The following is a 119,067-nucleotide window of genomic DNA, read 5'->3' on the forward strand; positions in this document are numbered from 1 at the left end:
AATCTATTTTTTTCTCACTCTCAATCTTTGCATTGCATTGCAGGCACTCCTTGTTTTCATTCTTTATGTTCGATGCACTGCAATTAATCCAGCTGACCCTGGTATTATGTCTAAATTTGATCATCGGGTAGCAAACCCCAACAATAATCAAGGTTTATCATCGAAGAGTCTACCACAAAATTTAGATGAAATTGTAAATGTTAGAAATTCTTCCCCATCATCAGCTTCCAGAAGTTCCATATCAGGAGCTAATTTGAGTAAGAAAGGCTCTGTAGGAGAAATTTATAGAGTAGACAATCCATTGGAACACCCAACAGTTCGCAGTACTAACAGTTTTGGACTAGTTTGTTGTGCATTGTTTGTACATGAAGATTGTCGAAAAAATGATGGAGCAGCGGACCCTCTAAGTGCTGCTGAGGATGCTTTGTTCTGCACATTGTGCAATGCTGAGGTATTTGGTTCGGATGCACTATCATAGTTATGACAAAAAATAGTATAGTATCATAGTGAGTCATAACAATAAATGTTAATATTCTGCTTTACTTATTCATACATCTTTCCCCTTATGCATCCAGTATCAGTTTTATATAATAGTTAAACATCGTCAAGGTTATTAAGCTTGCTCAACTTATTATGAGAAGATAAATTAATCGTAAAGAAATTTTAAGATTACCTCATTAACATCCATGCATTATTGATTATTTTTTCTCCTTATCAAGATTGTTCCTAATCTGTATTGAACACAAAGAACAAGACTTTTCCTAGCAACTTGTCATTACATAATATTAGCTATAATGATGTACAGGCCATTTGTTTTAATATCTAAACTGCCACCCAAGTAACATTCTACTGGCTACTGCTCTGTCTTACCAATATAAGATGAACCTTTCCTCATTTCTATTGTTGCACACATCACATTTATGATAATTTCAAAATATCAGTCTAAGGCATCACAAAAGCTTGTGGTCTTCAGATTCTTGTTCTAATTCTTTAATGGATAGGTTACTTGATATAATACTGTTTTATCAAAACGTTATTAGGATACTCTTCAATTCATCTGTTAAAATCAATGTTGTTTAATGAGTTTAAAGGAGTAAAGGTATAGAGCTTATACAGAGAACCAATAATATCATTATACATCAGTTGCATAGGCTTATGATTGGGTGGCATGGCAGCTATTTTTGGTATGCTTTAGTGCTTTAGCATCAGAAAGTTCCATGGAGAATTTATCTCTTCAACTGACGCTATACATGTTCTTGTATATATATACTTTTCCATTTACTAGGTTAGGCAGTATCATTTAGCAACCGATTTTTGCAAAATGTTTCTTTTTTCTTTTGTGGAGTGACTTACCTTTTCTTTCCCCCATAGATTTACTTGGATGTTTTTATTTTTTATTATTTTATTATTTTTTATAATTAGTCGCATGCTTCTATGATCACAAAAGTAATTTTTTATGAACTATGAATATTTGAGCGTTGTAGGTGCGCAAGTTCAGCAAACACTGTAGAAGCTGTGATAAATGTGTTGATGGTTTTGATCACCATTGCCGGGTATATCTTTCACTTTTTTAAAAACCATTTAGTTTGTTTAGAATTTCATTATGTCAAGATCTTTATTGAGGATCAACTGTCTTTTCAACATGACTGCAGTGGCTCAACAACTGTGTGGGCCAGAAAAACTACATCACCTTTATTTCTCTTATGGCAGTAAGTCTTGTTTGGGTAAGTATTAAAAACTGGATACTATTCTATGAACCCATAGTATACCCTGTCATCTTGCTGCTAATTACTTGTTACCTTCGTGGTTCAGCTTGTTGTTGAAGCTGGAGTGGGTATTGCTGTTTTAGTGCGATGTTTTGTTAATAAAAAAGGCATGGAAACTGAAATTATTGATCGACTTGGAAATGGATTTTCTCGTGCCCCCTTTGCGACAGTTGTGGTAAAGACAAAATTTGGAATAAAAGCCAAATAGTTGTAGCTTGCATATGATATTGTCAAAAAATCAAGTTAAGTGCTAATTACTAATCTGCATTTGGTTTTATCCAGGCAGTGTGTACTGCAGTTTCCATGCTAGCCTGTATCCCTCTGGGTGAACTTTTCTTCTTCCACATGATATTAATCAAAAAGGTCAGTGGCGAGAGCTTAAATAGTTTTTTCATTCTCCATGATCTTTGCTTGGTCTTGGGAAAATACTGTGGTGGGGTTATAGTCCACATTATGCATTTGAAAGCAAAATAATATTTCTATATCTTCCAATATTCCATCAAGTTGGAAAACTAATGGATCATTAATTATGCAGTTCACTAGGTGTTTGGATTTTCTCATCAGTTATTTTCCTACGTGTGTTGAAATAGGGTATTACAACCTATGAATATGTTGTTGCGATGAGGGCTACAAGTGAGGCTCCTGCAGGAGCTTCTGTTGATGAGGAATTGCCAAATATAATGTACTCTCCATCTGGATCTGCTACTACTGGTTTGAGTGGTGGAAGTTCTCTTGGTTTACAATACAAGGGAGCATGGTGTACGCCTCCAAGAGTTTTTATTGATTATCAGGTATAGTTATCTTATTCTTTAAATAAGAAACCTTTCATTCTCTCCTACACTTTATGGATATTTGTTTTTTCTATTGGGTAAATATTTTCTGTATGTAACTTGACAACCGACAATTTTAGTTATTAAAACCAGTCATAGGTTGATGGCTTTTTTAACATGCTCCTGTTTGACTATGTCTAAATTCAGAAAAGGAGAAATTGAAATATTGCTTTCATAATGTCCCCATCTGGCGCGTTTCCATAGATTAAAAAAGCACAGCTTTTATAAATCAAAGCATAACCAACAAGTAAATGTAACTTTGCAAAGAGGTTTTCAAAAAATTGGAAGGATAAAGTTTATATATCTTTTTACTAAAATGTACTAGTGTGCGGCCCGGCCATTGAACAACAACAAACTCTAGTTCAAGCTCTTTCATTTTTTGTGTTGTACAGGTAGCTTCTTATTTTGATTTTGAATCCTTGCATGTGGAAATGAATGCAACGCCCTACGCTGGGGTTGACATTTCTCCATTGATATGATTGTAGTTCTATTTTATCCATGGGGAAAATTTGCGTGCTTTACTCTGCACACAAGCTTCTTACTATTAACAAAGCCCCACTTAAATGTATTAGGATGAAGTGGTGCCTCACCTGGAGCCTGGAATGGTCCCATCTACTGTTGATCCAGATGCAGCCGGAGCTTCAGAAAGAGGGCCAAAAGTACCCAAAAGAGCCGTTCGTCTTAGTGCTTGGAAACTTGCAAAGTTAGACTCTAATGAGGCCATGAAAGCAGCAGTCAAAGCAAGAGCATCATCGTCTGTTCTGAGGCCTCTTGATAACCGCCGTTTCCCAGATACTGAATTGAGCTCCAGCGGAAATGTCAGCGTTAGAAGCAGTGTGAGCACTGACACGGGGGTAAATAAAGAGATCAAGAATGATCTTAGGCTCTCTCCAATAAGAAACTCTTTGGCTCCGAGTCAAGCTAGCAGGGATGATTACGAAACCGGAACACAGAGCATGAGTAGCTTCAGTAGTCCAAGCCATGTACATGAAACAGTCACCCTCAGTCCTCTCCCACATGGTAATGGTCTGGGTCGTTTCAGTGCTGCTTCGTCGCTCCCCAGCCTAGTTCCTGAACATCAGTATTCTTCCAAGACATCCTACCCTATTGTTACCGACCTGAGATCGCACACATCTGGTTTTGATGATAAGCTCGCACAGAGGGGAAACATTACTGATCCATTACTGCTTTCAGCCCCGGCTACTTCTCTTCTCAGAGATGTCAGGAAGACATCTGTTGTCTGGGACCAAGAAGCTGGGAGGTATGTCTCAGTTCCCGTATCAGCTTCAGAAACTCGCCCTCCTAGATCGTCGGTGCAGATAGGCTTGCCGAATTTGAACGCTGAAACAAGCAACAATGCTAGAAAGCCAGTTATTCCATCGCAAGCTACAACATCTTCTGATACAAAAGCTCCATTGCAGCAAGCAGAGAAGTTAATGTACACGGGAGAATCCATTTTCTTTGGTGGTCCTCTAGTGAATATCCCTTCCCGAGATAGTTTGAGAAGCGAAAGGGTCTCGACATCGAGAGAGGGCCAAGATAGAATGGCAGTGAACCTATCCCGTGAGTCGAGATTCAAAAGGGACTCAGCTTCAAACCAACTTCCTGTTTTTGTCCCTGGTGGCTATGAGCAGAACCGCCCATCTGGTTCTCGCATAAGGTAGGTAGGTAGGTCGGTCAGTCGGTTGCCGAAGCATTACGATTCAGCTGTCTGAAAGAGGTGTAATTAGAAACTTTTCTCCCGTCAGCAAGTTGGAAAAAGATGCCAAAAGGACGGAATATATCTATTATTGGCCCTGAAATCTTGGAACCCGACATTATTTGGAAACTCAATTGGTAGTCGGTACATGTGAAGCAGTTTCCTCAAGGATCGCATTTTGATTAACACGGAATTTAGGTGTAATTTGTAGTTGAGGTGGAAATCTCTTTCTTTATCTACCTCAAATCTGTAGCCAAAAGGATCTTCCTAGTTTTTAATTCTTGGCCTCTGAACTTCATTGAGGCCATCCATGGAATTATTATCCAGTTCCCTTCTCCAATTTTTTTTTTTTTCCAATCATTTAATTGACACCATCATTTTCCAGTCTCTCTGGATCAAAATTACTGATAATCTTCTATTTTCTGGAGCTATTTTTCTTTTTAATCTCACAGGTTGATGTGGCTAAAATCAAGTATGGTAGAGACCGAGTCGATAACTTCGGGAAGTAGCCGAGGGTTCTTGGTAAGATCGTTCTACTCTTTTCATCTTTAGTGTTCTATTTTGATGCTCGTTGGATACTTGTTAAGTGCAATAAACTAAGACCAAACTAAGATCGGACATTAGTCTGACAAAATTTTCGTAATTCTTGTGAAGAAGTGTTCTAAAAAATTATAATGTTTTCTACCAAAATGTTGTTAAAAGAAGTGTTTTATTTACAAATACTACTCTAAGACTTAGTTTATTTAGTAGGAAAATTGAATTAAAAATGAAAAGAGAAGTTGTGGTGCAGGAATTAAAAATTTTCATATTGTGTCTGTTAAAATTGTTTAGGATCAAAGTTGGAACATTCAAGGTTGTAATATATCAAGTTCCATTTTTTACTCTTTATATTAATATTTATTTAGCAGTTAGAAAAGCAACACGTGTTGCATGAGCTTTTAGTGTTTTTAAAATAAAATTTAATGGTGAGGTTTAGAAATTATTTAATAAATACATTAAAATAAAAAAGTAAAAAAAAATTGAGTTGTATTAATAATTAGTTTTTAAATAAAATATATTTAATTTTCAAACTTGTCTTTATCAAGAACCAAAAACATTGTAGCATAGCATTATATAAAAAAGAAGGTTATATGTCTTTTCCAAAAAAAAAAAAAAAGGGAAAGGAGGAGCAAATGAAGCCATTGGAAATAAAAAGAATAAATTTATAACTGCGTTTATTAAACTAATAATTTTTAGTCTGAAAAAAATAATGTTCTGAATTAAACAAGAAATAAGGAATAAATTACAATAAGTATATAGCAAATCAAAATATAAAAACTTTCTTCTATGGTATCCCTTTTGAAAAGTTTGATATTTATTAAGCTTGACAGGAATTAAAAAAAATTACAATAAATTAGTTAATTAAGAAAAAGACAAAATGAGAAAAGAAAGTTGATCATATATGTCAAAGTAAGTATAGTTCAGCGGTAATTGTCAGGTAATGATATACCTTCAACCAATAGGTTATGAGTTAAGTCTCTCATCTCCACCAACTAAAAAAAAGTTTATCATCTATAGTTCATTTTACGATTACGTATAGAGTATGGATATAACGAGACGTCCAAATGAAGAGTTCTACGAAGAGATCTCGTCAAATGTTAAGTTTAACGCTTTTCCTTGGATTTTGATTTTTAAGAAGTTTTATTCTTATCCTTAAAGTCTTATTATTTTCAATTAAACTTCTTAAATTTTGAGAAATTAGAGTGACTAATCTTTTTTGTGAGTAATTTAAGAATGGGTAGATACATTAATGATATAAATAAAGCGTAAAAAATTTGAAGTTTTCAAAAGAACAAAGCGTATAAAATTTAAAGTTTTCAAAAGTAGGCAAAATTAACTTTTGCAGGTAATCCATCCCAAAAATCCTTAAACAACTTTGAGATCCCTTTTGTCGAGCTGTCTTTTTATAGTTCTTTTTCATTTCATTGAAAGTTCGGTTTCTTATTAAAAATAAATAAATAAATAACAAGATTATTTTCATCAAATGATTTATCTGAATATTTTTTTTTTAAAAAAAACATTATAAATGATTTGATTCCAATGTCTACTCAGATCCCACTAAGAATACCAGGGGATGATGATGTTGGGACATGGGAGAAAGCATTGTCGAAATTGGGCTTTTCTTCTTTTAAAAAAATTGGTGTCCCACAATAATAATAATAATAATAATAATAATAATAATAATAATAATAGTAATAATAATCGTCCTTATCTTTTGGAAGAAAAAGTATGATCCAAAAGTAGACAAATGCAAGTATCACACTCAATCTATTTGTATCACATTCTTCTTTGAATTTCTCAATTTAGTGCTGCCTTTTGCTCTTGCCTTCTAGATTTTATATTCTTTTGTTTGGACCAGACCTACCGTATAACGTTATATCCATCCACATTTTTATATATGTTTATGGGTTCGACAAGAACATGAGGTGAATCGATATTTGTATGGTATTGTAGAAAAATCGACAAAAATATAATATAGGTTAACAAAATATCACTAATATGGAAAAATATTTGAAAATGACATTGCCCACACAAAATGAAAAAAGGTGAAGTGGGAATAAATTTTGTTTCTAAAAATCAAATTGATTTTGTTTTTATAATTTATTGTTTAGACTTCTTACAACTTACCTCGGAAATCTACCCCATTGTCACATTTTAAGTCAAGTTTTAATTTAAAGCTTTCAATTTCACATATTAAATCATAAATTAATGTATTAATTTTTGTGGCCAGGTATGAGAATTCTTGTGGGTTGACCATATTATTTTTACTGTACATATTGGATGTTTTTTTTAGCTAAATTTGAGTAGTTTGTGGCTGGATTTGGATGCTTTTACCAAATAATTTTATGGTTAAGTTCGAGTATTTTTATAGTTAAGTTTGAGCAATTTTCTAACTTATTTTTTAAAGCGTTTGTCAGTTTAATTAAAGTTAGTTCGTGATCTGAAAATAAAAATCTATAAAATTCAATGAAAACATAGTTGTGATATATGTTTGATAGCCAACTTAAAACTTTTTAAAATTTTTTTCTAAGTGGTTTGTAATAAATTTGTAAACCATTACCAGTAAAATATTTAATTTAATTAAAAATATTATTAATTAATTTATTAGCATAAATCTTACCAATTTTGTAAGAATGATTATTTTACCCTATTATTAGGGTACATGTATTGATTTTAATAAAAATAAAATGAGTTTATATTATCCAAATTTTTAACATTTTTTTAAACATAATTTATGAAAAAATAAATTTAAAAAACTCAAACGAAAATTAAAAAAAAAATCTTAATGCCATACTCTCTTATCTATTAAATTATATTTAGATAAAAAAAACAAGTGTTAAAATAGGTAAAAAAAGAAAAAAAAAAGAGGTGATGTAAATTTAGTTATTGTGATATGGAAGAAATTGTTTATTGGTTTTTGGAAAATTATTTAGCGAAGAAGATGAAGATTGCGATGCGTCGGCGGCTGAGAAGGAGACGGATCAAAGAATTCAATATCAAACCACTGATAAATCTGTTCCGATTTTGTCGTAACTTTCAACTCTATATTTATTTATTTATTTAAATATGAAGGCTCTCTCTCGTCTCTCATCTCTCATCTCTCATCTCCCGGTTTCTCTGCAGCCATTTGAGCTCCATTGTTCTCGCATTCTTCCGGAGACATAGCGACAATGGCCTTCAATCATCTCCTCCGTTCCACTCTCAGGTCTCAGGTACAAATCGAATCCCCCAGTTCTGTTTCTGATTCACTTATCGCTACTTTGATCTGCTCCTTCAGTTTCGTTTTTGTCTGGGTTTTGTTCTTATTTGTTTCTGACGTTCATCGTTTTCGTGTTTCTCCATTGAATTGAAATTTGCCGGGTTGAATTCTAATTCCATTGCCTGGCGTTTCGTTTCCTCGATTTTCGCGCGGGTTTTTGGTGCCGTTTTTTGCTTTTCCAACTCGGATTAAATTATTGTTATTCACTTTTATGTACGTCATTGGGGGAAGGCTCATGATGAAGTGAAGCTTGATTATTGAAACAGTTCTCCCGTCCTTTTCTGGTTTAAGACCAATCGGGTTCTACCGGTCCTTCTTTTTCCTTTTCTTTTTGGTTTTTTCCTTTCTTTACTTGAGTTTTCTTTGTTAGACCTCTGTTTTTGTGTTCATAATTTCAGATCACCTAGTTCATATCAGTAATCAATATCGTATTGCCACTTAAAAAGTTTAATGATTAATGATGTTAGAATTAGAAGCCAATATTTTCTTTGATTATTTTATTGTTCATGCAGTTTGGTTGTTTGAGGAATGTGGGTTTTACTTGCAACTGAACTTTCAACTCCCACCTCCAAATGAATGATGTATCTCGAGTTCAGGGAAAACCTTATTTTCATGGATCTATTCAATGACTAGCGTCGCACTCAACGCGGGGCATAATTTAACCATTTCTTAAAGCTTGATTGAAAAAGTACTCCTGCTTTTTCAGTTTTTTTCTTGTTTAAGACCAATGGGGTCTTACTGGCCTTCCCTTTTTTTTTGGGGACAGATTTTACTTAGTTTTCTCTGTTCGTCCTCTGTTTCAATAACTATTAGATTCATGATTTCAGACTATCCAGTTCATATCAGGAATCGAGAGCATACGCCACTTAAAATTTAGAACACTAATGTTAGAAGCAAAGATTTTTCTTCTATTATTTTGTTGTTCATGAAGTTGGTTTTTTGAGCAATATAGGTTTGACTCACAACAAAATTTTCAATCCCCACCTCCAAATGAAAAGATACTGTATCGTGAGTTCAAGGGAAATCTTATTTTCTTTAATCTGTTAAATGACTAGGGTCTAAACCAGTGACTTAATTTCACTATTTTTAATGCTTCTTACTATAACCTTCATAATCTTGTTTCCACTGTGCAAACCAACATGAGCGGAAATTGTGAAACTACTTTGCCTTTTCTCCTTCAAATGAAAATCTTGATTTTTGGTAATAGTTCAAAAATTTTCTTGATTATGATGGTGGTTCTTTCTCTTCTTTTGTGGCTTATTAGTAGGCATAATTATAAAGCAGCATATAACCCTTTCTTTTTTCTGCAGTTTGGTACCTTTACAAAAGCCGTTGCTACTTCTAGTAGAGCTTCACAGGAACATGTCATCTTGGCTCCCTTCCTGGCCCGCTTACACGGTACAGAGGCTTCCGTGCAAAAAGAAGATTCAAGGTTAAACTTTAACTATTTAGGCCTTCCAATACGGCTCATTCTCTATTCCTTTTTTGTGTTCTAATGTAAGATTTGTGATAATAATGCTTGCTTGGACTACACTATCATCTGCAGAAAAAATAAAATTTGATTAAGTCTCTCATTGACCATAAACATGCTCTAATTACAGGTTTAAGGGGCATGATATGCTTGCACCTTTTACTGCTGGATGGCAGACCACCGATGTTAATCCACTAATTATAGAAAGATCTGAGGTACCCTTCATTTGTTTTATCAGCCTAATGATATCTTACAATCAAATGGATAATAAAAGTGAAGACTTGTCTCTTTGATTTAATGAGAAGGTAATGTTTGTTCATTGTACTTTGAACTCTATGGTGATACAGGGCTCATATGTATATGACATTGATGGGAGGAAGTACCTTGATTCTCTTGCTGGTCTATGGTGCACAGCCTTAGGTATGGTATAACAGTTTTACAATCATTGTTTATCATCCTAGCTGTATTTTAGGAAAATCTATGATTTTGATTTTTTTCTTTGGTGAGATACTTGATAGTAAGCATGTTGTGGTGCCTAATAAGGAACTCTTGTTCTGGGATATATTAAATATGAATTTTATTTGATATTTTGGAGTTTAAAAGAAATACACTACACTGATATGGAGTATTTTAGACTTCTAGTTATAATTTGGGAGTATCTAAAATCTCTTAGAATTCAGTCTAGCTGGTTCAGGTAATCCTGAGAACCAGACATGTTAATCGGCCTCAGAAGAATCCAAGAAAGTTAAAAATCCTCTGTGCCCACCACCCACTTTCCTAGTGTGTAAAACGTGTCATGACCTCAAGTTTCTTTACTTTCAAATGTTCCAAATAATAGTCTGCAGTTTGAATCTGGCAAACACAAAAGGATTGGAGAATTTCTGGGTATAAAACGTACTGGTATTTTAGGACAATGCATCTTGGTATGATTGGAGGAGTTCTTTTCTTTTCTAAGTTCACAATTTTTAGTAAGCTAATTAGCAATGTTGGAAACTCGTAGGAGGAAATGAACCGCGACTTGTGGCAGCTGCAACGTCCCAACTGAATACCTTGCCGTTTTACCACTCCTTCTGGAATCGTACTACGAGACCTTCTCTGGTATCTTATGTAACCTTAACCTTTTTGTTACCCTTTTTAAGATCTAAAACTGAACTCTCCATTGATTTTGCTCTCCTGCTTTTCAATCCTTTTATCACTCTAATTGGAATCATACTGCTAGACCTTCTTTGGAATCTCATACAGCTTTAAACATTTTGCTTTTTCCTTCGGATAAAAAACTCATTTTTCATTTTCTGTTCTCATATGACAGGATCTGGCGAAGGAACTCCTTGAAATGTTTACAGCTAGAAAAATGGGGAAAGTCTTTTTTGCAAACAGTGGTTCAGAAGCCAATGATACTCAGGTTCTTCTTACTTTTAACAAGAATTTCAAATTATTGCTATTACAATATCTACGTTAGGACTTTCTTTAATATATAAAAACAATTATTTGAATATTCTTGCTTGGTTTTTAATCTCCGTGTTGTGTAGAACCGTTTGTACTGGAGACCAACAACTCACTATCTACAAAGAATGATTAACCCAATGCCTCTTTGGCTTTAGCTAGCTGGTTAAACAAAGTAATACATTAAGGAGGTGAAACTACAAAGAGGAAGTTTAATTATTTACCCTAAATTCACAGTTCCATTAAATGTGACCACCATCATCTTATTGGTCCCTACGTTTCCTTAAATATTCAATTTTAATTCCCCACGGAATACATTGAGCAAATAAAGGAAGAGAAGTCGATTAAACTAACATGAATACAACATCCAGGTTTATTAGCTGTTAAAGCCTTCCTTTAAAAGCTCTCCAGCAAATGCAACCAATTAATTCTTGTTGTGTTTTTTTTTTGCTTAAAAATATGTATAGGTCAAGCTGGTATGGTACTATAACAATGCACTTGGAAGACCAAATAAGAAAAAGTTCATTGCTCGCTCAAAAGCGTATGCTCAAATCACTTGGCTGATGTTGATTTTCAGCATTTTTTTTATTATGTTAATTAATTTTTTTTCTTGCCCCCGAAATCTAACAGGTACCATGGTTCAACATTAATATCAGCCAGTCTTACTGGGTAGGTGAAGTTAGAAGAAAATACATGCTGTATCTAATGTTAAATGTAATAGTTACTTGAATATATTTTTCCACAGCCTTCCAGCTTTACACCAAAAGTTTGACATTCCAGCTCCATTTGTTCTGCACACTGACTGTCCACATTACTGGCGTTACCATCTTCCAGGTTTAGATTTATGCTTGGATTGTACTGTTAGTTCAAACATTTCCAATTTTTACAGCTATTAACTCGTGACCATCATTATGGCAGGTGAGACAGAGGAAGAGTTCTCAACCAGATTAGCCAAAAACCTAGAAGACCTCATACTCAAGGAGGGACCAGAGACGGTACTCTTAAATACTCTACTTTGTATTGGAATATGGCATATTACCATATAATTGATCCTTTTTCCACTGTGACTGATTTTCCAATTCAGATTGCTGCGTTCATTGCTGAACCTGTCATGGGGGCTGGTGGTGTGATTCCTCCACCTGCTACTTATTTTGATAAGGTAAGCTCCTAGTATCTTGAAATGTTTAAAGTGTACAATGACTTACCTTGTTGAGTTGCCTATTGATTCTTTCTTTCTTCCATTTCTCATTATGTTTTTAGTTTTACACAATATTGAAGGAACATAAGTGAGATAGCAAAACTAGAATAGCTTATCCTACTTTGATTAAAAAAATACTTTTAACTGCAAAGATGTAAAAGAAAATTCAATTAATTAATGCTTACATTAACCTAAACTATGAGGACTAGCTCATAGACATGATTATTACATGGATAAAATCCATCAACCTCTCCAAATTGTGTATATCCATAACCAGAAGATGGTTTTCGAAAATATAGGCTGTTAGCCCATCACACTTGGTTATCTTCTCAAGCATACTGTTAATACAGAATCTACAATCTTCGATCATGAGCATGTTGATGAGATTAGGCAAATTAAAATCAAGGAAGCTGGGACAACAATAGATGGAGGCTCTGGATACGAGCCAAAAAGGGAAAAAATCTGATGGATTAGGAAACACAATTTCATTGTAGGATTCCACAACAGGTTTCCTTGTTTGTGGACCAAACTCATCTTTAGGGTACAACATGAAATGGTGAAACAGATTTAACTGTTTATCAAATACATCACTGTGGAAAAGAAGGTGACGGCAATCTCAGATTCTCACCAAACCACATACTGATAATTCAGAAGGTGGTAATTCAATCACTCACTTTAGTTTTACCACAACCTTGAGATCCTTGATAGTAGCTCCACGCACATAGAATGTTCATTTTTTTTACTGGTTCTACCAAGATGGGTTCGGACTATTGGCAATACCAATTTACATGTTTCTCTTTAAGCTTCCTGCTAGCAGTCTTGGTCTCATTCAGAGGATCTGAGATTATGAATCTTGTGCAAATAAAAACACGAACAGAACTAAAAGAATCAATTAAAGCAAATTAACTCTCACAAGTAAATTCATTGAGCAACACCATCTTATAGGAAAGAGATTTAACTCGGCATTATAAAATGGAACTAAAATCCTAGTAAACATGAACGAGAAACAAGAAGAAAATAAGATATCCTGAAAGTAATTGAACACTAGCATAAGAAAAGGCTAAAAATGGACATATAGATGGGCTTGCACTGTCTACATGTGAACTATGATTTAGTTTTTTGCTTCTGTTATCAATATTTTTATTTGTGTTGTAGATCCAAGCTGTGGTCAAGAAGTATGACATACTTTTTATTGCTGATGAGGTACATGCTAATTGCAATTTTTATCTTCATCATTTCACTTTGTTTACAAGCATGGTTCAAACATAAAGCAGAAGCTCTTCTCATTATCTTTTATAGGTCATCTGTGCCTTTGGAAGATTGGGGACAATGTTTGGATGCGATAAATACAACATTAAACCAGACCTTGTATCTCTTGCAAAGGTGAAGTTTGGACTGTTCAACATAGGCAGATATCTTGTTTAATCGTGGCTTTTTGTTGTTTTTATTGAGCCTGATAGTGGACTATGCAGGCACTTTCCTCGGGATACATGCCTATTGGAGCTGTTATGGTTAGCCCCGAAATCTCTGATGTGATTCACTCTCAAAGCAATAAGCTAGGTATATCGTTACAGAATAAACTGGTTATCACTTTTAATGAACTCCAAGTCTGGCAACTTACCTATTCTTTCTGTTCAATAATATTACTTCCAGGTTCCTTTTCTCATGGATTTACTTATTCTGGACACCCCGTCTCATGTGCTGTTGCAATTGAAACACTAAAGATCTACAAGTACGTTCCTTTTCCTGTCTCATTTTTCAAGATTTTCTCCAGAAAAGAATATCTTATTCTACCTTAAACTTTGAAGCTCTCTGGGTTATACTTTCATTGATTGAAAATGACAAAGGGAAAACCTTAAAAGTGAATAAACATTTCATGGATTTATCATTTTCTTGTACAAGAAAACTGTAAATTCTACAGGGTGGACCTACTTTATATTTGATTTAATCTGTATCCTTTGTTCGAGGTGAGGAATCCTGATTCAAGTATAATGGGATTATACATAATGGTTATGTACTCACTTAAGGATAAATGTGAACTCATTTTATTTTTTTACAGGGAAAGAAATATTGTGGAGCAAGTAAAGAGCATCTCCTCGAGGTTTCAAGATGGCCTTAAAGCTTTCTCTGACAGCCCAATCGTTGGGGAGGTATGAAGAGCTCCTCAAGCAATTAAGTTTGGTTTATGAGTTTAAGGCATAGTAATTTCCTTACACTTGTGGTTTTGCAGATACGGGGTACTGGCTTGATTCTTGGAACCGAGTTTGCAGACAACAAATCACCAAATGATCCATTCCCGCCTGAATGGGGTATGTTAAGTTTTATGGAATTCTCATTTTTAGCCATGCATCTTAAGGGGCTTTATAAAATACCCAGGAATTTAGGCCTTGTTTGATAACCCTTCGATTTTAGTTTTCTATTTTTAAAAATTATGCTTGTTTGTTTTCAATTTTCTTAGCATGTTTTCACTTTTCTTAAAAAATACATTTGCATTCTAAGCCCAATTTCAAAAATAAAAACAATAGAAATACATGGGTGAAAATAGTGTTAGCAAGCTTAATTTTTAAAGACAAAATAAAAGACAAAATGGTCATCAAACCGGACTTCAATGGTTGTTGCTCTTGATTTGGACAAGGTTATAGTTACAACCTGTCATTTGCCTGATAAAAACAGGAGTGGGTGCATATTTTGGAGCTGAATGTCAGAAAAATGGTATGCTAGTACGTGTCGCAGGGGATACTATAATGATGTCTCCACCATTTATCATCTCTCCTCAAGAAGTGGACGAGGTAATCTTGAAAGCTACACTATTATGCATGGTTGAGTTTCAAGTCCACATCTTTTGTTGGGAATTTAGTCCCCATTGTTTTGATTTGCAGTTGATCAGCATTTATGGAAACGCATTGAAGGCTACTGAAGAGAGAGTAAAGGAATTGAAGGCTCAGAGGTAGCTGCAAATACTTACAAGGAATGGAATGCCCTGAAGGAAGGAATCGGATTATATTCTACTCCTAAGGAACAGTGAAATCCTCCTCTGTTGTGGCCAAATGCTTGATTGATGGTGGCGAAAAGTTGGTTTCTTGTAGAGAAGGCACTGAGATACCATTCTCTGGGTCAAAATAAAGCTGGTATCAATATAGGTTTCAATGTAAACTTGCTCCTTTTCTGATACAGTTCTTGTAATAATGGTTTTTTGAGTTATTCAAAATCCATAAAAGATGTCAAATATCATGAAAAATGTTGGTTTTATATGATTGGCTAAATATATAAATAGTTCATCATTTTTAATGTTGATGAGGTCTATTTAAATGGGTTAATATAGAGCTAATGTATCATAAAATTATTGTTCTATTAACATATTCAAACATGTTGACCTGTACAATTAAAAATTGACAGGTTGCATTTTTTTGACATGTTTATTGGTCTAAATATGCGTTTAAAACGATAATGTAATGATTTATGAACTTTTTGCCAAAAGAAAAAAATTTGTGAACATTTTGTAGGAAACATTTTTCAAACATTAGGTATTCTCAAAGAACTAGAATAGGGGCATGTATATTTGGTTTTTTTTTTCCACTTTGTAAGAAGTCATTGGACTGTTGCCAAGTAAACTGAACAAGGTGGTAAGAATGGTGCATGCTTTTGAAGGAATAATAACACAATCAAATGTGAGTACATTCATATAATGTTTGAAATTCAGATGTTTGATGGTATTATTGTTAAGGTATTAATGATATTGTCCACTTTGAGCATAACTCTCGCGACTTTGTTTTTTGTTTCACCCAAAAACCTCATAATTTTTCTCTCTTATATACTATGGATCATTTTCTTCCATAGTTAGTATTCGATTTTGTTTGCATTCTCCTTACAAACCAAACAATTATGCTTCAACTAACTTGAAAACTTTTTTTTTATTTATTTTAGAAGGTAGAATATCCGAAGTTTGTTCACGTTTGATTGCTACTAGAGCTAAACGAATAAGGCATATATACTATGAAACAAGCAATAATTCAGTACATAATTATCAAATGAGTACTTCCATATTATGTTCCACATGTAACTTAGTATGCATTAGGTAAAATTCAAGCTAAAAAAAAAAAACCTATGAATTGAGAGAAATTATTTCTATCTTTTAGCTTCCTTTTCAGCTTTCCTCCTTGCTCGCCTTTCTCTAGAGCTTGAAGTCATCTTAAACCCTCCATTTTCATCTTCTGATTCATCTAAATCTTTGAATGATTTCTTCACAATCCCCAATTTTAAAGATCATTAGTTTTCTATTACAATAATAAAAAGAAGTGTAGTACAAACATATCCCCTAAACTGATCTCAAAATAAACAGTAATTAAGATATAGCATTAGTTCTTCACACATAGGACGGTTTTATAACTCTTCAAGAATAAAATTGTCACACACACATACCCAAAGCTCCGAAATCTAAGATTATGGACTCGAACTACAAATATTGTAGGATGAGAACACAGAAATAGAAAATAAAAAATGTAAAAGTTTTTGGGAGAAAAATGAATGTACCTCTCGAAGCTCTGCAAAGCTTACGGCATAGAAGGTGATGGCTGCAGCTGCAACAATGCCCAAAACTGGAATCCCCAATTGCTGCAATCCATCCATTTTTTAAGCCTAAAGTTCCTTTTTGAGTTTCCCTTTCAAATAGGATAACAATTGGAGATAAAGATAACATTTTTTTTTCTTTTTTTGAGATTTTATATGTTAATGACTTCCACGTCGACATAATCCCTAAAAATATTGATCAAATATATATATATATATATATATATATAAAACGAAGGTTAAGAGATACTTTTGGTTTATGTACACTTTTACTTAATTAAATTAACGAGTTAGTCTCTAAATTTAATTTGTCACAATTTAACTCTCATAATTTTAAATGGGTCACAATATAGTCATTGATTAATAGTTTAGTTTTTGAAGTTTAAATCTTGAAACAATTTAGTCTCTATTATGAAATGTCTTTTAAAATTTTTATGAAGATTGATAAATTGATGAACACAAAATGCGTTTATAAATCACAAAGATGGCAGTTTTATATTATAAAAATTGATCACATTTAATTTGATGAGATATTTTTTTACAGTAGGAGCTATATCGTTACAAATTTTAAACTAAGAACTAATTGTTATATACGAAAGTTGATAAATTTGTTACCAATTTGAAAGTGCAAGAATTAATCATTACAAATCAAAGTTCAAGGACTCCACCGTTACTTTAATGAGAGTAAAAAAATCAAGTGTGTGCCCAAAAAACATGTAAATAAAATGTAAACATAATATTAATTATATATATATATATTTATTTAATATTATTTAAAAGTATGAAATCTTTATTTATTAATATAATAATAGATATTCTAATCACGCCAACTTGAGCATAGCTTAATTGATTGAGAGATGGGTCTCCGACCAAAAGATCGTGAGTTTGAATTCCCACCTTACAAGTGATTGTACTAAAAGAATATCAAATAATAATAATCCATTAAGGCCCTCACTTTCCTCCCATATTTCCATGATTGAATTTTTCTTTTAATCTTAATTTTAAAGTAGTTTATTTAATTAAATAAAAAAAGCCAAAGCTTGTGACGGGGCTGACGGCTCGTTCGGCAGATCGAACTTGTTCCCTTAGTTAATGGGCTGGGCTGCAGGCCCATCATGCCCAGACCATCAAAAGTTCAAAGTCACTTTTATAACCTGAACTAAATCAACTAAATCACACATATTTTCCTAATTTTGATTATTTATTAGGTTTAAATTAAATCTCAGTCCTTGAATTTCCTAATAATTGTAGTGCCTTAAAAAAATTCCTACAAATTTTTGTTTTAAAGCATGGAGTTGAATATAAGATTTCAAAACAAGTGATCTAAAGGTTCAGAAAAACAAATATCAATTTTTATTTTGAACTTGGAAAAATTGCACCTTAAGTTTAGATAACATTGACAATATTTACCTTAAATTTTAAGAGCTATTGCAATTTTTACCATTTGATGAGTTTTTGTTCGAAGAATTGTTAAAAAAATGTATTCTTATGCACATTCAACCGATCACAAAACATATTTGTTTATGAAATTGATAGGATTTGAGAGAAAAATGACATTAGAGATGACTATTAAAATTTGAGAGTTCTGGAATGGTTATTCAATGGCTTATTTTGTGTATCTATCCAACTTAATTTGGTGAAAATTTTGATTTTGTTGAAATTAGAGAGTTTTTGGAGATTTTTATATTGTTTATAGTTATTGGTAAAATTAGTGGGTGAATTGGCGAAAATTATATAGAAAGTAAAAATTGCAAACCTCATTCAAATTTAGGTTTAGGGTCCAACATGATCAAATTGAAAGTTTATCATCAAAATATATAAAACTGTAGGGGTGTTCAAGGATCCCGACAACCCGACCAACCTGACAGACCCAACTCAATCCAGTTGGATTGGGTTGAATCTAACATTGGGTTGGGTTGGGTTGGAAAAATCCCAACCCAACCGGGTTGGGTCGGGTCTCGGGTTGACCTTTGAAAATCCCGGGTCAATCCGACCCGACCCGAGATTATATATATATATACTAATAATCTAATATTAATATATATAATAAATTAATAAATATTAATTAAAATCTTATTTTTTATATTCAATCTCAACCATTGATTTTAGGTGTCAATTCAATCCTCCCATTTTGCTTACCTGTTGGTTTCCATTTGGATTTGGACTTTAGATAAACTTTGGATAATATAAAATTTTAAAATTTGTATTAAATTACGACTTATTTCAATTATGATTTGAATTTGTGCTGAAATTAAGATTTTTGATTTTTCAATATTTTTTTGGTCCATGTTATAAACAAAACAAAAGTAAATTAATTAAGCAACCTGACCCGACCCAATTGAATTTATTGGGTTGGGTTGGGTTGGGTTGGCCATCGTTTTACAACTCGACAGTTCCCACAAATTCCCAACTTGAAAATTCGGGTTAGTCCCAAAAATACTCCCAACCCAACTCAACCCAACCCAACGCGTGAACAGCCCTAATAAAACTTACCAAATTTAAGAAAAGTCGATTCTCTTCCCCAAAGTCTAATAAAATTGTAAGCACAAGTATCATAACAGTTTTAATGGGAACTGAAGTACCACAATAAAACATCTAACTGAATAGAATTAGAAATTAGAATAAAATGACAATTTGAAAGTAACTAAATTCAATCTAACCTAAAAATATAGAGACCAAAATAGTATTTTAACCTTCTTTTCTCCTTGTGCTTTAATATTAATTTCAATAATTGATCGTTTTAGATAATTTTCCGTATAATTTGTCCGATTAAATTATATATATATATATATATATATATAACATAGACATGTATTGTAATATAAGTTGGTAGAGATATCTTTCTTAAAAGTTCGAAACAGTAAACTTTTTTAAAAGGTTGAATAATTAAACTAAACAGAAATATTATAATGAGTCGCTAATGAATTTAATAAGTCAACCTTTGAAAAAAAAAAAAAAAAAAAGCAAGGGTAGAAGTAGAATTCCCAAAGAAAATTGATGAAATTTCCAATAAAATCAACGTTCAAATTTCAAACAACTTGTTTTCAATTCATACGAAGTTGAGTATTCTGCCACTTGGCTATCTTGGAATCTTCCACGTCTCAACCTCCACTTGGCCGCCTGCCCTCTTGGACTTGGTCCACTTGGACCAACACGGTCGGTCCATTTCAACCCGCCGCCGTCAATGATGGCCTCCGATCCTACCTCACCGGTCTCCGTCGGTCCATAATTGATATTTTTGTTTATTTGTTATAAAAAAAGTTTTAATGTTTCATTCTTGAGTTAAGTTGAGAATTAAATTATCATTTCCATTTTATATGCTTTGCTATTTTCAATGTTTTGGTTCTGATATATATTTCCATATTTAATTTTTTTATATTGATTTTGTTGATGTCAAAATTTGTAGAAGTCCATGTGTTCTTTGAAACGAATGACCGTCAAACAAATGAACCTGCAACAACGATTTTCGACATTAGTGTAGTGTCCCATCTAATACTCTATGACAGTCAAGTCAGTAATTAGGGAAAGAGAGCAAAGAGCACCTTAATAATTTAGTGACAGATATTGCGTTTACCTTTGTGGTCGTGGTGGTTTGTCCCTTTTATAGACGTTCAGGGTTGACTAGGAATGGTGCTTAGCATGTAGCAGGGTGGGACCTAACAACGTATGAGATTCTGGCGGTCGTTAGAGGAAATTCCCAAAGCGTGGTATTTGCCCCGTCACCTATCTGCAGACTACTAACAGTAGGAGGTGCCAAGCCTCTCGTACACTGCTACAGGTACGAACATAGCTCCCTCCTCTAGTTGTACACCAGCTGTGAGTGTTGGTCCCCACTGCAAGTTGTCCCAACTTGAGCTTCACACGTATCCTGCTCGATTTTCATCCACAATAGATTTTATTTCCAAGGGTTAGGATCAAATAAAGTAATTCAAAGGTGACACTAGATTTTTGCTAACAATTATATGAACATGACTCTACGATTAATACACCAGTAATTTTTTATTATATAGACTAAGGGCTCGTTTGGTAACGTTTTTGTTTCTTTATTTTTAATGAAGAAAATGTATTGCATGGTTCTAACCTCTAAGAATTCAAGTATGATAAAACAATCTTTTTATTTATGTTTTGGAACAAATTAGAAATGGGAACAAGAAAGTAGAAATTAGTTTTGACTGTTTCCAAAATTTCTATACAATCATGAGAATGTTCTCAAAAAAGGAGAAACAAGAAACAAATTTAGTTGAAAAATACTAACATTTCTTAAGAAATTTGGAAACAAGAAACAAGAAACGGGAATGTTATCAAACGAACCCTAAATATTCAAATCTCAACTCTTACCACTGTAATGCTATATTCTTAGAAAAATTGATATGTGCTATCATGAATTGTTATTGGGTTGATATCAATGCAATAATTCTCGTTTAATTATATGTTTAGGTTTCAAAGGAAAAAAGATATGTTATAAGCATCTATATCATAAAATTGATTTTCGACCAAATGAAAAAGGTATATATATATATGGTAGAATTGTAATAATAAAATACAATACATACTCAAATAACAAATATATATATACTTCACGCAAATGATGAGAAAAGATATATTTTTAAACATTTTAGAAGAGCGAGATTTAATTGAAGATATTATAGTTTCTGATACAATAATATTATTATTTTTTTAAGTATTTAATTATTTAGTCAATTTAAGAATAGTTCAACTACTCAAGATATATATTTTCGACTAAAAGATTAGGATTTCGAATTCTCATCTCACACACATATTGTTGAACTAGAAAAGTATTTTTAATTATTTAGATATTTGATGTTCACGATTAAATCCAAGTTTAAAAATCTGGGTGAAACAAATAATTATTAACTGGACTAAAATTATAGTACAATTTTATTTAGTTATTTTAGTCAATTACCCAAGTAATTTGAAGAAAGTTGTTTACATTTTACTATGTTGAAATCTTATAATATATTTGTTCCCAATATTCAGTAATCTTTGGAGTTAATAAAAATTTCCCAATATATATGTCATTTTAAAGCAACTTCAAGTGACCATGTTTTGTAGGTCCACACGTATTAATATGATTAACGAATTTGATCATTTATCTTTGATATGAAGTATCCAAGAATAAACTTTTATTCATAAAAATCTTGTTCGAATTATTTGGATTAAGATTTGAGACATAATTCTATTAATAATAGCGACAAATATTAATATTGCTGTCTTACATGAGCTTACATAAAAACTTAACTACTAAGTTCTAAAAACAGTTCTCATAATTTAAATAATTTTTCAAAGATAAATTTCATTTATATTACTATACATGAGTGAATATTAAAATAAAAATTTTAATTTCATTACATTGAAGTTTAAATAAGTGGTAAAATTATTACTTCTTTCAATTTTCCATAAAGCAAAGAGTAATCACACAAAATTCAACTAAAAAACAATCCAAATCAAGTCAAAAAATGTTACCGAACAATATAAATACTCTAATTTAACTATAATTAAGTAGGGTAGGAAGAACCTTCCAACTGGTTCTGGTTAAGATATTAGTAGAACTTTTTTCAGATTAAATCTAACTATCTTCCTCACATATCAATTAAGATTTCAGCAATGAAGAAGAATAACACAAAGAAAGAAGAAAAAAATAGAGTATCGAAAAGACGCACAAATTTAAAGTGGTTCGACTAATTTAGCTTACACTCACTATCGAGAGAGAATCTTATTTAGTTAAATAAGAGAGTACAGTTATGCCTCCTGGCTCATTTTATATCATAAAAGGAAAATCATTACCTATCTTGTTCTCACCATCATATTAGATCTTTGATAAAAAAAAAATAATAAAAGACAGAAATGCAAAAACATGTATATTTTTTTAATTAAAAAAACTGTCAATTTTTCAACGGGGTGAACAAAGAGATAGGTCCTTACCAGTCACTAGTCAAAACTGAAGTACTTTCCAATGTGTTGATGCCAATTGGATTTTGAATGAGCCGAGATTCGAGGTGAGCTTTTCCTGGTCGAGATGTACAAAGGGTCAAAAACATAGTGGAAGTGGGGATTGAAATCACAACTTCTTGATTGGAGATATATGTCAATTACCGTTGAACTATACTCACTTTGATGATTATATTTTGTTCTATTTATTCTCTAGTCTTTTTTCACCTGATTTAAATTTCTAAAGACACAAAGATTTCTCACTAGCTGAAAAAGTAACATATTAATTTGACCTAATTTTATTAAACTACCCCTTCCAACTTCCCAAGACATTCGTCAAACTTCCCAAGCCATTCTTTGCCGTCCAATCAAATTCATAAGACCTTTTGTTTTCTCTCATATATATATATAGTCGCTAATTAAAAACATTTTTATTTTTATAATGTTTAACTGAAAAGTTAAATTTACTAAAAAATAAAAAAATTGGTATAAATCGTAATAGTACTAATCCCATGTGGAAATCCCTGTAGCCATTCCTTATTGATGGGGGGTTTGTTCATACAGCTAAGCCTCACTATTTTTCTCTTTTATTTTCGGTTTTTTCTTTGAATTTTTTGAAAGAAAATTAAAATAGCTAATTTTAGAAAGAGATGTTTAGGTGTGAGAAGACGTTACGTTACAAAAGTTTCCTTATGGCTTACTGGCTGTTTGGATAATGACATTTTCTTCATTTTCTTTACTATTATTATTATTATTATTATTATTATTATGCATTAAGGGAGGTTTTTCAAAATTGTATTTAATTCCGTTCTAAAGAAGTAATAATAATAATTTTGTTGAGATTATGGATATCCACTAACCTTTTTTTTTTTTAATTAATGGTAAAAGGACTGAACCTAAATAAAGAAAAAAATGTAATTTGTTCCTAGTACTAGCCCGACCTATGAATATCCTAATTTTGACATTAATTTTCAATTTCTCTTAATTTATAGGTCCATCCGAAGTCAATTATAGGAAAAACGAAAAGAAAAAACATGAAGGTAAAAACTTTTAAAGGCACTCAATTTTATCAAAAATTTTTATATTTCATTAAATTGGGTCTTGCGATTTTTACATTATATTAGACTTCCATTTTTGTTTACTGGATATTAGACTTCCATTAGACTTCCATTTGAACAATAACTAAAAATGTATTATTACACGCATTTGATACATTACAAACAAAGACTTAATTCAAAATGGATGAGGCTTTGCGTAAAAAACCAGGATTAAGGCTCCATTTACTTACTCTAATAAAATTTTTGGTTCATTTTGATGATGTTTACCAAATTGTACGGATATAATCAAATGGTGGGACTTGTATCGGACTTTGTAATCACATTACATTAATCTCATTACACTCCCACAACCTCATCAATCTCATTCTCATTCGTTATTCTATGGATCCCACGTATGTATTATGATTAATGTACCGCTTTTACCCTTCCTCTCTCATATGTGGATTAGACCCATATTGTCGCTACTGGTTTGCGACGTGGAGCGGCAGACTTTCTTCCTTTGAATAATAATAATAAGTCTCAAATACTCATGTTTTAAGGAAAACGTTGAATTTTAAAACCCTATTTAATACTCACAATATCATAACAAATAAGTTTCAAACCTGTAAACTAAAACTCATTAAACAAAAACTCCAATATTCACCATCACTTTAAGAATAAAACATAATTTTTTTAAGCCTAGTACTCTCACTTTTACCCGTCGAAGTAGTGATATTGTTGCGACCTAGAATATGTGGGAGCGCACTGTATTATTCTGGAATCCCAATTGCAAGGAACGTGAATGGCAATTTCGCAAGGTGTGAGGTGGTGAGTTTTTTTAAAAAATCAATCCTCCATTTTGTGTTAAAACCTAGCGCTGTTTATAGCAAACCAAAATCAATCAAGGTAAATATCAAACCTTTAAACAAAACAATTTTCTTTAATATAGAAATCTTGGGGACAAAAGGAAATAAGATAAATAATTAATTAAAGATTAAATTTTTACCAAATTTGCCAAATCAAATTAAAAGTTTTACAAACAAGAGAGCTTTTGTTTTATTTTCATTAAAAAGATTTTATTTGGAGAAAATATGGAAATTCACATAATTTTTTTTTCCTTTTAATACTTTGATTTTATTTAAAAAGATTTTGTCTTGAGAATTGGAGGGAATTCAAATATTTTTTATTATAAGAAAAAATACTTGCCAGAAAAATAAAAGTTCCAGAGAGAAAATTATTAAAAACTAAAATAGAATAAATAATACAAATACAAATACAAAATAAAAAATAATGATATTAAATGTCGGACAAATTTAAGGGTCTACATATATAATTTTTAATTAGTTTTTTTATACTTTTATAATTTCTTCTCCATTTATACTCCAATTTTTATTAGTTGATGTGATTTTATTATATAATATGATTAATTAATATCAATTAATATCAATAAATTTTTTGAATGAATATTATTACTTTTAAATATTGGAATAATAAAACTTAATAATATGTTATATTAAAGTTTGGTTGTTCTAATAAAAAATATTTTATTTGATGTAATTTTATTTTAATTATTCATTAGGCATTAATATTAGATAAATTATTATAATAAAAAATATTTATTATAATTAAATTAAAATTTATTATTATTATAATTTAGAAAAGATTAGGACAATAATATATTTGTAATTAGCTAAAAAGAAGAAAATGGTATATTAGTAATTATCATATATCTAATTTCGATTCCGAATCCAGAGTTTTAGTAAACAACATCAAAGAAATTATGATTACGGTTCCAGAAAATTTCTGGTAAACAACATCAATGAAATAACATTACGATTCCGATTAATTTCATTACAATTGATTTTCATTACGGTTGCGGATAAGTCAACATGGCCTAAGTTTTTAGATTTATTTTATTATTATTTTTTTCTTTGTTGCACATGTGAAATTAGAAGTTAATTTATTTTAAAAAAATTCATTACAGCATGTGGGGTGGGTGGAAATTTGAACTTATGATCTTTTAGTCGAAAATAAAAACCTTAACTAATTAAATTATAGTCAAGTTAGCGAAAAAAAAAAAAGTTAAACTATAAGTTTAGTGCTTGAACTTTTTAAGGTTGTGTGTAATAGGTTGCTAAAATTTGATAAGTGTCTAATAACTTTCTCACATTTTAATTTTGTGTCTAATAAGTCGTTGAAATTCAAATATGTCTACCCTATCTTTGATCTTTTAATTTTGTGTTTAATAGATCCTCATAATATTCAACATTTTATAAAATTCATGGACTGAGACACAAAATTGAAAGTTGAGGAATCTGTTAGACACTTTTTAAACTTCAAGAACCTATTAGACACAAAATTGAAAGCTCAAAACACTATCAAACATTTTTTTAAAAAAATTAATTAAAGACTTTATTAGATACAATTTTAAAGGTTGAAGAACTGAATTTTGTAATTTAATATAAAAGCAAAACCATATTAGGTTGACCTAATAGTCTAGAAAGATTAAGATAATAAATTCTAAATAATAAACCATGGTTAGAATTTCATGTTCAAATCCATAAAAGTCTTTTTGAGAACTCACAGGTGAAGTCCATCCTTGGGGCAAGTTCTTCGCTTCCTCCATTCTTCCAATGGTTGCTGAGTTCTCTAATTCAAATTCTCCCGATCTAATGGGTAAAAAGGAGAATATGTCTTATGTTTTTTGCTCTATCTAAAATTTATAATCAAGGTACGTTGGCTATACTTAACACGAACTCGATTTTAACTTAAGCATCAATGTACATAGGCTAATAATACATTAATTCCTCTATTTTACAGATTCAGTCAAATTTATTTAAAGTATGTTTTGGAGTGATTTAATTATTACTAATGTCAAAATCACTCTCATTTTACAGTGGCATGTTTCGCAATAATTCTCAAGTGATTTTGAAAGGTGATTCCTGATCAATCACTTGGAACGAGTGATTCCAAGTGATTTAAAGAAATTAGTTTTCAAAATGGTTATTGTTTTAAATTTCAAATTTGTCTTTTTTCATCTCATTTTCACCTTAAATTTTAAATTTATTTTTTATTTCTAAAATTTTTCTCACCCTTTAACTTTATTTATCTTTAATTTGGTTTATTTTCTCTAATTTATTTTCTCCAAAATTTTTGTAATATCTCTATAAATTTTTAGTTGTCATCTCTTTAGTTTAATTATTTTTCTAAATAAAATTTTTGTCTCTCACAAGATTTTTGTTCCTCAACAACTCTTATCTCTCTAAAATTTTTGTCAAATTCTTTAAATTTCAAACATTAAATTATTACTTATTCAAAACCACATTAATTATATAAAAATCACTTTGAAAAAGTGTATAATTAACCAAATGTTAAAACAACTCTATAAGAATGAGTTTAACAAAATCAATTATCATGAAATCTATTTTACTAAAATCACTCATTTTGAGATCATTCCTAGATGGATTTTTATAAGGTTATAATTTCGAGGTAAAATTTATATCTCAACAATAATCACAGAGGATCGTAGATGCAGCATTCATTCATCAAAGTTTAGTTTAAACTCAATTTGTTAAAATGATTCAAAGGTTATAGGAAAATAAACTAGCTCAGGTTTGAACTTTGAACACATTTCAAAAAGAGTTGGTTTTTTTTTCCCCTTTTTAAATCCTAGTTTATAAAAAATGGAAAAGTATTATGAAAGCAAATTACAACCGAACCGGTGTGGACTGTGGGGGGAAGAAATGGAAATAAATAAAGTAGAGGGGCCAAAAGGAAAATTGCAGACGTCAATATCGGGTCGGGGGAGAAAGAGGACAGAGTCGTCATGTTTGCATACATACAATGGGCGGTTTGGTCGGTCGCATTGTCGCCGCCACTTTGAGACCAAAACCCAAATTGACCATTCTGACCTCCTTCCTCTCTTTAATTTCAAACAACCAAAAACACTTACTTTATATTTTATTGTTGAGTTAAATTACAAGTTTGGCCTCTAAGTTTTTAACGTTTGTCTAATACGTAATAAGTATCTAAGGTTGTGTTTGGTTGGTGATCAAATATGAAAACTAGGGATTCAACGAAAATAGGTGAAAACTTTTCAGTATTTTGAGAGATGTATTTGATAGTAGATTTGAAAATTAAATCTCAATTTAAAAAATTGTTCAATGTATTTAGTGGTATATTTGTATACTAGTTGTAGTTGCCAACTAAATATTTACTAATATCAATTAATTTATTAACATATATATTTTAAATTTTGTAGAATTATTATTCTACAATATTATATATTTTTATAATATATTATATTTTAATTTTTTTAGTTTTAACGAAAATGAAATGAGTTTATAACATTATATATCATATAATATATTTATCAAAGTTTTTATCTTTTTTAATGTAATTATACAAATATAGAAGTATTCTTTTTAGAATTTTCACTGATGAATCACATAATCTATAAATAGTTTTTGAAAACAAATAAATTTGGTATCCGAAAATACAAAAGAATTACTAATACATTCCCTCTTAATTAACCGTAGCTCCTTTGAATCACTGAGTCATCCATAAAGATTAGATTTGTATTATAGATTAAAAGACAGTGGGCTAAGATACATCCTATATGTTCTACTAAAATGTTAACTAATAATCAATAATATTTAGAAATTAGATCAAATATACAATAATTTTTTAAATATCTACTCCACGTGATTATTAAGTTAATCCAAGAAAGAGACAAAGAATAAAAGAATACAAAATAAAAATGAAAGCACACATGGAATCATTTTTTAAAATTATTTCTCTTAAATTTTAGCTTTAAATTCTATTTTATTTCTAACATTTTTTTTTTATTCATTCTGTTCTCCATAGTTAATTTTTCATTTCGGTATATATATAAAAATTTTGTCTATTTTGAACTTTATGCTTTTAGCATGTTTATTTTGGTAGCAAAAAGACCATTTTGACCCTTCTATTTTCTATTTTCTTCTTATAATTTTTAAAGAATTTTTTGTTATATATAAAATTTGTGTTAGAATTTTGCAAATAAAATCAATATGGTTGTTTTGTCCAAGTATAAAGAACAAAACAAAAGTTCTTAAGGGATGGAATGTTAGTTAGACTTTCAATGACAGGTGTTTTATAATGTTTCGTTGAAAGTCACAGTTAGTAACATTTTAAAAAGGCGTCAGTAAAACTCCATATTTAGAGCCCTTTTTTTTCACCAATAAATATTTGTCGTTGAAAGTCCATTTTCTTGTAGGGAAAGTAGAAAGTACAATGGTTAAAGTAGACGTTCTGAAAAATGTAAAGATAATAAAGACTAAAGCTGAAAAGTACGCAAACTAAAATAGTATTTAAACAGATGTTCGATATGCAATTAGGATTCTATTTCTTGTTTTAAGTGGATTAAATGAATATATATGATTGCTAGATCTGCTTTTAAAAACCATTTGATCCAATGGTAGAGATTTTGAAAATAATATATATATATATATATATTTATTTATTTATTGTATTTTCAAATTTTAAATTTTAAATTTGAAAATTTTAAGTGTTAGATTATACTGAAAAAAGTATAAAACTTTGATAATATTCGTAATACACGTTCATGTTCAAATGATTTAAGGAGATTGATGAACCTTTGTAACAATTGTAACTTGCTTGACCGGAAACAACGTATCACCCACGTGATGACATCTTGGTCAGCACTAAGGAGAACAAAAGTTATTTCAGTATTCGTTACAATCAGGAAAAAAAAATTCAACACTGACACTGGTTCATTGTTACTAGAAGGTACTCTGACTCCTAGAAAAATCATGTATATTATAAACTCATTTATTTTCGTTAAAAGTAACCTAGGTCAATATATTATAAATTATATAATATTGAAAATAATTATCATACATAATTTATAACCTCGGTAAATAAATTAATTAATAGTATTTTTGATTTAACTACTACCATTATTCTTATTATTTATAATACTCTGAACAATTTTTAAATTGAAATCTAATTTCTCTGCCAAACATTTACTAAAAAATGAACTTAAAACAATAAAGTACAATTATATAATTTTACGAATACATTATTTTCAAATTTCTATCAAACATACCCTAAACGATTTTTTTCAATATAATTATTTCTTTCGACTTAAATAGTCCCTACCTTAGCTAAAAATTGTCTCCATGAGTTATAACTCCCAACTCTCTCTGTTTTTTTTTTCTCTCTCTCTCTCTTTATTTAAACTTTTATTTTTGGCAACATTAGTTTAGGTGGGGATCATAACTCCAGATAGATTATTTTTGGTTAGTTGAGTTGTCCCTATAAAGTCATAAAATTCTTTTCAAAGGTTTTTTTTTTTTTAATGTTATCATGATTCCCTACATATATAAAATTGTACATCTAATAAAAGAAAAAGGCACTTACATAAATAGTATATATATATATATATATATATATATATATATATATATATATATATTATATATATCTTTACATATCGCATAAAATTTGAAACTTTACAAAAATTACACAATTTATTTCAAATCAACTCAAATTTAAATGTAATAAAAACACACTGATGGAATAATTTTGGAAAACAAGTGATTAGAGTGGTTTTTATATAATCATTTTGGCATTTATTTTTTCAAGTAATTTACATATAATTAAAAATGATTTTTGAAGCCAAACGAACATAGTTCAGCTATAATAATTGGCATATATATTCAATTAAAAAATTGTGATTTCGATGTCTCACCCCACACATTATTGTACTAAAAAAAGATTTTGAATGATTAATATTTGATTTCAAAAATGATTTTAAAATTACCAAATTAATAACACGTATTTGAAAATTTATTTAACGTCATTTATTAAGTAATGATGATGAAAAAAAATATGATATATGTAACTAAATAATCAATCTCAATAATTTTGCAGAATCAAAGACAAATAAATAGAATCAAAGACAAATAAATAAACTTAAAAAGAAACATGGACTTTCTACAAATGAGAGACCTTGAAAATTTTAGAGAAAAAAAATTCAGAGATAACAAACCAAATTGATAAATAAAATTTGAGAGTGACAAAAATTCATAAAGGAAAAAATAAGATTTCAAAAAATTTAAGGTAAAAATGGGATGAAATAGAAAGACATATTTGAAATTTAAAACAACACCCTTTTTTAAAAACTAATTTCCTATTAATTTTTGTGACTAAATATTATTGGATCAAAATCACCTCCAAGTAATTAATCCAAAAATACTTAAAAGTAATTTTGGATTTTATTTTGGATTTTTCCAAAGTCACTCATGCTTCGTCCTCACTTACATGCAAATTGTTCTAAACCAAGCACGTTTAATTTTGAAGTTCTTATAGTTGAACGGTATAAAATAGAGATCCACATTCTTTTTTTTTCTTACTAAACTAAAATAAAAAGAAGATTACAAGTACAAGGGTTAAAAGTGTAATTAACCTAAAAATAAAATTAGTGCGATAGGTGCATGGTACGGTTGGTAATATAACTAAAATTTAAGGGCAGATGCGGATGAAATATCCAACGCGGCTGCTGTAATTGGACCTATGGCTATTCTCCGTCCTCATTGCTGTTGTGGACCCCACCAGATGGGTCCCACATCAATAATAAAAATATATTTATATTTATATTAACAATTCAAGTAGACATTCAAAAAAACTCATTTACAGAAGAATCTCCTCTCTCTCTCTCTCTAACCACCCTCCTTGATCGGCATCTCCGCCGTCCCCCCATTTTCCACGGCGTCAGAAACCGCAGAAAACGTATTGAAAACGCTACCGCCGAACAAAAATTTCAGGTGATTTCAATTCTCTCTCTCTCTCTCTTTCTCTCTCTATCTGTTATCTTGCTTGACTTCTGCTGGCTGTCCAACACTGTTTTCTGCAACTGCTAATTCAGTCTCGATCGTTTATTTATTTATTTAATTTTATCATTAGAGTCGTTTTGTTGAATCCGATTTTATTCTGCTATATTCTTTGCACTTGATCTCCGTATTAGTCGATTGATTGATGTTGAACCGGGCGCATCTCGTCGATGTTCTTCATATTCTCTGTCATTCTCCACTTATTTTCTGATTTTTACGGCGATTGGATCTCATTTTCAATCTCGCATTCAATAATACTGCGACTCGTGGTTTCTTCTGATCACTCTGTGTTCGTGCTTCATTTCTCTTTGAATTCCCTAATTTGCTGAATGGAAAATTATTGCAGTATCGTCGTCTCGGTGTGTTTAACTGTTAAGTCAACCTATTTATGCCGATGAATTCAGCGTCAGATTATTCATTCCTTTCTTAAGTAACAAGTTAGAATTTCAGATCATGAGATTTTCTTTTTGCCTTTACTCTTCACCAAATCATCGATTTGACCTTTGATCTAAGGACTAGGATTATATTTGCCGATTCTTTGTTACGAAAAATTCAGTGACGTAAAGAGAATCATTCCTCCTAAACAGCTGATTTGATTTTTTAATTATATTTTAGTAGTTTTATCGTGAAATATTCCATCTCCATTTTTAGATCTCTAAAGATGAAAAGTCCAGAAACTATGAGTTTATTCGCCCAATTCCGTCCCTCCACAGTCCACACCTTCTTTTTGGCTGCTTTCACTGTATGATCTACTACTGCATATAAAAAAGTTTAGGTAGAAGCTAAAACATTAGAAGAATTTAAATTAAATTGCTGGCATATGCACGTGGCATCTAATTAAAATACTTAGAAGATGACGTGGATTTACCACGTCAGATAAATGTAATTTCAAAATTTCCCCCAATATTCCTTGCTGAATATCGAATTGAATGGTGAAATATTATTTAATTAAATTAAACTAACTGGAAAGAGGGAAAAAAAAAGAAGGTTGGATAAAATTTTACAGCCAGTAAAGAAATGGTGGAATCAGTAAATAAAAGATGCCATTATGCTCGATCATTTGACAAAGCCCTCGCCTTTTTTCCCCTCTCGAATACCGAAATGCCATGCTTACCCTTCTGTAAAGTACGTAATTTTACAAAGTAGCCAAGGACCGAGTCGTAATTTTGGGGGAGAATTATAAAAAGAATGGGAAAAATAAGGAAAAAAATTAAAAAAAAAAGGTGAATGATTTGGACGGCGTTGATTGAGCTGTCCAAACTGGTAGTGTGCGGCTGGTGCCTATCGCCTATCGGCAACCGGCAAACCGGCTATAGGCTGTCGTCGTGGTGGGGACCACCCACTCTACAAAACAAATGTACATTTCCAACCCTGTGATCTGATCTACTATACATAGGTTTATTCCGATATTTGTGGTAAAATTCTGAAGATAACGCGCCTCGTCTGGGTTTGCCTGGCAAATCTAATGGGCCCATCCGCAACAAACGGTCCTGACTCAGCTTCAACTTTAATTGAAAGCTTGTTTTGCACAAAAAACAATGCGTCTGGGGCCCAACTGCTAGGTTGGAAATTATTTTTGTTTTATAATTTATATTGCTCCTAAAAACATAAATACTGTGAGTCTTAGTTTATTTATTTATTTATTAAATGGCTTAGTTGTTGAATGGTTCTAGAATCTTTTAATAACTTTAAAAAAATGAAAAAAGAAAATTTGATCCCCTTCTTTGTTGCTTTGCATGTATTGGCATCTAGTCTACACACGTTTTTCCTCTCATTGATGACCTTAGTGCGAAGCATGTCCTGTTTCTTTGCTTTTTGGTGATAAGACTATAAAGTTTTACAAAATATTTAATAAGTGACATAATAAAATAATATATTGTGGGGGAAAATATGATAGGTAACTAGGTAAGAGGATAAATATGAGTTTCCTTTTTAAAGTTTTGTTATTTTTGTAAACTAAAGAAATGTGTTTATAAATTTGATATCATCCTTTTGTCTCGTTATTTAGGTACTTGTTATGATTGCATGTATGTGGAAAGTTGAGATAGTATTATATTATGTTCTACATCATGTCATATTAATTTTATTTATTAACATGGATATAATAATATTAGATTAAATATCAATTCGAATATATAGTTTCTTGACAAAATAACAATTAGTTTCGTAAGTACAATTATTTTCTCGTAAAAAAAATAGATTAAATTGTTATATTTATATAGTATAGGAATTAAAACTGAGGCGAATGGAACTACACAAGTTAAAATAATAAAAGTGGCAAACTACATGAATTTGAATTTATTGTTATCATTATTTTGTTTTTTGAAAGTAGGTTTCTTTTGTAGGTAGTAGTTGTTTCTTAAAGAAATACTGAAAAGAGAAATGCGCAATTTTAGTCGATAGTTCTTTTTTTTTTAATTATAGAAAATACGTAGCCTACAAGGAGTAGGACTTCTTTTCTTAAAATGACAATTAGAAAATAACTTAGAATATTAGTTGGAGGAGATGATATAACCTGTAATAATGATCGCATCAGTTATAGTATTCATAATAATTATTGGATAGACACAGAAACATAAATTAGTGATGAGGTTTTAAATTTCAGCCGCCTAGTAAGTGACAACGGTCCAATTATAATCAATTAAGGCTGAAATTTCAGAACCCACTTTCTCTTTACTAGAATCATACTCAATCTCTTCTTTAAAATATGACCAACTTTTGCATCCATTCTAATTAAGAATCCAATGCAAACAGTGCAAAGAGACATGCTAAAAGAACAAGGTAAAGTAATATTTGAATTAGTGTAGTACTTTTTGTCGCTAATTTGCATGTTCAAGAAACCTGCCACGTAGCGCCGCGATCAAAAAATGAATTATTAGAAAATGTAGAGAAAGAACAGAGATCTAGCTGTGTTGGTTACATTTTATATCTTTAAATAAATTAGTTTATAAATTTCAAGATAAATTCGATGGATCTAAATTCTAATCCAATATTGTGGAATCAAGTTCCGAGGGAAGTGCCAGTTTTGTCACCTTCATCCTCTCCTTTTAAATTTTGTCCCAGCCGAATCGAACAAGAAGAGAAAGAGAGAGAGTTGACCAGTAAAACTAAGTGGGAGTTGGGCGTGCTGGTGAAGGTGTTGATGAATCCTATAGATTGAGGAAAAGTGTGAGTTTTTGGTTTGAACCATACTTAGTGTTTGACTGATTTTCATCACCATTAAAATTTTAAGAGAGAGAAATGCAGAAAGAGCATTTTTAGTGGTGGTATAGGTAGTACTTCTTTGGTTTTTGCCGGACGCACCATCTTCGTTTCATGTCTAACTTTGTACAATCCTTTCAATCTAGCTTTCGAGGTATCTTAGTTCTTGTATACTGGAAAATTCAGAGGGCTATGTTGGATCTTCACAAGGCTGGTACTGGGTAACAACCATTAGAACAAGGCTTTCAAATCCCTTGTTTCTGGAAGTACTGATTGATGGGTTTTCTTATTCCAATACGAGTTGAAATAAATCAGAGTACTTGATTATAGAGAGTTTTTTGGAGAACTGGGCATAGGGCCTGCTCAGAAGTGCAGGATATAACTGAAAGAAAGTGCGTATAAGCACAATTTTTCTCCTAGTTATCTGGTGACTAATTGACCTTTTTTTTTTTTTATGGTTGTTTAAATTTATGTTGCAGGTAAAGTTGAATAGTGCCATCTATGGAGGTCGCACCTCAGAGTTCGGAAGCCCCAGTTACGAAGGTGGTTGAGGATTCTGGAAATGATGTCGTTGGTGATAAGGTCAGGCATGCCTTCACTTGTGTTATTTTAATAGCTTCCATTTTGGTTTGAACTTGTTGACTGAAGCAGAATAAAGAATTTATCAAGATATATATAAGCTCATAGGATGCACTTCTTCATTTATAAGCATGTTCACTTTCATATTGTATTGAACAAATGCTAGAGACTGGAGTCTCCACGTTCAGATATCTATATCTCCATTTAGTTTTTCATGTATTTTTTATGAATATCTCGTATAACTGACACTTGAAGAATATCTTTGCGTTCCTATCGTGATCAAGTTATTTGACAAAGTGTATATCTATTATTTTGAAATGGTTCTCTATCTGGCGTGGTTTAAAACATCGCCTAATTGGAGAGAGGGCAAACGAATTCCTTTAGTTTTGTTTTTCTTTTCTATCCAAAGCATAGCATGCCATCTGGTGTTGGAGCTGCTTGGATGAATACAATTATTAGGTCCACTAACTATGATACAAAAATGACAGTTATTAATTCTTAAAGTTATCTTGTAACAGGTAACTAATGGGGATGTAACTCAAGTTGGCAAAGAAGGTAAGAATGAAGAGGAGGAAAATGCTCTGGATGGGGAGTTCATAAAAGTAGAAAAGGAGCCTCTGGAGGCGAAGGATACTCCTCATCCAGCCAAAACAGCAGCCGCAGAGGAGGATAAACCAACTATTGTTGAAAGAAGTTCAAGCAATTCAAGCAGAGAATTACTGGAGGCCCAAGAGAAGTCGAGAGATCTTGAGCTTGAAATTGAGAGATTAGCTGGGAGTTTGAAGAATTTAGAGTCTGAGAATTCAAAGCTGCAGAGTGAGGTATCACTCACAAATCAGAAGCTTGAGGAAAGTGAAAAGAAGTACGAAGAGGTTGAACTCAACCATAAGAAATCGAAAGAGCAGATCGTTGAATCTGAAGAGAAATACAGTTCGCAGGTCAGCAGTTTGCAACAGGCATTGCAAGCTCAAGAAGCTAAAAACAAGGAATTGATAGCGGTGAAAGAAGCATTTGATAGTTTGAGCCATGATTTTGAGAATTCGCGGAAGCAGATTCAGGAGTTGGAACAAAAACTGAAGATCTCTGGAGATGAAGCACTGAAATTTGAAGAACTTCATAAACAAAGTGGCTTGAATGCTGAATCTGAGTCAAAGAAAGCATTGGAGTTTGAGAGGCTTCTTGAATCAGAAAAACTGAGTGCAAAGGAAAGGGAAGATCAAATCTCTTCCCTGCAAGAAAAAATCAAGGACTTAAATGACAAGATCGCCGAAAGCCAAAAGGTGGAAGAAGCACTTAGAACTACGTCAACTGAGCTTTCGGCAGTCCAGGGTGATCTATCGCTTTCCAAATCTCAAGTGCTTGAATTGGAGAAGAAACTTTCTTCGAAGGAAGCTTTAGTTGAAGAACTGACTCAGGATCTGGATGTCCGAAAGGCTTCAGAGTCTAAGATCAAGGAAGATATTTCAGCCGTTGAAAACCAGTTTGCTTCAACAAAAGAGGATCTTCGTGTAAAGGATTCTGAATTGGAAGAAATCAGATTGAAGCTCCAGGAAGAGATCAACCAAAAAGAATCTGCGGAGTCTGCTTTCAAAGCTCAGGAGGCACAAGTCTCGACTATTCAAAAGGAACTTGCTGCAGCTATCAAAAATAAAGAAGAGCTTGAAGTGACTGTAGCAGATCTCTCTAGCAATGCAAAACAATTGAAAGATTTATGCAACGATCTTGAGGAAAAACTGAAGCTTTCAGATGAGAATTTTGGAAAAGCTGATTCTCTTTTGTCTCAAGCTCTGTCCAACAATAAGGAGCTGGAACAGAAGTTGAAGAGTTTGGAGGATCTCCATAATGAAACTGGAGTTGTGGCTGAAACTGCCACTCAGAAGAATCTTGAACTTGAGGAAATTGTCCAAGCTTCAACTGCTACAGCGGAAGATGCAAAATCACAATTAAGAGAACTTGAGACTCGGTTTATAGCAGCAGAACAAAAGAATGTGGAGCTTGAACAACAGCTCAATTTGTTACAATTGAAAAACAGTGATGCTGAGAGGGAAGTGAATGAATTATCTGAGAAAATTAAAGAACTGAGTACTACGTTGATAGATGTTGAGCAAGAAAAGAAGCAGCTGAATGAGCAAAAGCAGGAATATCAGGATAAGGTATTGCAACTGGAATCTGCAATACAGCAGTCAACGTTGCAGCATCAAGAGCTTGAGAAGGAATTGAAAACCACAATTGGGAAATGTTCTGAACATGAGGAACGAGCAAACATGAATCATCAACGTGGCCTTGAACTTGAAGAACTGATCCAGACATCTCATAACAAAATTGAAGTTTCAGATAAAAGGGCGAGTGAGTTGGAGTTGTTGCTTGAAGCAGAAAAGTACAGAATTCAAGAACTCGAAGAACAAATAAGTACTCTAGAAAAGAAATGCGGGGATGCTGAAGCAGAAACCAAGAAAAATTTTGACCAGGTAGCTGTCCTGGCATCTCAAATCAAGGCATATGAAGAAAAGGTAGAAAACCTTGAAACTGCGTTGCATGTTGCCAATGGAAAGGAAAAGGAATTAGTTGAATCGCTGGATATGGTAACAGAAGAGAAGAAAAAATTGGAAGATGCATTGAACTTATCCAACGGTCAGCTGGCTGAATCAGAAAATTTGGTGGAAGTTATAAGGAACGATCTGAACATCACTCAGAAGAAACTTGAAAGCATCGAGAGCGATCTCCAGGCTACTGGTATCAGAGAGACTGAGGTATTGGAAAAGCTGAAATCTGCAGAGGAGAAACTTGAACACCAAGTAAGAATAATTGAGCAAGCTACTGCAAGAAACTCAGAACTTCAGTCGTTACATGAGTCATTAGCTAAGGATTCAGAAACTAAAATACTAGAAGCAGTAGGAAAGTTCACTGACAAAGAATCTGAAGCGAACTCTCTGTTGGAGAAAATTAAAGTTCTTGAAGAACAAATAAAAGCTTATGAGGATCAGATATCTGAATCCAATGGGAGATCTGCAGCTTTAAAGGAAGAATTGGATCAGACTTTGACAAAATTAACTTCTTTGGAGGGTACAAATGGTGAACTCCAAAAATATATTTCGGAAGTTGAAAACAAAGTTTCTCAGATTTCTTCAGAGAATGAACTATTAGTAGATACAAACATTCAACTCAAAAGCAAGGTTAATGAACTTCAGGAGTTATTGAGCTCTACTCTTTCTGAAAAGGAAACTGCTCATCAGGAGCTGGCTTCTCATAAGAGTTCTATTGCTGAATTAACCGAAAAGCACTCAAGAGCCATCGAGTTCCAGTCTGTAACTGAAGCCCGTCAAGTGGAGATAGATCTGAAATTGCAGGAAGCCATTCAAAAGTTCGACCAGAAAGATTCAGAGGCTAAGGGCTTGAGTGAGAAACTAAAGGCAGCAGAGGACCAGATAAAATTGATGGAAGCGAAGGCTCTGGACGCTTCTACAGACGCTGAAGCTCGTAAGAGTCAACTCGAAGAGACTCTTTTGAAAGTAACGCATTTAGAAAGCTTGGTAGGAGAGTTGCAAACCAAGACAATTGATGCTGAAAAGGAGAATGCAGGGTTAAATGAAGTGAAGTTGAGGCTTACTCAGGAATTAGCCTCATATGAATCTAGTTTGAGCGATCTTCAGGCCAAGTTATCCGCCGCAAACGTTGAAAGGGATGCAACTGCTGAACGGCTTCAGACAGCAGAGGGTGAGATAAAATTGGTTGAAGCAAAGGCTCTGGAAGCTTCTACTGATGCTGAAGCTCATAAGACTCAGCTCGGAGAGAGTATTTTGAAAGTGAAGGATCTAGAAAGCATATTAGAGGATCTGCAAACCAAGGCAGTTAATGCTGAAAAGGAGAATGCAGGGTTAAATGAAGCAAATTTGAAACTTGCTCAGGAATTAGCCTCACATGAATCTAGTTTGAGTGATCTCCAAACCAAGTTATCTGCTGCAAATGCCGAAAGGGATGAAACTTCAGAACGGCTTCAGACCGCAGAGAAGACTGTACATAAGTTGAAATCGCAGGTGGTTTCTGAAGAACAGAGGCTACAGTCTCAGGTTTGCAGAAAAGTTTAGTTTTCAATTAAGTGGTGCTATCAATTAAAATTTTATTATCATATAATGGAACTAACTTTCTCACGTTTACAGATTGCTTCAATTATGGAAGACAACAACGTGCTCAATGAAACATACCAGAAGACCAAAAATGAATTTCAGTCAGAGATATTACAGCTGGAAGGAAAATTGAAAGAACAGAGCAAACTTGAAGATGCATTGAGATCTGAAATTGAAAGTCTCAAGGCAGAGATTGCTGAGAATAACGGTCTAAAAATTCGCCTAAAAGAACTTGAAGAAGAGCTGAGTAAATCCGAAGCTCAACGGAAAGATGAGGTATATCAAGTGTGATTATTGCTAGAAATAAGAGTGAAGAGTTCCCTCATTAGCTCTCCACTCTTAATTACCATGCCAAACTTTTAATGATTGTATGTGTTGAATGCGAATGATGTTTAGGTTGAAAGTGTTCGGGCGACAGCGGCTGGAAAAGAAACAGAATTGATTTCCAAATTGGAAGATTATGGACAAAAAATCCAAGATAGAGATCAACTAAATGAACAAGTGCAACAACTTCAGAAAGATTTGCAGGTGGCTAAGACGGAGATTGCTGAACAGGTAAGGAAGGCACCATCTTTTTTTTAACTCCGAAAAATAAAGTCCTCTGTATTTTCAAACACGTGCTGTTACAATCAAGTTGAACTGCTTGGTTTGTATCAACAATTTAGTTTAATTTCTTAGGACGCTGTCTTCAACAGAAAGAGAAAGATTCTCAAAAAGAGTTCGAACGAGAGGATTCACTTAAGCGGTCTCTTCAAGATCTGGAAGAGAAGGGCAAAGAAATTCTTGCTCTAGAAACACAACTCAAGGACCTCCAGCAGAAACTCAGCCTGGCTGAGGCCAAGTCAATAGAAAAGGTTTCTTTCTACTCATGTACAATCTTTAAGAATCCTCTGCAGTTTTCTAACCATCTTGCATTATTATTCATTATACACAACGTTGAATTTATGAAGCTACATGAACTATAAGGATTCCCATGCTCGAATTCTTTACAACATTTCGTTACAAAACTTGCAGCCGCTTATTTTTAGTTCAATTTGAACCATGTTGCAGGCTGATGGAGGTAGTTCTACCGAGGCGAAGGACGGAGTCGAAATCAAATCCAGAGATATTGGATTAAGCTTTTCAGCTCCAACAAAAAGGAAGCATAAGAAGAACAAAGATGAGGCAACAACAACACCTACATCTAGATCTCCACCATCTTCTTCCGAAACACATACTCAAACTGCTGAGGTTTCTTCAATCTCCTCTTTGAAGATTGTTTTGGGAGTAGCTCTTGTCTCTGTGATAATTGGTATATATCTGGGGAAAAGGTATTAGATATCTGTGGTTTTCGATTTTCTCTTTTTTTTTCCATCTTTTTTTCAATCTTTTCCCCTTGTTTTCCTTCCTATTTTTCTTCCCCCCAGTAGCTAGAAAAAGCATCCTATTTGGAAGCTTTGTTTCTTTCAAATTTCTTATGAGTTTTAGGGAATTCGTTTTATTTTCTATCCCAAAGCCAGCATGTGTAAAAGCCAATACAGTTGTTGATGATACGTCTAGTTTTCAAGTGTGTATTTTATCTTGTATGCTCAGAAGTTGCAGATCATGTACGTAATTTTCCTTTTTGTAATGCATTTTAGAAGTCATTATAATGGAATCGTTTAGAATTTTATCCATACTGTTCGCGGGGAGTATTGTTCCTTACAGTTTTAATAAGTTGGAATTTAGTGCAATCTGTTTGGAATTTGTAAAGAAATATGTTATAGAAAATATATCGAAACATGAGCTAACTTCTTTAACTTTAGGTTATACAAAAGTTGTGAACCAAACACCTCTTTAGTATATGTTGGATGAATGTTTTAGCATATGCTAAGCCCCTTTTGATTAAGTGTGACTTTGAAATAATTTTCAAAAAGTAAAAAGGTAAAAGAAAAAGAAAGAAAGTGCTTTTTAACTACTTAAGTTAAAAGTATTTTTTAAAACTTTCATGAGGATGTATTACCTAGCTTAAAAGTGTTTTAAAAGTTCTAAAAACATTGGCTCGACACTCTACGATTTATAATATTAGATTGTTAAAAAATCTTCAGATGATTCTTAACATTCTAAATAGATGACTACCATGAAATTTAAATTCATTCTCACAAAATTTCTTTTCGGTGTAAGTACTTCTTAATATTTAGTCAAAATATATAAGCCGTGAATATTATATCTACGTACACGAGTTAAAATATTTTTTGGAAAACAACAGTTAATTGATTTTTTTTCAAATTTTATTGTGCATGAGCAATCTCAATCCACTTTTTATCTATAATTATGTTGTTTTGGGGAATATACTTTTGAAGGGTTAATTTTTCTTTATTGAAATGTTGTATAATAATGCTCATATTCACCATATCAATAAGTGAATGTCTTTTTCAACTTTTTCAATCATTTTCTTACAGAAACAACAAAGACAAATATATATTCTTTTTAAATGATGATATGGTTAATTCAATGACATCAAAATTATGGCAATTTCCACTTATGAATTATTAAGTAAAAACTTGATCAAAAGTGAGGCAGCAAAATTTTTCGAGAGAGGATGGCAGATTAAAAGGTAAAATAATTTAAAGATTAGAAGATGAAGTTTAAGGAACACTTTCACTTTTACCTTTTGGTTTCACGTGTGATTTTACACACAATTGTCCTAAATGACAATCTTTGTTTTCTTTAGGGTTTGGTCAAAGAGGAATTTTACCATTTGTCAAACACAAATGATTTTTGGTATCCAAATTTCTCTTTTAATTTTCATTGTTCTTTTTACCCAAATAAAAGTGTAATACCATTTTGGCCCACAAAAATTTACCTCTAACCAAATCAACATATTTCTGTATATTTATATTATCTTTTTTTTTTTTTCATTTTAGCTCCAAGTCTTTTGCAGAAAATTTGAGAAGTATATAAAAATTGTAATTAGACATTTGGTTCCTAAAATTCAATTTAGTTTCAAAACTTCAAAAAATGGATCTTAATTAATGGTTCTATTACAAATTTTTAGCAAAAACTCAATTAATAATTAAACAAAAAATAATTTTTTCTTTCCTCTTTTTCTCTCTCTCCTCGCCTATGAGTGATAGAAAGAAGATCTCTCCAAAGGTATTTAGTGCCCATTTCAACCAATAATTTTTCATCATCTTTCTTTGGGCTAAGTGACATATATTTCTACGTTGCTCATTTTTTCAATTATGAAGCATGACTAGGCAATCCTACCCGACATTGACTCTCAAGTGCATGCCCGGATAGTTTTGTCAATAGTGGGCCAATGAATGTTAAATGATAATGTAGCTAGCTAGGGTGGAGGTTTTTTGAGAAATTCTCCGCAAGATGCGCGGGTATGAGTAATACGAGAAAAAGAAAAGAAAAGAAATGAAATGAGGAGACCAATGGGTGAGAGGAAAAAAAAGTAGAGGTGGAGAGAAGAGAGAAAGAAAAAAAATAATAATATCATGTCAGCATGACCTTGGCTTATTCAACTACTACATTTATCGTTATTTAAATGACATAATATGTATTTATAAAGAGTATCGTTATTTTTTAAAAATTTTCCAAAACAAAGTCACAAATGTGACTTCTAATTAGTCTCACATGATTGTATAAATTTTCAAATTTATGTTATTTTTATAAAATTTTAATTCAAATTTGTATTTTTATAAAATTTTAAACCTAACAATATAATATTAAAATATTTATACTTCTATACTTCCAATCATCTGTTCACCCCTCTAAAACTAACTAATCATTGTTAAAATTAGTTAAAGAGAGACAAATTTAATAGACAAATAGAAGAAAGAAGAGAGTTTTAAAAAGGCCGTCCCATCAATATGTCATCCTTTTAGGACAAAAAAAAAACAATTTTCTAATTTTAAAAACACACAAATAAAGAGAAAATTAAAATCATATAAAAACTTCAAAGCAAAAGAAAAAAGAAAAGTGCAAGTTGATATTGTTTTCCACTAGAAAAATAATTAGAGTGAAAACATATTATATGAGTGATGGTGACCCAAGAAAGAATTGTTGTTCATATGAATGATGCAAATAAAAAGTGACAAAGAGCAATTAAATTAAAGAGACTTGGTATGGTATGGTATGGTATTGTACTGTCTCTGTATGACAATCCCACCACCATGTGTCCAATCTAACTCAATGTTTTTCAACCAAACTCTTCATTCATTTTGGGTTGGATTGATGACTACAAGTTTTTGCATTGTGTCCCAAAAGATTCTTCCACTACTTTCATTCACAAACTACCTCCCATCTCTTGAGATTCTCCTTAATTTCAAACCTCTTTTTGTTGTTTGTTTTCTAAAAGACTAATTTTATGAGTTGTATGTTATGGAGTGACCCGTAAAGAATGAATAATGGGTTTTTCTAAACTATCGGTCACTATTGGGATGGTAATAAATGTCTTATATTATTGAGTTATGATAAAAATCGTAAATGATTGAAGTCGTTATTGTGCATTGAAATCACTATTTTTTTAGTATAACACGACCTTTTGGTTTGATATAGCTGCCTTGACCTTATCAGATTGGCCACAATTTTTTTTTTTTTGTGCAAGGAAACAAAATTTTAAATAGATATAGTGATTCAAAACACGTTTTATTTTGGTTCTTCTTCCATTCTATATACCTTAATTTTTGGGGTCGTTCAATTTAAATGGAGTGAATCTCTAACGGAATGGTAGACTAACGAAGTGGTACATTGGATTAAATACATCATCATCTAGACCTTGTTGGATAACTATTTTGTTTTTAGTTTTCTGTTTTGAAAGTTATGCTTTATTTTTTCTTACAATTAATTTGTTTGGTATGGTATGTTTTTCCTTTCTTAAAAATACATTTATATTTTTAGCCAAAATCTTAAAAAAAAAATGCTTTTGAAAACTAACTTTTTTAGTTTTTGAAACTTTGGCTCAGATTTACCGTTGGTAACAAAATAAAAATGTTTGTTCTTTAAGTGAGCAAATGTTTAAATAGGGAGATGTGTTTTTCTTTAAAACAAATTAAAAATCTCAAATCTTTCTCTTCTTAAAAAACTAGTAATTAATTTCATGTATGTAATAAATTTTTAAAAACAAACCCCAAAAATCTAGTCGGGTAAAAGATTATTATGCATAAAAACATACCCAGAGACAAAGCTACAGCTTGATTGTTTGAATTATGCAAATTCAAAACCCATCTTCAGTTAGTTGCAATTAACCATCGATTCTTTCAAAACGTCACAATTACCGCAAGCAAACATTTTAATACGATGAGACTCAAGCTAAGTATTTTGACCAAAAAAGTGAAAGCTCTAAACCTTGTTTTCCATTTGGTTTTATCTAGAAATATACATAACAATCAAATAAACTATATATTAAAACATTAACACACATTCAAGAAGAAGTCCAATCACCAACAATTTTTTTTAGAACAAAAACACATTGAAACAACACAAGAGCCATGTGTTTGGAGACACAATTGTTAAGCCATTTTGACAATAAATAAATGATTCCTCTCTTGACTTTGTACCCATTATGGAGAAAGAAAGAGAGAGACAGAGCATCAAAATGATGATAAAGTGTCCTGTATTGTAGAAACTGAGAGATGTTTCTTTGGTGGGTTTGAAACTCAAAAAGCTTCCCCCTTTTCTTTTCCATATTAGAGAAGAAGGACAGAAGATGGAAAATCATAGGATATAGTATAGGGGATGTGATGATAATATAAAAAAATGTTATATGTTATATTGTTAGTTAGTGTTGCAGAAAAGAGAGAAGAAACTGAGAGGGTGTTTTTGCCTTTTTCAGTGCCTGAGCTTTTGGGGAACACACACCTCTTCTTCTTCTTCTTCTTCTAATATTTCTGAAACTTCCTTTCTCAAAAACCAAAGTTTCTTCTCTCTCTCTCTGTGAGTTCATCATTGCACTATTCATTTTCTCTATATATTTTTTGAATCTCTTTGTCATTTTCTCTCTCCAACTAAACCAATATGATGCCTTGGAAACATCTCATGTGCGCTAATTTAGTAACTTTTTTGCATGCCCAAATGGAAGTTTCGAGCTTCAACAACCTATTGCTACACCATCTTTGGGTTGGTTATTAAGTTAAAAAATATATATGTGATGATGGTTTAAATCTCACGTCGGTCCCTATACTTTTAAAACAACAGTTTTTGTCGTTGGTTTGTTATTTTGTACGGTGTCTAATATTCTGTTTATCTAATACTTGTCTTCGTCAAACCATGTTATCAATTTGTTAAAAGAAAGCGGAGAATCCACCTTTAATCAATAGGAGCGAGCTCATATAATAGAAGAAGGAACGAGAAGAAAGTATAAGCATTAAACAAAAGTTGAGAGTAAATGAATAAAAATGTACATTTTGAGAGTGCATGAGGTACTAAAATGAATCAAAATTCAAAGTAAACCTAGAATTAATTATTCAGTAACCACCTCTCTAAGATATTAAAATCCCCCAACTTTTACTTACAATCAAATGTTTGCCTCTCTCCAAAAAAAAATGTTTGCCTCACAATTAGTTACAAGTAAGCCGTATCGACACTTGTGGATATATATATATTTTTTTTCTTTTCCGACACATAAAAACTTTCTTCGAAAAAATACTCTCTAAAGAAAGCAAAATATAGGTGCTTGTTTTAGAAAAGTGTGGTAGAGAAAGTTTTACTTTTAAAGAGGTTAGATCACGTTTTTTAGGTTTAAACTTACCATCCTTTATTGGAAATATATATCAATTATTGTCGAATTGACAATTTTTTTTTTAGAGAAAAAACTACTCAACCAATAAAAACAATATTTTTCAAAACTTAGGCCTTCAAAATTAAACAAAAAAGTTTCAAATAACTCATCACTTGAAAACTAAAAGTTTAAAACAAAACAAACAACTAGCTTTTTTTGTGGCCAAACACTATTTTGTTTATTCACATGTCCTCCAAACCTACAAAAACTAAAAGAAAGAAAAAAAAATATAGCTGGTAAGACTAAAGCATATTCTATTCATCCCCCTTCCCTATTTCCATTAGAAAACAAATATATTTTGCCTCTCCCATAGAACAAAATAACAATTCATATCTTATTCTAAAATAATACATCAACATTATTTTTCTTGAAAGAACAGAGACTAGAGATCAGAGATGAGAAGTCTTACAGGTTCTTCCATTGCCTGCCCTGCTTGCTTTGCTACTTAGCCAAAAATGTTGAAATTTCCCCACAACAAAAAGAAAAGGCCCAACGAACTACTCCAGAAAGTAAGACAAACTTTCTTGTCCAAATTCTTTAATTAATGGCGTGTGCTACAGTGATCTGATCATCAGCAAAAATCCCCACCATTCTTGGCCAGATCGCCATGAGCAACCCAAATTGGATAAGCGATGATCCAGAAATTGGATTGGGGTTTGAAATTTCAATCGGAGGGTTGCCAGGCGGAGGCTGTGAGCAGAGAGAGGTCCTTCCATCCCAATTTGAGGCTCCCATTTTCCTCAACTAGCGTATACCCTTTCCATGGGAACATTCCGAGGAGCAAACTCGCCTGGGCAGCTGGGTTTCCCCCGAGAGAGACGGGCCGGAACCCGACCCGTTTGAGTTCGTCGCCCCACTGCTCCACCTTCACTTCTCCGGTTCTCTTGGGGCCGCCGACGGCGACGATGTTCCTGATCTCGCACCCGAACAGCTGCTGCTCCACCACGTGCCTCTCCAGGCTATCCACGGCCAGGCTATCTCCGAGCGCATCGAACAACGCGCTGTAATAATGCAGAGCCTCCACGAATCTTCCTAGAAAACTGCCCCCATGGCTCAGATCCTGCTCGACGATTGTGATCAGTTTAGGTTTTAGGGAAGAAAGCAATCTCAGCGTCCCTAAATCGCTACCTGTTATGTCGTAGAGGCAATGGTGCATCCAGTGCACTACCAGAGCCTCGCCGGGCCTCAATTCGAGCTGGTTCGGGTCCATTAGGTTTCCGATTTTCCCCTCCACCGGATGGAACTCGAACGGGAGGCCGAGAGAGGTCGCGAAATCGGCGAGGCGGCGGCCGGTGGAGTGGAGCAGATCGGAGGAGGATCCGAAGCCGGAGATTCGCAGAGATTGGATCTTCTTCGGGCGGGAGGCGAGGATGTGGAACAATCCGGGCCACTGGAGGCCCTGCATTACGTCGAGATCGATAACGTGGACTCGATCTTCGCCGTCCAAGGCTTGGAAGATGGCTTGATTGGCAGTGAAGTGCGAGAACTTGATCAACGGACTGATGGAATTGTAGGATTGCAGAGCATTGAAGATTCTCTGCGACTGAGTTTGATTCAGCGTTCTGATCGTCAGAGGCGAGTAGGTTCCCAAGCAGGAGCTTATCACTCTGGCCTGAAGCGCGTGGGCGAAGTACGCGCCGACGCGCTCCGGCGACGTCCCGAACGGCGAAGAGAGCTCGGAGATCTCCGGCAAGAGATCGTTGGCCTCCTGCAAATTATCCATGGCGACGCACTCGGCGCATTGCAGGAGAAGCCCCAGGAGCCTCAAGCCAGTCGACTCGCTCCCGTCGAGGACCGGCGGCTCCTCCTCCTCCGCCTCGGCCTCGGCCTCGGCTTCCACTGTGGCGCCGGGATTGAGCCTCTTGGGGGAAGGATCGTCGGGGGAGGGGTCCCCGTCGGCGGGGCGCTTGGTCTTCATGGAATTATTGGGGGAATTGGAAGCGGAATTGATGGGAGATTGAGGGAGTAAGCTCCGAAGCATGATCGGAGGAGAATCAAAAGGAGAGAAACTTTTAGGGGAAAAGGGACAAAGAAGGTTTTCGTGGGAGTTGCAGAGAAAATGTGTCAGAATTTTGATGGAGGAAGAAAGGAGAAGAACAACGAAGAAACAAAACAAAGAAGAAAGAGAAAGAGAGAGGAGAGAGAAAGTTGTGAAGAGAGAGAAAACTAAATGTTTGGGAAAAACCCGTTAGCTACTCCGTCTGCTGCTGTCGTTAACTGCATTTTTTTATTTTTTATCTTTTTACGTATAATATTTTTTAAAAAACTATATAAGAAAATTTATTTTTATTTTATTTGCTTTTGACGCTATTATACTAATGTTATTTAAAATTTCATTTGTTTTCGTTTAGGTGTGACCATGCTGATAACGATGAGAATTTATTTTTTAAATAATTTAACACTGAATATGTCAAATTGTGGTCCTTAATTTTTTTTTAATTTTTGATTCCTCCTCAATATATTAGAAATTCTCAATTAAATCATTCCATAAGAAAAATTAAAATTAAATTATTATTTTATTATCATATTGGTTCACGTACGCATGGTGCACCTTAGACATATCATTTCGAGGGAATTTTTTTCATGGTCGGAACAAATTTTGTTAATGTGCACGTTAAATAACATTAATGAAATAATAATTTAATGATATATAACTTTTTGCCAACCAATTTTAACTATTTTTGTACCATAATTGAGAATTTTTAGTACATTGAAGATAAAATTAAAAAAAAAATTAATTAATGATCACATTGAAAATAATCTAAAAATTACAGAGCATATAGTATATTTAGCCATAATTTAATTTCAATTAATGTAGTTTTTTTGGCTAATTTCTTTATGAAATTTAAAATATATATATTTAAATGTTAATAAATATATTTAAGTTATTTATGTCAAGTTTAATATTGCTTACTAGTTTAAATAAGTAATTATACAAACTATTGAAATAAATAAATATATAATAATAATAATAATAATAATAATAATTCTTTAATTAAATAACAATAATAATTTCAAAAAAGAAAAATTTTGAGGTATGTGTCTGATTTTGGGACTAGATAGATATGGCGGGCTATCTTTTTTCCTATCCTCATCCTTCAGGTATGGTCCAAATAAATTACGGTAAATATACCATTTTATTCTCTCAATAATGTTCTCAATAATGAAATTTATTCTCTATCGATTCTATCGTTCTCAGGCTGATCTTGACTTTTGTTATTTTTAGAGGCAGATTTGGTATTCAAAATTGGTATTCATCTACCGGTTTGAATATACCTCCACTTAATTTCACCAACCTTCATTTTGGTCGGGTATAAATTACCTAAAAAGAATAATAATGATGTATGAATTTGAAAAATAAGATCACATGAAGCAATTAGTTACAAAAGCATTTTTAATGAATAAAGTCAACTATTATGGGTCAAGTTTGTAGGGTTGTTAGATTTTTTTAATTTATTATTATTTAACAACTGAGCATGTCCAATTCATTAAATTAGCAAATTTTCAAATTGCCACTCAATTAATAAAATACGCTTTGATATTACATCATTATTTCATCAATGAAGTTCAATATTTAGTGACAACCCAAACATGATTGAAATTTTTTTTTTTAATACGTATAATAATTGATATTGGAAAAATTTTAGAAGCTTTGCATACATGAAATTTTAAAAAGAAACACAAAAATTAAGAAGAAAAATATATAATTAGTCAAAAAAAACTAAATGTTTCAAAAGTTTTTTGTCATCCCCAATTTCAAATGTAGCCAAAATGTTCCAGCCAAATTTTTCTCCAAACAACATTTTAGCGTTTTTAGAATTTCATAAGCATTTAAAAAAGGGATTAAATAAATTAGAAATTATAAGTAAATAAATTTACATTTTGAAAGCAAAATCATTACCAATTGAGTCACTAGCCAAAAAATTCCAAAATTATTGAAGAATTAAGTCTTAAAGTGAAATGAAAAGGAGGGGAAGATCCAATTCATGGACTTTGGCCCAAAAAGAAGTCAATTCAATTCAATTCAATTCCATTAATATGTCATTTCAAAATAAGTTGAATGGTAAATATATCATAAGTTTTTATTTCCTTGAAATATAAAAAACTATTTATCAATTTCATTCTAAATGTTCTACAATTTTTTAGTTTCTTTTCTAAGTTTTCATACATTTTCAATGTTAAAATCAATTAACATAACATCATAAATCGTTTAAGCATATCTCATCCATTTATATATACTCTTATGAATTGAAATTTTGGAAATCCTCCAAAACATTCTAAAATTCACAAAAAAGTGATATCGGTCTTTCTTAAAATAATATACCAAAACAATATAAGTCTAACTCAAAAGAAAATATCTTCAAAATCAATCATCATTCCAAAATTCAACAAAATATATCCAAAACGAACCAATTGAAAACTTTTCCGCCTTAGAATTTATGCAACCAGACCAACCCAAAAATGATAACTGGACCAAATCAATTTATCGGGTTTTTCAATTTCAGCTTACACCTCTATAAAGATTAGAGATGTAAAAAAACCGAGGCAGGAAATCTTTGGTTTGACCTTGAGGTCAAACTAAGGATTCTAACCAGGATCCGACGACCAATAGGGATGGTACAAGGATGGAGGAGGCCTCCCCACTCTGTTCCCATCTCCAACCCATTTAATATTTAATTTAATTTTTTATAATATTTATATATAATCATATTAATATATATTAATTTTAATAAATATTTTTAATGGTATTTAACTGAATTTTACAATATTCCATAAAAAATTATATTTTTAAATAATTAAAATATTAATAAATATATCTAGAAAAAAAATAATATATATATATGTCAGGGACGGGAAAATCCCCACCCCCAAAATTTCGGGGACAAAGGCCCTCCAAGCCCGCTCCATTGCAATTCCTAATCAAGATCAACCTGGATGCCATGGGGATGAAATGGCAGCAAATGGAAAATAAAACAACTGAATTAGCAAAGCAGATTAGCATCAATCTCTACTGAACTGAAGAGAGTTAAAAATTTACCGGCAGACGAACCTGAGCACAAGCACCAAATAGATCAAAACAAAGAAAAGAAACAGCATACAGAACCAATTGAAGTAGGTACAGTGTAAAATGCACAATACATGGTTTCTGTAACATCATTTGAAATCATGGCATTAACACAAAGAGTCATTTAGTGATACTCTTTAAGGGGAGAACAATTAACTATACACGAGCCAATCAAAAACATAAGTAGGATAACAGGTGAGGGTGGAGATTCAAACTCATGACATTTTGGTCGGGATGTAGGAATGAAATTAAATGTCTTACCTAATTGATTTATGCTCAGTTATGCTCAAATTAGTATAATAACATCTCCAACACACTGTATATGTTTCTATTGTTTTTACATAACCAAATATCTGTACATCCAACATGTTAAAAATCATTATTGATAAACTCTAACATATTTTAAATTGATAATTGAAGGATGCAATGAAAGGAAATACAGTTTAGTTTTTTCACCACTCACATATGAGATCAATATACAACAATTTGTTAATAAAGATGATTCTATCATATCCAATTAGGTAAAATTAAGATTCAACTCCCATGTTCAATAATCCTGCATTTCCTCAACAAATCAAAATATTAAAAGTATAATTTCCAAGTTCCATCAAGTAGAGAAGAACATATTCATTCAATCATCCCAAAGTATCAGCTAGCTAAACTATAAATAAACAAATTGGCTGCAAAGTAAGCATTGTTAAAAGCCTATCTCACCTCAAAAACAAATTACAAAGTTGATACAACCAGTTTGACCAATAAATATCATTTGAGCCGCAGTGAGTGATGCAGTTCACCAACAGGTTGGTTTAAGGCTTTAAGCATTAGTTTTAACTTTAAAGTTTATCTTAAACAAGTCGTCTCACGGATTTTGGCTGAACCAACACACTTACACCCATAACAACAATCAAAATAAGACCACAAGCCACAAATTGTCCATACATGTCTCCTTATGTATCAAGGTCATTCGTAAACCATAGAGCTATATGAAACTGCCCACAACAATATATGTAGCGGCTTCAGCCATTAAATACTAATTCAACAGATTGAAATGTATTTCAAGCAAACCATAAAATATCCCCTCGACCAAGCTAAGAATAATATTAAGCATCTGAGTAATTCTTTTCTCAAATCATTAATCATCCACTGCTTATCCCATGAGATTTAGGTTAGACTTATCTAATAGTTACTGAAGTGTTTGTCTCAGCAAGAATCCAAACTTCTACTTCTAAAGAAACGTATAGCTCATAAAATTTCAGCGAAACAATAACTCAATATTCAATAACAATATTCCCACAAAACCCAGGAACAAAATACGAATATAGATAAGTGAAGTCTCAAATGTAGGTAGCATTATAACTTCAGAAATTCCTCATTCAAACGATTAAAGTACGTCCAGAAAAGACTTAAACACCAAAAATAAACAACCTTCTTAACATGGAACCTACGATTACTTGAAAAAAAGAGGGAAAAAAGTTTCTCAGTAACCTAATATGAAAATCCAGAACAAACCCATAACTGAACGAGCCTCTTCAGAACCTGAGCTTGGTGAAAAACCACCTGTTCTTGCCCGTCTTGAACCTCTCCTCGAACCTCTTCTTGGTCTCCTTAGCGGCCGTAACCTTCTTGTCCTTCGACTGCAAGGAATCGATGGTGACGACATCCTTAAGATCTACATCGAGAGTGTACCTGGTGGGCATTAGATGCCTGTAGTTGACGAGCTTGACGAAGGCCTTGACTCGCGATTTCTTGGCGGTCTTCTTAGAAGAGTCCTTGCGGATGACCTTGCTCGGATACTTCTTGATTCCCGCAACCAAGCAGTGGCCATAGGCCCGATCTCGGGTGCCGTCGTCGAAGGCGCGAATTATCACCGCCTTCCGGCCGGCATAGCGGCCTTGAAGAACGACGACGGCCTTGTTCGGCTTGAGAAACTTCACCATTGTCGGATTTCTCGCTCTCTGTGTTTCCCCTTCACGTCGGCTCCAGCCTCCAACTGATGAAGCATATATTTAGGGTTAGGGTTTTAGCCCTTTTATGGGCTGAGTTAAATACTGAACTGGGCCAAGTTAAATGGGCTTTCGTACTCAACTGGACTGTCATTTCGGCCATCTAATCGAGTAGTTACTAATGCTAGTTTTTTTTTCCCTTTTTTCGTTTTTTAGTATAACAAAAAAGGTGTCGATCCAAACTCGCGATTTTTAATGAGGTAATTGATATTGAGCTATACCCGTATGAAACTTTAATAGTAAAGTTGTGGATGGAGAGTTGGTTGTTTGGTTGTCTTCCATTCTAGCCTTTTAGTGTCCCAATTTTTTAAAGTCTCTTTTCTCTATCGGCTAAAAAAAATTAAATAAAAAAATTAAATCGTTAAATTATATCCGTATTAGTTCAATGGAAATTAACACTATCTCTAATTAAGAGGTCATAAGTTCGGATGTCCCACCTCCCCTTGTACTAAAAAAAATCATTAAACGTTATCCAGTTGACAATTTTAATTAATAAAGGTAAATTTATATTTGTCATAATATTTGCATCATTTTTTATTCGTATCTAGTATTTTAAAATATTTCAATTTGGTCTTTCATTTATTTATTTATTTATATATTAACAAAATCCAAATATATCAACCAATTTGTTATTCTCTCATTAAAAAAAAGTAACATTCATTGGCGAAATAACGATGTGCATGTGCAGTTAAACAAGTTTGGGGTAAAATACATTTAAAATTCTAAGACGGATTGGTTTCTATTTGATTCCTTAATTTTAAAAAAAAAAAATCATTACTTTTGGTCTTTAAAATTTAAAATCAATTTCTGTTTGATTCTTAAGTACCAAAACTGATATATATCCAGTCTTGAAATTTTGAATTTAGTTTTTAATTAATCTATAAATTGAGTCGACCACGGATTGACCTAACGGAATGATTACGTGACAGTAAATATACGTTGATTAGACTTTCTTACTTGTACAAAAGAGAATGAAGAATGTCGTTAGTTAATCAACGATCAACTTAGCTCATGGACCAATTAGAAATCAAATTCAAACTTTATAGACCAAAAGTGTATTTTAGCCAGTAAGTTCTCATTTGCCTGTATTAAAACTCTCTGCAAACAAAAATAATATGTGAATTCAACGACTCAACTCAATAAAAAATTAAATAATAAAAAAAAGATTAGTGTAAGGTACCCACATGAGCATAAATTGACTAAGACATCTATTCTTGAATGAAAGGTCAAAAGTTCGGTTGTTGTTGATCCTTAGTTTTCAAGTTACTCCCCATAATTTAAGTTTACTTTCAATTTGAACCCTACAATTTTGTTAAATTTAACAAATCATCCATGTTGTTGTCATATTGAATATGTGATAATTATTTTACGCGGGAATGAATTTGTAATTTATATTTAGCTAATTATGTTGGCCATCTGTATTGTGATTTAGGTGTGAGTGTACAAAAAAGAAATAGTAAAATAGTGAAAATGGATGGATTTTTTTTTTTTATGGATAAAAAACAATTGAGGAATGATTTGCAAAATCAAACCAAATATTTAGTATGAAATTGAAATTTTTAAACCTATAAAAACAAATTGAAACTAAATTTAGCGTATGGGACTAAAATAAATTTTTAGCGTATGGGACTAAAATAAATTTAGAGACGCATTTGAAATGGACCAAAATTTTAATTTAACCATAACTTTATTATAGTAAAAAATATAAAAGAAACTAACATATTTAACTAAAAAATTAAAAACTATTGATTTTATTTTTATTTCCAACAATACGTGGGTAGAGATTTGAATTTAAGACCCTTTTATTCAACGATATTATATTGACCAATTGTTGACCAATTGAATTATGCTCAATTTGCCTAAAAATAATTGAATTCAACGTGCTACAAAAAGGGGATATATATATATATATCAAAACAATACTTAGAAACTACTAGTTGGATAGTATATTATTATATTCAATGTGAGAAAACTAAAATCAACTATAAATTTAAACCACCATGGGATAGAATATATGTACGAATGCACCACTTATGAAAATAAAAAAAGGTGCAAAACAACATTTTATTTTTATATATAATAAGACTGTAGTCATACCTCAATCGATACATATCTTAAAAAAGAATAATGAATTTAACTCCCCGCCCCACATATTGTAATAAAAAAAATAATAGTGTAAAAATGAATTTACATATATTTTTTCAAATCATTTTATTGCATTACAAGTAATCCATGGAGAATATTTACTTCAATTTATCTAACAGCATTAGTTATTCTTTTTAGTTCAACAAATGTGCTCTCTCAGACTAAAAAAAATCAACAAATATGAAGTAGAATCAAATGTTCAATTTTAGAAAATATAATAGATATCTTGTTTACTGAACTATTTTGAATTGACTCGATAACATCAATAGATGGAATTCAGTTGTAGCTTTTAAAAATAGTTTCAAAAAACATGAACCCAAAATTGTTTTGATATTATAAGCAACCTTCGATAATTGTAGTTTGGTTAAAAACATTTTTTGTTACTGTACTTTTTAATTTAGTCTCTAAACTTTAGTTTGTAACGATTTAGTCTCTGTACTTTCAAATTGATTACAATTTAGTCATTGAATTAACAATTTAGTCATTGTATTTTAAAGTTGGAAACGATTTAGCCCTTATCTAATTTTTTTTTGTTTGTTAAGTTTCTTGTATGTATAGATTGATAAACTAAAGAAAGACTAAATATGTTTATGAATTAGAAAGATTAAATTGTTATATGATACAATTTGACACTTAATTTTAATAAAAAAATTTTACGATAGAGATAAGTTGTTACAAATTTTAAACTACATGACTAAATTGTTATAAGTTAAAAAGTTCATGGATTAAATTGTTATTTTAAGAAAAGTACAAAGACTAAATCGTTATAAACTGAAGTTCATGGACTCAATTATTACTTTAGTAAAAATAGAGGGACCAAATGTATTTTCCAAAACCTTGCGAGCTTTCAATGAGAAAACATATCAGATAACAAATGCAACAGATGCATGCAAAAAGAAAACCCACGAAATGATTTCGAAGGCTAACTATACCGCAAGGACTCAAATTCAGAATAATATAACGCAAAGAATAATAACAAAAACTCCTTCTTGCTCATGTTTCTTGTTTTTTAATAATAATAAAAAAATTGTACAACTCCAATACTCGTGGATTAAATATGGTAGAATAATATTTTTATTTATATTTTGAAACAAATCGAAAACATGAACAACAAATAAAAAACTTGTTTTTGTTATTTCGAAAATTCATACATATTTTTTAGAAATATTTTTAAGTAAATAAGAAATGAGAAACATGAATAGTTGTCAAATACATATATTTTTTTTAATAAAATTGAAAACGAGAAACAAAAAATAGTTACATTATCAAACTAAACATAAACATTGAGATTGCATCATCTTAAGTAACCTCTCTTGGTCCCTACAAATTTTGTTGTTCTTTTTCAGTCAAATACTTTAAATCATAATTTAAAAAAATTAGTGTATTATGATCGAACTTCTAATATCGAGAGGAGGAGAGGAATACATGTCAATTACCTTTTAACTATGCTCGTGTTGACAACTAATCTACTGTGAAATCGATTATTGTGATTCTAACGACCATGTACAACTTTAGAGTTTGATTTTAATGAACGAAATGGATAACTCTTGTCACGAATGTAAAATTATGGAATATACTTTGAGGGCCAAATTTGTAAATGGACTTTTTATTAAATTATAGATTTGAAAGGATATTGACAACTGCTGACATGGAAAATACATATCCGATAAATTCTTATTAAAGAATTACTAATTAGTCCTTGAGCCAAACGAATCAGAAAATTTTCGATTATTTAAAATTGGTCAGAACCCTACGCTTTCGGCCACTCTATATTCGAAGCCAAAAGCACGAAGAACGCACAAAAAACACAACGGGGGAAAAAAAAGTCTCAGCCGCTACGCTTCCGACCCTCCGCCGCCTCCTCCGCCTCCTCCGCCGTCATCTCGACCCCTCCACTTCACCGGTTCAAGGTTCCGTTCTGCCATCACTGAATCGTTATCTCGCTTTCTTTTAGCTTTTTTTTCCCACTATTTCTGTGTTGAAGTATTGGAATGTTGGCGATGAACGATTAATATTGTTTGTTTTCACCTAAAAAGAATTAAGCAGCGCGCTTCGAAGTGTGTGTGGTTAATATGACTATGTTGCTTGCTGTTTTTGGACTTTTCATGTTTATTGAAGTTATTGTTGTCCTGTAATTTGTAATCGAGGCTCTGTTATGGCGTTTAATGGTTACTGAAGTTCGTTTTCCTTTATGAAATGGGTAGGAGTTTTGTGAAGGTTTAAGTGGACAGAATGCAGGCTGCGAGTGGTGCTTCTATGATGGGTTCTCTGCAAGTTGTTGTTTGTGCGAAGGGATCGGCTTTTCCTTCGAAAGGGCCTAGCATCTGTGTGTTTCCACAACCGAAGAAACTGAATATCTTGAAACCTTGTAAATCCTCGAATGTTGAAGCAAGCGCAGTTGCAGGAAGGTCATCTGTCTCTGTCACTGTTCCTGAAATTGGAGGTGAAAACTATTATCTAATTGTCATCAAAGTTATCATTTGTTTGAAAGAAGTCTAGATTTCGCCCCTCTACTAGGAGGAAGAAATTGTGCAAGATTTCTTTTGTTTTTTTAATACCATACAAGCACAATTGATCACTGGGAATGAAAAGAATTTGATTTTGATTGAGTGGTAGAACTTAGCTTAGGTTAACTTCCTCGCCGTTATGCAGGTGGAAGCCACTTGGTAGACCATGAATTGAGTGAAACTGATCCCGAAGTTCGATCTATTATTAACAAAGAAAAGCAGCGACAATTTAAAAGCCTTGAACTTATTGCCTCAGAAAACTTTACATCTCGGGCAGTTATGGAGGCAGTAGGGTCATGTCTCACGAACAAGTATTCAGAAGGATTACCTGGCAAAAGGTGAACTTTCTTCATTTGATGATACTTGGATGTGAATTCAGGTTTTTTTTTTTTTTTTTTTGGGGAGGGGGGGTTATTGCAAATTAAGATTTTTATTATGCATTTCAGGTATTATGGTGGCAATGAGCATATTGATGAGCTTGAAACACTCTGCCAACAAAGGGCTCTAGCAGCCTTTCATTTGGATGAGAACAAGTGGGGTGTAAATGTTCAACCATTATCTGGATCACCTGCTAACTTTGAGGTTTATACTGCAGTTCTTAGTCCACACGATCGGATCATGGTGAGATGATTGTTTTTTGGTCCCCATATTAAATCAGACAACCATCAACTTTACTAATTTGTGTTAAGTGACTTTAGGGTTTAGACTTACCTCATGGAGGACATTTGTCTCACGGGTTTATGACACCAAAAAGGCGGGTATCAGGCACATCAATTTATTTCGAATCTATGCCTTATCGACTTGATGAGACTACAGGTACTTCCCATGTGGGATAAGGCTTTTGTTATGGTCTCTTTCTCGGTTTATGTATTATAATTAATTAGCAAACTCTTACAGGTATCGTAGATTATGACATGCTTGAAAAAACTGCTAACTTGTTTCGACCAAAGTTAATTATTGCTGGTGCAAGTGCTTATCCACGAGATTTTGACTATCCTCGCATGAGAAAAGTAAGGATTTTAAATCCTGTGTTAAGCATTTTACATTAAGAAGCATTGTTTAGACAATAGGTTCCATTAGTGAATAACTTATTTGATTCGTTCCGGTAGATTGCGGATGCTGTTGGTGCTTTTCTCATGATGGATATGGCTCACATAAGTGGGCTTGTTGCTGCTTCGGTAGTTGCTGATCCTTTTGAATACTGTGATATTGTGACAACGACAACACATAAGGTAAAGGATAATTTTTGTTTTTGTCTATGGGTGCATCATTTTAAGTACCACGTTTTCCTCTAAATTCATTTAATTTTTTAAAAACATAAGAAAGGGGGTATATTCAAGAACCAAACTTATTTACCAGAGTAGATAAAGCCCCCACCGGGATAAAACTACTATAAAAGAAATCTTGAGTCCAAGTTTATGTAATGATTTCTTTCTATCTTGGAAGATACTTCGGTTTATTTTTAGCCATAGAATCCTCAAAAGAAGCTCTAACTTCACAATTCACCAACCACTTTTGTCTTGTCTTTTAACTACCAGCCCGTGGGGTCTTCAAGCAGCCAACCCGAAAGAGAGCAGAGGAATACTAAATTCGTTTCATAGTCATTTACCTATTTTGGAAGCGTTTTTCAGTCTTATCTTGAAACAAGCGTAACTTTATATATCATTTAGGACACGTTTAGATCATCACTCTCAGAAATGCCCTTGTTCTTCGCATTAAAGAAACTGCTTTCTCAACCTGAAATAATTGTCAAAAAATTGTTTGCAGTCTCTGAGAGGTCCAAGAGGTGGCATGATATTTTTCAGGAAGGATCCAATTCTCGGAGTTGACTTAGAATCTGCAATTAATAATGCCGTGTTCCCAGGATTACAGGTTCGTTTGACTGGCCTTGTGTTGTGGTAGCACGTAAAGAAGTGTTCATTCGTTTTGCTAGATACTTCGTCTTCGATTTCTAAACATTGTCAATTTTATGGCTGTTGGGCAGGGTGGTCCTCATAATCATACAATTGGGGGACTTGCTGTCTGCTTGAAGCATGCACAATCCCCAGAATTTAGGGTCTATCAGAATAAGGTACTGCACTTCCTCAATGAGAACATGTGGTGTAAGACACTGTTTTCTTATTTTCTAACAGAGCATTTTCATACTCTTAGGTCGTCTCCAACTGTAGAGCTCTTGCGAGTCGACTTGTCGAGTTAGGTTATAAGCTAGTTTCTGGTGGAAGTGACAATCACCTGGTTCTTGTGGATCTCAGGCCATTGGTAAATTTTTGCGTCTGGATAACAATTTTACGTTTTCTCTCTCCAATAAATTGATGACACCCGGGGATATACTCTAACAACAGGGTATCGATGGGGCGCGGGTGGAGAAAATTCTCGACATGGCCTCGATCACTCTCAACAAGAACTCTGTACCCGGTAATGAAGTGTTCCAATTCCAACAGGCCAATAGTCATATCGAATTTTCTTGAACTAACTCTTAGTTGTTCTATACATAGGTGACAAGAGTGCTCTAGTTCCTGGAGGCATTCGTATCGGATCGCCTGCCATGACCACCCGAGGATTCACCGAGAAAGAATTCATAGCAGTTGCAGACTTCATCCATGAGGGTGTTCAAATAACTCTTAATGCCAAACAACTTGCCCCAGGATCAAAGCTCCAAGAGTTCCTCAAGTTTGTGAAAACCACTGATTTCCCTCTCGTGGATCGAGTTTCAGAGCTTCGCTCAAGAGTTGAAGCACTCACAACTCAATTTCCAATACCAGGTCTGTAAGTCTGAGTTTCACTCCATATAGGGAAATGGGTATAAGCTTACAATAAAAATTCTGACAAAAAAAGGGGACCTTTTGTTGATTGTAGTAATAAAAACCACATAGTTTGTAACTTTTTATTTATAAGCTGTTGCTGCAGCAATGAGGCTTTTGCTTAGATTCCTTTTTCTAGATTTTATTTTTATATTTTCTTCCTGTCTGTTACACTTACTATTTGGATGTGTTCTCTGAAAAATGGATTTTGAAAAATGTTTTTTGTAAATTGAAATCGCTAGAATTCATTTGTATGATAGATAGACTTTCTTTCTTTTTTTTTTTTCCAGCTAGAACTTATTACTGATTTTTTTTTTTTTGCTTTCAAATAAACATTATGTAATAATACCATTGCGAATGAATAATTTACATGTTAGTAATTTTTACACTAATAGATTTTCATTTGAAAATTTGTTGAAAATTTTTTTATATGTCAAAATGAACTATAAAGTATATATTTAGTGGGAGAATAATAAGATTTTGACAAAAATGACTTTAAAGGGTTTTTTTTCTAAGTTTAGTAGGTTTTGAGAAATTATTTAATTCTTGATGTTGTGCAAATTTTGATTTTCTTTAAGTTAGTCAATTTAGAGTTTTTAATTTCTTTTGGTTAAATTTAAGGACAATGCTAATTACTATGAGCTATAAAATATTTCAATTTTAATTTATCATTTTAAATGGATAAAAAATCTCAATTTTTATCAAATACAATGACGGTATTACAAAATTATATTTTAATATTGTGTTGAAGAATACAATTTGTTTATTTATTTGTGTTTGAATGAAAATCACATAGCTAGGAAGGAGGGCCCGGCCTAGCCATTATTTTTATATATGTAACATTTTCAATTCAAATAATTTAGAAATTGAAGTTAGAGATGAAATTTTTAAACCTAAGTATATGTATACATATTTTGTAAAGTTTTTAAAATTAAGGTTAAATTAGAAGAGCGAGCAAATCAACTTTTAACACGTCAAATATTTTATAAAAATAATAAATGTTATATGTGAGATTTTTTTAGAATAAATAACATACCAGTCCACTTGTCAATTGTCACTAGGGAGTGGGTTAAGTTAATCTAATAGCAACTTGTGAGTCCTAACCCATTAGGTGAGATATATTAGTTCATTCATAAATTTCGTGTGCATTAAAAATACAAGAACTTTCAGCATTAGATATCAAATACAAGAGTGAGATAATTGAAATATATGATTGCTATCATATTCATATTTGCTAACTATAAACCTATATGAATTAACCGACCATTGCACCACTCAATAAAAATAATTTAGTATAAGTAAATCTCAACCCTGATATTTGTTACCAGTCCCAAATTATAAACTCTCTGACAACTAGATTGATGTGTATGTGATGGGTCTAGCTCACCGTGTCTTCAAATTTTGATAACAACCTAAATATGCACTTTCAATCTAGAACCTACCTTATAAAAAAGGCAAATTTTAAATCTTCAATCTCATCCTTTGAGACTCATCATAATAAAATAGATGCCAAAATATGGTTTAGTCCTACTTTTAGTTTTAGTTCTAGTTCGTTGTATTTCCAACTTTGGTTCATTTTATTCCATTTAACTTCAAAATGTTAATTTACTTTTAAAAGTGACCATCTTGGTCAATTAATTTTTATTTTTTAATCTGATTTATTAATTACAATTTCAACGCAACGTTACAACCAATATATTTCTTAAAATGTAAACATTACTTTATACTAAAGAGTTCCCGTTTTGTGTAAAATTTGTGTTAAAAATTTTAAAAAGAGAGATTAAAATGATCTTTTCTTGAAAAAGTAAGTGACAAAATTAACATTTTTAAAGTCCGTACACTAAAACGAACAAGATTATCAAAATAAAAATGAACATTTTAAGAGTATATTTCCGAAACCAACATAATATTTTAGCCTAAAATAAAAAATAGAGACTAAAATATTTGATAGAATCATAAACGAAAAAGACACTCCAAACCCGATATTTTGTTTCGTCTCTAATATTTTTCTCAACTATCAAAATGGATCGCTCCTAATCCAAAAGAATATCCTCAGTAGCGTAGCACTCACTCAAACACATTACATCACACCACCGAAAGTCCTCCACGTGTCCCACTCTTGTCCGGATTTGTCTCACTAAGCACGTGCCTTCCGCGAGCGCAAAAAAGTTAAAATTAAAAAAATACAAAATAAAAAAAAAAAGAAAAAAAAAAGTCTTCGTCTTCTCTTCTCTCTCTCTCTTCCCCCATGGTTCATCGGCTGTAATTACCTAAGGGCGAACCCCCCCGCGCCCCGCTAATGTTCCCATTGAATCCCTCTCTCTCTCTCTCTCTTCGAGAGAGATGGGTCTCGCCATCGCCATCGCCCTCACCCTCACTCCCGCCATCGACAAACCCCACCTTTCAATTCCCTTTCTCTTCCTCTCAATCTTGATTTCCACTTCAACATAACCCTAGAATTCAATTCAACCCCACCGCTTCCCTTTCTTTCTTTCTTTCTTTCTCTCTTTCTTTTTGTTGTATGCTTCCTTCACCCTCTCCTTGGTTGCTGATTTCTTTCCCTTCCCATGGAACAACCTGATGCCAAGATTCTGAGGGACTCCCCCGAGAATTCCTCCGGTGAGCTCACTCTCTCTCGGGATTTGTCTCCCAATTTTGATTCTGGGTTTCTGAAATTGTGTGTCACTTTCGCGATCGAGTTATTCCTCAGCTTCTTGGGATTTCCTGAGAAGTGGGTGGATGAAGGGATTTTCTTTTTTTTCTTTCTTCTTTTTTGTTGGGTGTAACCTAAAGGGGGTTGTCGCGTTGTTTGTAGTTTGGGACCTTGAGTTGGGTCTGTCTTGGTATGTTCTTTATGTTGAATAGTTGTGGTTTGTTTGAGTTTTGCTTTCATTTCTGCCTTTGTTGGAAGTTTTTCTTCCTACTAGAGCTGTTTTTTTTTTCCTTATTTTAATTGTTCTGCTAGTGTGCTTGCATTTGAATGCTTAATGGAAATGGCGTTGAATGTCACGTATTGCTGCTAATAAATCGATCCTGTGCATGATGGTATTAAATTTATCTTTTATTTTACTTGCTAAGGGGAAGTTAAATCCCGCAATTTAATTTGGCGGAGATTTTTGCCGGCGGTAGAAGGCTTCTGAAGACTTACACCATTTGATGATTTTTTGTCCATTTGAAGTATTAGTAATTCGTGAATTGTTGGAAGACATGCTTCACAGACCACCTTTTTACGTTGGGGTAGGGGGAGGGGGAGTGGGGGGACATTTTTGGTTCGCCTGGGTTTCTGCTATGTTTTGGGATATTCGGGATGAATGTTACTGGTGATTTGTCAGCTCTTGGTATCTCTGAAATGTGGAGTTTAGCCCATTTTCATGCTTTAGCTTCTCATAGCCTTTTTATTTAGATTAGTAGTGTTTTCTTTGTTATTGGATGTGTTTACTAAGCTGCAAGGTTTTGGCTCCTTTTGTTTTTTTTTTTTTTTCTCATTCATGTTAAAAGTATATGTTCCTACAAAATTGAACTATTTTACTGCATTGTTCTGTGTTATGGAAAGAGGGGGAAAATTTGAATTGGGATAAATTAGATGGTCCTCAGCTGATAACTTTTTATTTCTTTCCTTCCTCTAATTTTATAAACTACTAATTGATAATCATATATATATTTTAAATTTTTTGTGCAGCTAATTCACTCTTCGATGCTTCACGATATGAGTTTTTTGGTCAAAATGTCGTGGGAGAGGTGGAGCTGGGAGGTTTAGAATTAGATGAAGATGTTCCTTTATTTGGATCTACAGATGAAGAGTATCGGTTATTTGTACGGGAGGAGGTAGGTTCCAGTTCTCTTTATGTTTCTTGGATGCTATTTCTGTTTCCTATCTAACAGAGAGAAAACTTGGTTGAGTTTCCATTTTTCGTTATCTTTGAATTGAGTTTTAAGATGGCATGTTAGTGTAGAGTTGGAGCTTAATTGAACTTTTATTGGTAGAATCTAATAAACTAGGTTGAGCTTAATGAAGGCTTTCATGAGGGCTTTCCTTTTATTATTTGCCTTGTGAAATTTTCTCTGAGTTGTGGCTGGAGAGGAATAGAAGGTTTCTTTTCATGTCAATTTAGATTGGGAAAGCATTTCCAGTGGAATGATACTTGGAAATTGTTTGAGGGATAGTGGTCACTAAGAAGTGAGAATTCTTTTAGGTGCTCTGTTTTCTTTGGATTTTTCAGCTTGGAAAAATTTCAGTAATATTGTTATGTCCTTTATCTCTTCCATCATGTTGCTCTTCGCAATTATATCTCATTTGTAAGAAGGCTTTCATGAATCTTAACAATCTTTTGCTTCACTTCATTTCCTGCCTTTTTCATGTTCTTTGGTGGAAGTTCAATGCCTTTGGGGTAAGCACTGTTCAATTGTTCTGTGGTCAGATAAAGGACTTTTGGCTTGTTGAAAATTTGAAATCATGTCTATCATTTAGGGAATTTGGGTCGGGAGAAATAGATGATTTTTGATCATATAACCATTTATGTTATGGAGCATATTATTAGGTCTCCTCCAACCAAAGGAAAAAAAAAAGAGCATTGGGTGGTTGAAAGAGGGACTAGGGCTATAATTACCATAAGCTTTTTGTTCAATTGTGGGGTGGGAGATCAAATCTTCAATTCAACCTCGAAGGTAATTGGTGCTTTATCTATTGAGTTATGCTCGAATTTGCAATTTTTGAAAGCTTTATGAAGAATATATCGGTTAAATGTAGAATATCTGATACATTCTCAACCTACAAAGTAGTCCAAATTATCCCACGAAAGGTCCGTCATTTCTCTCTATTCAAACTTCATGAAGAATGGCTTTTGACCTGATAAAATAGGGACTGGTTGTTGGTGGAAAGAGATTTCAAAGAGGCTCCATAAACTGTCAAGATAATAAGAAGAGCAGTGTACAAAAGCCTTTTTATTGTAAGGAAATCTAACAATAACATGTACTGAAAGTTAAATAACCTAACCTCACTTGTTTCCCACCCCGAAAAGATACTCAATATCCCTGCAGTTCCATAAAAAATATGTTTGGATGTTTGATAGAATTGATTGAGCGAAGGTGACCTTTTCCCCTCCAGACAAGGTGACATTCCCATTTATTTAGATGCAGAATCAACCCCTCCACCTCCAGATTTTATCTGGCGCCATTAAGATTTCCCCTCTCAAGGGCAAGGTAGTTCTGAGCCGGCTCCCGTGGCACAGCACACTAAATTCTCTGTTTGTACTTCACCTGTTTGTTTCCTTCGCTTTTTAACTCACATCGCCATCAACAAAAACAGATTTACACTTGTTTATCTTAATAGCATAGATCATATATACATTCACTGTATTTCCTCTTAGTTCATATGGGTGGAGATTTTCAGATAGTTTTTGGCTTCTTGTTGGCTTTTACAACACCTGGAGGGATTTTTTATACCAATTTGTGGAGCTAAAAGAATTTGCAAGAGTCCATTATTGTTGACTTGTAAACAGTTTTTTAAATATTTAGTTCTCATTCATCGGTGTTAACTTTTTCTCGACTCATTAGTGCCGAAAACTATAGATTTAGATTTTAGACTTGTATGTCTTAATACTAATAATTATTTATACTTGCATTTTGCTTCCTTATTCTGCTTATGCTTATGAACAAAGATTTTGGATGGTTTTTAGATTCTCGTAGGCTTGGGCAATATGTAAAAGGGTGTTTAACCAGCCAAATTTTTGTTGGCTTGAAATATGGTGGATATTCCTTTCATGCTTTTGTGCATTTATAGAAGTGTTTGTGTAGTTAGATGTGTACATGTGAATACACCTTGGAGCACGATGAGAATTTAAAATCTTCGTTGGACCTGTGATGCATGATTTCTTTAAAAAAATTATTTTCATTAGAAGTCTAATGCACACACTACTGACGTCACAATTATCTTTTCAGTGGTATTAATGTTTTTATGTTTATTTATCAATGTTCGGCCCACTTTGTACATCAATGCTACATTATTTAGGATTTTGAATGGGTCATGTGTGTTGTTGCCTTCTGAGCAACTGGGGAAACTGTTATATTCGTTCATATTTTTTTCTCGACTGTGCCTGATATGCTGATATGATATACATTTGTGTTTTGAAATTCATCGAGCAAAAACCTTCTGCAGTTTCTGGTGCACATTTTTTTGCTATAGGCTCTCTCTTTTATGCTAATTGCATATACAGGTTATCATTGTCGAATGTTGACCATTTATACTGTTTATTCTTCCTTATTCTTCTCCAATTTCATTTTTTGTTTTTTGTTTCCAAATATGTAAAATTATATAACAATTATATTTAAAAATGCTACATGGAAGGTGTAGGAATCAAATTTAATAGTACTCATCATTTTTTTCTTCTTTTTTCAGGGTGCAGGTTTGGGATCTTTATCGGATGTGGATGATTTGGCAAGTACTTTTGCAAAGGTATGCCTCCCTTGATGATTATCAAATAAAGATGAATGAGAAAGTTTATCTTGAAATTTGTTAGTGGTGTGATCCATCCAACTGATGCATTCTTCTCGTTGAATTAAATTACCATCTGCCTTTAAGAGAGAGAAAGTTCCATATGTTACACAGAACTGCTCTCTTCCTAAAGTAATGATGCAGCAGATGTGATGTCAATTGAATTTACTAAAATATTTTTACCAATTAACAACCATCATGATAGCAGTTGCTTTGGAAGATAGCTACAACTACTTTGATAAATAAAAATCTCAACTGATAGAATGCTAATAACGAGCTTACACTTACATCATTAAAAAAAATAAAATTTCACGTGTGCCTACTTGCGTAGTTTGCATGCTATTGCCTATCATCTCGTTAGGATATGTTCACCATGCTAAGCTTTATGCATGCACATTTTTAGTGATGCACTTTCACTGATAAATAGAGTCCTTATTTTTATCAGGAGCCAACTGTGTTGCCCCCATCTGCATCCTATTCTGATTTTGTGTGTGTATTTTTGGATTAGAAACAGTATTTTGTATATCAATAAGAAATTACAAGATTTTACATCGATCAAATTTTCCTTCCCATTTCAACTTCTGGTTCTGTTGTTTAGCTGTTCCATCCATCATTGTCTTCTTTTTGAGAATAGCAATAATGATTTTCATTGTATTACTCACTCAATTTTTTGCTTCACAGTTGAACAAAGTTGTTACTGGTCCAAGACATCCAGGAGTTATTGGAGATCGAGGATCTGGTTCTTTTTCACGGGAAAGTGAGTTTTCTGTTTATGTATTTTCTTTATTTATTTTGTTGTCCTTCTGAACTCATAGGTCTATGTCTGTTTGCTGCTGAAGCATTATTGTTCATTCTAAAAGCTAAGAGTGGTTGGCTTTGATGAATGATAGACCGTCTTTTTATTAGAAGAACGGCCTCAGTTTACATTTTACAGATTATTACACTATGTACATGCTGAAAAAGTTAATGGAACGGCCTCAGTTTATTAATTCTAAATGTGGGTCATATTATATGCACTGATTTCAGTTGAGGACAGATGCTTATGAGCATGTAGGCAATCTGTGCTAATCTCTGATAAACAAAGGTTAATCATTGTATGAAGTAAATGAAATACAATATATGTCGGAAAAATATCATGACAATCTCAGAGGTCACGATGGCTTACTCTAACTAAAGATCTGGAAGTGGCACTTTTTTAAGATTTCATTTATGAAAAAGGAGAGTATAAGAAGGCAAGGATACAAGTTATCTCCTCCCTAATTCTCAAGTTAGGGGGTTTAACAAAATGGTCCCAATCCAAAAGGAGAAAACTTACTGATATTTTATTGATGATATGAACTATGAAGTATGCAAAATATCCACATAACTTCTAAAACCTGTGAACTTATCATTGGACAACCTATGTTTCTTTCAATCTAAATAGATGAAAGAGTAGATCTAGTAATGCTTTTACATAAATTTCTTGCCTTTCCTTCTAGCCACCACCCCAAAAGAAGCATTGGATGGATGAAGATTCATCTCGTTGTGCATACCAAACCATAACAAAAGTATTACAAACTGTAACAGTGATACCAACTCTTCAATGAGAGCTTGTTTTCTCATAAAAGAAAACAGTGACACCAACTATAGATATCTGGAGCTGATATCTTCTTATTGCCCTCTAATTTCCACTTATTGATCGTCCAATTTTTGAATAATTTCCCTTTAATTACTGGTTACGATATGCTATTTTTTGAGATAAGAAAATCACATATATTGTTATCTTTCCAATGAAAAACCAAGCTTTCATCCATACAACTAAAATAATTCAAATGGGCAATACAAAGAAAGAGAAAAGTGCACTACAAATGGAGCTTATACAAAGGAAACAAACTAAAAAATTATAAAAATAACTGACGCCCTAATAGAGACATTAAAACTAGTTGTAGCCCACACATTTTTAAAGGAATTTTCCCTCCTAAAAATCCCCTCCCTTGTCCTGAAACAATGCGAGGACTAGGACCACCTCCATAATCAAGGGGCACAATTTATTGCAAGCCAATCATGCTTCAAATGATTCTCCAAAACTGTCCCAAAACAATCTCCAAAGAGTGGCTGTCATGACATTGGACCACGACACTTTCGCTTGTCCCTTAAAAGGAGGCGTGACATTGAACTGCAACACATTTGCTTGCCCCTTAAAAGGAGAGCCCTCCAAGAACTAGGAGAAAGTGGCATCACACCCTATTGGACAACACCAGCTTATTGGAAGAAGCTTGGACTTGCTAGCTGCAACTAGAGGGCATTAGAAGAAAAGACGACGACTCTCCAAACTATCTTTTATATGGCGGTCAAGCTAGGGGAAACCAATAAGTTAGGAAATTTCCTTTGGATCCGATTGCAAGTATTTAATTGTTCTTAAATGAAGATCCCAAGGAAGACTTTAACATTCTTAGGAAATTATCTTTTTAAATTGCATTTAGGTCAGGGGACTGATTAAAAATTTTCCTCCTTCCAGTGAGAATTTGGTGAGGAGGGAGGTCACAGTAAAACAACCACTGGAACAACCATTTTGAGTCTTCCTGGGCTTTAGGATGGTGAAGTTTGTTAGGGTTTTGATGATTAATCCACTCGTTTCAGGGAGGATGGGGTAAGAGAGCTCATTGCAACTCCTATAACTAGCAATGATGACGTGTGGAAACTCCTAAGATGTAGCCATATGATTTAGTCTTTTGAAGGAAAATTTGAGGGGCCGCTTCCCGTCCAATCATCCTCCCAAAACAAGTTTTTCTCACTATTCCCAGCTTGTCTTTGTACCATTTCTTCACCAGGGAACAAAGTTTAGCTATTGGACCCTATGGCCCCTTTTAGAGATGATGGCCTTAAAATAAAGGGAACCACTAATCATTATTGTTGACACTTGCTGGTGATCACCTTTCTCCATAGAGCATTGGGCTCATTCTGATCATGAATCTCCATTCCCATTTAGCCAAAATGTTCACATTCCTGACATCATGATTTTCCATTACCAAACCTCCACCAATTGTCAAAGCTAGTGGTTATCATACTCCAACTAACCAGATTGTTAACTCTCGAGTTGGACGTGATTTTCCACAAGAATTCCAGCATTATTTTCTCAAGTCTTTTAATGACAACCTTAGGTGATTTGAAGGTTTACAGGGGGATTTTTCGAGATGGATTGATAAGGGTTAGCGACTTGTCTTTGGAGCATGTAAGGTTCTTCCATTTCGCCAGCTCATTAACCAAGCCTTTCCTCAACCGGATCCTTGAAGCTCTTGTTTTTGGGACTTCCCCGGCCTCTACAGGGCACCCCAAAATCTAAATATTAAAAAGGCCACTTACCAACTCCACAACCCCAGGACTGGGCGATCCTATTAATCTCATTTTCCTCAATTGTTGGATAGTGGATACTAGTTTTTATTTATTTAATTTTTTATTTTTATATAAGAAACAAAGTATTCATTGATCTAAAAAAAGGACAACCTAAGGGTGGAGGGTCCAGATTACCCTCCCCCCAAAACTAGACAATGGCAGCCTTCCAGTTACGATACTAACTTACTCATCTTCCTCAATGTTAATACCCGTGGTTAAGTTTTTGCTGAGGTTAGCCTTAAGCCCTGACATTATTTCAAAGAAATCAATAGCAGCAGACAAACTGCAAGTGATTGATGAATTGAGCTTGCTGAAATTTGGTTCTCTTTGAATCAAAATACTTGTAGTTTTTTCCTCTCATGATTATCGTTTATGATGTGAATCCCCATTCTGTGTGTAATTGTGGGAGAGAATGGAAAAGGGAAATGTCACGGGAAGTTGAATTGAAGAAAAGGAAAATGCTGAAGCTTTTTGTTTTTTGTGCTTCAGAGCAATTTTAATTGAGAAAATAGTGAAATGTCGTGTGATTTGTCTGCTCCTCTAGTGCATAAGCACACATAATACTTATAGTAGAAAGGAGTGGCCCACTGGGTCCACTGTTACAACCATAACCAATTATTTAAAATGATAATATAGCTTATAAAATGGAAATATAAATAAGCTAACAGCTACTGTGTGAAGTGGCAAGCTGATGGCATGCAATGGAGTTGTATTAGCCACGTAGGAAATGAGTGGCACTTACGGATGTAAATGTTTCATATTACTTTTGTTTGATCATTCAAAGTCTAATTTGAGTCTTCTCATATATGTACTTTTTTCTTTTTGATAGGAAATTTAAGATATGTTTTAATCACAAAAAAGAAATTCATAGAATGTGCTTTTAAGGAAGTCCCTTCCTTAAGTTCAGGTTTTTCCTGATTGATTGAGGCTGGATGGTGTTAGGGAGATTGTTAAATATCTAGGTTATTTCCCAACTACTTCTGCTGTAATTATGACCCTTTATTTACGAATCAATGCAGATTGTTAAATCTCTTTGGTGTTGTTTGTGGCTGAGGCCTTGTCAACCTACCTTTTATACCTTATTTCCTATTGATGAACCTAATCAAGAAAAGTAAGAATCCTTTTGGGGCTTTGATCTTTAAGAAGTTCCATCTATGATACGCAGTATACCTATAGTTAAAGGTTGTTTCTTATTAAAACCGAAAAGAAAAAAACATACTATACCACCCTTGGTTTGTTGCAAAGAAGAGACTGTTTGGTTTTCTTTCACCATCTTGGTGTTTAATGTGCCATAACAAACATGAGGGCTGATCAGTTCTATTTATGATTATTTTAATAAGTTATGGTGTATAATATGTTTTCTGCAGTTTGATGTGTGTTGGCCGTTGGGGTCCTCCTTAAAGATATAATTTCGTATTTAGTTCTAATGTTCTAATAATAATTCTCTATTTGTGCTGATTATCATATCCTCTTCTTTAGGTTCATCTGCAACTGATTGGGCACAAGATGGAGACTTTTGTAATTGGTTAGAGCAGCATGTATTTGATACAGAATGTGCTCAGGAGGAGAAGAGATGGTCATCTCAACCTCAATCTTCTGTTCGTCTTCCAGATCCAAAACCTTTGTATAGAACATCCTCTTACCCTCAGCAGCAACCTACACAACATCACTTCTCTAGTGAACCAATTCTAGTGCCAAAATCTTCTTTCACATCCTTCCCACCTCCGGGAAGCAGGTCTCAACATGGTTCACCTCGTCACCGTAGTATTTCATCCCTTGCTGATGGAAGTCAGTTACCCTTCTCTGCACCAAACATCACTTCTTTATCCAAGTCTAATCTGCAGTTAGCTGGATTGCATCATGGCTTGCATTATGGAGGTAATATACACCAGTTCACCACTCCCGGCCTTTCTTTTAGTAGCAGGCCACAAAATCAGTGGATTAACAATGCTGGTTTATTACACGGGGACCACTCAAATCTCTACAACAGTATATTGCAGCAGCAACTATCTCATCCAAATGGCCTTCTGTCCCCTCAGTTATTGTCAGCTCATCAGCAGCTGCAACAGCACAGGCTACATCACCCAGTTCAACCATCTTTGGCGCATTTTGCAGCACTTCAGTCTCAGCTCTATAATGCCCATTCACCATCCTCACATAGAGCAATGGTTGGATTGACTGATGTGAGAGATCAAAAACCTAAGTCGCAGAGAGGGAAACATAATATGCGTTCTTCTCAGCAAGGTTCTGATACTGGTAGTCAAAAGAGTGATAGTGGATTCATCCAGTTAAGATCTAAGCATATGACAGCTGAGGAGATTGAAAGTATCCTGAAGATGCAGCATGCTGCCACCCACAGCAATGATCCTTATATTGATGACTATTATCACCAAGCTTGTGTTGCCAAAAAAACTGCTGGTTCACGATCAAAGAATGCATTTTGTCCATCTCGACTAAGGGAGCTTCCATCTCGATCTCGTAGTGGTTCAGATCAGCATTCTCATTCCACGCCTGATTCATTGGGGAAAATACCCCTCGCTTCTATTCGAAGACCTCGTCCCCTCCTTGAAGTTGATCCTCCATCCTCAGGCTCGGGTGATGGTAGCTCTGATCAGGCAATATCTGAGAGGCCATTGGAGCAGGAACCCATGCTTGCTGCTAGAATCACTATTGAAGATGGTCTCTGTCTTCTTCTTGATATAGATGATATTGATCGGCTTTTACAACATAATAAACCACAAGATGGAGGAGTCCAGCTTAGACGAAGGCGGCAGATGCTGCTAGAAGGTTTGGCAGCGTCACTTCAGCTTGTTGACCCACTTGGAAAAAGTAGTCATGGTGTTGGCCCATCTCCAAAAGATGACATTGTGTTCTTGCGACTGGTCTCTCTTCCCAAAGGTCGAAAACTTATTTCTAGATTCCTCAAGCTGCTTTTCCCTGGTAGCGAGCTTGCTAGAATTGTCTGTATGGCTATTTTTCGCCATTTAAGGTTCTTGTTTGGTGGACTTCCATCTGATCCTGGAGCAGCTGAGTCAACATCTAATCTGTCAAAGACAGTTTCTGCCTGTGTTAATGGCATGGACCTTCGTGCACTAAGTGCTTGTCTTGTTGCAGTTGTCTGTTCCTCAGAGCAGCCGCCGCTACGCCCCCTTGGAAGTTCTGCTGGAGATGGGGCATCCGTTGTTCTAAAGTCCATTCTTGAAAGGGCTACTGAATTATTAACCGATCCTCATGCTGTCAGTAACTGTAGCATGCCTAATCGAGCGCTCTGGCAGGCATCGTTTGATGAATTCTTCAGTCTCCTTACGAAGTACTGCGTGAGTAAATATGAGACTATTGTGCAGTCATTATTTTCACAGACGCCATCAAGCACTGATATTATAGGGTCAGAGGCAGCCAGAGCAATTGGCCGTGAAATGCCCGTGGAGCTTCTTCGTGCCAGTCTTCCCCACACCAATGAACCCCAAAGGAAGCTTCTAATGGATTTTGCTCAGCGTTCCATGCCAGTTTCAGGATTCAGTGCTCATGGAGGAAGCAGTGGGCAAATGAATTCAGAATCAGTTAGGGGTTAGGAACGGAAACCACGATGAAGTTGCCGGGTAACGATGTTACTACTGAGATGGTTATTTTCTGCATCGCTCGCTTCCTTCAGGAGGTGAACGTTCTCGGGGTCGGACGAGGCAGGATGCGATGATTGGTAAGCGGCGTGGCCTTATCTCAGGAGTCCGTTGAAGGGCTTCTACTTTATCCATTTCAGCGTTTTCTTTTATTATTTCTTAAAAAAAAAAAAGAAGTTCCATCTAAAAATGCTTATTCTGTTTAATAATAGTCATATGCATAAATGTGTATTATTAAAATTCTTAATGGGGTTGTGACGGGAGCTTTATTTTGGTGCTCTGTCTTTAACTTGAGGCTGAAAAGTCAAGAAAATAGGTTGTAGAGGGCAGCAGTCATTCTAAAACTTTCAGGAGTCTTCTCTTTTCCAGACTGATTTCTTTTTTTCCTTCTTGGAAGATGTATGTTTGTTCAAAGTTTCTTTAGGCCATTGTCTCATTGGTCTCTCACAGCTGGATTAGAAGTATATGATGTCTCTTTACTCGGTGATTCAATTCTACCTCACCTTCTCTTTACATGAAATGGGCTGACTGATTGTTGGGCTTTCGATTTTACTCTGGAATGTAGAGGCACCATTTGGCCCATTCCCCTCTCCCAATGTGCCTATTTTAGCTGTTAAATAACATGCAAGAGAGGCAGATTCTCATTCCAGGGATTAATTTATTTGCCAAACATCCCTGCCCCGCCCCCCTCCAGCGAAACACCACATGCTCATGTCTTGATGGATGTTCGTTTTCATATTGCGGGGCGATTGTGGTCTCATTCAAAAAGCTTGAAAAGAGTGTTATAAGTTTCCTGTATTTTTTTTTAAGCTGATCTCCATTAACAATAAGAAAGTGAGAATGAGAGTGAAAATATTGGAATGCTTTGATTGATGTTGATTGTTTGATGGAAGTTGAATTGGGTTTTGAGGGGGGGTTGGTTATTACAATTTGTGATATGGAGACATTGATTGAATTCTTCTTGTCTTTCTCCTTTGTAGGAATCTCTGCAGAGATTTCTTAATGGAGAAACCTGCATTCCCATTCCCATTCTTTGGCATTTGCAAACTCAACCATTCTGGGTTGGCCCATCTTCCGTTGCCATTCTTCTCTTGGCTTGCAAGCCGTAGTATTGCTCTTGCCTGCAAAAATGTAACCATATTAGCTTCATTTGTGTCTCTCAAAACCCGCTAATTTTTCTTTGGATTGCTTCGTGTTTTGAGTGATAATGATAGCTTTCATACATTTCCGCTTTTGACTAATGTACCGATTGGAATCTAGAGGATTTAATATAGGAAGAAAAAGTTAACTTATTTGGAGTTTCTCAATTGAGCGAACTTTGATAGATCTGTTTGCCATGTTAACATTTTTTACCATCGAAAGAGTAATGACAAGCTCACTTTTTAACATTGTACTATTGAAAATACTTTTTACCATTCTAAAAGTTGGGAGAAAGCTTACTTCTAATATAAAACCTTTCTTTAGACACACATCATATTCCAATTGGGTAGAATTATATGCAATTTATACTACTCTCCACCAACTATTAAAAGGAAGAATATGATAATGAATAAAAGAGGAATTTACCTGGAGTTCAGTCAAGTCACAGAAGGAAAATGTTCCATTATAGAAAACCATGATCTGCTGCTGATGGTTGACAGTCCTACAATATCCATAAAACACAATTCCAAAACCCATTCATTCATAAAACCAAAATGAAGAAGAAGAAGAAGAAGAAAAAGCTGATTGTGAATTAATATAATTTAGTCTCACATGGGAATTGCAGAGAATTGGAAGGTTTTTGGTTGTGAAACAGAGGAAGATGGCCATAGACCAAGCTCCAAACTGAATTCCCTTCCCATTTTCCAATCTGCAATCTCCAATCCAAATCCAAATCCAATCCTCTAAGTTGTAAGTTTTTGAATGAAGCCCATGGCCTGTAGACATCACATATATATAAGACTTAAGAGAGAGAGAGAGAGAGAGAGAGAGAGAGAGAGAGAGAGAGAGAGAGAGAGATTATGAAACTTTTCAAACTGTCAAAAATATCTACATGGTTGATGTTGTAAGCAAATGGGCATGTGAAAAATGAGATCTTTGGAGAAACGTGCTAAGAAAAAAAAGAAAGAAGAAGATGGGGGTATCATATGATCATATGGCCCTCTCTCTCTTTGGATGTTCTTGGGTTTTCTCTCTCTAGAAGTCCAGCTCTTTTGCCAAAAATGGGCATGGCAATGGCAAAAGGGATTAGGTTTAGTTGGAGGCTTTGAAGGGGTTTGTGGGAATTGATTCACATGTCAATTTATGAGAGAGAGAAAAAAGGGTGAAAATGGTTATTTGTAAATGGAAAGTTCCCCACCTTGTGAGGAGTTGGAATTTGTTGGATTTGTTTTTTTGCTTTGCTTTTTTAGTTATAAACTCCAAACCCTTTCTTAGAGCCTCTTTTGGTGTCCATTTTCCACCCAAATCACTTCCTCTCTTTCTTTTTGGTAATAAATTCTCATTCCTACAGAAATATCTCACATTTTTCTTCTTCTTTCTTAATGTTAAATTTTAACTCAAAAAAAAGAACTCATTTTTTTTGGAATTAATTGAGACTTGGGAGTTAGAGATTTGAACTCAAAATAGATACTTTAAATCAATTGAATCTTTGTTAGTTGAATTGTCGTATACGTCACCCTTATAGCCAGATGAGAGGGTTTTAATTTATATTAAACTTTTAAATTCTTCTCTATAAATCGTAAACCTCAATTAGTAGTAATGTTTCTCATCGATCTAAATAATGTCTAGAAAAAGAAACGGTCCAAGACAAAAATGCCTTAAAAGGGAAAGAATTACTAATTTTTCAAACTCAACACCAAAATGTTGGAACTTAATCAAAAGAAATGTTCAATAAAACCATAAAATCTAGGTCTCGTGATTAATTTTTAAAAAATGGGTGAAATTTCACTATAAAGTTTAACTTTGTTTTTATAAAATCAAAATAGTCAAACGCCTCAATAATAGTTCTCTTTTACTTGAAATTAGTCTCTAAATTTTCAATTAGTTTGTTTTAGTACTTAAATTTTTAAATATTTTGTAGTAGATTTTGGAGTTGGCATAAAATACCATCTTAATCCTTGTCCTTAATTTTTCTTTAATCATTTAACAAAAATCTTCACTTTTGATCGGAAATATATGTTATAACCAGTTGAACTCTGTTCGATTTGACAATTTGAATTACTTGTTCAAATAGACAATCACATTTTTCTCATTGAGTAAATTAATAAAATACATATCATGCCCAATTTTATTACTATACTATTCATAAAAAAACTAACAATAATTCGCTAAAGTAATTATTTTAATTAAAAGTTGAGGGAGCAAAACAAAATAAATACATAATTTCATAGATTTTAAACATTTTTTCCCCTTAGCTCCAATTTGGCATAAAATTATTGGGAGGTTGTAAAATTAATTTTTTTAAAAAGAAAAGAAAAAAAGAGCGAGCGCATTGAATTGCATGTGAAGTGTGTCTGTAGGTCACTCACATGGCACGTGCTAATTTCTCTTCTATTGGAATAGCACTTTTCAGCCACTCACGTGCCACCACGTGGACTTCACATTTTCAAGAAGAAAGAAAAAAAGAAAAAAAAAATCTGTACCACGTTGGTTAAACTTTGGTTGATATTTGATTTTTTTTTGCATATTATAATTCGAACCAAAACCAAACCAAACCAATTAAAGAACACGTGTTCGTTACATTTAACAGCTCCCGTTTCATTATATTTTTGTTCTTGTTTGCGTATCATTTTCCGTTTCTTGTTTTATGTTTTTTGAAAGAGAAAAGAATTATATTTGATAATTATTTCTTATTTCTCTATTTTTTTATCGAAAACAAGAAAGATAAGAAAAATGATAACATAATACTTTTATTTAAATTTATGGAAAAACCGGAGAAGAATCAAGAAACAATGAACCAAATATCTCATTTTTAAAATATATTTTTTTAGAAAAGAAAATTAGTTTAATATATTTGTAAAAACAAAAAATAAGAAGTAGAAAACGATAAACAAGATCTTTACTAAAGAAACCAAATATTTTGGATCTACCAAGAAAATAGTCTGTAAAAAAATTTACACAAATTAAACCATTAAAAAAGAAATCTAATTCCAAATGTGAGCTGACTTCATCAGTTTCAAATTTCTTAAAAAAAAAGAAGAAGAAGAAAAAACCCATATTCAAGTAAAAACCATTCAACAGGACAAAACTAAAAGTTTAAATACTCACAAAAAATAGTTTCATTATGAAAAGAGTATAAGATTTAAGGCAAAAGCATGCAGTTAGATAGATTTTTTTCCTAATGTACACCATAAATTTAATTAATGTTTCATTTGACATTGGAAATTGATTAGAAATGATTTCAAATTTTAGGATTTTAAAAGATGAAAATGATTTTAAAATTTAATGATTTTAAATCATTGAAATTAAAATTTATGATTTTGATATTCACAAGATATAAAAAAATATAATATTTTACTATCGTGTGTTTTAATTTTGCATGATATTTAATATATAATAATTTTAATATGGAATAATATTGTTAACTATATAAAAAATGAAATAAGTTAATCCATCCAACTTAGTAATTTCAAATAATTAAAAAAATCAAATACTTAAAAAGTCGAATTATTTCAAATCTAAATCAAAATAAAGAATATATTTATTTTAAGTAAAAGCAAATTACAAAACATGACTCAACTAATTAAAAAAAACAAACTACCTGTAAAATTCCTCCTTTTTTGGAGTGATTTTTTTAATCTAAATTACTGTTACAAAAATGAAATAAAATGGAAAGAAAACGGATAAAAAAAGACAATCAAGAAAAATAGAAAATAAACTTGACGAGTTTTACTTGAATGGTGATCCAAAAAGACGTAGGAGAGGAAAAAGAGAAAACGAACTCTAGTCTCTTGCTTGAATGACAATCTGCGTGGAATAAAGTACAGTAAATGTTGTGTTTAGATTATATAAATGTAAGGTATATTAAAAAGATAAAACATCTATTATTTTTTGTTCTTTTTTTTTTTCAATTTAGAGTTTGTTACGTCGTGATTTAAAATACTTACAAATCCAACTAGAAAATTTTGTGCCAAAATGTGATTCATCAAATGATACAAGTCTTGGATAAGAATCTACAACGCACTAGAACGCTTTCTGGTGAGTAGGGCTGATCCTCGTGTGCTAGAGGGAAGACGATGGGGATCCGCAGAATAATAGCTTGCTTGTGGAACCCTTTGTGAGCACCCACTCAAAATAGGGAGAGCGCACTACCGCGAGAGAAAGAGCTCCTAACTACTGGAAGGTTTCTTTTATCAATTCCAGAAGCACGAAAAACCTTTCGATACAAGATAGGACAACTCATCAAGCAATTTTCTTTGCGCTTTCATTTCAGTGATGATGTCGCAAAGAGGGAAGTAGGGCTCATATTGACTAAAGGTGGATTATTCGATTTCCTTTAGAATGAAAGTCGCTATGAAGCCCCTACTACTTACTTTTTACTTTGTTTGATTCAAAAGGCGAACAGCCCCCAGGCTCTTCCATTAGCCTCTCGAGAGCCTTCTCATGGACCGGGAAAAAAAGGGGGATAAAGTCAAGTCTAAGCAACTAAAATGGAACTTCGATCGGATGCGGGTATCCAATCCCGCCATTGAGATGTCAAGCAGATTCCTGGGCGTTGAGCTAAAGGATTGAATCACACCGGGTAAGAAAGACGTGAAGGAATTAGAACTATTGGCGGCCGCGAAGGATACAGAGCGTTTAGGCTAATGGTACTACTAGTCAGTCTTCCCCTCGTTCCTTTTATCTTGGGCATCTCACTTGGGATGCGATTTCAAATCAATTTGGATTTCATTTTTTTTTTCTTTTGAAACCAAGCACGATAAATAATTTTAAAATCATTATGTTTGGCAAATGAGGATTCCAAACTTAAGAGAGTGAGAGTGAGAGTGAGAATTAGAAAGGAATTTTATACCAAATTTAAAGATTACAAAGAGATACAATTCATGAATGTTTAAAGTGTGATTTAAACTATTTATTTTGACATTTGTCTCCCTCTATCTTTGATAAAAAGTTTTAAATTGTCAAAAATTTTATGAATTAATGTTGTAATTTGATTATTTTGGTAAGTTCACATCCAATGATTTATTAGTTTTACTTTTCCCAAAATAAAAAATTCCTCAATTACTCATATTTTACGATTTCTGCTTTGTTTCCATCTCTCTCAATTAAGTTATTAATTTTATAAAAAATTTGTATAAGATTTTCTATTATAAAACTTAAGTATTCTCCTTGAAAAGATGTGAAAAATCAGGATATATATATATATATGTATGACAAAACAAGATTTCAATTTTCTTTTCAAATTATTACCTTTCAAACAAAAAGGTGAAGAATCAAACCAAGAGATTAGAGATCGCTAATGTTTTCATCATAAATTATATGTCCAAATCAGAAAACAAGATCTCTATTACATGAAACTATATAAAATAGATAACATAAAACAACTAATCAATTAACTACAACGAGGGATCAAACATTTTTCTAAACAAGAAAAGTCACAATAATTTCGTTTTTCTTTAACTATTATTTATAGGTTGAAAAACTTAATTGTAATCCTTATTTATACTTGAAAGGGGGTAAGTGTATATTCAGGGACATGAACCTACCTATAGAGATTCAATCAAACAACGAGGTAAAATTAAAGTAATAAGAATACAACGTATTCAAAACGTAAAGACTAAAACTTGAAAATTTCAATCACGTATAGACACAGATAGCAAGTGACGAATTACATGAAAAAGAACAAAAAAGTCCAACAAATCAACATCAAGCGACAAAGAAAATGCAAGAAAAAGATGGGAGAAAAGAAAGAAAAGATGCAAACATGGAATTGACAAATTTCGATTGCTTTAAAAGGTGTAAAATAGTTTGGTTCAAATCCTATGGTAACCATCTACTTAAGATTTAATATACTACGTGTTTCTTTAACAATCAAATGTAGGTAAGGTCAGACAGTCGTCCTTAAGATTAGTCGAGATTCGTGTAAGCTGTCCGAATATTCATGGATATTAAAAAAAAAGTGTAGAAGGATAAAAAAAGGAAAAGAAAATTGTATTAGTGCGAGCAAATAAATGTGGTGGTTTAAGCACATGGTAGGGTATCCTTCATCCAATCACTAAATTGCATAGTTTCCCTTCACAAAGTAAATTGAAAGGTCACTCTCTTGAGAAAAAGACATCCACAAGGCAAAGTAGACAGAGATTTTTTTCTAATTAATTGATGGTGTCTAAGTGGTTGAGGAGGTGATGGATGCAACTTTATATATGTATATTTTTTGCAAGAAAAATGTGGGATTTCCATTTTTGGAAAGCTATGGAATTATTTTGCTTTTTAATATAGGAGAAAGGGTGACTAATCTTTTAAATGGCTTTGTCTTTGTCATTTTTGTGCAATTCCTAGCTGCCACTTGATTTGACTTTGATCCATCTTTCACTGTCGTTTTACGGTACGTTTGGTACTAATTTTAACTATGATGAAAGTGTTTTTAAAGGGTCAGAAATAGTCTTAATGATTATGATATAGAAGTACTTTTATTTGTGAATATTTAGAAGTAGTATTTTTCAACCAGTGATAAATGGTCTGTATTGAGATTTTTATTCTTATAGCGAATTATGGTGTGATTTAAAAGAAAAAACAGTGTTTTTTTATTCTTATAGCAAACTATACTTTTTCTATAGTTGCTTTTGAAAATAAATTTGTTGAGTGGATGAATTTTGGCAAATCATGAATTGCCACATGTCCTTTCTATGGCTTTTGATCATCCAAGCTAGCTTGATCAAATTGAATTATATAATAATAAAAAATCACTAGTGATGGCCAAATTCACAGTACTGTAATGAAAGATAGTCATAAGTTTTATAATTTGAATAAGTCTGAATTCACCGAAGAAAATTGAATCTATGACCCACATGGAGCCCAAGTCAAAAGGTTGGTTCAAATCATTTCAAACTCAAACCTCGTTCATTGAAGAGAATTTGCTTAGGACACAAATAGAGCCCATATGTAAAGGTTAGTCCAACACCACCCAAGTCCAGACCTATTAAAAGCTCGTGGAAAATAGAGAGACCACCCTTCACAGGTCTAGAAGTTTAAAGAATGCAAAAAAGACTCCTAGCAAACTAGATACTACTTTTGAAAACTAGAACACTCAAAGGACTTTGAAGATGTAAGATTCTAAAGACTTTGTTGACTAATTTTATCAAGATCAAATACTCCGAAGGTTAAGACTTCAAAGACTTGAAAACTTAACTTTGAAGACTACAACAAGTTGAAGACTAGAAGATCCGAACATTTTAAAGACAAGATAAATGCAATTAGAGGATACAAGACTTCAAGACATTGATGGATTGAGTCCAAAGAGGTCAACAAGTCCAAAAGGTTGATTCAAAGGAATTAACAAGCCATAATGCCTACACAAGGAAATCAATAAGCTAGAAGTTGAAAACCTTGAACAAGTTAAAAGTCAAAATCTCCAACCTCCTGGATCCGAAAACAAGCATTTCAACCCTCGAGTCAAATTTAGTTCAAGAAAAAGAATTGGAGGAGTAAATATGAGAAATCGTACTCACTAGTCGCTACAAAAAAACCAATACAAAATCAAGTTCAACTCTACGAATCAAATTTATCTATAAATCTTGTGTATGCAAACTTAATTAGATGTTTTTTCAAATTACCTAAAATTTCTTCCTTCTTTATCATAACGTGCGTTAAAATAAACCCTATTAACACGCTTATCAAACCCAAGTGCTTAAAACCCTAGACCAAGTGAGGTTGGGTACATGCCAACTATGCTAGCTAACGCCTACAAAATTGAAAGGCCCAAGAAAGTTATGTGAGATGTGATTCAAACAAGTATTAAATATATATATCTACGTATGCTTATTTCCACGAGACTTCAAGAATATCAATAAAATATAGTTCAATGGATTAAGGTACATACATCCAAATACGAAGCCTATCTAAATCGGATAAGGAGTTCAATTGGCACAAGCAAGTCCCTCGACTCCTGGTCGAGACTTCTTCACCCCTCCAACCATATAGGTTACATAAGATCACACTTTAATCTTTCCTTTGCAAAATAAAATAAAGGTTAAAAATATTATGTTAGTTCTTATAATTTCAGTCTTAATTCATTTTAGTCTTTGTATTTTGAAAATGTTAATTTTGGTCTTTATATTTTAAATTTTGGTTCATTTTAATCCATATACTTTGAAAATATTCATTTTGGTTCATGTACTTTTAAAAAGTGATCATTTTAGTCCTTTACAATTTTTTAACACAAATTTTACACATTACGGAAATTCTTTAGTATAAAGTAATGTTTACATTTTAAATAATATATTGATTGTAATGTCGTGTTAAAATTGTGATAAAAAAATGAGATAAAAAATAAAATCAATAGACCAAAATGGTCATCTTTTTAAAATTATAGGACCAAAATGAACATTTTAAAAGTGAGAGACTAAAATAAATCAAAATTCAAAATTGGGATGACAAGTTTCAAAATATTTTTTAGGATCAAACTAGTATTTGAAGGAGGAAGAAATGGCAAAAGGCGGGAAAGGGAAACTATAGTACTATACCCTACAAGAAAAAAGAGGCAAATTTCAAAACGGAGCAGAGGCCGATCAGGGAGAGATGAAGATCGAAGCTAAGAGGAACTTCGAATTCGATCTCGAAGATGACGACGATGAGGATTTCCTTTCTGCGGTTGCCGCGGCTGAAGCTCGTGCCCTAGCCAGTAAACGCAGAAGGATCCCCAATCATACCATCGATCCGCCCAAAATGGCAATCGCGGAGGAACCGGAAGGACTCTACATGGCCGCTTTGAGAGGAAAACCTAATCTCCCGTCTCAAATTTCCGGTGGAACAGCCAATTCTAGGGCGAAGGGCGTCGCCGCTGCCAACAGGGGCTTCGTTTCTGCAAATCCTACTGCTCAATCGGAAGGCGGTGGTTCGTGTTTCAAATGCGGGAAATTAGGGCATTGGGCCAGAGACTGCGATGCTCCGGGAGGCGGTGGGTCTTTCGGCACTGCAGGGACTGATGCGTCTGTTGCGGAGAAAGCATGCCCCTGTGGATTGGGAGTTTGTATTGTGCTAACTGCGAATACGGAAAGGAATCGCGGTCGAAAGTTTTACAAATGTCCCGTTCGACAGGTGATGAGGCTAACACGTTATTTGTTCTTTACCCAATTAATTTTAGTATGTGAGTGCAACAAATTTGTCCAAGTAGCAATTTAAACTGTAAATTTTGCTATTACCAATTCGAGTTCGAATCTCCTATTATCTTCTGATTTTCATTGAATTGCTCTCAGGAAAATGGTGGGTGCGGATTCTTTGAGTGGTGTGACAGTGCTTCTGGAACTAATGTGATGACTTATGGGAGCCAAAATCGTGCATCAAGTTCATTATTCTCAGACCTCATGTGCCCCTGTGGTGCTGGTTCTTGCATTATTCTAACAGCTAAAACAGGGGAAAATGTTGGTCAGCAATTCTATCGTTGTCCTTCATATCAGGTGATTTTTATAATGGAAATGATTTTGCTGTTTTTATTGCCTTGTGATGATTTAATTTTGAATACGAAGGCTCATAAATTGTTTGTTCAGAATTAGAGTTCTGGTTATTGGATTTTCATTTTTCATATCATAAATGTCTTGTACTGTACTACTATCTAGCTAATAGACTGAAATGTGAGGGAATGCTTTTGCTTTTGTTACTCTGTAATATGCATTGGATGCTTCATTCAGAATATTGATGAAAATAAAATATTTTGTGTTATTGCGGCATTAGGCTCAAGTGATTCTCATACATTTGCCTCAATTTTTCGAATATATACTCATAGAGATGCAGTATCAATATAATTTGTGCTCCCAATTTTGTAACATTTTCTGTTGGGAGTTGTATATTATGGTTTTGATGATAGCCTAAATGCGAGGCTGGAAGAAGAGTGGGGGAGAGACTTTTTTTTGTGGCTTTAATTATTGCAAGCAATTGGGATTAGTCACCAATTACCCTTCATATTTCTAGTTGGTGTATCAAGACGGATGTTAGAGGACTTCTATCCAGAAAACATCATTATATAGTTATCTCCAGGTTTCTTTTAAAAAAGAAACTTAGAACATATGTATTACAGACAAAAGAGCACAAACAGCGTAAGGGTTCCCACCCAAGAGCAACTAATAGAGAGCTTTCCAGTTGTTCATAATCAAGCCAAGGTTGTAGTTACAAAAGAATTTTCTATAGTTTAGACACCACCAAATAGAGGGGTGCATTCCTACAAGATTCCTTTAGCCTCATTATACCTTTATGTCATATTCTCATATTTACCATTGTAAGCACGATCAAGAGCAAGTTAATTTGATACAACTCTCCTCTCCATACGATACAAGTTAGTGTAAGAGGACAAGTGAATATGTCGTTTTAGTACTCCCTACCTTTTAGATGGTGGGAATGCTTCATTGGTTACTCCTGGAAATCAGACAATTTTCATCTGTATATCACTTTGTCATTGCACATTTCCAAGGTTTATCCCTCTATATTTATTTTATATACATGATATATCCAGCCCCAATATCTCTTTGAATTTTCTACTTGTGTGGTAATGATAATTTCCTCATCTCCCTCGTCTTGATGAACCTCATAATCATCTTAATGCTTGAAAATTGCATAGTTGTACTGTATACAGAAAATGGTTTGTTTTTCAACTTTCATGTTGTAATTCCTCATCAGCTGGACTTAAATCTGTTCTGCAGGAAAGTTGTGGGTTCTTCCAGTGGTGCAAGGAGCCTCCCATGGCAACCAAGAATCAAGTGAATGACTATAAGATCTATGGTAACGCAAATGATACAAGCAAAAGCTTTGCTCCAACTCCAAGAACCAGTTCTTCCATAGATGCAAGCAGAAGCTTTGCCGTGAGAACCGGTTCTTCCTGTTACAAATGTGGCGGCGAAGGGCACTGGGCTAGAGATTGCTCACAATCACATACATCATCTAATCCTCCATTTGCAGAGTTGGGCAGAAATCCATCTGCATCTGGAACCTGTTTCAAATGCAGTAAGCCTGGGCATTGGGCGAGGGACTGTCCTAATTGTTGAAATTGAAAGGTACTTCTACTACCCTCTTGGCTCTTGGTGCTTCTGCAGCTGTAGGACTGTTTCAAGCTTTTTAGGAGTTGTTTAAGCTTGTAAATTCACCTGACATTTTGCCTATTTTGCCCACAATTGAAGTTTACATTTATTTGCTCCAGTTAGAGTGGAAAGTAGATTATATGGAGATGGGTTAGCTTAGAATTGAGATTTTTAATCTTTCTTCAATTCCCTAATTTAAAGAATTTGATGCCTCGTTTACCTTTTCAAGAGAAGGAATGAGATTACCACATTTAGGAAGAGTTATTTTTAAATTTGAGATTTGTCCCATCAATTGATTCTATTCATAAAATTTAATACAACTTTTTTACTATTTTTTATTGACAAATTTTAAAACTCTTGCGTTTTTAGTACAACAAGTGGGAGTGGGTATTTGAAGGTGCGATCGCTAGAAAATCTTAGGAACTAAATGAATTGATATAAGACATATTAAAAACTTTTTACCGGAAAATAATTTAGTGAATGATGAACATATGACTTGGAATTAAAATGTAACCTCATGGCAAAGCTTTGTCACGTTGCTCATAGCCATAAAATCTGCAATTTTATTAGCTTCTTCGTTGTCTTCAAATGCTCAAATAAAAAGCACTTCTTCCCACAATCTCCAAGCGAGCATAGTCAAGAACCGGAGCTAGGCCGGACCACCGTCGTCGAACCATCGGTTGAGCGTCTGCAATATTTTGAACATCTCAAATTGTAGTATATATTTTCATTTTCATAGTTTTTGTTTTGAAATTTATATTAAAAAAATGGTTTATTTTTTGTTGTTAAATCTTTTTATTATTATTATTATTATTAATTGTTCAACAAAAAGTATGGATCTGTCTAGAAACTCGACAAATCTATTGATTAAGTGAGCCAAGACAAAATGATGATAATAAAAAGACATGACAAGGATGACTTACTTGCTCTTCATTATATATGAAATAATATTGTATGAAGGTTGTAAAATCATCGGGCATTTGGTCTAGTGGTATGATTCTCGCTTAGGGTGCGAGAGGTCCCGAGTTCAATTCTCGGAATGCCCCATTATTTCTTTTTTATTTATTTAATTTTAAAACCGTTTTGCTGCCATTAATATTTTACAATTCATCTTAATAATTGATGCAGTTGTGTTCATTTTAAATGTTAAAATAAAAAAATGAAATAGAAGATTCGAAAAACTCATGCTCTCTTTAAACCATTTGGATTCAATTTGTATTTAATGGTACTCGGAGAAAAAAAAAAAAGAGTTTGTAATTTATTGTTTGTTTTCGTTATTGTTGGAAAGGATAGATACAGATTCTTGGAAATGGGTATGGTAGTCATTCACAATCATTGATTTGAAGGATTATCCGTGGACAATTGACAGCTGAAAATTCGGCTACTCTTCCTTCCCTGTTGTTTACCATCGATTTTGCTCTCGCTTTCTGAACGTATCGGCAATTGAGAGGAGAGATTAAGGCAAAGGAACAACACAGATTCTTGAACGGGATTCTGATTTCCGAGTTTGCAGATGACGAAGAAGCATCGGAATGGCGAAATCTGGGAATTCGAGCGAGAAATGTCCGACGGAACAGGAGGAGGAGCTGGAGCTGGAGACGTGATTCTTGGAATTGATGGAGGCACAACCTCCACCATCTGCGTTTGCGTTCCCTTTTTACAGCCTCACTCTCTCCACCTTGCCGATCCTCTTCCTGTTCTTGCACGAGTCGAAGCCGGCTGCTCCAACCATAACAGCGTTGGCGGTATTCTCTCTTTCTCTCTGTGCCTATTGCGTTCTAGAATCCTGACTGGTCTTCCCCTTTTCGTACGTACCCATATTCTTCTGCACATGTTTCTCGTTATTCTTCCTGTACTAGTGGCTGTATTTTGCAGGATTATTGAATGGATGGTTGTGGGATACGTCTGACTTCGATCAATTTACTTTCTGATTCCGGTTTCATTTATTCGAGATTTATGCATGTAGCATGGCTACCAATGGTGAATGTATTTCATTATGATTAAAAATTTGAAGTTGGAAGAAATTAATAAGCTTTAGCCAAATTGGTGTAGGATACAGGTAGTATAGGTTAAAAAAGTTAACGAGTCTGTGAGTCAATTTTCATCCAAGGGTTAATATTGTTCCCTAATGAATAGAACTCTTGGTAAGATTTAGCTAAAGTGTAGATGCTAGGATGAAACTTTAAGTATAAGGACCAAACTGACACAAGTACAAAATGCAAGGATGGAATATACAATTTAACTGAAAAAGAAACATGGGTTTTGTTCGGATACTTGAAAGGCTTTTATACTAATGAAGACGTTATCCTCATAAACCAGCCTCCCCTTGAACAAAGGATTATCAAGTCTTCTCTCATACATTTATTCATCAATCCATTGTTAGAGCTTTCTTTTATCTAGGTCAACTCATTTTATCGGAGCACATCGCCTATTTGATAGAGCTTAACCTCATATCACTTGTGGAATAACCAATGTTTGCTATTCTCGGCCGCATCCTTAAATATCCTCCCATCCAACAAGCGTCGGTATTAACGTTGGTTATATTGAGAATCCCATGCATATAGACAAATAGAACTCTTTGAACTTTTGGGATCAAATTATAGATAGGGGTAAACTTTAGGAGTTCAAACTATATTTTAACCTTAATTTTTTTAATACACCTAATAAATATTGTTAGTACCTCTCAAGGCTGTGTCTTTTCCAGATATTAGTGGTAATGACGGATGGTCAAACAGTGTCAGAAATCCATTAAATTTAATTACCATTTGGAAATTTCTATTAAAGTAATTTTATGGTTGAATTCTATTAACAATAAAATTTTGAGTCAGACAGTAGTCTCTTGTTTCAAATTGGTATAGAGAAAAAGGCTGGTTGGTTTTGAAGTATTTAAAAGGAGATTTTAGTATTGAAAGTGTAAAATTTTATCTTCATTTCAGAAACTGCTGCAAAGGAAACGCTGGAGCAAGTTATGGCGGAGGCTCTTTCAAAAGCAGGTTCAAATCGGTCTGCAGTTCGAGCTGTTTGTCTATCTGTTTCTGGTGTAAACCATCCAACGGATCAGCAAAGGATTTTGAATTGGCTCAGGTAGCCTTGAAAGAATTCATTTCTATGAAATTAGTTTTTGCTGTCTTTGGATTTACTGTAATGGAGACTGTTATTTGCTCATTTAGGATTTAAAATCTTAGGATAAAATCTTAGGATAGTTTTCTCGAGCACCTTAAAAGAAAGTATGTCTAGCTTTTCCAAATGTTCATTTGTCCTCTCTAAATTGATTTATTATTACTGACTGATTCTAGGTGTTTATACAACATCCCTTAGTGTACTTCTAGGTGCATAAATCTTTCTATTTAATTAACTTCACAACCTGAGTTAGGACTCAGATCAATTCCCAGGATCCAAGCAGATATTCTATTCACTAGCTATTTTGTTCTATAACGTATGAAATCTGAATGGCATGTCTCCAATGCAATTATGCTTTTATACACTTCTGATATGTTTGATTTAATATGCACAGGGATATATTTCCTAGCCATGTCAAACTCTACGTTCGAAATGATGCTGTGGCAGCTCTTGCAAGTGGTACCATGGGAAGGCTTCGTGGTTGTGTTCTAATTGCTGGCACTGGGACTATTGCTTATGGATTCACAGATGACGGTAGAGAAGCTCGAGCGGCTGGTGCAGGACCGGTCTTCGGGGATTGGGGAAGGTCTCTCTCACCATCTCTATCTCTCATTCCCTCGCATGCACACTCACTTGTAAACTGTATTATGAGTAATTTTATAAGGATCATCTTTTTTGTTTCCCAAATACTGGTGTCATAATTTTTCCTATCAGGTGAATGATTGAGCAGTGAATTTTATTTCTTTTCCCTCTCATACAGTCGTTCTCAATAGTTTATTTGTTTAGTCATGAAGACCATGCCTAACAATGTTGTAGTAATTCCTTGGAAATCTTCAGTCAAATTAATGGGCATCTCTTGCCTCCTAAGTATGTTGCCAACTAGATGCTGTATGTTAAAAGGAAACTTTATCCCCCTAAGTATGTTCCAGACTAATAAACAGGGCAGGGCAGGGGTAGAGATGGAGAACATATTCTCCGTCCTTGTTTAGGTCACAGGGAAAAATTTTATCCCCCTAACCCTGCCCTCCAGCCCACTTAAACGGGTATTCTCAGCCTCATTTGGGATGGGTCCCCACGGCGAAGTAACTATCATCCTATATTTTTCTCTTACATCTGTAGTTCCTATTGCTTCCTCTCAGCTTAAAAAACTCAAATGCCAAATGTTATGTGGCCATCTGTTTAGAGATAAAGCTAAGCTTTATGACTGAATGTCACTGAGTATCGACTTTGGACATTTTAGCAAAAAAGAAAAATATGATAGTTTTTGTAGGTGTTGATAAGAACAATAGAGAGATTCACGAGGCTTTTTGTTCTTTTTGGCCTCTTACAGTTCCCTTGGTAGAGAATTGCAGTAATTCCAATAAGAGTGTTTATATATCTTCTCTCTCTCTCTCTTTTACAACTGGTTATTCTTTTAAATAGTAAACCTCGTTTCTTAAATTAGATACTAACAAGTTCTAAGAAAGTCATTTGGTTCCAATCTGAAAGGAAAAAGAATAATGATTCAACTAATAAATGCTGTGCTGCATCTCTTCTTTTCATTTTCCTTGCTGCAGGGTTTTCCTAAATGATGTAATATTTTAACTTGAATTTGTGTATGAGCTACTTGGAGGTAAAAAATTATGTATTACCCCCTCTGAATTGATATCTGAACTGCCATATTGACAGATCGTCCTCTGAGCTATCTAGTGGACACAATTGTTTGTTCTTAAAAAATAGGTTCTGTTTTATTGTGGATTGGTTCAAGAGAAAAATAGGTTCTGTTTGAGGACACAATTTTCTGGAGTATTGTGCGTTACATGTACATTTTCCTTTTCTTTTGTCACTTTTCATTTGAGGTGATACTTTTTGTAATTTCAGTGGGTATGGCATATCAGCGCAGGCTTTAACTGCAATTATAAGGGCGCATGATGGTCGTGGTCCTCAAACAAAGCTCACAAATAGTATTCTTCAGATTCTCGGTCTTTCTTCTCCTGATGAACTCATTGGGTATATAAACTTGGTATTACTGGTCGCAATCTTCGCTAGCTACTTTTTTTTTTATTCTTCGATGCGGTTTGAACTTTGTGGACAAAATAAATTACATGAAGTAGAAGGGATAATATCTCTCTCTCTCTCTCTCTCTCCTTTTTTAGTTTTAATAACATACCTATCAGAAGCGTGCTTTATATATGTATTTCTTGAACTTTTCACTAGAAAAGTAGTTCGTGCTTGGTCAGTTTGTGACAATCGTGCCAAATTCGTATGTTAAGAATGGTATGGAAACTGCTGTATGATGCATGATTGATTAGGTATATCATTGAAAATTAGGTGGACCTACGCAGATACATCTTGGGCTCGCATTGCTGCACTTGTCCCTATTGTTGTGTCATGTGCAGAAGCAGGAGATGAAGTTGCAAATAATATTCTGCAAGATTCAGTTAAGGAGTTGGCTTTAAGCGTAAATGCTGTTGTTCGAAGACTCGAATTGTGCGGTTCAGGTACTGGAATAGTGGAAATCTTTTATCGTAGTTTATAAACTTGATTCCCCTGGGCACCCTCCTCAGAATCCGAACCCAAATCTAGAAGTGCTCTTTTTCTATTAAACCTCCCTTGACATCTTTCCTTCTTTGGAGAATGTGTTTTTTAGCTCATGTTCTGGGTTCTGGCTTTGAGATAAAGTACAACATCTCCTCAATGTATTTCTCTTTGGATCTGTACTTGAATGTGCAACAAAATTGATCATAAATATCTCAATCACATAGCGGATGATGAAAATTGAATGGGATTAACCTTTTATCTTTATGTGTTCATAAAATTTGTCGAGCTGGTCCATGTATATCTCTTGAGGGGTCTGTTACAGAAGGCTACTAATCATGCACAGATATTCATTGGTATAGGGATCTCCATAAATTTCTTGTTGATTCATTTAAGGAAATAAGGAAGAGGAGAAGCCGCGAATGAGGGTTCAATAAATATGATAGTTTCCTTCTTGAAATTTTTAACCAAAGTTTTGCCTCAACTCTCAGTGGAAGCATTAACGTATATTGCAGATGGAAAGGATTCTTTTCCCCTTGTCATGGTTGGTGGAGTTCTTGAAGGAAACAAGGGATGGGGTATAGCAGAAGAAGTTATAAACTGCATTTCTAAGGACTACCCTGGGGTAGTTCCCGTTTGGCCTAAGGTTAGCTTATCCTTCAATATCCTCTAGTCTTTCTATGCATGTGTTTCTACTTTTTGATATATGTGGTGCTGTTTTGAAAAATAATCTTTATTTGTTAAATAAAAATTCAATGAAAACATATAGATGAATTGTTTATAGAAACAACAATAGTTATTGACTTATTGTTCTTTCATTAAAATGCATGTTTTTCACCCTGCAACAATCTCATAGGTACATTTTCTTGAACTGAAAACAGGTGGAACCTGCAATTGGGGCTGCATTGTTAGCCTGGAATTTCTTGAAAGATTCTCGTCGAGAATAAGGCTGTAGACAAGTAACTGACAATTATTCATAGAGTCTCATGAGTTGTACAGAAGCAAAGTCGAAAACGATGAGCCCGGTATTGTGAAGGTGAAGAAAATAAGAAGTCTTGTGACTAAGCTATTTCAGTTCTTGGTATAAATATAGGCAATTTACTAACCTAGAGTCTGTCATTTTCTAATAACTATTTGGTGATTGAAAAAAGAAATATGCTGTTTTGGGCTCTTGGCAGGATGTGTTCAAAGTGATGTCAACATTAATGCATGATTTTAGTGCATTTGCTGCAATTTCATGTGTTTACTGTCAACTTGAAAGCAATTTCTGGTACTTTGGTTCCTCTAATCTGTCATTTCCAATTTGCATTTGCTAGAATGCCCTCTTTTCTCTCAATCTTGATTCTGGATTGGGTGAAGAAAAAGTATCACAGATGGTTGAAATATCAAGCTTCCTTTGTCTTCAAAGTCATTGTGGAAAGGTATGCAGTTGAATTATTATTATTATTATTATATATTTTTTGTACTATATAGTTTGATTTGAAAATGGAGGTGAATTGAAATGAAAAATTAGTTAAGAAATGTGTATAAAAGTTTGGTTTGGAAGGACAGGACTTGACATCATGCGGTGTGAGCTGGTGGAGTCGGAGCTTCGCTCCCCTATGCCCTATACCCGCCCTTGTTATTGCATTCTTGAAAGCACTAGAATATCAACAAATCGGGTATCAAATTTCTTTTTAGATATCTATGGGTTTGAAATCTGTATTTTCATAGTATTGCGTAAAAAATTGACCAAATATAAAAAATATCATAATAGAGTGGATAATATTAATAATTTAAACAGTGAAATTTACTTGTTAATTTAAAATTTGTTATAAATTTGTTATTTTTGTGGTTTTTTCAGAAGCATTTATCGACCGACATATAAAACTTTACATCCAACTAAACTACATGCTCTTTTACCTAAGTAAACGTCTGATTGGTACAGACCATTCTATTATCACACGAGTAACAATTTTCTCATCTAAACAGTTATTTAAAGTTAGGTTTAATTTGATAAAAAGGAAAATTAGAACTTAAACCATCAAATAAGATGCTAAGTTTTCTGCCAACATTAGCGTCTAAAATAATTCCATCATTATCTGGCCCTAATTTATAAAATTAATGGTAGGGACCAAAAATAGGCCTGGGTTGAAAGTTGAGAGTCTAAAATAGACGTTTTGAAGTATCAAGACCAAAGTGAAACAAAACTCAAAGTTCATAAATCTAAATAATTTAGGATCGATTCTCCAAGTAAAAAAAACACTGTCACGATTTAATCCCTGTACTTTTAAATTGGTTACAATGTAGTCCTTGTAATTTAAAGTTTCTTAACATAAGTTTCTTAAGTTTCTAACGATTGTGAAATTTTTTTTTGTTAAATTTCTTATATTTATAGATTGATAAACCAATTAGGGATTAAATATATTTATAAATTAAAAAGATTAAATTATTATAGGATAAAACTTAAAACTTAATTTTAATAATATTTCTTATGATAGGGACTAAATTCTTAACAAATTTTAAACTAAGAACTTTCGTCGCTATAAATTAGAGTTGAGGAATTATAGGAATTAAATTGTTACAAATTAAAGTTTAGGAACCAAAAATGTACCTAAATTTTCAAATAGAAAATCACCATTGTCGTCCTTTGCACCCCAAAAAAGGTGGAAAAACTCACATTTTTTTAAGTAAAGGCTTTATTCATTATAAGTGTTTATAGCAAAGCTTAGGTAATAGTTACAAGTCCATAGGCATAACCACACCACACACTGTTTCAGAAATCTGAAGGATGCAATCAAGTCCCACCATTTTGTGCTTCATAAAACTACTAGATACATCACGGTTCCATCCTCTAGCTAAAGGATTTTCTGTGCTGCATCTTCTGGACATAATCTGATGTAACAATCACGACCACGTCTTTTGGGAGGAGAGGATTACATTCGGGAAATTAACAATGGGACCGATAATGGAGTCTCATCCGCCATGACCGCCTGGAACAAATCCAAATCCCCATAATGCTCTTGAAAGCGCATCCTGCAGTCTTCAGCAGCCATCAGACCAGTTGAGTATGCGCCATGCACAGATCCTGGATAGTTGATACTCGTAGCCTCCCCAGCAAAGAATAGGTTATCGACAGGAATTCGCAGCCTCTCGAACAGATCATGGGGTTTGCCTACTTTATCGTAGCTGTAGGATCCAAGCGAGTTGACATCTGACCCCCACCTCGAAACTAGATGCTGAATCTATAAGATGAAAAGACATTTTTGTTTGCTTGTCATCGAACTTATATAGCAGCAACATTAATAACCAACGTAACGTATAAGACTTACCGGGGCTGGTGCATCAGGGACAACCTTCTTGAGTTGCATGAAAGCAAAATTGGCAGCTTCTCCATCAGACATCTTCTCAATGTCTCTAGCAAGCTGCCCAGAAGGCATGTAAACAAGGACAGGTTGACTTGTGGCCTTGTGGAGATTGAGGAAGTAGCTGCAGTTCTGTGATGTGTCTGCAACAACTCCCAAGAACTCCACATTTGGCCAAAATGCATTTTCGAAGTGCAAGATTATTTTGTTTTCAAGACCTACTCCAAGGTCAGCAATGGCTGCCTCCTTCCAGTCTGGAAGCTTGGGCTCAAACTTGATGACTTTTGCTTTAAGCACCCCAAGAGGAACAGCAACAATAGCAGCATCAGCTCTGAATGTTTTTCCATTTTCTACAGTTACTTTCACTCCGGTATATTGTCTCGATATTTTCGTAACCCTGAAAGCCAACATAGTTTAGGATAGGTTGGTATGTAAAGAAACAGTGACTGAAGAAGAGGGCGAACTGAATTACCTTTGACCTAAGCGGACATCAATACCCTTAGCAAGTGTGTTGATAACAGGTAGGTAGCCCCTGACCATAAGCCCATGTCCACCAGGGAGCAGTTCTTCCTGAACATATAAAACAAGTAATTTTAAGAGGAGGCACTAAAGACTATCAAACCAGAAAAAGAGAGTTATGAATAAGAAACTGTTAAAAAAAATATATAGTTTGTCGCTCATCTATTCTCTGTGCGCATGTTATTTTATTGTTCATGCATACGTGAATTCAACAAATTTTATCACTTCAATACCAGTTATTCATGTTAACCTTACATATATGTGGTTCTATTCTTTCATCTTAAATGTCTGCGGAATTAAAAAAAAAAATCATTTTGAGGATTTGAGGAAAGGTTCCATTTTATCAAGAAGGATGATTTCTTCTGTAAATTCAGAAAATCATAATTGCATAAAGATGTGCAGTATCTATTCTGGCTAGCAGAACAAGAAAGTGGAGAATGAAGAACTCCCGAAACAGATGAGGAACGATCAAGTAGAAATCAAGTGGGTAAAGCAACAAGATAGCACTTGACCGATCCAATTCTAAACATGAATAGACTACCCAAGACCATAGAATTAGTTAGAAGTAGGAATCAAAGACTTCCAAAAAAAAAAAAAAAAATTAAGAAAAAATTTTCAACCCTGTTAGAAAGAAAAAAGGTTTCACTTTCTTGTGTATTCCACAAGTAAACAATGACGCATCTTTGAGACATTTTCACTCTACTTGATCGGCTTGATTGTATAATATTAAACATCATAGGAAGTCAAACAGTTTACTAGAAATGCAACTTGCCTGATCCCAGCCTTTAAGTGAAATAGTATTGGCATCTGCAGAAAACCATCCTTCCATCCTGCATAAATACCATTGAAGAACCTTATGGGCAAGCCCCTCCAACCTGCATCAGAGAAATCATATAAGTATAGGCCTACAAGTATATACTGTGTCTCTGAATAGACAATGCAAGTTAATAAATGGCATAGTTTTTCTTAGGGGAAAAGAACTTGGATATTTCCGTAAGTCTAGTTATGATCATGTATCTTAAATGCAGATAACCAACCTTAATTCTGGTCTTCTTTCAAAGACAATCGAGATTGCTCTGATAATTGACATGTCTTCACTATGTTCCTCTCTTATAGTTTCTGTCTGTATAAAGCAAGAAAGAAAACTAAGAGGCCACCAATAAATATAACTTAAATCCCAAGAAGCAGAAAACAAAGCTGTTTATTTTATAATTATAAAATATGAATTATGCATTCTATTAGATCAAGCAACAACAGAATTAGACTGGGAAAGAGGGGGCAGTGACTTGCCTCTTTCAAAATGGTTTCAAATGTTTCGCCGACTTTTGTTACCAACTCTGGAGGAACTTGACTCCCATCCATATCAAACAGTGCATAACTGATAAGAAATTTAACATTATTAATAAACCAAAGAAGAATTGTTCACATAAATGATAAGATGAAGCCCTGAAGAAACGGATGGATAAATAAAATAAAACTAAATAGTAAAAAAATTCAAAGACCAATTTAAGTTGAACTTTTACAAGAAAGTGCTGTTCAATTCACACTAATGCCAATAAAAATAAAAATAAAAATAAAAAAATCTACAAACCCAAATTATTTGACCCAAAAAAATACACCCAGTAATCAACAGATCAAAACCCAGTTCTGAAATATGAATTTTTATAAATAAACAAACAAGAGGGGCACCATCAATCTTCCTTTGAAAAAAGAAAGTAGTGAGAACAGTAGCTAATCGATCCAAAACAGATGGCAAGAAATCCTTTTCCAATCCTGAGATTGCTTTAAAACCACACCTAAACACAATTCATTCACAGATTAATAGTAGATGTAAACAACAATGAAGAGACTACACCATGAGATTAGTATCCACCTGTAGGACTTGCTTTCATTTGCATCAGCTTTAAAAAGGATCCAACTCATACTAAGGATGGATTCCTTTTCTTCCTGAACAAATCAATCCATTGTTCACAAAGGAAAAGTAAACATACTAAGTTAACTGTAAGTATGGGACTCCAAAATAGGGAAAAAAAAATGACTTTCGCTCGAGATCAGAGATATTATAGTTTTGATGGTAGGGTTCATGAAACAAAATAAAAAACCCAAAAAAAAAAAGAAATTTACTCGATACCTTTCCAAATCATGGTCATATAACACAGAATTATCCTCACTAGTTCGGTATAAGGGCAATCCCAGTCTGCCAATCAATGGGGCCAATGGGTTTTCTGCACACACCCCGTGCAACCTGCAAATTATTCATAAGTCGTGACTAAATCTAAACATGTAAATCATCGCAATGTAAGTGAAACGAAATTACAGAAATTATAACAGCTTACCATGATGCTCCAAGATCAACAGGAAAACCAAAGGAATAATCAGTGTGAATACGACCGCCAAGTCTGTCTCGTGACTCCAAAAGTGTTACCTGATCAATATTATTGGTAACAAACAAACTTATAAATTCATTCCTTGAAATAATTACGGCCCCTGTTTCTCCAGTGATATGATCGCACCGATAATTCAACATTAATATCATTTGGGCGAAAAAAATTAGATATAAAACGTCATAAGTCAAAAAGAAACGACAGTATCCTTACCTGAAAAGAGGCATCGTGGAGAGCACGGGCGGCCGCAACTCCGGCCATGCCACCGCCGATCACTATGACAGACGGCGGCGATCTCACCTGCCGTTTCCGAGGATTTGGATAGCAAATCTCTGGCATGCAAAGAACCCCCATTAAGATCTCACATGATTTCTTACTCTGTGCTAAGCGTGTGTGGGTGAGAGAGAGAGAGAGAATCAAACCTCTGCGTAGTTCGGAATTACTCTTGGCTCCGGATTCCATGACGAGTATTCGATATTACACTTGAATTAACGATGAGAGTGATTTCAGGAGTAGGGAGATTAAAATGATCAAACAACAGCGGGAGGAGCGATCGATTATGAAATTGAAGCGACGGAGGGAGTAACTGAGGGGAGTAATGGAGGATGAAGATCAAAAGACGAGTAACGAAGTGGTTGGAATTCGTATTCACGTTCAGACCCAGCTTCCCCAACCAGCTCATGCGCTTCAATTTCCAGACTCCTGAAGCCACACTGATTTGATTTTCCCGTCCGATCGAGCAACGGAATTCCGTAGATCAAACTGCAATTTACGAGAATCAGAGAAGATTTCGCCCACGGAAAGAAGATCTCAGGATTTCAGGAGTTCCGAGTGAAGGAAAATTTTAGAGGGGGGAGAAGAAGAATATGGAAACGGAAAGTAAAAAAGGAAAATAAATAAATTTTCTGATGAATTTGAGACTCAAAAGAGTTGGGGTTCTTCCCTTATATATAGTGTTTGGAGACGATCTCCTGTATTCAGGGACTCTATGCTTCGAAATTTTGAATTTTCCTAATATCTTTTTTCTTTTATTATTTTTCATTAAATGCATAAAATAATTTTCTTCCCCTCTTCTATAGGCTAAATTACAACCCAAAAAAAAAAATCCTTAAATTTTGTCCATTCTTTATTATTGTCTATCTAATTTTATTTTAAATTTTCTTTTAAAAACAGTAACTTATTTCATATTTGCTCTCTTTTCATCCTTTCAAATTTAATTCGTACAAGCTTTTAAGTTAGTTGTCGCGTCATTTTAAATTTAAAGTTTCTAAGTTAGAAATTTAAAAAATTCCACTTAATTTTTTGGATTTTCAATTTATTTTAGTCTAATAAAAGATTTATTAACTTCGTTATGTAGATATGATGTGAGAGAACAATTAAAACATGTCAGATAGACTAAATTCGAGTGGGTATCATGGCCTAATCCACTAGTCAACTTTACCCTATTAGCCCACCTGCCTACTTGTTGTTAGTGTACTCTAAAAAATTTTTTCATTTTTTTAAAGTTAATTAATAATGAATAGAATAAGATTTTAGAATTTATACGTGGTTGAGTTATGTTTCGTAAATAAGTGATAGAGACAATTTATAATGTAACAAAAAGAATTTATTTCCACGAAATATAACGTAACAAAAATTTATTGCAAAAAGTGAGAGGAAATTAACTTTATGCAAGATTTGAGACAAAAAATAGTGTTAATTGACAATGGACCAAAAAGGGATTTTTTTTTTTTATGCAAAATTCAGGAATTGGATAAAATATTTGAAAATTTAAGAACTAAAAGGATAGTACGTACATACTAAAATAAAATAAATAAAAGAGTTGAAAGAAAATATTTTTAAACTTATATTTAATTAATTCAAAATAATAAAATCAAACCTATTTGATATGGATGAGGTGATCTAACATGATGACGTAGAAATTATTCTTTATAATTACTTTTTAAGTACATTTATTATTTGTTTATTTGTTCTAACGTCTTTCTTTTATTATCTTTCATTAAATTCATAAAATAATTTTCTTCCCGTTCTAAATTACAAATTTGAGCTTTAAACTTCTAGAACCTTGTGATTTGATTTTTGAATTTAAAAGGATTTCGATTAAATTTCTAGATTTCAATTTTTGAGTCTAATAAATTTTTGTTATTAATGTTCTTTACGTTGAAATTCTTATTTTCGAGAAAAGATGGAGGGATTCAATTCGAGAAATGCAAACAAAACATGCACAAAAGAAAAGAACTCCGAAACACTCAAATAAATAGAATTCGACGTACGTTCTCAAGACGAACAATCAAATTCACATACTACTTATGGAGTCTATGATCACACATTTATAAGCATTGACACGTGGGACCTATTTAATAGTACCACGAGATCTACAGTAGTACGTGAACGGTTGAGACCGACTTCATTTGATGGCTCAACACGACCTTGGTTAAGGCTGAAGTCCAAGTAAGGTTCTGAGTCGGACCTTAAGTATGAGGTGTCATTCCTTGAACCTTCAACAACCTCTCTCCTCCTACCCTGTTATTTGGCATTATCTATTAATTAGAACCGATATGGTGTGACCAAACAATAATTAAAACATGTTAGGTAGACTAATTTCGAGCTGGTATCGAGCCTAATCTACTTGTCAACTCTACTCTATTAGCCCACCCGTCCACTTGTAGTTAGACTCCTCTATAATTATCAATCACTTTTTTTTAGTTAATCAACGTAGATTCGAAAGTACGTTACTTTATCTCTTAGCTAATTAGTTAAATTATGCTAACTTTGACAAAATAAGAAATAAATGATAAAAGAAAAACCTAAAGAATTTAATTGCAAAAAGTGAAAGAAAATTAGTTTTATGCAAGATTTGGGACAAAAAAAAAAGTGTTAATGACAATGGACTAAAAGGGGTTTTTTTTTTCTTTTATGCAAAATTCAGGATTGGATAAAATATTTAAAAATGTAAGAACTAAAGGATGGTAAGTACATATTAAAATTAAATAAATAAAAGAGTTGAAAGAAAATATTATTTAAACTTATATTTAATTCATTCAAAATAATAAAATCAACCCTATTAGATATGAATAAGGTGATCTAACCAAGAACATTCATTACTTGTTTATTTGTTCTTAGGTTAGAATTAGTTATCACATTAATTCATGTAATTATGGCATTAAAGTAGGCCTATTTGTAAAGGTAAATCTTTGACCTATATAAAAGTAGCTTTTTTTTTTCTTTTTTAATATAAAAAGGTAGTTGGTATGACTTCTTAATAAACTTTAGGATAAAGGCTTTCTCACTCCACCACACGACTCGAATTAGTCGTAACTTAATAAAATTGAATACTTAACTATTGCAGAATATATATCATTTGATACCGATAATTTATATTACTAATTTTCTTCTTAATTTTACAAAAGCGAGTAGAATTCAACGATGATTGACATATATCTCTGACACAGAAATTGTGAGATGAGATTTGAACTCGCAACTTTTTGGTTGAAGATAAGTGTCTTAGCTTGTTGAATTATATTCAAATGGGAGAATTAGACATATCTAATTAAAAAAAATCAAATTCAAATGATCCTACCTAATTAAAAAAAAATCCAATCCATTCCTTTAAATTTTTTTAATAGAATAACACGAGGTGGATGTTTAACATTATAAAAACATCACATTACAAATTATAATATTTTTAAACAACACATCATCATTTATTTATTCAACTTGAACAACGTTAATGGGATAGATATTATATATATATCATTCATAATGTTTAAAAGTCTTACAAAATAATTTTAAAATATGATGACAAACTAAACTTTAATTTAATTAAAAAAAAGTATCAAATTAAATAACATAAGCATTTACACAAATAGCACAATAAATATATATGTTAAAATATAGTAAAGTTTGAAATTTTAGAAAGACGACACAATTGAAGTAAAATATTAATTTTAATGTAATATAAAGCATAATGAGAAAAGTCACACTTATGCAATGATAATCCATATCAAATTTATGTTTTCCGATAATTTTCTCTTAAAAATAATAGTATATTTTTTCTTTAACTTCAACAACTACGAAGGTGGAAGTTAAACCTTCAACTTAAAAAAAAAAAATACATACATATATATTACAGGTATCTTAATTACTGAGTTTAAGTCGAGAGATGAGTAGTTTAGACATTTAGGTTTAAAAGCTATTTTGGTCCATGTATTTTCAACGTTTGTTAATTTTCGTATATTTTTTAAACTTTTAAAAAGTGACTAATTTGGTCCTTATTTATAAAATTTTAACACAAATTTTATAAACAATAAAAACTCTTGAATATAAATTTATGACAATCAAAAATTTGAGTGAGTTAAATATCATGTTAAAATTATAATTGAAATAAATTAAATAAAAATAAAAATAAAAGGACCAAAATGATCCCTTCTTTTTAAACTATATGTATTAAAATGAATTTTTTTAGATTGCGGATACTAAAATAAACAAAGTAATCAAAATAAAATTTTTAAAAAATACAGCCACTAAAATCGACCAAATATTTATTATTGAATGTGGCAAATACTTAAATAAGTAAAGTAGTGGGGGAGTTTTGTGGGAATAAAATAATAATAACAATAATTCGTTGGGTTGTTGAAAAGAGCTTTTATGAGATGGGGACCAATGTTTGGGATTGGTTGATAGGAGACAAAGAGAGAGAAAAAATAATAATAATAAATTATAAATAAATAAATAAAAAGTTTGGTTTGGTATCGGAGAACTTGAATAGGCCACGTGGAAAACTTTTTTTATTTACTTTTTTGGTGACGTCAGCCTCCGAGAATGCTGAAAAAGTATTGGAGTTTCTTGAATCGTTGTCAAAATAACTTTTTTCTAAGGTCGGTGGCGAATAAGGAAAAAAGAAAAGTCGTATTATACTAAATTATTATATTAAATTAAGACTTGAATCTCCTTTTCTTTTGTACTTAAAAATATATATATATATATCTATATATCTCTTTTTTCTTTTTATCTATCTATTTTATACACAACTATTAAAAAATTGAGTTCAATTATAAATTTAATTCGTGTTTTATCTATCTCTATATTTTTAATTAGGTATCTAATGGATATTTAATTTATTAATTATTTTTTAAGTTAATGGACCTATTAAATAAAACTATATTTTAATCGAGATCTTAATAGACACAAAGTTCAATAATTTGACGAATTATAAAAAAGTATCGAAAATTTTAGAGACTTATTAGACAAAACATTTAAAGTCTAAGACATGTTAGCTACTACCTTGAAAGTTCATAGACTAAATTTGTAATTGAACAAAAGAATTTTATTATTTTGGTCTTTGTTGGGAAATTTTTGAAGTATTTTGATAATATGTAAAATTTTCGATACTACTTTCATTCATGGTCTATTACATCACTAATATTTAAGAATGATGCGAGAATCATAAAATAAAATAATGTATTAATTAAAATTAATAATGTGATTAAGTGTGAATAGAAGAACTAGGTACAATAATACTAAAAGTATGGAGTTTATGTAACTTTTAGAAAATTAGTGAAAAAATTAAATAACTTAAATATCTAAGGCTAAAATAAGATTTTATCTAAAATTAATAAATTTTATCATCTCATTCAAAAAGTTGTATGCGAGCAAAGTCTAATTATTAGAATAATACTCCTAAAATCAGTTAGCTATATAGTTAGGTAGTTAGTTATCTTTGTGTCACCTAATTTAGGTGATATTTGTATTTATATGGACAATTATATCATTTGGTGAATAAATGGGAACAGATTTGTTGTCCACGTTTAGTCTTATTATGGTATCAGATTTAAATGTCTGTTCGCACGAAATTCATTCTTGATTTTTCATCATGCCGCCAAATGATGATTTGGCCGTTGATGATCATTCGATTGTTCAACCACCAGTTACTCCGCCGGTTGTTCCAATTTCTTCACCATAGATGTCGCAATCTTCTTCGTTGTCTAGCACTAACTCTGTTCTCAATCCTTATTGTCTTCATCATACTGGCTTTGATTGCTGCCTATTCAGTCCCATTTACAACTTACTCATGTCTTCACCAACGCTTTACCTGCTGTCATGCTTAATTCTCTAATGTGCAAGATGAATCTTTTGATGTTTTTGTTCATGATGGTCACCTATCTTAAGAATTAGTAATTCCTATATGTTTATCGGCACCAAATGTTGTAGGGTCAACGGTTGTCCGTGAGATTAGTCGAGGTGCGCGTAAACTAGTCCGGACACTCACAGATATTAAAAAAAATACTAATTTATGTACTGCACCATACATAAGTTTTATTAAAATTGTTAAATATTCAAATGGTGAAGTAACTCTAACCCATATTAAGTTGTAAAATGTTTATCTATATCTTCATTAATAATTTGATGACGAAGATAACTTAATTACATATAAATAATGCCAAAACGGTCCTAAAAAATATTTTGCTAACGTTAACCTTAAGTTAATTCAACGGTTCAGGCACATATATATGTCTGATTAAAAAATCGTGAATTCGAATCTTCACTATCATATATGTACAGTGGTATTGATAAAAAATGTTTTGCTAACTTTAATTTCTTCCGACTAAATAAGTCTTTTGTAATTAAGGATTCGTGACACTCAAGGTTGAAGAAGACAACGAGTGGTCGTCAATGTATTAAAAGATTAAGGAGTAATTCTCGGGTAGACTTTAAGAAAAGTAGATACATGAATAATTTTACACCAAGTCAGGTCGAAAGAGATCTTAAGATTGTGCTATATGCATATGATTTTCTTTCTTCATTTTTTAGATTCGACGTTCGCACCACCAAAAAGAAAAAGCTAAATAATGAAACTCATCTTGTGTACGATAAAATTATAAACTTGGTTGGTACTATATGCTCATAAGTAGTTTAAATGTCACATATAATGTCTAGCAATGGTCATGACGAAAAAATTTCTTTTCTTTTTTTTTTTTCGTTTTGTTGAGGTGTTAAGTGTCGGTGGAGAGATTTAAACCTAAATAATGGAATTAAACTACGAATTCGAACCTTCTACTTTTTTTTTTTTGGTCAATAACATATACCTTAATGGGTTAATTATGATTAGATTTAAGAAATTAAAACTATTTTTTGTCTCATCTCAACGTTGAAATTATGTTGGGTTTTCTTTTCAAGATGATAAGCTAAAGTATTGGCATTGATAAATGAGGTGTCAATATAAAGACCTTTCAATTCCACTGGATAATATTTCTTTTAAAATCAATAATAAATTATCATGGGACAAAATTTTGACCAATTAGATCGAAACAAATAGATAAATAAAGATTGGACATTGGCCAGTAATCTGGTGTCAGTATAAGGACCTTTCATTTGGATTGTAAGTCATTATCAAATTATTTTTAATAACAAAATTAGAATAAGATCATAATAAATAATAAATAATATATCTTTTTTTTAAATAAAGTTCTACAATTTTTTAGAACCACAACCTTTTAGGTGGTCGTACAGTTACTTTAACTAATTTGACTATGTTCAGGTCCACCATACGAGAAACTCAATTCCGCACCGCTGTTGAGTCGTCGGACTTATCCACCAAGGAAATAATATTGAAAAAATTAAAAAAATTAGGCCTCCAAAATTTGAATACTATACTTTATTTAGACTTTGATAGTAGTTCTACAGAGTTTTCTACTCTTATCACTGACGTCGTTAACTAAATTAACTTACTAACAAAGTAATTGTTAACTAAATTAACTTACTGACAAACAATGATTACTGTTTTAAATTAGGGCTAATTTGACATGTTATAGCAAAATGCACTAGACGATCAAAAATAAGATAAAGTGTCACTTTATTTTGTCTGGTTGGTAATCAATATTTGTTGAATAAGTATACCACATCATAATATAATTGACGATATTGACAATAAATACGACATAGAATCAGAATACAAAGTTTGGGCATGTAATGGTAGCTTTTTAAAGTTTAGGACGATTAAACAAAGATGACTATAAAGTTCATAAACTAAAATTTTAATTTAACCTACTTCTTATTATTATTAGGTTTAAAAAATATTATTATCCCTCTACTTTCAACTTTGGTTCATCTCAGTCTCTGTATTTTCAAAACGTTCATTTTAGTCCCTATATTTTTGAAAAGTGGTCATTTTGGTCTATTCATTTTCATTTTTTTATCTCATTTCATTCCATCATAATTGTAGCATTACACTTGATCCACTAAATTTCTTGACATGTAGCCATAAATTTGTATTAAAATGTTTCTATTTTGTGTATAAAATTTTGCATTTTTCGAAATTACATAGAATAAAATGAACAAAAGTTAAAAGTACAGAGATCAAAATAAACGTTCTCAAAGTGCAGAAACCAAAATGAACCAAACTCAAGTGTATATAGACCAAAATTGTATTTAAACCTTATTATTAATTTATTAATTTGCATAGGCATGGTTTAAATGTGCATATTATAAAGTGTGACTCTTTAGTATATAGTTTGAGAAGTAGTTGTTTGGCTTGTACGCACCGCCCAATAAAGGCCTCTTTTTGCAGGTGTGGCAGAGTCATGTGCTACTCAAAATTTATTTGTTTGCTTATGTTGGGTAGTTACTTCAAACTAAAGTTTATTTGGGATTTTAATAAATAAATAAAAAGAAAAAATATTTTTAAAAAAGGTTATTTTAGAATTAGTTTTTTATGATTTTTTTTAATACTTTTATGATCAGTTAGACAAGGGGTGAAATATACATAGTATTTATAGAGAAGATTGCGATTTTAAGTTTCATTTCAAATGGTATTTTTAAAATCTTAATTAATTTGAAAAATAAAGAGAAGATTTTATTTTTTTACCCCTAAATTTAATTTGAAAGTTGTATTAATTTTTATTATAAACTTTCAATTTCATTAAATTAAATTATAAATTTATTGACAATTTTTTACCCTTTATTTAATTTCTACTAATTCACCAATTAATTTCAATATAAAATGTCAAAGCAGGTATAGTTGAGTAGTAATTGACATATATCTCCAATAAAAAAGGTTGCGAGTTCATCCTCATCCTATATCCTATATGTTGTACTAAAAAAAAATTCAATATAAAATAATGTAAAAAACTCTTACAGTTACTCTTCAATGAAAACAAATGTCTGCACACAAAATTAAGTTCGAATAATGCACAAAATTAAACATTAATCAACACTCAAAACTTAAAAATTATAAAAAAAAAAGAAAAAAATTTCGCTTTGGTGTTGTTCTTTGTATGAATTTTATCAATTTCGTACCACATATTTGTTTTATAATTTATTTGATATAAACGAGAATACTTTTTCCAAAAAAATTTTAAATAAAAACTCATCAGAGGGTAAATTTTGCAACATTTTTTAAAGTTTAGGATAAAGATGTGTAATTGGATGAAATTGAATAAGATGCTCATAGTCGAAGGTTACAATTGATTTTTTCAAAAAAATAAATTAATAAATAAACAAATTTTTGAAAACTTGTTTTAAAATTTTTTAAATTGTGATTCATTTAATCCTTGAGATTAATATTATTTTTATTTTTAATAAAATAAATAAACAATAAACTAGGAGAGAGTCATCCACATCAATTTCATATCTTCAAGATGAGAGAGTCATTCAATTAAAAATTTTATTAACAATAATTTCTTCGATACTTGGATGACCAATGTAACATTCTATTCTATTCTTTTCTTTTCTTTTTTCCAAAAGTTATATTTAAAAAAATATATATGGATTTTACAATCTTGACATCGAGACACAAATGGATTAAAGAGACTTGTCAATAAGGCAGCAGAACACCAATAAGAAAGTCATCCATACAATAAAAGTTATCCCACCAAGTAGTAGCACAAGCATAAACATCCCCTGAACGAAATGTAATTATGAGTCAGGCGAGAAGCACCCCACGTATCCTGGAATTAACTACGTTCTATCCACATATGAGAAATAGAAGCAACCCAAACAATCATCCATATTCTATATGTAGGTGAACGACCTCTACTAATTCCTAAATAGGTAAATATGATGTCTTCCAATACAAATCATACCACCTCAAACAATTTTTTAAACCTACACTCAAAGAAAAAATGGTCTCGAGTCTCAATCTCATCAAACAAAGAACACATGAAACTGATATTGAAAGACACCAAGAATGTATACGATCCCAAGTCGACGGACGATCACGAATATTGCAAGCGATCAATGGAGATACGTGGCCATTGTCGTCACAGACCATCTAGACCTAAGAAATTAGAGACTCTCACCATAGCTAGCAACATCAAGAATCTCTACCCATATTTCTACAACAAGAGATCTAAGAAAGCCAAGAATCCAACCACACAAAATTTCGTCGACCATCTCTGACAGTATACCTAACAAAGAGACGAAACCAATTACAAACATTCAAAAAGCTTTTTCTTTTTTTTTGGTATTGTTTTAACGTGATTAATCTGGTAGTCTATCATATATTAACATTTTCCTATTTAACCTCTCAACCTCTCACCGTTGGTAAATTTTAAAATTGATTAATGATAAATTTATATGACATAATATTTAATGATTTAACAAAAATTTAGGAGAGGAAAAGATCATTTAGGATATGAAAGTTTCTAATTTCATCCTTCTCAAAATTTATAAAAAAATGGTAGAAATTTCAAGTTCGCTTCCTTTAATGAATTTTTTTCTGTAAATTTCTGCCCATTCAATATGTGAGGTAAGTTTTTCATAATCAAAGACAAAGGGATTAAATTGAAAATTATTAAAAATATTAGAGACTAAATCGAACTTTTTAAATAATTGAGACTAAATCGAAAGGCAAAGGGAAAAAAACTCTTGCAAGACCTATTAAATTTTGGAGACTAAATTTATACTTTAACCATGTTGTAAATTTTAATTATTACTTTACAATTTATTCAAAATGCTATTTAGCCATTAAGCATTAATAATTTCCCCATTATGTGATTGAAATACTCTAAAGAACAAAATTTTAAAAGAAATGTTTGAGAAAAAATCCAGATTAGTGTAACAGTGATAGACAATTCAAATAGTACAAGGTCTCTTCATGCATTAATTTAAATCAGATATGGTCACATCAAATCATAATAATTACAAATAACTTTTTCCTACCCATATTTTTTGCAGTGTTTTATAGAAAGAAAAGGAAAAATATCTTCAATAATTATTTCTTGTTTTATTCAGAAAAATAATAATAAGTATTCTTTCCTGCTTTTCTTTTCCTTAATCCTTATGGAAAAATGAAATATAATTATACTTTAAAAAAATTAAATACTATTTTGATGGATGTCTTTTGAAATTTAGTTGATTTTCTTTCAAAACATATATTTCGGTCATAATATTTGTTCATTTTAATTCGTATACTTTTAAAAATATTTGTTTTAGTTTATGTACTTTTAGAAATAGACTATTTCAACTCTTATTCAATTATTTGTAAAATTTTAACATAAGCTTTATGCCTAATGAAATTTTTTTAATATAAATTTATCATTACATTTCATACAAATTTATTACTTCGTTTTAAAAAAATTTAATACATGTTAAAATTTTAATAAAATAAATAAAGTGAAAGTGATTAAAATAATCACATTTTTAATCATTAAAAAATATCACTTTTTTAAGTGAAAAATATAAAATGATCTTTTTATTTATTCATTTTGAACAATTGAAAAACCGAAACAAAAAAATCAAAATTTTAACTTCCTAGAGTTCATACACACTTTGAAATTAATTCTTAAAATGAAAAATAAAAAATAAAAAACACTAGCATATGGTAGAAAACAAATCATTACCCATGGAAACTTGATTTCTTTTATAACTATTTTGCACACTATTTTTAGTACTGTTTTTTTAATATTTGTGTGTCCGAACCAACTTGTGAACACCTTAACGTTGGACCAAATCTTTTAACATTATTCCCTCTACCAAAGTAAAAATGATATGAATCTGAAGCAGTCATAATAATGAAGCCAATGGCTGCAAAAATCAGTCAAATATGGCTCATAGTTCAGCAAAATAAAGATCCATTTCTACCCCTTGGTCTAGTCTTCATCCTTTCACCATTGAAAGGAGATAATATTTTCCCATTCTTATGATACACAACCAATTCCTTGCAAAAACTAGAGATGGTTTAGGTATTACTGAGATGGAAAATGATCTATTCATACTTCTTTCCCTTGAATGATCCTTTTGGAATCTTGCTTAGGACACTGGAATCGAGCTTCTGGTAGTGACCGCGGAGTTGGTCGAGGACCTTGTATGCGAAGCCATCTACTTCGTCTTCGTATTTCTCGTACAGAATTGGAAGCGTATGGGCTGCAACGAAACCTGAACAGATTCGAAGTGTGTTAGTTGTGAAGATGTGGGACAGGATGTCAACAAAGAAGCAAGATAATTCATACACTTCCATTGATCACATCGTACTTCTATTCTACCATGAGTGTTCCGAACAAACAACTTACGTTCTTCTCTCGACTAATTTCACAGGACGAGCATTTCATATGACAATTGTAACTAATCATGCTTACACTCATCTTAACTAGTTTCATATGATAATCGTCTAATCCTGCAATATTTGGTGCAATATTTGGGGTAGGATATTTGAAACAAGCAGCCATCATGGCTTGAATCTACGACCTCGAAGACATGATCTAGATTTGCTGCGAACTGCGATATTTCATTCACTGGGTAAATAATAAAGAGAGATGGGCAAGGTTTTGAGATGCAGAATCTGTTACCACTCACCAATATACAAGACAGTTATGAAATTGCACCAGCTACTAATCACAGCACCAGCCCACAAGCTTACTACAGCCTGCAAATATATTCACATTAAAGCAGCATCTCCAAGAAAATTAAAAAAAGAGAGAACAGTAATCAAAACCAAAGAAACTCTACCAGTATTACACATTGAAAAACTGAGCAAGCATATTTCCCATTTAACATGTTTTGGTGTTCACATTTTCTGTAAAAGATTTTTTTTTTTTTTTCATATTTCTTTCTTTGGCCACTTGTGTCGATTTCTTCAAAAAAAATGGCATTCATCGACAAAGCTAGTTCATGGTAGATCTTTCAGAACTTATAGCTTAAAATTGTTATTTGGCAAATGGCATTCTTAAATTGACGCCAATAAGAATGCTACCACTACCCTCAAGGGGCAGCCGGTTGGTATAGACTTGGGGTGTCTTGAGTCTTCGTTATACTGGCTCAGAGGTCTCAAATTCGAACTTTTCAGTAAGCTTAATACCAAAAACTCTTGATGTCTCCCGGGTCCGGACCTTGGGGTGGACGCGGGAGGGGAGCAAAGCCCACACTCCTAGTTATCAAAAAAAAAAAAAAGAATGCCCTTGTGACCATGAGCACAGTTTCTTGCATGCTCAGATGATTTGAAGAAAAAAAAATGTGAACCATTTTCTTGTACTGTAATACTCAGATATGAATAACTTGTGCACCAGATACACAATTGCAAAGCAAGTACAGAGAATACGTTAGCATACCACAAGAAAGTGTTTCAAATTTCCTTCACAAGCAACATCTTGGAGATAACCCAGAGCTCGGTTAACCTCTGCACCAACCGAAACAGCAATATTGACAAATAGTTCCTCAGGAAGAACAAGGCGAGGAACCCTGGACGATGATCTGAAGTGTACGAAATATATTATGGAATGCAGAAAATGCATTGAAGTCAACGAAAAACAAAGGCATAAACATGAATTTTTCAATCACCTGTTCACAAATCCAGAGGCATTTGTCCAAATAAACTGAGCCAACATACCAAGAACCAAAGCAAAGCAAACAAGAGTCAAGAAGTGGTAATTAAGCCATTCAAACAGCACCCATATAATTGTTGCACCACTCAAAACACTAGCTGAGATTTTCTTGTTTCTCCATAGCAGCACATCAGCAGCTACAAAGATTTGGGTCAGCAGAGAAATCAAATTGAAAAGTAATCTGATTTGTAACATGAGAGAGATTATGGAAGATGAAAAAAGACTAATATATATGTACGGATATACATTTTCCACCCCCAAGAATATGGTGAACAGGTTTTTGGCGTCCAAATAGCCGATTGATCTGACTAGCCACTGAACTTGATTTACTATCTTCCCCAAAAAACGACACTGATTTTGCCTTTTGACCTTGTTCGGCAAGAGTTTCGGCAATATTATGCAAAATATCCTCAGCAGTTATCTTCTCAGACATTTTTCTTGTGCTTCAGAAAATAAATGACAAGAAAAAGGAAGCCAAAGTTAAGGACTAAGTTGTTCTACACCAAAAGGGTAGATTTATAATAATATGAACAAGCATACAATATGAATTATGGCTATGTAAAAGAGTAAAAATGTAACACAAGAAATTTAAATAAGAGTCAATAAGATGTATTAGAGTAACTCTATAGGAAAAGGAGCCAATCTAGGTTTAAGGTTCAGGATCAAATGATAGGAAAAAGTTTGGGCAGGATATCCAACTTATGCTAATGCTTTTCTCAGACTTTGAATCTTGTTTCTAGAAGGAACCCAAGTGAAAGAGATATTAAAGGAGGGGCGGCACACTTCCTTCAAATGGATCGACCAACTATTAGGGAGGGTCCTCATGTCTCAAACTCTACATGGTTAAGTCTTTTCTAGTTTGCTTGTCAAGATAAGTATTGATCTTCCTTTAGGCCAGTCCGAGCTGCTATGGAATGCTCAAATTTAAAATCCTCAATCAATATCAAATTTTAATTTGGTCTCTTGTTCACAGCAGAATCAGTACTTCTGACAGTGACCTCCAATGGACATATCCTTCATGGTGATGAACTAGTAGATATGTTCTTTGCAATGCTTACCTAGAGAAACTAGATTAGGTCTCATTTTATCTGGAAGTTCTATTACCAGTCTATAGTCCAGTTCAGTCTAAGATTGACCGTTTCCTCGAAAATTTCCTTCAAAATTTTCTTTGTTGTCCTTTGGGAACCATAGGAATAAAAGGGTAGAAAACTACTTCAGCTTTGAAATCAGGTTGACTATCTTTTATGATTGCTGGCTTTTGGAGGATGCCAAACTGTTTATACCTTTCTTAATGGAAAGTGTGTTTCTTACCAAAGAAACCATAAAAAGAGCCATCAACTTCTACAATTCTCAAAGAAAAGCAAGAATTCAACAGGCTATCCATTTCAATATGCAATTAAAATCTCCCAATAACAAATTCGGTACGATACTTTTTGATAGTAATCATCCAAGAGAAACTATAAATTCTGTCACATATAACAATAATTTTTATCTACCAAATGGATTAGATTTTAAAACCCTAGCGTGTCATGGAAATGTTGGGCAAGAATAACATAATCAAAATCATCTGTGGACTCTGATAGGATTGGTGTCTAGGGTAATAAAGGGATATTATTAGGGCATTGAGGGTACTTTAGTAATGAGATAGGAAAGTAGTTAGGGAGAGTGTTATAAATAGAGTGTGGGTGTAAGGATGGAGGTATCCAATGAGTGAGTATGTTTGAGGCTTGAGTGACATCTCAAGAGGGGATATTATTAGGGTATTTATTAGTGTTATAAATATCCTAATAATATCCCTTTATTACCCTACGGACCAATCCTATCAGACTCCAAATAAATTGGCCGGATACCAAGAGCCCTTGCCAGCGACATACACAGAGAGAAGGGCAATAGTTGGAGAAAATTACATTTAGGAAAAAGGCGTAAACTGACCCGAATACTCAAAGGTATAAAATATAAGTACATTCAAGAAAAATAAAATAAAATAACAACGAATCTATAGTGGTGAAAGCAGGCATGCCAAAGACGGCATATCTATTTCATTTGACAAAAACTATGTACTGAATTCTGAGTTATAACAAAAACTACATTTTTTCATTATTAATCACAAGGACACAAGGTGTGAAGAGTGTGAGAAAGCAAGAAAATTGATCAAAAGCATGTTCAAGTCTAGTTACCTCCGCAATTAAAATTTCATTTGTTAAGAAATGGGGTACATATTGAGCCAAATGAAAAGGTTACAAACTCTGAGGGTGTGTAAAGCCCCCACTAGGATAAAACTATTACTGGTGCGTTTGACAGTGCTTTTAAAATAAATAGTTTTAGCAAAAATACTTTGATTTCAGGCATTTTAGTAAAAAAATTAAAAAATACTTAATGAAAAATCACTTTAATGTTCAGTCTTAAAATTGTTTTTAAGTTATTCTGCAACAATCACTTAGGATAAAGTACTTCAGAATGTTTTTGACATTTTCTAAAAACACTTATAAATCACTTTCTATAGTGATATTTTTAAGTTGGAAGCGCTTTTGTGCACGGAAAAATGCTTTTCATCATGCCAAAACTCAAAAGTACTTCCAAACTTACCAGTTACCCTACATGTAACTTCTCCCTTCCAAGTTAATCATATAAATACTGTGATTACATCGTGAAGGGCACTCCAACAAGAGGCAAAAAATAATACGAAATCACAAAAAGAGTCAAAGGGCTGTATATCTCCACACCACACCCACAGTAAATTAAAAATTTCCATAACTTCTAAAAGCTAACATTGGTCTAACTCCTAAGTCTTGCTTCTGATAAACAACATCAGCACATTGATATTTCTTTCAGCCTTTCAGGTCGGCCAGAGTTTGACAGAAACCTTGTATGAAAAAGATCAAATCGAGGGGTTTAAAAAGTAGAATTCATTCTTTAGAAAGTTTCAATGATTTTAATCCTGTGAAAAAAGTCTGCCACATTTCTTAATGATTTCGTATTAAACAAACTAAAGCCTAGTAAAGGGTTCCGATTAACACCACCACCACCCCCCAAAAAAAATACTGAATAGAACCGACCAGGAAGCATCCGGATATGGTAAAATTGCATTGAAATGTCATAAACGTGGAAGGAACACAAACTTTAACCAAAACTTTCAACTCAAATGCAAAATCCATCCAACATACAACATTTCAACAACCCAGGAAGAGTTTATCAAGTACAAGCAAAATCAGAAGCAATCCAACCTCATTCAACCAGAAATTCAGACACAGTAATACAAGATAAAACGAGGAGGAATCCTTCAAAAGATAGTGACCGTACAGAGGAGAACGAACCAGATTTAAGATTAGAGAAACAAACAGAGAGACCAAAACTCCAATATTTCAACCACCCCGAAAGCCAAGCAGAACTAGCAGCAGTTTAACCCCATTTATGCATCAAACAAACAAATTAAAAATACATAATCCGGTTACAGAAAACACGAAACAAGTAAAAATCAAGGAAAAATTATGAGATAAAACTCAAGAACAAACCAGGCGCAGGAGATTAATGGGTCTTGTAGTAGGATTGGAGAAGAAGAAAGCGAAGAGACAAATGATAATGGGTTCTGTACAAGTCTGTTTCAGAACTACACGAGAATGGGGGGTGAAAAAGAAGACGAGGAGAAAGAAAGAGCTATGTGATTCCAAGACATGGAGGATAAATGGCGTGGCATAGCTGACATGCTGAAATTATAAGGCGGGCCACCACCTACCCAGATGCAAAATTCCCTTTTTGTGGGTGAGTTTCTTCAAGTGGATATTAAAAAATTTTCCCCTTTTCACTTTCTCTTCCACTTTCTCGGTTGCATTTTAACGGACGCCAAACACGAATTCCTTTCGAAATGCTGTAGATTTTTTTCTTCAATTTTCGCCATTGGACGATTAATTTTTCTTTTTTCCATCTAATTCAGTGGTCAATGGCGTCCTGATTTCAATGATCAAAAAAGTCCAAATTGGATTGTTTATTTGAGAAGACTAAAGAATATAGATCAAACCAAACACATCATTATCAAAAAAAATTGGATCTTGGGTGAAGTTTGAAAATCATATATGATTTTACATTTTATTACAACAATATCAACTTGATTAGGTGAAGTAATGATGGGTCAATCATGTGTTTGAAATATATATATATATATATATATCTTTTTTTTTAAGTGAAATACTTCTATAACATTACTTGAATGCTTTAAGATTGACTACTTTTATAATTTTTCAAATTATTTTGATTACCAATATTAATTGGTTGCATGTAAAATACATCTTATTTTTCAATTAAATTATTATTATTATTATTATTCTTTAATAAAATAAAGAAAAAAATTGACAGGAATGAAATCATTAATTAAAAACTCGTGAACACAATTTGAAAAAGGTAACTGTGTAGCATATATGTTTGTGAGTGGAAGGTTTGAGTAGTGCAGTGTTAAAAATGAAAAAAGGAAACAAAAATTGTTTATTAGTTTCTTAATTTTTCTCTTATTTTTTAATCCTTGCTTTGGCCCATCAAAAAAATTCATCTAATCAAATAAAAATTAAATTCAAAACTAGAATATTTAGACCGTATGATAGCCATTTTGTTTTCTAATTTTGGTTTTTAGTTTCTAAAAAACAATAATATTTGATAATCAATTTAATTTTTAATTTTTGTTTTTCAAAAATAATTTTAAAATTCTATGTAAATAAAAAAAAAGTAATATTTAAGAATAGATTTCTATTTTTCAAAATCTCATTTTTTCTTTTAATATTCAAATTTTTTTTCTTTCACATATTTATCTCTAATAAATTTCTTTCTCATTCTAAAAAAATTTTCTTCATAAATATCTCTCTAAAAAAATTATTTTTCTGTTTCTAAAATTTAATATTTTAAATATTTTTCATTATTTTCATATGTCTCGTCTCTACGTATATTTATCTTTTTTTCTTTTTTTTCCAACAGATAACTCTACTTCTCTCTCTACAAATTTCAACATTCAACAAAATTACCTAATTTGTCTATTAAAATTTTAGCATACTTTATTCTTCTTTTCTAACACTCTGTGATATGTTTCTCCTATTTTTTGATGGCACGTGTCTCTATTTTATTCGGAAGCTAAAAATTTGTCACTTTCCAAAATATAACTTAGATTTTTAAATATATATATATACAAAAAAAATTGTGGTAGGTAGTTGACACTATGAGATATTATCTTAGAGGAATATGTGATAAAAGAAAAAAGAGAAAAAAAAAAGATAGGAATATGGTGAATAACATAACTTAGTAGATAAAATGTTTGTTGTGAGATTCGTAAAAACACATACTTTCATAAAAACACGGAAATCATAGCATAAAGCCAAAAAAACGTCGCTATAAATTTTAGATTTGGCTTCAAATACCAAATGCTCTTATGAATACCTATAGATTTCATACAAATTTAGTGCTAAGCCCAACACATTATAATGCTTAAGTTTAATTTAGTGCAGTTAAAATAGGGTTGTGAAAAATATACCTCGTGTCTCAGACCTCTCCCTTTGATATAATCAAACTCGAACGGTTTAGATTCATGTAATTTATTTAGTCTGCTTTAAATGAACTCAATAAATAAATTATTAGGGAAAAAAAGCAGCTATTATCTCTTATTATCATGCACAAATATTAAGTATATATTTAAATGAATTATCTTATTATCAGCTATATCTCTTGAATTGTTCTACGAGGCTTCAATTATCTTTTTAAAAGGCTAAATTCGTTCAAATTATCATATATTTAAATCAATTAAACTATTATTATCTAAAAAATAAAAAATAAAAAAATACTGATCCAAAAGCTATATATCGATATTTGAAATATTGACTCAAATTTAGAGGAAATTAAAATAATATTTGGGTCAGAAAAGGGACAGTTGATTCAACTCTTGTGGGTGTGGCTTTTGTGTCTCTTGTGGCGAAAAATAATATGAATTTATGATTAATTAATTAAATTTCCCAAAAAGTATATAAGCCTTTTTTGCTGCACGCGTGAATCACGTGAACAAACAATAGAAAAATCTTAAATTAACATTTTTTTTCATATTACTTTTAATAAAAAGCTTCGGTCATATTTTTTCATGCTAAGTATTATATCGTACCTAGTTCCTCCCAAAATATATATATATATATATATGTATATATTGAAAATTTAACGACATTAACTAAAAATAAAAATTCTAAAGATAAAATAAATATTAATGTTTTGTAGTTATTCGATATTTTTCTACAATAATCTATAAAGTTAAATCTACCTGTGATATATGAATTTACCTTATTCAATATAATATATTTACTAATCACACACCACTTATATGAATTTACCTTATTCAATATTATATATTTACTAATCACACACCACTTATATGAATTTACTTTATTTAATATTATATATTTACTAATCACACACCACTTATATATTTCAATAGGAGAAATCCCACATATTACACTATATTAATCTTTCAAAGTTATGAAAATATTAAAAATTGAAAAAGAAAAAAAGATTCTATATTTAATACCGACCTTGTACTGACGGATATATTTGGATGTCCCTATTGCAACAATGTGAATTTGAATTTCAGGAATAATCCCAATTCCCAAGTAAAACCCAACACTCTACACAGTTTAATTTATTATATTTACACTTTTCTACATTTTTTTAAATTCTTCTCCTTATTTTATTCCTTTAAATATAGTACCACGTGTCACTAGAAAACAGAATTTTATTTTAAATAACTTGAAAAAAATAGGAAAAGATTTTGGAGAGTTTCATTTTGGAAAAAATGAAATTTTTTTATTAAAATTGACCATTAGATGGGCAACCTCTCCGTCA

The 119,067-nt window shown here is 32.8% G+C and overlaps 13 protein-coding genes and 1 non-coding gene across 24 annotated transcripts in view; 8 read left to right on the forward strand and 6 right to left on the reverse strand.

Moving 5' to 3' along the window:
- Window positions 1-4,682, forward strand: part of LOC111008128 (putative protein S-acyltransferase 19) — a 6,823-nt gene extending 2,141 nt beyond the window's left edge. For 2 of the 3 annotated variants that reach the window (XM_022280721.2, XM_088118960.1), the window contains 7 exons: window positions 44-451; window positions 1,485-1,553; window positions 1,653-1,724; window positions 1,813-1,941; window positions 2,049-2,129; window positions 2,357-2,557; window positions 3,169-4,682. In XM_022280721.2, coding sequence (XP_022136413.1) covers window positions 44-451; window positions 1,485-1,553; window positions 1,653-1,724; window positions 1,813-1,941; window positions 2,049-2,129; window positions 2,357-2,557; window positions 3,169-4,260 — 2,052 coding nt within the window. In that variant the 3' untranslated portion in view covers window positions 4,261-4,682. The remainder of the gene's footprint in view (window positions 1-43; window positions 452-1,484; window positions 1,554-1,652; window positions 1,725-1,812; window positions 1,942-2,048; window positions 2,130-2,356; window positions 2,558-3,168) is intronic. The other variant, XM_088118959.1, reaches the window with a different exon arrangement.
- Window positions 4,683-7,726: 3,044 nt separating this feature from the next.
- Window positions 7,727-15,498, forward strand: LOC111008130 (gamma aminobutyrate transaminase 1, mitochondrial). Of its 2 annotated transcripts, XM_022280727.2 has the most exons (20): window positions 7,727-7,864; window positions 7,959-8,047; window positions 9,405-9,526; window positions 9,696-9,780; window positions 9,913-9,985; window positions 10,566-10,663; window positions 10,875-10,967; window positions 11,476-11,549; window positions 11,639-11,677; window positions 11,754-11,842; window positions 11,927-12,003; window positions 12,093-12,167; window positions 13,362-13,409; window positions 13,506-13,589; window positions 13,679-13,766; window positions 13,860-13,938; window positions 14,266-14,356; window positions 14,437-14,515; window positions 14,880-14,995; window positions 15,086-15,498. In XM_022280727.2, exons 2-20 carry the CDS (start codon window positions 8,006-8,008, stop codon window positions 15,155-15,157), a joined length of 1,524 nt encoding a protein of 507 aa, XP_022136419.1. In that variant the 5' UTR covers window positions 7,727-7,864; window positions 7,959-8,005; the 3' UTR covers window positions 15,158-15,498. The 2 variants fall into 2 exon arrangements, with proteins under 2 accessions (XP_022136419.1, XP_022136418.1); XM_022280726.2 differs by lacking the exon at window positions 7,727-7,864 and having other exon boundaries at window positions 7,889-8,047.
- A 678-nt stretch (window positions 15,499-16,176) lies between these two features.
- LOC111008135 (uncharacterized) lies at window positions 16,177-16,928 on the reverse strand. Its single transcript, XM_022280734.2, has 2 exons — window positions 16,737-16,928; window positions 16,177-16,445 (listed from the first exon to the last, which is right to left on the reverse strand). Exons 1-2 carry the CDS (start codon window positions 16,830-16,832, stop codon window positions 16,332-16,334), a joined length of 210 nt encoding a protein of 69 aa, XP_022136426.1. The 5' UTR covers window positions 16,833-16,928; the 3' UTR covers window positions 16,177-16,331.
- A 14,507-nt stretch (window positions 16,929-31,435) lies between these two features.
- Window positions 31,436-41,212, forward strand: LOC111008282 (early endosome antigen). Of its 2 annotated transcripts, none has more exons than XR_002601092.2 (7): window positions 31,436-31,587; window positions 35,334-35,436; window positions 35,952-39,500; window positions 39,591-39,833; window positions 39,954-40,112; window positions 40,236-40,411; window positions 40,608-40,767. XR_002601092.2 is itself a non-coding variant. In XM_022280929.2 (7 exons), the coding sequence occupies exons 2-7, from the start codon at window positions 35,356-35,358 to the stop codon at window positions 40,872-40,874; spliced, it is 4,458 nt and encodes a 1,485-aa protein (XP_022136621.1). In that variant the 5' UTR covers window positions 31,436-31,587; window positions 35,334-35,355; the 3' UTR covers window positions 40,875-41,212. The 2 variants fall into 2 exon arrangements, 1 of the variants encoding a protein (XP_022136621.1); XM_022280929.2 differs by having other exon boundaries at window positions 40,253-40,411; window positions 40,608-41,212.
- Window positions 41,213-46,542: 5,330 nt separating this feature from the next.
- On the reverse strand, window positions 46,543-48,518 carry LOC148208463 (GRAS family transcription factor). The gene has a single exon (XM_088119080.1). The coding sequence runs from the start codon at window positions 48,284-48,286 to the stop codon at window positions 46,970-46,972; it is 1,317 nt and encodes a 438-aa protein (XP_087975206.1). The 5' UTR covers window positions 48,287-48,518; the 3' UTR covers window positions 46,543-46,969.
- A 4,171-nt stretch (window positions 48,519-52,689) lies between these two features.
- Window positions 52,690-53,375, reverse strand: LOC111008114 (large ribosomal subunit protein eL27). The gene has a single exon (XM_088116853.1). It carries the CDS (start codon window positions 53,305-53,307, stop codon window positions 52,900-52,902), a length of 408 nt encoding a protein of 135 aa, XP_087972979.1. The 5' UTR covers window positions 53,308-53,375; the 3' UTR covers window positions 52,690-52,899.
- Window positions 53,376-57,270: 3,895 nt separating this feature from the next.
- SHM3 (serine hydroxymethyltransferase 3) lies at window positions 57,271-60,950 on the forward strand. The gene is made up of 12 exons (XM_022281097.2): window positions 57,271-57,428; window positions 57,723-57,961; window positions 58,171-58,363; window positions 58,472-58,646; window positions 58,724-58,841; window positions 58,923-59,035; window positions 59,135-59,257; window positions 59,793-59,897; window positions 60,010-60,096; window positions 60,177-60,284; window positions 60,368-60,440; window positions 60,521-60,950. The coding sequence occupies exons 2-12, from the start codon at window positions 57,751-57,753 to the stop codon at window positions 60,793-60,795; spliced, it is 1,581 nt and encodes a 526-aa protein (XP_022136789.1). The 5' UTR covers window positions 57,271-57,428; window positions 57,723-57,750; the 3' UTR covers window positions 60,796-60,950.
- A 2,109-nt stretch (window positions 60,951-63,059) lies between these two features.
- LOC111008295 (protein PAT1 homolog 2-like) lies at window positions 63,060-75,597 on the forward strand. 2 transcript variants are annotated; one of them, XR_015788185.1, is made up of 6 exons: window positions 63,060-63,445; window positions 64,506-64,651; window positions 67,221-67,277; window positions 67,998-68,073; window positions 72,168-74,385; window positions 75,286-75,597. XR_015788185.1 is itself a non-coding variant. In XM_088118537.1 (5 exons), the coding sequence occupies exons 1-5, from the start codon at window positions 63,394-63,396 to the stop codon at window positions 74,258-74,260; spliced, it is 2,424 nt and encodes an 807-aa protein (XP_087974663.1). In that variant the 5' UTR covers window positions 63,060-63,393; the 3' UTR covers window positions 74,261-74,825. The 2 variants fall into 2 exon arrangements, 1 of the variants encoding a protein (XP_087974663.1); XM_088118537.1 differs by lacking the exon at window positions 75,286-75,597 and having other exon boundaries at window positions 72,168-74,825.
- On the reverse strand, window positions 75,147-76,490 carry LOC111008192 (protein TIFY 5A). Its single transcript, XM_022280802.2, has 3 exons — window positions 76,058-76,490; window positions 75,872-75,947; window positions 75,147-75,426 (listed from the first exon to the last, which is right to left on the reverse strand). Exons 1-3 carry the CDS (start codon window positions 76,144-76,146, stop codon window positions 75,229-75,231), a joined length of 363 nt encoding a protein of 120 aa, XP_022136494.1. The 5' UTR covers window positions 76,147-76,490; the 3' UTR covers window positions 75,147-75,228.
- Window positions 76,491-83,931: 7,441 nt separating this feature from the next.
- LOC111008238 (uncharacterized) lies at window positions 83,932-87,933 on the forward strand. Of its 2 annotated transcripts, XM_022280870.2 has the most exons (4): window positions 83,932-84,541; window positions 84,700-84,900; window positions 86,137-86,487; window positions 87,805-87,933. In XM_022280870.2, the coding sequence occupies exons 1-3, from the start codon at window positions 84,023-84,025 to the stop codon at window positions 86,476-86,478; spliced, it is 1,062 nt and encodes a 353-aa protein (XP_022136562.1). In that variant the 5' UTR covers window positions 83,932-84,022; the 3' UTR covers window positions 86,479-86,487; window positions 87,805-87,933. The 2 variants fall into 2 exon arrangements, with proteins under 2 accessions (XP_022136562.1, XP_022136561.1); XM_022280869.2 differs by lacking the exon at window positions 87,805-87,933 and having other exon boundaries at window positions 86,137-86,629.
- Window positions 87,486-87,557, forward strand: TRNAP-AGG (transfer RNA proline (anticodon AGG)). Its single transcript has one exon. It is a non-coding gene; the product is annotated as a tRNA-Pro (tRNA).
- Window positions 87,694-93,831, forward strand: LOC111008237 (uncharacterized). Of its 3 annotated transcripts, XR_002601082.2 has the most exons (9): window positions 87,694-88,256; window positions 89,448-89,595; window positions 90,026-90,217; window positions 91,492-91,620; window positions 91,942-92,111; window positions 92,664-92,794; window positions 93,030-93,184; window positions 93,465-93,569; window positions 93,700-93,831. XR_002601082.2 is itself a non-coding variant. In XM_022280868.2 (7 exons), exons 1-7 carry the CDS (start codon window positions 88,025-88,027, stop codon window positions 93,093-93,095), a joined length of 1,068 nt encoding a protein of 355 aa, XP_022136560.1. In that variant the 5' UTR covers window positions 87,694-88,024; the 3' UTR covers window positions 93,096-93,412. The 3 variants fall into 3 exon arrangements, 1 of the variants encoding a protein (XP_022136560.1); XR_002601081.2 differs by having other exon boundaries at window positions 93,465-93,831; XM_022280868.2 differs by lacking the exons at window positions 93,465-93,569; window positions 93,700-93,831 and having other exon boundaries at window positions 93,030-93,412.
- Window positions 93,832-94,842: 1,011 nt separating this feature from the next.
- Window positions 94,843-99,320, reverse strand: LOC111008343 (polyamine oxidase 2). Of its 2 annotated transcripts, none has more exons than XM_022281003.2 (10): window positions 98,818-99,320; window positions 98,609-98,727; window positions 98,348-98,436; window positions 98,143-98,256; window positions 97,302-97,389; window positions 97,049-97,134; window positions 96,784-96,886; window positions 95,965-96,062; window positions 95,460-95,889; window positions 94,843-95,372 (listed from the first exon to the last, which is right to left on the reverse strand). In XM_022281003.2, the coding sequence occupies exons 1-10, from the start codon at window positions 98,855-98,857 to the stop codon at window positions 95,064-95,066; spliced, it is 1,476 nt and encodes a 491-aa protein (XP_022136695.1). In that variant the 5' UTR covers window positions 98,858-99,320; the 3' UTR covers window positions 94,843-95,063. The 2 variants fall into 2 exon arrangements, with proteins under 2 accessions (XP_022136695.1, XP_087973437.1); XM_088117311.1 differs by having other exon boundaries at window positions 97,049-97,130; window positions 97,298-97,389.
- An 11,056-nt stretch (window positions 99,321-110,376) lies between these two features.
- On the reverse strand, window positions 110,377-115,893 carry LOC111008204 (Reticulon family protein). 2 transcript variants are annotated; one of them, XM_022280830.2, is made up of 6 exons: window positions 115,722-115,893; window positions 112,456-112,652; window positions 112,166-112,346; window positions 111,937-112,078; window positions 111,185-111,254; window positions 110,377-110,767 (listed from the first exon to the last, which is right to left on the reverse strand). In XM_022280830.2, exons 2-6 carry the CDS (start codon window positions 112,640-112,642, stop codon window positions 110,598-110,600), a joined length of 750 nt encoding a protein of 249 aa, XP_022136522.1. In that variant the 5' UTR covers window positions 112,643-112,652; window positions 115,722-115,893; the 3' UTR covers window positions 110,377-110,597. The 2 variants fall into 2 exon arrangements, with proteins under 2 accessions (XP_022136522.1, XP_022136523.1); XM_022280831.2 differs by lacking the exon at window positions 115,722-115,893 and adding an exon at window positions 115,524-115,603.
- Window positions 115,894-119,067: the final 3,174 nt, after the last annotated feature.

The sequence above is a fragment of the Momordica charantia genome, assembly GCF_013281855.1.
Source record: "Momordica charantia cultivar OHB3-1 chromosome 10 unlocalized genomic scaffold, Mcharantia_2.0 BLBB01000010.1, whole genome shotgun sequence".
NCBI classification, from domain to species: Eukaryota; Viridiplantae; Streptophyta; class Magnoliopsida; order Cucurbitales; family Cucurbitaceae; genus Momordica; species Momordica charantia.

What these genes read in the sequence shown, in the direction of transcription:
- LOC111008135 (XM_022280734.2), bottom strand. Translation starts at nt 16,832, where the DNA reads ATGGATGGATTGCAGCAATTGGGGATTCCAGTTTTGGGCATTGTTGCA. An exon ending in GCTTTGCAGAGCTTCGAGAG is followed by an intron (nt 16,446 to 16,736) that starts GTACATTCATTT and finishes GGGATTGTGAAG; the next exon opens with AAATCATTCAAAGATTTAGA.
- LOC111008192 (XM_022280802.2), bottom strand. Translation starts at nt 76,146, where the DNA reads ATGGGAAGGGAATTCAGTTTGGAGCTTGGTCTATGGCCATCTTCCTCT. An exon ending in CAATTCTCTGCAATTCCCAT is followed by an intron (nt 75,948 to 76,057) that starts GTGAGACTAAAT and finishes TGGATATTGTAG; the next exon opens with GACTGTCAACCATCAGCAGC. An exon ending in GTGACTTGACTGAACTCCAG is followed by an intron (nt 75,427 to 75,871) that starts GTAAATTCCTCT and finishes ACATTTTTGCAG; the next exon opens with GCAAGAGCAATACTACGGCT.
- LOC148208463 (XM_088119080.1), bottom strand. Translation starts at nt 48,286, where the DNA reads ATGCTTCGGAGCTTACTCCCTCAATCTCCCATCAATTCCGCTTCCAAT.
- LOC111008238 (XM_022280870.2), top strand. Translation starts at nt 84,023, where the DNA reads ATGAAGATCGAAGCTAAGAGGAACTTCGAATTCGATCTCGAAGATGAC. An exon ending in ACAAATGTCCCGTTCGACAG is followed by an intron (nt 84,542 to 84,699) that starts GTGATGAGGCTA and finishes AATTGCTCTCAG; the next exon opens with GAAAATGGTGGGTGCGGATT. An exon ending in ATCGTTGTCCTTCATATCAG is followed by an intron (nt 84,901 to 86,136) that starts GTGATTTTTATA and finishes TCTGTTCTGCAG; the next exon opens with GAAAGTTGTGGGTTCTTCCA.
- LOC111008130 (XM_022280727.2), top strand. Translation starts at nt 8,006, where the DNA reads ATGGCCTTCAATCATCTCCTCCGTTCCACTCTCAGGTCTCAG. An exon ending in CAGAAGCCAATGATACTCAG is followed by an intron (nt 10,968 to 11,475) that starts GTTCTTCTTACT and finishes AAATATGTATAG; the next exon opens with GTCAAGCTGGTATGGTACTA. An exon ending in CTGCTACTTATTTTGATAAG is followed by an intron (nt 12,168 to 13,361) that starts GTAAGCTCCTAG and finishes TTTGTGTTGTAG; the next exon opens with ATCCAAGCTGTGGTCAAGAA.
- LOC111008295 (XM_088118537.1), top strand. Translation starts at nt 63,394, where the DNA reads ATGGAACAACCTGATGCCAAGATTCTGAGGGACTCCCCCGAGAATTCC. An exon ending in TGGCAAGTACTTTTGCAAAG is followed by an intron (nt 67,278 to 67,997) that starts GTATGCCTCCCT and finishes TTTGCTTCACAG; the next exon opens with TTGAACAAAGTTGTTACTGG. An exon ending in TGGTTCTTTTTCACGGGAAA is followed by an intron (nt 68,074 to 72,167) that starts GTGAGTTTTCTG and finishes CCTCTTCTTTAG; the next exon opens with GTTCATCTGCAACTGATTGG.
- LOC111008237 (XM_022280868.2), top strand. Translation starts at nt 88,025, where the DNA reads ATGACGAAGAAGCATCGGAATGGCGAAATCTGGGAATTCGAGCGAGAA. An exon ending in GTCTTCGGGGATTGGGGAAG is followed by an intron (nt 90,218 to 91,491) that starts GTCTCTCTCACC and finishes TTGTAATTTCAG; the next exon opens with TGGGTATGGCATATCAGCGC. An exon ending in ACTCGAATTGTGCGGTTCAG is followed by an intron (nt 92,112 to 92,663) that starts GTACTGGAATAG and finishes CGTATATTGCAG; the next exon opens with ATGGAAAGGATTCTTTTCCC.
- LOC111008114 (XM_088116853.1), bottom strand. Translation starts at nt 53,307, where the DNA reads ATGGTGAAGTTTCTCAAGCCGAACAAGGCCGTCGTCGTTCTTCAAGGC.
- LOC111008204 (XM_022280830.2), bottom strand. Translation starts at nt 112,642, where the DNA reads ATGTCTGAGAAGATAACTGCTGAGGATATTTTGCATAATATTGCCGAA. An exon ending in ATTTGAAACACTTTCTTGTG is followed by an intron (nt 111,255 to 111,936) that starts GTATGCTAACGT and finishes ATATATTTGCAG; the next exon opens with GCTGTAGTAAGCTTGTGGGC. An exon ending in CATAACTGTCTTGTATATTG is followed by an intron (nt 110,768 to 111,184) that starts GTGAGTGGTAAC and finishes GAATCTGTTCAG; the next exon opens with GTTTCGTTGCAGCCCATACG.
- LOC111008343 (XM_022281003.2), bottom strand. Translation starts at nt 98,857, where the DNA reads ATGGAATCCGGAGCCAAGAGTAATTCCGAACTACGCAGAG. An exon ending in TATGACCATGATTTGGAAAG is followed by an intron (nt 97,390 to 98,142) that starts GTATCGAGTAAA and finishes ATTTCTTATCAG; the next exon opens with TTATGCACTGTTTGATATGG. An exon ending in TCCCTGATGCACCAGCCCCG is followed by an intron (nt 95,373 to 95,459) that starts GTAAGTCTTATA and finishes TTCATCTTATAG; the next exon opens with ATTCAGCATCTAGTTTCGAG.
- SHM3 (XM_022281097.2), top strand. Translation starts at nt 57,751, where the DNA reads ATGCAGGCTGCGAGTGGTGCTTCTATGATGGGTTCTCTGCAAGTTGTT. An exon ending in GTCCACACGATCGGATCATG is followed by an intron (nt 58,647 to 58,723) that starts GTGAGATGATTG and finishes AAGTGACTTTAG; the next exon opens with GGTTTAGACTTACCTCATGG. An exon ending in CCGTGTTCCCAGGATTACAG is followed by an intron (nt 59,898 to 60,009) that starts GTTCGTTTGACT and finishes GCTGTTGGGCAG; the next exon opens with GGTGGTCCTCATAATCATAC.
- LOC111008282 (XM_022280929.2), top strand. Translation starts at nt 35,356, where the DNA reads ATGGAGGTCGCACCTCAGAGTTCGGAAGCCCCAGTTACGAAGGTGGTT. An exon ending in AACAGAGGCTACAGTCTCAG is followed by an intron (nt 39,501 to 39,590) that starts GTTTGCAGAAAA and finishes TCACGTTTACAG; the next exon opens with ATTGCTTCAATTATGGAAGA. An exon ending in AGGCCAAGTCAATAGAAAAG is followed by an intron (nt 40,412 to 40,607) that starts GTTTCTTTCTAC and finishes ACCATGTTGCAG; the next exon opens with GCTGATGGAGGTAGTTCTAC.